The 144,179-nt window shown below is 35.9% G+C and overlaps 11 protein-coding genes across 14 annotated transcripts in view; 7 read left to right on the top strand and 4 right to left on the bottom strand.

Moving 5' to 3' along the window:
- Positions 1-5,417, bottom strand: part of si:ch211-230g15.5 (polyhomeotic-like protein 3) — a 32,070-nt gene extending 26,653 nt beyond the window's left edge. For 2 of the 3 annotated variants that reach the window (XM_056450559.1, XM_056450557.1), the window contains exon 1: positions 1,716-1,796. The gene's annotated coding sequence lies outside the window, so the exon portion shown is untranslated. Of the gene's footprint in view, positions 1-1,715; positions 1,797-5,388 lie in introns of those variants that run through there. The other variant, XM_056450558.1, reaches the window with a different exon arrangement.
- zgc:194621 (uncharacterized protein LOC795037 homolog) lies at positions 4,269-8,550 on the top strand. The gene is made up of 5 exons (XM_056450560.1): positions 4,269-4,786; positions 4,947-5,005; positions 6,815-6,898; positions 7,356-7,429; positions 8,280-8,550. The coding sequence occupies exons 1-5, from the start codon at positions 4,476-4,478 to the stop codon at positions 8,295-8,297; spliced, it is 546 nt and encodes a 181-aa protein (XP_056306535.1). The 5' UTR covers positions 4,269-4,475; the 3' UTR covers positions 8,298-8,550.
- Positions 8,551-15,610: 7,060 nt separating this feature from the next.
- skilb (SKI-like proto-oncogene b) lies at positions 15,611-36,660 on the top strand. The gene is made up of 7 exons (XM_056450510.1): positions 15,611-15,864; positions 18,401-19,524; positions 24,226-24,314; positions 24,706-24,875; positions 31,233-31,420; positions 31,509-31,721; positions 33,739-36,660. The coding sequence occupies exons 2-7, from the start codon at positions 18,514-18,516 to the stop codon at positions 33,955-33,957; spliced, it is 1,890 nt and encodes a 629-aa protein (XP_056306485.1). The 5' UTR covers positions 15,611-15,864; positions 18,401-18,513; the 3' UTR covers positions 33,958-36,660.
- Positions 36,661-39,096: 2,436 nt separating this feature from the next.
- On the top strand, positions 39,097-54,485 carry lrrc31 (leucine rich repeat containing 31). Of its 2 annotated transcripts, none has more exons than XM_056451172.1 (11): positions 39,097-39,227; positions 39,421-39,461; positions 40,752-40,967; positions 42,879-43,025; positions 43,313-43,480; positions 44,930-45,100; positions 47,032-47,199; positions 47,344-47,511; positions 50,324-50,488; positions 50,574-50,741; positions 53,868-54,485. In XM_056451172.1, exons 2-11 carry the CDS (start codon positions 39,449-39,451, stop codon positions 54,215-54,217), a joined length of 1,734 nt encoding a protein of 577 aa, XP_056307147.1. In that variant the 5' UTR covers positions 39,097-39,227; positions 39,421-39,448; the 3' UTR covers positions 54,218-54,485. The 2 variants fall into 2 exon arrangements, with proteins under 2 accessions (XP_056307147.1, XP_056307148.1); XM_056451173.1 differs by lacking the exon at positions 39,097-39,227 and adding an exon at positions 39,240-39,334.
- A 4,773-nt stretch (positions 54,486-59,258) lies between these two features.
- lrrc34 (leucine rich repeat containing 34) lies at positions 59,259-65,402 on the bottom strand. Its single transcript, XM_056450878.1, has 10 exons — positions 65,305-65,402; positions 65,118-65,224; positions 63,220-63,284; positions 63,041-63,124; positions 62,826-62,954; positions 62,654-62,749; positions 62,419-62,573; positions 60,011-60,166; positions 59,810-59,936; positions 59,259-59,728 (listed from the first exon to the last, which is right to left on the bottom strand). The coding sequence occupies exons 1-10, from the start codon at positions 65,400-65,402 to the stop codon at positions 59,534-59,536; spliced, it is 1,212 nt and encodes a 403-aa protein (XP_056306853.1). The 3' UTR covers positions 59,259-59,533.
- Positions 65,403-66,634: 1,232 nt separating this feature from the next.
- mynn (myoneurin) lies at positions 66,635-83,151 on the bottom strand. The gene is made up of 9 exons (XM_056450810.1): positions 83,069-83,151; positions 82,559-82,598; positions 79,371-79,660; positions 76,672-77,981; positions 71,151-71,310; positions 70,804-70,982; positions 70,617-70,700; positions 69,800-69,886; positions 66,635-68,239 (listed from the first exon to the last, which is right to left on the bottom strand). The coding sequence occupies exons 3-9, from the start codon at positions 79,640-79,642 to the stop codon at positions 67,842-67,844; spliced, it is 2,490 nt and encodes an 829-aa protein (XP_056306785.1). The 5' UTR covers positions 79,643-79,660; positions 82,559-82,598; positions 83,069-83,151; the 3' UTR covers positions 66,635-67,841.
- A 91-nt stretch (positions 83,152-83,242) lies between these two features.
- Positions 83,243-88,986, top strand: apodb (apolipoprotein Db). Its single transcript, XM_056451149.1, has 6 exons — positions 83,243-83,271; positions 85,016-85,107; positions 86,618-86,745; positions 88,157-88,278; positions 88,362-88,447; positions 88,531-88,986. Exons 1-6 carry the CDS (start codon positions 83,258-83,260, stop codon positions 88,764-88,766), a joined length of 678 nt encoding a protein of 225 aa, XP_056307124.1. The 5' UTR covers positions 83,243-83,257; the 3' UTR covers positions 88,767-88,986.
- Positions 88,987-89,677: 691 nt separating this feature from the next.
- On the top strand, positions 89,678-91,896 carry otos (otospiralin). Its single transcript, XM_056451150.1, has 4 exons — positions 89,678-90,629; positions 90,760-90,826; positions 91,188-91,211; positions 91,497-91,896. Exons 2-4 carry the CDS (start codon positions 90,766-90,768, stop codon positions 91,682-91,684), a joined length of 273 nt encoding a protein of 90 aa, XP_056307125.1. The 5' UTR covers positions 89,678-90,629; positions 90,760-90,765; the 3' UTR covers positions 91,685-91,896.
- A 660-nt stretch (positions 91,897-92,556) lies between these two features.
- On the top strand, positions 92,557-96,772 carry cops9 (COP9 signalosome subunit 9). The gene is made up of 3 exons (XM_056450756.1): positions 92,557-92,751; positions 93,077-93,149; positions 96,617-96,772. Exons 1-3 carry the CDS (start codon positions 92,689-92,691, stop codon positions 96,652-96,654), a joined length of 174 nt encoding a protein of 57 aa, XP_056306731.1. The 5' UTR covers positions 92,557-92,688; the 3' UTR covers positions 96,655-96,772.
- A 1,030-nt stretch (positions 96,773-97,802) lies between these two features.
- and1 (actinodin1) lies at positions 97,803-101,656 on the top strand. Its single transcript, XM_056450798.1, has 5 exons — positions 97,803-97,970; positions 98,468-98,536; positions 99,291-99,335; positions 99,448-99,587; positions 99,678-101,656. Exons 2-5 carry the CDS (start codon positions 98,473-98,475, stop codon positions 101,145-101,147), a joined length of 1,719 nt encoding a protein of 572 aa, XP_056306773.1. The 5' UTR covers positions 97,803-97,970; positions 98,468-98,472; the 3' UTR covers positions 101,148-101,656.
- Positions 101,657-101,797: 141 nt separating this feature from the next.
- adipoqa (adiponectin, C1Q and collagen domain containing, a) lies at positions 101,798-106,073 on the bottom strand. Its single transcript, XM_056450712.1, is given in 5 exon segments — positions 101,798-103,000; positions 105,677-105,883; positions 105,886-105,905; positions 105,993-106,037; positions 106,039-106,073. Coding segments are annotated over 5 exon segments (858 nt in total). The 3' UTR covers positions 101,798-102,449.
- Positions 106,074-144,179: the final 38,106 nt, after the last annotated feature.

Below are 144,179 nucleotides of genomic sequence, written 5' to 3' on the forward strand. Positions count from 1 at the left end.
AATAATCACAATACAGTGTAACCATGATATTTTTATCCAAGGTTATCATACCATCAGAAACTTATACTGGCCCATGACTAATATGTATGCTACCATCTTTAAGACAAAACTTTCAATTCAAATAAATGCAACTTAAATATTTCAAAAAATCTTTTGTGGAAAAATGTTGAAATATGAACAACGGAGAAAACGCATTCAAATAAAAAAAAAAGATCAATTTTACATGTTTAAATGATTAACGTGTTATTTCTGACAAAAACCGAGTGGTTTGTATAGCAGGGATCTTTAAATATTCATCAAATGATTCCTATTCTGTTCTTATTAAATGCACAGAAATTATGTAAAGCTGTATCACATTTAACATTCCTATGTTATGAAGAGCTACAAAACTCCTTTTCGACTTTGACCCACGTATTGTAAAACATTTGTGTAAAAGACAACAGACTGAAAATGACATTAAACCAATATTCCATCTGAATAAACTTACACATTTATATATTCTGTTTAACAAAGTAACATTTCAGCTGTAAATTACATCCTCAGCCACATACATCACCATAGAACCACAAAAATGTTATTTAGTTTATTTCTTTTGTGTTTTTGCCTTTAATTCAAATCAATGCTTAATATATTACTTTACAAATGTGCAACCCATATCATGTGTGTTTGTGTTTATGTGCTTTGCATTAGTAGATCAATATATGAACATCACGTGATTTATTAATTCAGTTAGCAAGTAAATAAAGCACAGAAACCACCAAAACACGTCCCGTAGCGCTTGAAATGTCATCACTGTGTTTTTAAGTTCATACAACCACATGCACGTTTTTGCTTTTGACGCAAGTAACCCAAATTGTACTGTGTGTTATTATTGGAGCTCACACCAGGCCGCGGCTAAACAAAAACGAAGCATATGAGCATTTCTGCTAAAAACAAGACACACGGGCTACATTAATAACGTGATATTGCGCCATGCCTGTACCGTAACCACGACTAACGCTCTGCCCTTTGTCTCATACGAGCCATAGGCATAAAAATCCCGGGTGTAAATGAAGCATTGGTGTAGTTATTGAGCGTAAAGGTTGAACAGACTCTCGGTGTGATAACCGTGAAAGCTGGACGACATTAATGGACACATAGCAAGAAGCGCGGCGCGCACAGGTGCCAGAAAGCCACGCGTGTTTTCAATGTTTATGCGCGAGCCGCAGTCATTTGTGAATAAATACCCACTGTGATTCCCAAAAACATCCCCGTGTTTGTCGTAGCATCACGACGGCCTATACGGGGGCTGCCGAATTCGCACTAAAAACAAACGCACAGGTCGTACTGGAAGCCCGCTAAACACGACAGTGTAGGAGCATTTGCATCCAATGTTCATTATTTTGGTCATATATTGAAAATGGGCGTGTGTTCGTGCGGTGACAGCTAGAGCCCCCTGCGCGTCCCTGAAGACCTGCACTTCCCTAAATGATGGCGCGTCGTCATAGATATATAAAAGCGGCTGCCTTTTACCGAGTGCACGAAAATGTACACGGCGACAAATCAGCGTAACTTGCCGCGATTCGAAATACACAAAATGAAAGTCAAAAGGGAAAATGATGATGCTCTCTGTGCGCGAGCGTGCGCGCTCCTCCCTTCCAACCGAGCCGGTCGCAGAGCTTGCCAAAACATGCATCTTTTTGTGACTAATAAATGGCCGTGGATGGTAATCCTACCTGTCCGAAGTCAACGATGTAGATCTCCCATCACACGCTGACCGTTTTCAGCGACTGCTACAATCCCGTCATGTCCTAATGCGTCAAAGGTAAAAGTAGAGACCGATAGAAATTCATCAGGGCGGCGAATGTTAGAGCACCGCTTACAGTGTAGGAGGACCGCGCGCTTCTGCTTTTCACAATATACGAGGAAATATCTGTGCACTTTGCAGCAGCTTTAAATGCTTGCATTTGTGTGCACACAATCTTAATAAATACAGGCGCCAGAGAAATAAAAAGAGGGTTTTATAGTGATGCCGCAGAACTTTGTAGTTCAACAAAGTAGGCTACTTTTGTGTGAAAAGTTTTTCAGGAAACTATCTTTTTAATGTGAAAAAAACATTTTCATAATCTGAAAATCACTTTTCTACTAAAGAACCTTGAAAATCATTCGAGATACCCTTTAAGCAGTGTGCGAATTACACATTGATTACTGTGGGGGTTTTCCTTAGTATAATACATGCTTCAGTGAATCAAATTTATAAATGTATTTAAGTAAGGATATTTAGTGACTATTTTAGAGGTTATTGTAGGTCAAACTACACATATTAAGTGTACAATTTGTCTTTTTTGCAGATATAAAAACCTATTTTACAAGAAACCTGGTTTGTGAATACTTTTGATGTCATGGGGGGTCATTAATTAGAGGGGCCAATCCCCCCCCCCAAACCCTCCTGCAATTCGCATCCTGACTTTAAGCATTACAAGAAACTGTCAGGCACACAATTTCAAATTTAACAGGAACCTTAAACACAGGAGTTCAAAGAGTATCATTAAAAATCACTTTTATTTTCTTTGTAGATATGAATATATATATTTAGAAATAAACTGCATGTTAAAAGTATATTTTAAGTGGAACCTTTATCTTCCTTATGTAAAACTAAATACAATACATTCACAAGTAAAAACCAATGTTCCAAACTATGTACAGTGAATTAGCCATATAGCTGTGATTATTTTAATATTTGCATGTGCTATAGGAAAGGAACGTTCCACTATTCATGGGGGCGCCCGCTTTGAAAAAAGTAATAACGTTAAATTCCTAACTGTTATAGACAGATTCTACAACATATGATAGAAAATGTATAAAAGAGCTATATAATTATTGCAGGCTTCTTGGCATTGGCCGGGGCCCCCTCTCCGGGGCCCTAAGCGGCTGCTTACCTCACCCCTGTTCATCACAAAAAAGCCATCGCAGTTTCAAGCATTTTATATTTGTAAAATCAAAATTATTTAAAACATATACAGTGCTTTTCCCAGTGATGGGTTGCGGCTGGAAGGGCATCAGCTGCGTGAAAACGTGCTGGATAAGTTGCCGGTTTATTTCGCTGTGACGACCCCAGATTAATAAAGGGACTAAGCCGAAAAGAAAATGAATGAGTTAATATACAGTGCTCTGCATGATTGAGTACACCCTATTTTGAAAATGAATATTTTTATCCATTTCTCAATAATAGAGGCAATGTATTTTGTGCAATTCAACAAAAATGATTTATTAAACAGATATATTTGTTAAAATAATAATTTAGTCACCAAACATATTTAGAAATTTAAAATCAATACAATTAAATTCAAGCAAAATATTGCAAAAATAATAAATTACTACCTATAAAATTTCAACAAAATTTATATATATATATATATATATATATATATATATATATATATATATATATATATATATATATATATATATATATATATATATATTGCTTCTCTTGATTTTTTCTCTTTTTTTACAATTATATTGAATATTTTTCTAACATATAAATTTGGGTGTACTAGTTTTTGGACTGTTATTTTGTTAGAAGCTACAAATTTGGCTTCAGAGCAATGTATTTGCACAAATATAACATTGTATAGCTTCCTATATTGGGAATTTTATTTTATGGTTATTATGCAGTTATTTTTTACTATACTTTTACAACTTTTAAAAGTATAGCCTAGCTTAGTCTAAAAAAATGCAAAAAATGACAACACAAATCCACTTTCCTTTGCTTAAAAACTAGTAACTAAGTAACACATTTAGGTTTTTTTAAGTGACTTAAGATTTTAATCTATTAGCTTACTTTTAAATGGAACTGCCCAACACTGCACAATCGCTAAAAGTCAAGCAGGATTGCAACAACCCATCACTGGGAAACACCCATACACTCTTACATTCACATGCATAGACTACGGCCAACTTAGCTTATTCAATTCATCTATACCACATGTCTTTGGACTGTGGAGGAAACCGGAGCACCTGGAGGAAACCCACACCAACAAGGGGAGAACATGCAAACTCCACACAGAAATACCAACTGGCCCAGCCGGGGCTCAAACCAGTGACCTTCTTCAGCATTTCAAATCAATACTGATTCTGTTATTCATTAGTATAACGTTAGTAGCATAGACTGTAAATAGGTTAGTAGTAGCATCACAAAGTAGCATGTTGTTGCGGTAGTATTGGTTACTGGGCCTGGTTACTAGGTTACCGTGAGGTCACCACATTGGCCAGTGTGCCTTGAGCTCATTAATCGGATCACACGAGGTTGCGGGTTTGTCCACAAAACCCAACACGCACGACTTTGAGACTTTCTCTTATATCTCTCTGATTCTAGTTCGTCTAAATGAAAACATCGAATTTATCTCGCTGGTTGAAACCGGTACATTCAAGAAAGGGATATTTGTTCGGTTAAAGATAGGTGAATGGCTCAATGATAACATATCATTGTAAATATGCCGGACACGAGAGTTCTAAAACCGAAACCCGTTGCAACGAAAGCCAAGCATCCGAACAAGAAAGCGAATCCAGCTGAAACAACACCCGCAGTGAGAACGGGAGATGCTGCTCACCGCAAAAACAGGGCATCGAGCTGCCCAAGATGCACCCATCACACGGAGTACAAACCCAAAACAACGGAGAGAAGCAATAAAGCGATTAAAACGAAACCGGCCGAGACTTCACCGGGGACAAACCCGTCAAAATGTGCACCGAAGGAACAGCCAATGCCAAAAACATATTCTCATGCGCTTTATGAATTCCACAGGTAGGACTGCTATAGTGGCCTCAGAAACATATGGTGGATCAGGACTTAATCCAAGCAGCAGCATTAAACTGTGGTTAATTGCCATAGTAAATGATTTAGAGCTTGCTTTGTTTATTCAAATGGCTTTTGGTATATTGACTATTTTCTGTTTTTGTGACAGTCAGAAAGCGTTCACAGTATTTGCACCAAATCCAAAGAAAAGGCAAGATATTCAGCAAAGTAGGTATAATGTTACTTAGTTTTCTTTCTTTCTTAAAAATGAAGGTGTGAAAAAGAAGAATCTTTAACTCTCTTATGTATGTACTCTGTTAGGGATGTTTTCATCCACTCTGGGGTGATTTTAGGTCTTAATTTATAACCACATTATAACCACATTTTTTAAAATGACAAAACCATGACACCCTATAATCATGCAGTTTTAATTGTTGGTGATTTTACCTGTTGGGATGAGGTAAAATTTGTCATTTTTACTGTTGATTATCAGTTGGCCCCATTAACCCTTTAGATAGGCCTGTGCAAAACAAGCTTAGTTTCTGGATTTTACATGGAGTAAAACAGCAAATTAAAGTGTGTTTATGTGAGAGTGACCTTTGCGCACTTACCTTTATGTGTCTGAGAAAATCAAAATAGGCATCTCAGCTCTCAGAACTACATGGAGCAAACAAAAACAAAGTCTGTGTGTTTATGCACCATTAAATGTGGTTATAATGAAAGTCAATGAGGCAAAAACAGCCACCAACAGTAAATTAGGGAGAAAAAATGAAAATCTAACAATGCCTCACAGCCAATGTTGTTACTAATCGTTCACATGTCCAAGACTGTGATTGACTGTAAAAAAATAAATCCAGTCCACAATTACTTTTTTATTGAAAATGCGTCATTTTGTGTTTTTGCACCAAATCAATGACATCATTTGTGAACTTGGCAATTAAAGAGTTAAAAAATCCTGTAATTTTCTAAACAATTTAGTAGTTTTGATCAGGACTGAAGTTGATTAACAGATTTATGCAAGAAAAAAAAGAGAGAAAAACAAATTCATCTGATGCATTTTTACAGTAGTTTAATTCAGTGAATGTTTTCATCCCGAACATAACAAAAGGGTAGTAAATTTACACAAGGGTTTAAGTCCATATAAGAATTCCACTCAAATTGTTCCAAACCAGTTTGAGCTTTTCTGTTGAAGACTGAAGATGAAGAATGAATGAAGATGTTTTGAAGAACGTTGGAAAGCAGCAACCATTGACTTTAATATATATATATATATATATATATATATTTCTAATATGGATTTCAAAGACTGCTGGTTTCCAACATTCTTCAGAATATCTTATATTGTGCCCAACAGAAAGAAACTCATAAACATTTAGAACCACTTGAGTGTGAGTATATGGTAATGAAATAATGTTCATTTTTGTGTGAACTGTCCCTTTAAACGTAATCATTTCTCTAAAGTGTTTCATTATTAGACTTATCCTTTATCAAGTCTTTTAGTGTAGTTCTCAATAAAAATGTCCCCTAATTATTAGTTTTGAAAGTAATATTTTTAATGTAGTTGGTATTTATATTTAAATATAATTACATTTATTTCCCAGTGATGGGTTGCAGCTGGAAGGGCATTCGCTGTGTAAAACAAATGTTGAATAAGTTTGCAGTTCATTCTGGTGTGGCGACCCCAGATTAATAAAGGGTTCGAAGCCGAAAAGAAAATGAATGAATAAATAATTACATTTACATTTTTTTTTGAATAATCTAGCTCTAATTATCAAGGTTTGTGTTTGTTTTTCACAAATTAAAGACATTAAAAAGTGAATCAGAACAGAAAGTCAAAACATTTTGCCATATTTTTGCTTTGTCTTCAATATAAAATTACATCCTCAAATCAACATATATTTACATGAGATTCCAACACTGAAGTTCTGACAAAATGACCAAAATAAAAGTTTGTTTTAAAAAAATGTAGCTTGTTTAAATCATGGAAGGTTAAAGCTGTCGTGAAGGTTAAACACTCACTGACTCACTGTTTAACAGAAGCGGAAGCAGAACTGGCAGCTCTGGAGGATCTGCGCTTGAGTCGGGCCATGGGTTATATTTCCATATCTCCTAGTACTGTGGGTAAGTGAGTCATTCAACCAAACAAGTCAGAAAACAAATTTGAGAAGCTTGCTGATGAGTCTGTTTGAAGAAACACGAAATAAATCTTTTAATACAACCACTAGAGGGAGCTATACACGCAAAAATAAAACCATGACAAATACTTGAAGAGAAAGTTCACCAAAAATAAAAAAATATCCTTTTAATTTACTCACCCTCAGGACATCCAAGAAGTATGTGATGTTTTTTTTAGTAGAAGCTTTTATTAGATTAAACAATGGTCTTTGGGGACTCATAAATTGCAAGTTAATGTTACTTTCTTAAATAATATATATATTAAAAAAAGCAATATCTGGATTATGACATTTTTTGACAGACATGTTTTTCAATGAGTAAATATACTATACTGTACATGAATATTTCTCATTGAAGATAATAATTCTTAGTCTTTGTTTAACCATACTTGCCACTTCTGCAGGTGGATGCTTAACTCTGGAAGAGGTCAGGGCAAAGCAACAACAAGACATGCAAATCAAGAGAAGACAAAAGCAGGTGAGACCATAAGAAAGATGAGGAACTTGAAAGTTCTCCAAAATGAGAATTTGATATCACCACACTATGGTGTAGTGATGAATATAGATATTTTATATTATATATATTACTCCTACAAAAACAAGTTAGAATGGTGAATGCTTGCATTTTACACTAATTTCTTGCCACTCCAAAGGAAAATTTCTTAATTTTTGGTTTCTAAATTTACTGGTATTAGAAATGTTTTGTGATCCGAGTAAATGACTTCACATTTTAATAGTACTGGTTTTTTAAAAATGACAGCATTTGAAAAAAAACTGTATTTTCTGATTTGTATTGAGACCAATCTAATACACACTGTAAGAAATGCTGGGCTCCACACAATTCATTCATGTTGCCCCAATACAAATAGATTAAGTTAACTTAATAAATTTAAGTGGATTTTACATAAAACGATTAAATTGTCCTATAAAAATCCTAATATTTTTGTTGTTTCAGTTCATTTTAAATAAGTTTAAAATAAAGTTTTAAATAAATTAAGTTAAATAAGTTTGAACAAGCAAGAAAAAGGTGTGTGTGTGTGTGTGTGTGCGTGCAAAACTGTGAACTGCATTTGTTGTCACTGTATCAGCGTGGTGGCTTTAATATTGATTTCCATTCTCTAGCCTATATGCTAAACAAATGGATGTAGAAAGTTTTCACTCACCAATTGCTAATATAAAAATGTCAAGTCAAACATTAAGCAATTTTGAGACAGAAAAATGTAAATAGTGCTTCCTTTAAAACATGTTATCTTTGTTGTATGAAATCATTATTATGGTGTACATTATAAGTATGAAGATCTCATGATTGTCTTTTTTCTCCCTTTCAGGTTAAAAATGTGTTTTAGAAACTTCTCAAGCTGTGCAAGAACAAAGCTAGACCAGTTAGAAAACTGCTGACAACGGAACTTTGTATTTCCATTTACTTTGCGTTTAAGTTTAAAAAATGCAGCTAAACTCATTGGACATCCTGATGTGACCTTATGTCTTAAATTAATATTGACCAATATTTGTGAAAATGTAAAGCGTATCAGTCTGGGTGGTGTCATGGTGTGATAGAAGGATAATATACTGACAAACAATGTAAAGTGGCGATCAAGACTAAAGGAAATTTTATTTTCATTGCTCAAAATATGAATTATTTTATGTTTACACTATATACCATGGATTTAAAACTAATTGTATACAATTATTATACTGTGTTTCACAAAATAACCAAGTCACTTCAACAAAAACAATTATTTATAGCTGAAAACACAGTGATCAAAATTTAGTAACAGCAATGTTTGTAGCATGATCAAAAATCACCAGTCATTAATTAGTAAGAAGAGTATAGAAGCCTTTTTTTGAATGACTTCAGCAAATTACGAGTCTCTCACAGAAATCACTAGTCTCTCAGACATCACTAATCTCTCATAAGACATCTCACAGAAATCACTAGTCTCTCAGACATCACTAATCTTTCATAAGACATCACACAGAAATCACTAGCCTCTCACAGGACATCACTTGTCTCTGCTGTCATCTTGATCTTCAGTCTTTATCCACAGTTCACTAAAACTGTAGTTACTTGGTCACCAAGGATTTTCCAAAGATTTTCAATAAGGTTGAGATCAGGACTCTGGTTTGCCATTTCATTAGTTCAGTGTTTTCAGCTTTAAAGGTCTTATGAAATAAAAATAAAGTTAGTTTAGTTAGTTTCAGTATTGCTCCTTTTTAGGATATTGATAAGCTAGTGTGCAACAAAACAGTGACAAAATTCACGTTTAGAAAATATAAAACTGATATAAAAACAAAAAGCTTGCAGTTTGTCACTTCCGTCTAATAAGATCAACCGTTTTATTCACGTCACCTCAAACTTCAGTTTCTTATGAAATCGTGACCAATACAAATCTCTCTATCTGACATGCCCTGCCCCTTTCAAGATGCTTCACATTTGATGCCATTGAGGTCAACCACTCTCACTGGCAGAGCTGTGAGAACAACTAAACGCTATTGGCTCGCCCTCTCTTCATGTTTCAGTTAAGATTACGTCAAACATCAAATTTCAAAGCACTTCTCAGGACCTTTAAGGAACTGCTTTACCCATTTTCACTGTGTGTTATGGGGCTTATTGTGATGAAATAAAACTGTCGACTGATCGGGTGATGAATGCAGGGAAGAAACTGTATTATGTTGCTAAATCAGCTTCAGATAAACATTTGCAGTCACTCTTCAATGTAACTGAATGACCAAACTTCTGCTGCAGAAAACATCAACTAAACTATGAATCAACTTTACTAACATCTTTAAACACTTTAGATACTTCAGTGTCTTTCGATAAACAATGTTTCCCATCAGACCCAAATTTAAAAAAATAACTTGTTTAAATGACAAAAGAGAACTTTGGATCAGTATGATGGTGGATCAGTATCAGATGGTGAAACTGTGAATGTGCCCCCTCTGATCTTCTCATCTAATGAATGAATAGCACGTTAATTTTGATGAAAACTAAAAAGTTGAAAAAAAAATTGCACTGTTAGATGAGCAGATTCGGACCTGTCAAGTTTTTGTCAAGGCATAACGTAACTACTTTATGTACTGTGGCTAATTCCTACAAGTTCATACTGTTTCAGATTTAGTATGCCAAAGAACAATTTTAAAAGGTGTTCCCTTAAACTCCACCCCTAAACTTACCTCTCATTGGGGGATGAGCAAATCGTACTTAAATTTGCAAATGAAATTGTTCAAATCAATATGAATAAGTTACTAACTCAAAATTGGACAAATTGCCATGAAATTGCAGTCACACTTTACAATAAGGTTGTATTAGTTAATGTATTTCCTAACATGAACTAATTATGAACAATACTTGTATGGCATTTATTAATCATAGTACAACATTTACTAATGCACTATTAACATCCAAATTCATGCTGGTTAACATTAGTTAATGCACCATGTAGCATCCTGGTTAAAAGATGATTAAAGATTAAAGTCTTTCACTGATGGTTCACGATTCATTTATTGCTCACATTTCATAGAACTATTACGCATCATGAATCACCGTAATAACTATAAAAGAAAATAAACAAACACATATGAATCCTGAAAATTAAAACACTAAGCCAACATCAACAATCAAACGTTAATCCAAACATTAATCCAAATAAACCAAATTACCTTATTTTCCCTTAAACCAGGAGCTAAAACTCATAAACATGAACGTAAAGCAGTCGTATACCTGTGCCTTTTTACCAAGATTCCTAGCGTTCCATGCTTTGCTTTACATCCATTACTACATGTGTCATATGTTAACAAACGAACAATAAAACGACAGTATTTTCATTAACTAATGTTAAATAACCACAAATACTGTAATAAATGTATTGTTCTTTGTTTGTTCGTGTTAGTAAATACACTCACCGGCCACTTTATTAGGTACACCTTACTAGTACCGGGTTAGACCCCCTTTTGCCTTCAGAACTGCCTTTATCCTTTGTGGCATAGATTCAACAGGGTACTGTAAATATTCCTCAAAGATTTTGGTCCATATTGGCATGATAGCACAACACAGTTGCTGCAGATTTGTTGGCTGCACATCCTTTCTATCAGCTTGAACCAATCTGGCCATTCTCCTCTGACCTCTGGCATCAACAAGGCATTTGCGCCCACAGAACTGCCGCTCACTGAATATTTTCTCTTTTTTCTGACCATTCTCTGTAAACCCTAGAGATAGTTGAAAATCCCAGTAGATCTGCAGTTTCTGAAATACTCAGACCAGCCCGTCTGGCACAAACAACCATGCCACGTTCAAAGTCACTTAAAATCACCTTTCTTCCCCATTCTGATGCTCGGTTTGATCTGCAGCAGATCGTCTTGATCATGTCTACATGCCTAAATGCATTGAGTTGCTGCCATGTGATTGGCTGATTAGAAATTTGCGTTAATGAGCAGTTGGACAGGTGTACCTAATAAAGTGGCCGGTGAATGTACATGAACTATCATTAACTAATATATCCTTCTTGTAAAGTGTTACCAAAATTGGAATGAATTATAATATGTAACTCCAGAAATATGCTTTAAAAATTTTCTTCACCCCCTACAAGGATATATTCCAATAGAAATAAGCAATGACCTCGAAAACGTAGGTTGGTAAATTTTGATCTCCACTGTATACTACAATTCTTCACAATAAAAAATGAGTGTTTATTAAATGTACTGCATGAAAGCTACTAAAATGTTTCTTTTTTTTTTTTATAAATGTGACCTAACAGATTGCGTTATTACAATTGCGTAGCACAGTGTAGTAATTCAGCAGTTATTTGACGCAAGCACTGCTCCTGCTGATCTGTTTCCTCTGTTTCTCAGCAACACGGATCTTTCTGTCTTTGTTTTGTCCTCTGTGTTTATTCTGGGCTCTGTCTGCTTTGAAGCCTCCAATAATATGAACCAGAGTCCTGTTGCTTAGCAAGGGGAGAGTGACCGCATAATGAAAGGTAGATGAGAGGTGAGGGCAAATAAATTATTCAAATGAAGGGATTGTTATGGACCTCCCTTGAAAAAAAAAAGGGATCATTTCACATGAAAATGTAGTCATCATTTACTTATCATGCACTGTTTGGGGCTTCTGTTGAACACAAAAGAAGATATTTTGAGGAATGATAAAAACCGCTAGTTAACAACTTCCATAGTATTTGTTTATCTATGGATGTAAATGGCTAGCATTGTTCCAAATATCTTCTTTTGTGGAAAAAATTAACTCAAAGGTTGGATGGCGAGTAAATTGGGAATACATTTTTATTTTGAGTGAAATATTTCTTTAATTCAGCTGAAGCGCAATACATGTTCTCCACTAAACGAATATGGTATGTTAGTTACAATATTAATTACCTTCTTTTTTAGGACACATTTAATAACTTGCTTCAACAATCTTGACCGTATTGCTTTAAATATGGAAAAGATATTAAAAATGGGTCTGTTTCTGGATGAGTTGAATTACACTTGTTTTGCCTGCAGATCTGCCACTTGACCTATTGCTTTATTTTTCTGAAAATAGCAGAGAAACGGTTGTTTATTTCAACGCACCAAAATACTCTTAAAAGGTTTCTCAGAGAGACTGGAAGTAATGAAAAGTAAAAGCCAAAGGGCCCAAAAAAGGGCACTGAATTAGTCTCAGACCAGAGAAAAACAACAGCTTTCCTGGAAAACATGCACGACGGCCAACTAGTGTTGCAGACATTTTGTAATGTTGACCCTTAAATGGTGTTTTTTAAAATAACAAAGATTTTGATCATGATTTATGTTGCTTACTTTTAAGCCGGGGTCTGTGGAAATGTTAGGAGATTTAAAAATATATATATATTTAATTAATAAAAAGGAAAATTAATGCAAGACTTAATTAATCAGTCAGTTTACTAAGATTAAAAATAAACTATTATAATTATAAAAGCTACAAATTTTTAAATCAATCAAATCTAATGACTGTAAAATAATCAAATGTAATAATATGATCAAATAATATGAAAATATGATCAAAGACAGGCTCAAAAAATAATATATGCTTTAAATAAATTATATAAGTACTTATTTTAAATTAATTACCCAAAAAGTCATTAAATAAGATAATTTGGATCTCTAAGAAACTATCTATATGTCTATTTACAAATTAGAATGGGTTTCTTTTTTATTGACTATACAAAGACACAAAGATAGCTATGAGTAGTGCAGTATAGCTATGAGTGTAATTTTATGATGCTCACATTGTTCCTTTCTAACACATGACTGTACAAACATCTATAAATATAAGGGTGTTTCCTCTGAGTTGAGCAATGCAGGCAGAGGTCAGACTGAAGGTGTGAACTTACAGCATGTTAGCAGCTAAACTATAGAAATGCAAAGCTCCACACAAATGAAAGTCAAATTAGAGCCATTTGCCTCATGCTAATGTGCACATGGAATAGAACACAAAGAAGAAAGAGAATGCAAATGTGTGTCTGCAGGTATCACATTAAAACTAAAGAAATACAATATGGGGCCTGTTTGGTCACTCCAATTCCTATAACTGTCTTGTTTTAGAAATATACTTGCATATTTATATTAAAAATAGTGGGGAATAAAGATTTGATGTAATAAATAGTAAAATAAGTAGTTTACAGTGTGTTAACTACAGTTGCATTACATTGGATAATAGAATTAATATTACTATGTTATGAGATTAATACTTGGGAATTCTGATTTCCAAACTAAAATTATTGTACCATGTTTTTCTCAGTCTGTAGCTGTTAAGTAAATACGCAGACAAGTGAAAATCATATAATTTGTACATAAAATGTATTAATAGCTGTATAACAAAGTTTTACACTTTTTTAATGTGAAAACACGGTTCAATATTGGATATAAATGTTTATTACTCACAATAAATATAGACACAAATAAGTTTGAGCTAAACCCCTTAGCTCGATATATCCCAGTTTAAATACATCAGAACATGTTGCGTAGTTGATCAGCATTTAACCATCTAGCTAAGGCTTTATTAGATCTATTAAATATATATTTTCACTATATGGCTGGTTATCAGATGGTAAAACTTAGATCAAAACACCTCATTAGTTCAAAGCTGTCTTAAACTAGATTAATATTTGGGAATTCTGATTTCCAAACTAAAATTATAGTACCGTGTTTTTCACTGTCTGTAGTAGTTCAGTAAAGACAAGTGAAAACCATAGAATTTATCAAATGTATTAATACCTGAATACCAAAGTTGTACACTTTATTTTATGTGACAACACAGTTCAATATTGGATATCATGTCTGTAGCCAGCCTATTAAAATGGGTGGTTCTTTTTCCTCAAAAAGTGGACCTTTTCGCAGTCATTCGTTTCATTTTCTATTAAATTATGAGGATCAAATACTGTATTTTAGTGACATTTTAAGCACCAAATTTAGCTTGTCGGACGGTTATCTTTACCACACTTTTTGATGCAACAAAAATATTTCCTACATTTTTGTCGAAGTGCTTACCATACTATTTTTTGTTTACAAAAAATTGTGTTTATTTACAAACGTGCATTATGTTATTACAGTTTTATAAATAAAGTAATGATTTTATAATTTTAAATTACATTTTTTGAACAAAGAAATATGAAAAATAATTAATTATCATCCATCATAAAAGATACTATTAGGAATTTGTTAAAACTTGTTTTAAATGAAAAACTGTAGTCTATAGGCAAGTAACAAAGCAGCCAGCGTATTTCCTCAGTCAGAATTTGTCAACTTTAATAATAATTAATAATTAAATTAGTCTTAAAGCCTTCTTTTATCAGTTCTTTTCACAATTTATTATGGCATACTGTCCCCCTCATATAGAGGCCAAATTCAGGACTTGTCAGGAGGAAGGGTGGGTCTTTCAAACACCCCCCCCCCCCCCCCCCCCCCAGTTATATATTCCAATACATCAGAACATGTTGCGTAGTTGATCAGCATTTAACCATCAAGCTAAGGCTTTATTAGATCTATTAAATATATATTTTCACTATATGGCTGGTTATCAGATGGTAACATGTAGGTCAAAACTTCACATTAGTTCAAAGCTGTCTTAAACTAGATTAACATTTGGGAATTCTGATTCCCAAACTAAAATTATAGTACCATGTTTTTCACTGTAATACTTCAGTAAAGACAAGTGAAAACCATAGGATTAATCAAATGTATTAATACCTGAATATCAAAGTTTTACACTTTATTTAATGTGACAACACTGTTCAATATTGGATATAAATGTTTATTACTCACAATAAATATAATTTTGTCACAAATGAGTTTGAGCTAAACCCCTTAGCTCAATATATCCCACTTTAAATACGTCATAACATTTTGCGTAGTTAATCAGTGTTTAACCATCAAGCTGAGGCTTTATTAGATCTGTAAATATCAGCACACACCTTTATCGCGGTTCTCAACAACTCCAGTAAGTTCACCGCACGTAAACCCTGATCTCTAGACAGACTTCCTCCTCCAGCCCTCACGGTTGTCATGGCTATAGTTGGCAGTAGCGACCGACAGCCGACGCGCTATTGGACAGTCAAGGCGTCATTCAGAAAACACCTCCAATAAACAGCCACCTCAAAGGCGGGACCCGTAGGAACGCAGGAACGCCCCCCAGATTGCGAGACAGACAGACTTCCTCCGCTAAATCACGCCGTCTGGCCGCGGCAGCCCGGCGGGTGACGTAGGCTGTCGGGGTTGTGGATTGACGTTGTGAGTCTATCAGCATGAAGCCCGTACCAGTGTTATTAGAGTGACGGCGACGGGCGAACGGTCGACGGTGAACTCCGAGGCGGAATCCCGAGATATCGAAAACACACGCATATTTAACGCGCTGTCCTTCTCTTATCGTCAAAACAAAGCTGAATTGACACTCAGGATTTAAAGGTAAGCCTGAATGTATGTTGTTTTATTCGGTTTAACGTTACAGATTTACAGTATCCATAACGAAAGCTCGTATTTTTTGTATTTCAAATGAGTATTCACGTTGGTTATCCTTGTCATGCGCATTTTTGTGTCATTTTAATTTCATTTATCAGTCAGTGTAACGTATTTAATCATATATGAATAGTTTGAGTTATGTTTTGTAACGTTATGTGATATCTGTAAACCAGCTCATAGACATGTCACATCTGATGTTCGACAGTAATCAGCTGTATTCATTAACGTCACGTTCAAATGCTGTTATTTAGATAAAATTATGTTTTATTATAATATTATACTGTGTTATTTAATCATGTTGTTCAGATTTCATAGCATTTTAAAATGTATATATATTTTTGTTTTTTTTGGAAAACCCGTATTTTTCTTCCCTCTTCATTTATTTTTTTTCGCTATGAGATCGTTTTCGAGGGTTATCTTCGCAGTTTGTTGTGAAATGTGAAAGTGTCATAGATGTGGGAGCATATGGGGGTAGTCCCGCAGAGCTCTCTGGCACGAGTGAATGTCATTACCACGGCAGAGGGGGGAGGGACGGAGCTCTGGCTGTGTGTGCGTGTGTCTGAGTAAGACCTGACCGGGGGGCGGGGCTTCAGTGTGAGAGAGGGCGGGGCGTCTGTCTGAGATAGGGGGTGGAAAGTCTGCTACATGCAGTCACAACACATTACAAATATGATTAATTTGTAACAGGATTAACACAAACCGTTTTTAAACAACGAGGCTAATGCCATTAAGCTTTCTGGAAACTAGTTCAGTGCCTTCATAAGTATTTAAATTGAACTATTTTGAGTGACGATTCTATCTAGACATGTTTACATCAGTGCTGTTTTATTATTTAGATACTATTTAGTTTCATTAATATTTCAAATTATGATGAAAAATAAGAATGAAATACTTTTTAAATTAATTAGTTTTTTATTATTATTAATATTTTGTTGTTTTACTGTTCTTATTTGAGTTTTAGTTATTTTAGAACATAAAGGTGAACTAAAAAGAAAATAAAAAGCTTTTTGGAATAATTATTCGTATATTTTTTATTTTGATTTGTATTTATTGAGGGATAATTTTTCTTCTATTATTTTAATACTTTATACAATTTAAAACTAATGACATATAAATCTAAATAGGAATGCACCGATATGGATATTTTTGGCCGATATCGATAACCAATAACTCCAAACAATTTGGAGGCTGATTACCGATATATTATCCGATAAATATAAATATTTCTAAATGTTACATTTTTATACAGTGAACAATTGATTTTATTTTAAAAACTTCTTAAAAGTTTGAACTGATCTTATGAACTGAATAGCCTACTCAAAGCAACAACAACAAAAAACCTTCATTTCAAAATTGCAAGTTGATTATATCAACCTATATTCATGATTTTACATAAATTAGCATGCCAAAAATAAATTATTCCCTTTTCTTCGCATAGCAAATTAACATGCAACTTGACTGTTGCCTAAAAATAATAGGTTAATAAAATCAAACTGAATTAAGTCTTACATCATCAACAACACATGGCAAGCAACGCATTGATAATGACAAATAATTATATTAGATTACAAACAACCCAACGAGTTGTTTAGCATGAGTGCATCGCTGCTATTATGTTTACACATTTAATATTTTTCCTAAGGCGATTAGGAAAAACCAAAATACACAATGACACTCTATCAAACATATCTACAATTATAAGTAATATGGTTGCTTACTGAGTTATTAACGCACAGCAATACCACACAAAAAAAAGGACGAACTTTGAAAGAATAAACAATGTAAGGAAAACTTCGTCATAGTCAAGTCTGAACAAATTCGACCCACATATGCGCAAGGCAGGCAGTTCTGTACAATTTAGTAATCTATCAGCTTAAGCATATCGGCCTAATTTTAAAATCAGACCGATAATGATAACATTATAAATAGCATTTAACAGCCGATATCGGTATGCCGCTGACATACCGTGCATCCTTACTCCAAAATGTCAAACAAATATGAATAGGCTAATTAATATTTTCATGTTTGTGATTCATAATGTAAATCTGTGTTGTTTTAATTTTGATGACAAATTACATTGTTTTAGTCGCTTTAAAATGTCTTATTGACTTATTTTAAATAGTTCTATATAGTTTTAATCCATTTTTATTTAAGCTTTGGGTATTGTTAGTTTTTTTAGTTTTATATTAAACAAAATGAAATTCACATTCAAAATCGCCAAATATGATGTTAGATAACCATATTAACTTTGGACCAAACTAACTGTATATTTTATTAAATATATTTTATCATTTTATTTGAAATGTAGCATTAAAACAGCTGTTACACATTCCTTTCATCTTTTTTTAAAAACTTTATCTAACTTTTTGTGAAAAGCTAACATTCAATAGTGTACGAGATGCATATTTGTTAACAAAATGTGATCAGCGCACCATCTACTTTTTTAAAATTAATCTACCATGCTTGTTTTGACTTGTTTCAGTCATCCGGGAAGAAGACTTACTATGATCCACATATAAAAAGCACTGCATTCCTCAGACTTCCCCTGCGCATCTTCCATTCCCCAAAGACCACTTAGCGATATCTATAAACAACATGACTACCACTGAGAACAAGCATCCAGACGTCCCCAAGGATCAGCCAAACCTAAAAGTGCCATTAAAGCGCTTGATGCGAGACAATGGTACAGACGGCACACCCATAAAGAAGCGTGTGATGGCTGCTCTCAATCTGTCCTGCAAAAAAATCCCAGAAACCTCCCTCGGCAAGGCGGAGGCAAATCCGGATCTGAGCCCAGGACTGAAACACACTCTAGCGCAGTTCTCTCTGAGCAGCCAATGCTCGCTCGGTGGCCCCGCTGCATTTACCAGCCATCATGGTCAATATAAGTTGGCGCCCCCTTTGGCAAATGGAGGTGTTGCAGGTGGGCCCCTGTTAGTCCCTCCTGACAGCTCCACAGACCTCAGCATGTGCTCTCTGGAAGGCGAATCAATCTCCTGCTTCTCGGTTGGAGGAGAACTACGTCTTTGTTTGCCCCAGCTGCTAAACACAATCCTTCGGGATTTCTCGTTGCAACAGATCAACTCCGTGTGTGACCAGCTTTACCTGTACTGCTCCCGCTGCGATGCCACACAGTTACACATCCTCAAAGTGCTCGGTATCCTCCCTCCGGGCACTCCATCCTGCGGCCTCATCACATTGACCGATGCCCAGCGTCTTTGCAACACCCTTCTCCATCCAGGCGAAGAGCCGCTGGACAGGGAGCAGGAGGAAAAATATGGCGAAGAATCTGGCGGATTTTGGGTGGAACACCAATGTTTGGGAAAGTGTCAAGGTCTGTTTGTTCCTCAGCTTTACTCCAGTCCGGATGCGCCCTGCATTCGTTGTTCCCAATGCAGGATGCTTTTCTGCACGGAACGCTTTGTTATGCACTCGCACCGACAGCCGGACAAACGCACTTGTCACTGGGGCTTCGATTCAGCCAAGTGGGCCTGCTATCTGCAGCTGGCGCAAAGACACCTGGGAACAGCGGATGAGGAAAAGCTACAACAGTCTTTGGAGGACATGAAGGCCAAGTTCCAGCAGGAGAAGAGGCAGCCTCATGTAGTGAGTAGCTCTGGTTTGTTATATGTTGAAATTGAGGAGTTGTTGTGTCGGATATAATTTAATCAAAGATAAATGGAGAAGATATGATGGATTGTTGGTTGTTCATGTGAACATTTATGGTAAAGGTAAATATTTGTAAAAAAAAAAAATCCAGCGTAAAATAAGGTATAATAATGATGTAAGTTACATTTTATATTTGTACTAAGTAAATTAAAATATCAATAAAATTTATTTTATTGCTATTTTATCTATTTAATTATATAAATTACACACATTTCAAAGAAACTTGTAGTAATATTTAATAAAATAATAAAAAGAAATAATAAAAGATTTTTAAAAATAATAAAATATTATTAAACTAATAAAAGAAAGTAATATTTTATATTTTACACTCCAAAAGATTAAAAACATGAAGCATTTGGTTTATTTATAAGCATACTTTTTTTACATTTTATAATAGAATCCTCTAGGATTTTTCCAGCTGTGGCATCAGGCGTTTTACACAGTTCTTTCAACTACCTATGGCGATATTTTAATAACATATGTCCTGAGCGCAGTATTACAAGTCGAGATCGCATTCATGTAATAGAAGCATGCAAATCTATTTGCTTGTGTGCCAATTTCCTCTGTTCGCTCACAAAACTTCTTGCACGCCCCCTCAAATATACGCTGCTCAAGTGCAGATTTTCTTGTGCGCTCTCAAATAAATGCTGCAATTTAGTGCGTTTATGTAACGAGTATGTCTCCAACATTTATTAGATTTGCTAGGAATATTTATGAATGTCTCCAATAAACCTACAGAGTGGCATTAATGCGTCCTGAAGTAAAGTGAAACGGCTATAAACTCCAGCAAGATAAAGTCACTGTATGCAGAAGCATAGACCTTTATCTATAAAGTATGGAAACTGTGTTCATCTTAACTGAAAGCTATGTCGTGTTTGCTGGCCTCACGCATTGCGCAGCCCTGTCAGTCAGTCAGTCAGTATGTCACCTTAAAGGGTTAAACAAATAACGTACAGCACTACTACGGTTATTTACCTTTTAATACGTTTTGGTGCGATTATAACCTCCTTAAAAAACAACTGAATGTTTTGAATGAGAAGCTGTAATGTAGCTGTGGCGGGATAAATTTTGGTGTGGAAGAATAAATGTAGCGGAAACCATGTATATATTAGGGGCGTCAAAATTGTTTCTTCGATGCACCGCGATGCAGAAGCGAACAATTCGGTATCAGTTCAGTAATAGATCCTAACCGGTTATTATGTACTGACATGTATTACTGTAAATGCTCATGCTGTTCTGTGCATGTACTTGAGTTTTGGTTGATACATTCAAAAAGAGTGTTTTCTTTGAGCAGGTAAAGGTGCAGTACATATATCTGACTGCTTGTATTCTAGGCCAAAACTGTATTACAAATAATATCTAAATATATTTATAAAATTTAATACAAGAATTATTGTGTTGCTAAGTAAAATATTAAATTGTTTATGAAAACATCGTCAATGCACAGTGATTCGAATTGAACCAAATCCATGACATCGAAACCGATAATCGTTACCGAACTGTGAGACCAGCGTTCAGATGCAAAAACCTCTAAATGCCATCTGAAATATTCTCCTAACATGAGCATTTTTCTCAGCCTCTTATGTTTATGTTCAGTTATTTCACTTGAAAAGATGAAATACACAATGAAGAACTTATTCGTCACTATAAAAGTAAAATTACTGAGCCTACACACAAGAGTCGGAGGAAAATACAAATTTTAGAAGAAAATGGCTCAAATGGCTTTTAGAGGTTTTTGCATCTAAACTCTTCAGATGGATGGATGGATAGATAGACAGATGGACAGACAGAAAAATAAAGTGATAGAGAAGTAGTAGTAAGTACTATTACTTAGAAAGTAATAGTAAGATAATTTTTTTCTGTTGTATTAAAGATAATTGTGAGAGATGCACCAAGTTATCAAGACTTTCAGCTGAGAAAGCTTGAAAGACCAGATTTGTCTCCGTACAAAATGTTGATAAATGGAGTGGAAATTAAACAGCAGATCTAATGTTGGGTCAGCTGAATCCAACTCTCATGCCACACCAGATGTTTCCCTCCAAAGGAAATGGCTGAATGTGGTTCAAAGCAGGTCACCAGACTCTCAAGCTCCTCCTGACAGAGTCTGCACAAACAGCGGGAGCCACGGCAACAGGGTAGAGAAACAGGGAGAGGAGTGTGGGTGGAGGAAAGTGGAAAAAAAAAGAGGAGAGAATGAGCAAAAAGCCTGAGTGTGAGGGTGAAAGAGAGTGGCTGGGACATTCTGGCACATGTGCCTGCGGAGTATCGCTCCCCCTTCACAAATCCAGCACTCACCCTGCAGGACCTTCAACACCAGCCAATCAGAGAGCAGACTCCTGGCCCCAGCCTCCCTCTCAGCCAATCACAACCCAGAGCATTCAGTGAATTCCCATCTCATTATATAATGCTCGACCAGAAATTCAATAACATCGCCAGCCACCACTGTTCTCAGACAGACTATTTATCTGGGAGCAGACTGGACTCTTTGTTTACATTTAACTTCCAATATGAATGCAGATTAGTATAAAATAAAAATAAATCTGTACAGCAATGACATAACACGACTTAGATAAACTGACAGATAGATAGATAGATAGATAGATAGATAGATAGATAGATAGATAGATAGATAGATAGATAGATAGATAGATAGATAGATAGATAGATAGATAGATAGATAGATAGATAGATAGATAGATAGATAGATAGATAGATAGATAGATAGATAGATAGATAGATAGATAGATAGATAGATAGATAGATAGTTCAGATCAGATCTCAATACATCCATTCATCTATTACTCTATTTTTCTGTCTGTCCATCCATCCATCTGTCTGTCTACACACAACCCCCCTTTACTGTACAGACTAGGTTAAGGTCAAGGCAGGAAGGCTAATCAATTTGACCTAATAGTCAAATCAGCTGCTCTTGCTCTACTTTACAATTGCCTCAAATGATTCATGCCACCGTAGTGTGTGAAGAGTGACTGTCCTGCTCATGTCTCGTCGTAAATAGCAGTGTAGATTAGAGTCCTCGTGCCGCCAGTTTCACGTGACGGCCTGCAGACAGCAAACCCTTCCCCCACTCACAGTCGTCTGGACCGCTGCACATGACTTCACATGTAAATGTGTGTGTGTGTGTGTGTGCGTTTTTAATAAACTCGTATTGCTTGTTTTGTTTCTAAGAGACATTTACCAAACGGTTCTCAACGCTGATGTACAGTTGCTTAGAAAGGCTCCATTTCCATTGAAGAACCTTAGGTTTGCGCTTGCTAACCACAGCTGAGGGACTTTTGCGTACGTGTGAATTGTTGCGCTATGACCGTAAAGGAAATTTCTGTCTCTACATGGTGTGGGTGTATGGTTTGAATGTGTCCACGTGTTCTTTGAGAGCGTGTGTGGCGTGCAGTGTGGCCGTTGAGGCTTTAGGATAGATCAGATGGCCTATTTACATTAAAGCAGCTTACTTTACCGACTGTTGGTGGAAGCAGCATCCATAGTTCCACTAGAAATGAGATGAAGGTTTCTGTGAAGTGCGACGTCAGACATCAGCGCCTGTAAAACATGTTAGAATGAGTGTTAATCAATGCATTCACAAGTATAGAAAATGCTTCTGCGCTATAGAACTGATCACAGAAACTGCATTCATGCTTCAGAGAATGAGTGGTTAATCTGTATGAAGTCTTATTATGCCTTTTGTTCATATAGATATCTCTTTTTTTAGAAAAAAGCACCAAGGCTCATTAATAGACAGAACTGCCACAGGAATATGAGCATATTGGATGGATATGTATAAATTAGACCACACAAATTCATATTGATTAGCTATTTTGTTGAATGAATTGCCAAATTCTTGACACTTTCGGTGGGTGTTTTATTGTAAATGTAGCAAGAGCATCTTCATTAGACATCAGGACCTGTAAAACACGTTAGAATGGGGGTTAATCAATGCATTCACAAGTATATAAAGCCTTATTGCTTCTGTGCTATAATAGAACTGATCACAAAACTGCATTCATGCTTCATTAGATGGATATGTTTAAATTAGACCACACAAATTGATATTAATTAGCTATTTTGCTGAATGAATTGCCAAATTGTTGACATTTCGGTGGGTGTATAATCTTAAATTGGTAAGTGCAGCTTCATCAGACATCAGCGCCTGTAAAACTTGTTAGAATGAGTGTTAATCAATACATTTACAAGTATATAAAGCCTTATTGCTTCTGTGCTATAATAGAACAGATCACAAAACTGCATTCATGATTCATTGGATGGATATGTACAAATTAGACCATAGAAATTCATATAATAAGCCATTTTGTTGAATGAATTGCCAAATTGTTGACATTTTAGTGGGTGTTTTATCTTAAATGTAGCAAGTGCAGCTTCATCAGACATCAGGGCCTGTAAAACATGTTAGAATGAGACTCACATGAGCGACTGTAAGTGTGTTTATGTGCTTTAGGAAGCTGCTTTGCTCTTGAAGGTTTTAAATCAATATTCTCTGAGTGAGAAAACTCAAAGGGACTGACTATTTGTTAATCTGCATGATGGGTTAACACAATGGGTTAATACATCCCTCTTTGTCATTGAAGCCAAGCTAACGAGTTATTTTTTTATCTCTCTCTCTTTCAGGGAGTATCATCACCTGCTTTTGTTTTCGACTCACGCTTGCTTGCCAGTCTGAAGGAGGAGCCCAGTAATGATGACTTCATGTGGGAAAGGTGCAGTTTGTCAACAGTTATTAAATTTTCAGATTAATGAAAAAAACCTGATCAGATTTGAATGAAAAATACATGTGAGTAGATGAAATATTGAAAAAAGAAAGCTTTTGAAGACTAGGAAAATTAATTCATTGCTGCTGTAGATCTTGGTTGTTACATTATGTGCATGCATTATTATTAGTGTGCTTAGTTGTGATTACTTTATAATTATCCAATGATATTTTTCAAAATATTATAAAAAGTACATTTAAGTAAATCAAAATGTTTTCTTTCAATTTGATTTGCTTTATTTTAGCTTACCTTAAAATTGAAAGTTTTAATCATTTAGTCATTTTATTGCGGTTTCGTTTTTCTATAGTAAATAACTTCCTGTTTTGTCTTCGTTCTCCAGCTGGTACCAGTACACGCATGACAAGCCGGCAGGTAATGGTTTGGCACAACACTCTGGCTGTGTGCCTGAAAAGGAAATGGGGTCTCCAGGAACAGAGATGCAGACTGATACTCAGGATGAAAAAAATCAGGATGCACACGACACCGACACAAAGACGCCCACCTTCACGGGTCAGTTTGATTCCCCTACAGGTCAAATTGCATATAAAAATAATCTGTTCTGTAATAGATTTGCAATTGTTTTAAAAAGAATCTAAAGGGACTTATATATAATGTAAGAAAAACATGTTCAAAATGCACACATTTAAATATGGGTCAAACTATATAATGTAAGAAAAACATGCTCAAAATGCACACTCATTTAAATATGTGTCAAAATAAATAATGTAAGAAAAACATGTTCAAAATGCACACATTTAAATATGTCAAACTATATAATGTAAGAAAAACATGCTCAAAATGCACACTCATTTAAATATGTCAAACTATATAATGTAAGAAAAACATGCTCAAAATGCACACTCATTTAAATATGTGTCAAACTATATAATGTAAGAAAAACATGCTCAAAATACACACTCATTTAAATATGTGAAAATATATAATGCAAGAAAAACATGCTCAAAATTCACACTCATTTAAATATGGGTCAAACTATATAATGTAAGAAAAACATGCTCAAAATGCACACTCATTTAAATATGTGTCAAACTATATAATGCAAGAAAAACATGCTCAAAATGCACACTCATTTAAATATGTCAAACTTTATAATGTAAAAAAAAACATGCTCAAAATGCACACTCATTTAAATATGTATCAAACTATATAATGTAAGAAAAACATGCTCAAAATGGACACTCATTTAAATATGTGTCAAACTATATAATGTAAGAAAAACATGCTCAAAATGCACACTCATTTAAATGTCAAACTATATAATGTAAGAAAAACATGCTCAAAATGCACACTCATTTAAATATGTGTCAAACTATATAATGTAAGAAAAACATGCTTAAAATGCAAACTAATTTAAATATGGGTCAAACTATATAATGCAAGAAAAACATGCTCAAAATGCACACTCATTTAAATATGTCAAAATATATAATGTAAGAAAAACATGCTCAAAATGAACACTCATTTAAATATGTCAAACTATATAATGTAGGAAAAACATGCTCAAAATGCACACTCATTTAAGTATGTCAAACTATATAATGTAAGAAAAACATGCTCAAAATGCACACATTTAAATATGTCAAACTATATAATGTAAGAAAAACATGCTCAAAATGCACACTCATTTAAATATGTGTCAAACTATATAATGTAAGAAAAACATGCTCAAAATACACACTCATTTAAATATGTGAAAATATATAATGCAAGAAAAACATGCTCAAAATGCACACTCATTTATATGTGTCAAAATATATAATGTAAGTAAAACATGCTCAAAATTCACACTCATTTAAATGTGTCAAACTATATAATGTAAGAAAAACATGCTCAAAATGCACACTCATTTAAATGTCAAACTATATAATGTAAGAAAAACATGCTCAAAATGCACACTCATTTAAATATGTGTCAAACTATATAATGTAAGAAAAACATGCTCAAAATGCAAACTAATTTAAATATGGGTCAAACTATATAATGCAAGAAAAACATGCTCAAAATGCACACTCATTTAAATATGTCAAAATTTATAATGTAAGAAAAACATGCTCAAAATGAACACTCATTTAAATATGTCAAACTATATAATGTAGGAAAAACATGCTCAAAATGCACACTCATTTAAGTATGTCAAACTATATAATGTAAGAAAAACATGCTCAAAATGCACACATTTAAATATGTCAAACTATATAATGTAAGAAAAACATGCTCAAAATGCACACTCATTTAAATATGTGTCAAACTATATAATGTAAGAAAAACATGCTCAAAATGCACACTCATTTAAATATGTGTCAAACTATGTAATGCAAGAAAAACCTGCTCAAAATGCACACTCATTTAAATATGTCAAACTATATAATGTAAGAAAAACATGCTCAAAATGCACACTCATTTAAATATGTGTCAAACTATATAATGTAAGAAAAACATGCTCAAAATGCACACTCATTTAAATATGTGTCAAACTATATAATGTAAGAAAAACATGCTCAAAATGCACACTCATTTAAATATGTGTCAAACTATGTAATGCAAGAAAAACCTGCTCAAAATGCACACTCATTTAAATATGTATCAAACTATATAATGTAAGAAAAACATGCTCAAAATGCACACTCATTTAAATATGGGTCAAACTATATAATGCAAGAAAAACATGCTCAAAATGCACACTCATTTAAATATGTCAAAATATATAATGTAAGAAAAACATGCTCAAAATGAACACTCATTTAAATATGTCAAACTATATAATGTAGGAAAAACATGCTCAAAATGCACACTCATTTAAGTATGTCAAACTATATAATGTAAGAAAAACATGCTCAAAATGCACACATTTAAATATGTCAAACTATATAATGTAAGAAAAACATGCTCAAAATGCACACTCATTTAAATATGTGTCAAACTATATAATGTAAGAAAAACATGCTCAAAATGCACACTCATTTAAATATGTGTCAAACTATGTAATGCAAGAAAAACCTGCTCAAAATGCACACTCATTTAAATATGTCAAACTATATAATGTAAGAAAAACATGCTCAAAATGCACACTCATTTAAATATGTGTCAAACTATATAATGTAAGAAAAACATGCTCAAAATGCACACTCATTTAAATATGTGTCAAACTATATAATGTAAGAAAAACATGCTCAAAATGCACACTCATTTAAATATGTGTCAAACTATGTAATGCAAGAAAAACCTGCTCAAAATGCACACTCATTTAAATATGTCAAACTATATAATGTAAGAAAAACATGCTCAAAATGCACACTCATTTAAATATGTCAAACTATATAATGTAAGAAAAACATGCTCAAAATGCACACTCATTTAAATATGTGTCAAACTATATAATGTAAGAAAAACATGCTCAAAATGCACACTCATTTAAATATGTGTCAAACTATGTAATGCAAGAAAAACCTGCTCAAAATGCACACTCATTTAAATATGTCAAACTATATAATGTAAGAAAAACATGCTCAAAATGCACACTCATTTAAATATGTGTCAAACTATGTAATGCAAGAAAAACCTGCTCAAAATGCACACTCATTTAAATATGTCAAACTATATAATGTAAGCAAAACATGCTCAAAATGCACACTCATTTAAAAATGTGTCAAACTAGAAAGCTGTGTGAGTATTTGTAGCACATTTCACACAAGCACTAGTTTCAGTTTCACTTGAAATAACTATGCTTGATGTTTATATTCATCTTTGGGGAAATCCATAATCGTATGGTTCTATACTTCATTCCTTCCTCTGTTCAACTAACAGTAGAACTAAAATACACGCCATACTTGGCTAATAAAATGGGTAGGGCGCCAGGGGTAGAAAACCCCACTACAGTTACTCAAATAATTTCATTAATGAAAAAAATAAAGTTTCAACAAATGTATGATTTAATCAAATAAACCACAATCAAACGTTTAATCAACCAAATCAATATATTAATAAAGGAGAAAAAACTAAAATAAATTAAACAAGCTTTAACTTTAACCTATTTTAGTTCAAGTCATAAACCAACCAAACTTAAATTTCCAGGCCCAGGCACAATACCTATTAATATCTTTTACAATACAATCAACAAGTAATAAAATATAAAATACATTTCCATAAATATTTAAAATCAAGTAAATCACTTAAGAATAATCAAAACCAATATTAAACAAATTCATGCACAAACAAATAATAATAATATTTCATTGCCAAAATCATCACACATTACTCAATCTTCTCAACTCTCACAGTTTTAACATGGTAGAAGAGATATTTTGAATTATGTTAAAAATCTACTATGTTCTAAATTAATCTTTTAAACATATCAACGACCAAATTAGCATACAAACAATTTATTCTTAAAAGACAAAACTCATACCATCATTCAATTTGAAGACGGAGAAAACATTCGCTTACCCAATCACCTATTGATAAAACTGGGCACAGAAAACTGCTTCAAACTAAATTCGATCACAGCAGTGATCAAACATTCAAACGAAAAGGAAAAACCCAAAACAAATAGGCAACTTGAGTGCCAAAGTAAAAATACAAATTAAAGATACCAAGCCTAACTCCAAGGAACACCGCCACTCCCTCAGAATAAGAACGACCAGCATGAACATACATTTTCACAGCAACCACGCTTTCCGTAAACAAACAGCAGCATGCCCTCGTGACCCGGAATCACCTGCATACTCTGACTGTGACATTAAATGAGAGAACAAACCACCATCCAAGGCGCTCTAAATAACTTGCTATGAGGTGACAGTTGTGATCCAATCACAAATCGCCCATTTAATAATACAAATAAAATCCTAATGACGACTGTCACAATCATGTTTGTATTTAATTAATATAAACTATTCTGAATAAACTAATTAGACAACAAAACTTACCAATCAGTCATTTTTACATTCCTTCTCTCATGTTTATTGCTGCAGTATATTATATTACTATTTGAATTATTTAAAAATGAGTTTGGATATCATTCAATGAATCATGCATTTTTGACTGAATTAATCAGCATTTTTGAATGAATTTCATAACTTAATTTTTTAACAGCTACCTATCACTGTCTACTTGTGTAACAATACAATTAATAACAATGACCCATCAAGCTACTCAAAAGGTGGTTTACTTTATTTTGATCTCTACAGTAAACAGTAGTGTTTCTATCCAAACTAAAAAAAACTAAGCTCTCCTGTGATCATTTGAATGTTTGTAACAAAAATAAGGATACTTTGTGATTGTAAAAACTAAACACAAGCTCGCATAATAAGTAGCAGGTTTTTAATTGACTTATTGGCCCTTATAACATCTATTGACCCTTAGCTAAGCCACACCCAAAAACTGTCATCCACCAATCGTGGCTTAGCAACCGTAGCTACGCGCAGGGGCTCTGTCAAGCTTTCGAGTGAGGGAAACAGACCAAAACGTTGTACATATGGATTGTGCAAATCTGATACCCAAAGTTTGGATGGGATGGTGGAATTTTTTTACTTTTCAAAACCAAAAACCCAAGAGGAGAAATGCTAGCGTGGATCAAGCTCTGTGAGGGGCGCTAAAGGAGCGGAGTTAAGTTGGTTTTGTTTTGATATTCCTGACACATTCAGTGATAGACGGCAATAACTCACACACCTCTTACCCTAAACAGATCTATACTGTGTTTTCTACAAAAATACAAAGCAGGTTATGTTTCACAGCTTTTTCTTTTTTTTTTGCTCGATATTATGAGCACTGCTCCGTTTAAGCCTTCGCTATAGTAACTTAGTCATACTAATAGTGAATAGGTCATAATGAGTTATTGATCCGGAAAACACGAATCTGTGAATCTGTTGCTAACTTTACTGAACTTCATATTTCCATCTGTTTCAAGCTATGAATATTTGAAATGACAAAATCAACAGAACAAAACCGAGATATGATCACAAACTGAGCACTTGCGATCAATATACTTTACCCGCAGCTGTTTTTCAGTGATTTATAAAGAGCACACAAACATATTTACAGTTATAGGTAACCTACTGTACATTGTTATGGGTCAATGATGCTAATATTCGGCACAAGTCCATCAATTTCCTCTTTCTGGCTGTTCTTTCTATAAATGAACTACGTAAAAGCTCTGTCCATGCGTCTTTCCACGTCGGTTAGTAACGCTATATTTCATCGCACAACATTTAATCTATTAGGCTTTTTGGCTAAAAATAGAGAAATTACAGTTTAATTTGTTACTATTAGATTCTTTTTAAATTTCACCTCTCCTGCTGAGCATAAGCTAAGCTGTTGAATGGTTAGCGTATGAGGCGGCTAGGCTAAGCTAGCTTCAATTTTGATTGAATTATTCTCTAATCGGTTGCCTATTATGTGGTGAATATACCCCTGTAATGCATATTGCAGTCCTTTTTTGTCTGGCTTTCTCGGATATCTCACCTGTTCGCCAAAAATGACGTTATTTCCCTGGCAAAGTCTGACACTGGCGCAGACACATTGTAAAAGCCGTGTCAGGCACGAAAGCTTGACAGGCGTAGCAACAGTAACTAAGGAGGGCGGGGCTTAGAGAAGGGTCAATTGTGCAAAAGAAAAAAGAAAAAATCCTGAGCAGAGAGTAAGAAAATGTACAAATGAGATTGAAGAATCACCCTCTAATTCGCCAAGCCAAAATATAAAAGTGCTATAAATGGACAAATGGTTCATATTGTTCTACTGGCAGCATATTTTCATTATTTCTGAATGAGTAGAAGTAAAAACGAACTAAACTTTGGATGCATATTTTCTAGAAAATGCGCTATTTGTTTCTAAAGAACAATCTAATTGATACAGGCCAGGAGAAAAGTGTCCAGTCAGATGACGGCAGTGTGGATGAATGGGAGAGAATGGCAGATTCACCAGATTGTAAGCGGTCCATAGAGCACAGTAAGGACAACATGGTGTTGGAGCTCCTTCAGATGTACAGCGCTCAGCACGACAAACTCCAGTCCACGCTGTGCAGACAGAAGCAGCTCGAAAAGGTTTTTACCCTCTCTAGATTACAACAGAACACAAACAATATCTGTGGCAGCAGCTCAGACTGGTTCTCACTGTGGTGCTTATGAACAGGAGCTGCAGGCGCTGCGTCAGGGTGAAACCCTCGACCGCTGTGATCTTCACGGAGAGCTGGAGGCCGTTCAGACCGAACACGCTCAGCGGCTCGGTGAAGTCCAGCAGGAGCAGAGAAAGCTGAAGTCCAGACTCGACCAGCTGAGGCAGCAGGAGTGCAAATGCAAACAACTGAGCACTGAGATGCACCAAGAAACCATCTACGCCAGACAGGTATACATTTAAATAGATGCGTATTAGTATGTTAAATATACTACTGTTTCAAAGTTTAGGGTTAATAAGTATTAATAACCCACCAGTTAATGTTAATTTATGCAATACCTAAAAGTATGTTTTTTTTGCAGAGAAAAAATATCAAATGCTAATTTCTGCTTTAAAGATACAAATACCTTGTGTGAAAAAAAAACGGTAAAATTTGGGTAAAATAATGTGCCATATTTCAGTGATATTACAGATATATGAAAAAATTATAATGTGTATATATATATATATATATATATATATATATATATATATATATATATATATATATATATATATATATATATATATATGATGAAAAAGCCTATATTTGTTACATACACTTTTAACATGTAGCGAAATTGGACCCCTCCGACCATACACAAACTTCACATATTTCAGGGGAAGAGAGGTCAGACGAGAGGTAGCTTTAGACAGAGGACATAAGATACATTAGGGAAAACCATTAGGCGAAAAAAAGCCCCTCCCAAACGGTCCTTGAAGTAGGGCAGTGTGAGATGAGGGGGAAAAGCACCAGCAACAAGCACATAATTACATGGCCGAAAGAGACAAGAGAAAAAAGATTTACAAATTTGGGTCAATATCTGCCAATTTCGCAGATATCTAATGTAAGTCAATGGTCTCCTGGTCAGTCCAAATCACAACGCAAAGCCGCAAGTTTCTCCGCAATGTTTTCCAATCCACCACAGTTTCACCGTTTCTGGGTGGGGTTTTGAGCCGCACTGACCGCTTTTATCAATCGTCGATACCCCAGGGCCCTGCCTCAGCAGAAACCCTGTTATCAAAGCAGAAACCCTGTTATCAAAGTTCCGAATAGATAGATATCTTTAATATCCTCCAGGGACAGAGTGGCCAGGCACACAACGTGCCACTTCACCCACCCTTTTATCATGTATCTAGCTGCAAACATTCATGCAGGACAGTTGGGTTCCCCCGAACCCAGACTTTTCATCGAGAAGATGGTGTCAATTGCGTTCCGAGACCAGTTGATAATCGATAATTCCTTATTGTTTATAAGCAAGGCAAGGAGAGCCTCAGAGATAGAATAAGACGAGACAAGAACAGCCAGCCAGGAGAAATACAGGAGGGAGAGGGAAATAAAAACTTTTAATGTAATAATACAGATATGCATATTAAAATCTTTGAAACATCAGATGAAAAAGGAATTTATTTTATTTACTTTTGTGTTTTTATTTTTTATTAGAAAAATGTTTAGACTAACAACAGATTAATCAATCTTTTTCGTTTGTATGATACCATATAATACCCAGACATACTTCTTCTTTTTTACTGTGTTGCATACTTTTTAGAAGAAACTGCTGACAAGAGGGAAACAGCAGAATAAGAATAAATATAGTGTGTGGGCCCTTGTTCCAGACTGCTGTCTAATAAGAAGTCGAAACATGTCACAAGGAGCATGATGCTTGTAGAAATTGTGAAATTTTAAATTGTTCAGTTCTGGTATGCAGAGAAGGGTTGCAGAAAGAGGAAGTATGTCTGGGTGCAACACTCTACAAACTGCAGAATGACTGATAAGTGACGTTACACCAAAACTCCACCTGTTAATATCAGTTGTGTATATATGCTGGAGTCAGGGAAATGTATGCGTGTTGCGAACCTCCTGAATGTAATTCTTGTATTGCAATAGGGAAACGTAACCCAGAGCTCTGTCTTCGAATTATTCATTTGTATCTAATAAATTACTAATATTTTTGACATTGAAGAAAACCCTTTCCAGACTTTTTTTATTGAACACGCATGGAATTGGATAGATATTCCAAGAATAATAAGTGCTCTATTTTCTTTAACCACTGCATATAGCTCATACTATGTTTTTATAAAAATAAACTATTTTAAATACCAACTAAAATAAAAGTATCTAATACAATAGATGCTGGCTATCAAACCCTGTGGTATGTAGTGATGTGAGTGGGAAGACTTAATCTGAGGAATAGTGTGGTGTGTTCAGTTATCAGAGCTGCGTCAGAGGCTGGACCGAGCAGAAGAAGACCGAGAGGAGCTGCAGGAGGAGCTGCGCAGAGAGAGAGAAGCCAGAGAGCGCCTGGAAAGAACCATCTCTGAGCTCAAGCAGCAGATGAGGGAGTCCACACACCCTGCACAACACGACTCAATGGACAGTCACAGCTCCACATCATACAGCGACACACACATGTCGCCTGCATCTTAGTCTGATCCAGATGGATTCTGCAGTGCGCTCTTCAATTTGGACTTTGGATGCCAAAGTTGCTTTCATGGCAGGACTGATTTTGACAATAACGGTGATGCTGAGTAAGTTTGGGTTTTATGCTGTGAACTGATTTTTGGAGTGTTTTGATACAAGTTAAAGAAATAGGTCATGCAAAAAAAATTATTCTGTCATCATTTACTCAACCAATTCCTCTTTTTCATATGTTGAACACACACACACACAAAAAGACATTTTGAAGAATGTTGAAAATTGGTAGTCATTGACGTTCATAGTATTTAAGAACAATTTTTACCAGTGGAGGTCAGTGGTTACTGGTTTCAATGTAATGTAATGTATTTTTATTTAATGCCATGTCAGCAACCAAGGCTATTTCACGGCAAGAACATTTCAATAATAAATACACAATTAAAAACAACAAACAAATGAATCCATAAATAGGATTTTTAGTGTTAATGAATGATAAAAATTCTAAAGGTTTTACTGGTGTCACTTTGCTAAAAATGTCCTTAAGACAGTTCATTTCATTAAAAAAAGCCTTCTAGAATCATTAAAAGCAGGGCAGTCCAGTAAAATGAGTTTTACAGTAAAGGGAGTTATACAGTACAAACATTGAGTGGGGTCTTCACCTTTGAGTAAAAAGACATGGGTTAATCTTGTATGTCCAATGCGACATCTGATCAAAATCACTTTATCAAATCTAGTCTTAAAATGTCTTAAAACTTGAGATTTCAGGTTGAATTTCATACAATTTATTATTTTCCAATGCATCCCACTTGTTTAAAATGTAATCATTGTTACTGGTTTCAAACATTCTTTAAAATATCTTCATTATGTTGAACATAAAATAGAACTCAGAGAGCTTTGGAGAAACTGGAAGGTTGAGTAAACGACAGAGTTTAAACTGTTTGTGTGAACTATTTTTAAAATAAGTAGTTTGAGACGTTATGCAAACCACTGACTCTGCAAGCGTACAATCAATCGGTTTTGGTTTATCAGTGCTAGAACTACTGATACTAAATGATTTTTTTTTTGAAAACTACAATTGTTAAAAAATAAAATACCCTGACTGATATTGTTTCTAAAATATTTATTGTACATGCATAAATGTGATGCGAATAATCGACCTATTTATCATTCTTTGTGCCAGATTTATGTTTTCTATTTTCTGTAGGTTATGCTCGTTATGAATGTACAAAATTATATGCATGTGTACTTTCATAAATTATGGATAAATATAATATGTTTACACTGTGGTATGAAACAAAAAAATATTTCGAAGCCATTTCCAGTGAATGTTTTGCCTCCAGAATATTCTTTTCGCTTATTTCCAGGACATTTAACACCAAACAGAAAATGATAGATTTTAAAGGTCCCGTGAAGTGTTTTGAAATATGCATTTTTATTCGATGTTTGACGTAATCTAAACCGACATAATGTAGCCCCTCCCCTTTTTAAAAAACAGCCAATGTTGAGTGGTTGAGCTCATGCGCATCAAATGTGAAGGGGGCGGGGCATGTCAAATACTAGAGAGCTTTTGATTGGTCACGATTTGATGATAAGCTGAAGGTATAGGGTGACGTGAATAAAACCGTGAATCCATTTAGGCGGAAGCGGCAAACTACAAGCTTTACAAGTTTATATCGGCTTTATATCTTCTAAACGTGAATTTTGTCACTGTTTTGGTGCGCACTAGCTTATAGATATCCTAAAAACTAACAATACTGATACTAACATCTAAAACATTTTATTTTCATTTCACGGGACCTTTAAAAGTGATAGAAGTTACATTCTATAAAGCGTCTAGACAAGCAGGTCTGTGTACTTTGCTCAGAGATATATGTGTTATTCCAGCGCAATCCCACGGCAATTCGTAACTTTTTGATTTAGTGGCTAATTTGTATGAATTCGTGCAGTCTAACTTGTACGATTTAGTACGATTTGCTTATCACCCAATGACGGTTGGGTTTAGGGGAAGGGTTGGGTGTTGTACCTCCTTTTTAAAATCGTACATTTTCGTATGACTGAACTCGTACAAATTAGCCACTAAACTGGCAAAACATAAAATAGTTACGTTTTCTCATGAGATCAGCCTGGTTATTCTTATGTGTGTGTGAGAAAGAAAACTTATGTATTGATATTGTTTGCTGTAACTGACAATCAGCGTGTTTATTTGTAATTGCTTTTATATGCGAAATTGAACAGTTAAAATAGTCACTACCTCAAACGAAAACATATATAAATATACATATATATATACATCTAATATAGGTTGTGTATAGAAGTTGATGGATGGAGTAGTCCATCACATGACTCATAAATACCTCTGTGCTGCTGCTATGATGTTTCCTTTTTTCCATTTTCCAGACCTAAAGATGCATGTAAGATTGAAGAAATATATAAGATACAGATATGCTGAGTATTGTTTGCTAACCTTTAAGCCAAACATAATTTCACAATAATGTTGTCACGTAAAAAAAAAAAAGAAAAGAAAGTTAATACTCTTTGCCAGTGCCATCTTTTGCGTATCGTATGACTCTTTTTGTCCTACCTCCACTTGTGATCAAGACACTTTGTATCACCCACCAATTTTGTATGTCATATATTTCTACATCAACTCATGAAAAAAAAATTATATATTAATGTGTTGTCCAGGAAAATAAATAAATGATTATATATATAAAATTATATATGTTGGTTTGAATTTCTTTGGACAAAAATGTGGTTTCAATTATCGAAACAATAAAAGGATAATAGTTCAATTTAAAAGGGTAATCATTTAGTAACACCAAAGACTATAGAAACCACAAGACGTGTCACACATATAGTTTTGAATGGTGAAAAGTGTAACAGTTAATACAGCGAATGAATCCCCGCCTTCTAGTACAGAAGCCAATCATCGATTGCTATAGACTGACGAATCTCCGGTGGAGGGGATGAGACCAGCAGCGAGTTTCTGCAGATTTTGTGTGATTTGGACATTTAGAAATGAATCTAAAGAGATAGATGTTGTTTAATTTTATTGATGATTCCTAATATGAAATTTTACCATATACTTGGTAAGCAATTTTGGAAAATTTGATGTTTCCCCATTCAGACTGTGCTGCATCTGAAATTGCATACTTCATACTATATAGTACACTAAAAATAGTACGCAAGCTGAGTAGTTTGTCCAAATTCATAGAATTCGAAACACAGTATGCGAGAAGTACCCGGATGACCTACTACTGCTGGCGATATTCTGAAATACGCATCGAATGGACAATACGCAATCTCATGATGCACCGCGAGAGAATATATTATTGGGAGTGAAGTGGGTAAGCCATGTGATGATGACAAAATGGCGGATGTAGTACGTCCGAGTTCCATTCATACTACTGACATTCATACTGTATAGAACGTACTTTTCTGACGGCCAAGTAGTACGTTTAATTTCAAATGCAGTACCTACTGAGTAGTAGGTGATTTCGGACGCAGCCAGAATGCCCGCGCATACTGCCCTAGAGGCATTTCAAAGATGGCAGCCGAGTGAAATTACTTGCCTTAAAGCAATGGTCTCAAACTCAATTCCTGGAGGGCCGCAGCTCTGCATAATTTAGCTCCAACCAGCTCCAACTCACACCTGCTTAATAGTCTTAATAGTCTGTGTTTGATTAGGGTTGGAGCAAAACTGAGCAGATGTGCGGCTCTCCAGGAATCGAGTTTAAGACCTATGCCTTAAAGCAGGGGTCACCAATCACGGTCCTGGAGGGCTGGTGTCCCTGCAGGGTTTAGCTCCAACTTGCCTCAACACACCTGCTGGATTGTTTCAAGAATACCTAGTAAGACCTTGATTAGCTTGTTCAGGTGTGTTTGATTAGGGTTGGAGCTAAAATCTGCAGGACACCGGTCTTCCAGGACCATGATTGGTGACCCCTGCCTTAAAGGGACTTTGGTAACAATCAATAACTATGTTAGAAAAAAATAGAAAGATAGAAAAAGAGCAATATGATGAAGTTGTATGATTGACCTATTATGTGCCTTTTTAAAAGATGTAAAATAAGTCTCGGATGTGGCTAGAGTGTGTATGTAAAGTTTCAGCTTACAATAACTCACAAATAATTTTTAGAACTCTTTGAAACTGCCCCTTTTAGGCTTCGAAGCAAATTGTGCTGTTTCGGTGACTTCTATCTAATGGGCGGGGCTTTCCCTCTCCGATATGACACGTACAAAATGGAGAATGTCAATCAAAGAGTTTCTACAGACTGTTTTTATGAAGTGTGATGATAAAAAATTGAGTTAATAAAATGTTACCATTAGAGGCTGGCTATATTCACACACTCCTGCCACACAACCATGTTAAACCCCTTGTGAAAGTGATTTTTGCATAATGGTCTTCTTAAAATTTTTTAAATATACAAGTCAGAATGTTTGCATTTCATTTTTACATAAATTTAATCACTACACTGAACCATTTTACTAATATTTGGACATTTTATCACCACAGAAATAAACAATTTAATAAAAATAAACAAAACATGTTTATATATATATATATATATATATATATATATATATATATATATATATATATATATATATATATTTATTTTTTTCCCCCAAAGTTAATCTCATCAAAACAAAGCATGCACACCTCAGAGTGTGTTAAAAATTCGGGAGGGTGCACTGCTTTTAAGCCAACCAGCACTATTTTGCAGTCCATGACGGCATCCAATTTGTACAGCAAAATGAATCCCTAAACATCTGGCAACATGCTACATTCGATGACAGCAACTCAGAGGTGGAGTTTGAACCCCTACTGACCTTCCCATTAAGGTATGCCAAGGCTTTTTTATTTGCACGTTGTGTCAAAACGCTATGCATCTAGATAATAGCTGTACTCTCCGTTTGACTGGTACGATAATTTTGGGATTCTGGTACGATACTTTGACATTTCCAATCTGGCAACACTGTTTCACATATTGTTTAACCCTCTTCAGTTGTCCACTCAGCAGATTCACGATAACGTTACTGTGCCATTTACATGAATGAATAACTAAGATTTTGAGTGGGCGAGCGTTTTTAATGAGGATGGATTCATGTGACAACCCTTTGTTTACAGTGTTTCTTTATGAAGCCAAAGTTCAAACAAACTTCCGGGATCCGGTATGAATGAGATGAACGTGACAGGTGTAAACAGCGACTGAAATCACATACAACCATCGCGAATTGATGAACGCGTGATATATGAACGATTCAAGACATATTTAAAGGTAGGAACAACTTGTGTCATGCAACAGTTTGACCGAATGATTTTAAAACGAGTCCTGTTACTCCGACAAGCAGGATATGACCATGTAAACAAGATAATAAAATGACCGTGTGTCATGTTGTTTTGAATATTACAATATATTTATGACTGAAGAAAGAGGAGAATAATCATAAGCCGTTATAATTTACCTGCAGATAAGCCGAGAACTTCTTTGAAGGAAGAATGGACTCATCAGGTAAGTTTTCTTCAGGTGTGAATCCCGCGAAGCCTGTCAAAACAAAAGCATGTCCGGGTCACACTGAACCCCAAAATTTGACATAATATAACATATAACTTATATTTTTCATACGATTTAAGACGAAGCTAATTTTTTAAATAGTTTTGGTATTATCCCAGGGTTAAGAAAACCTAACACCTGCGGTCAGAGTTAAACGGCAAATAAATAATTAAATAAATAAATAGACTGAAGAACAAACATAAACAGTTCAGTCTATATTAATTATTTGCAATACATAATTTAATAAATGGTGACTTTGTAAAAATAAATGTAAATCAAGTAAGGTTTTAGGACATTATTTACATCAGAGTTGCCCAAACTTTTTTTTTTTTTTTTTTAATAAATGGTTAAAAACCAAACTTGATTGAGGGTTGTGGGCTGTAGTTGAACTGTGTTATTTCTTAATTTATTTACTAATATTTAAAAATAACTAGAAAACATATTAATTAATGATGCAGTATCATTTTTAACATTTTATAATGAACATAATGTAGTAAAAACATAAACAATCACATTTATAACACAATGGAGCTCAATGCTGAATACACTAGTCGAGCTGCTCCTGTCTTTGCCTTGATTTGCTCGCAGATGTCTTGTGCATTGTCCTCTTTCTGTCAAGTGACAGTATTTACTTTTTAAAAGTCTGATTAATTTACACCATTTAATTGTAGCTAATGATGGCATAAAATGTGATTCACACAGTGTACTTTATTGAAAATGATTTCACAGGTGTATGTGTTTGTACTTTTACTTTATTTTAATTATTTAAAATAATTGTTCTGATAATTTTATACAATAGCAAATCAAACAAACCAATGTAAATGTGTCATGAAAATATATAGCTGGCATATAATTTACATTTTTTTATTAAAATATTTTTACAATCTAAATTTTATGTATTTGTATTGCAAAATATAATACAAAATGTAATATTAGTTTGGTGTGAGATTAGAAAATATACATACAGTAGGCCTACTGTTATAATAACCATGTCATGAAAATATATAAACAATCAAACAATTACATCATTTTATGTCAAATATAACTAGTTTTTAATTGCATTTTTTGGTGTGATTGTAATGACATTAGTTCTGATTAATATCTTAGAATGAAAAAAAACCAAACAAATACACAAATGAATGCTTTTGAATTTTAAAAATGCTATAGATTAACATTTAAATTATTGTATATAATATAAAAATAATTATTTTTTACATTTGAAAAAACCCACAAATGCATTATTCGCAGAGGCTGCCAGAGGGAAGGAGAGTGTTCAGAAAAGATCTCCACTAGATCTGATTATGAACCAGCTGCGAAGAAAAACCTCTTTCACAGAGAGAAAGAAAACGTCTGTGGGACGACTCTTCCGGCCATCCGAGAGCAGCGACAGGAGAAATGGAGGAATACCTGAGATAAAGGAATCAGACACCAGTGAAGGAAAAGAAAATAAGGAGCCTGGGAGAGGTAAGTCACTCAAATGGAGAGTTCATCCAAAAATTAAAATTCTGTCATTTTTACGCACTCAAACCTGTTTGAGTTTCTTTCTTCTGTTGAACACACACAAGTGAAGATATTTTGAAGAATGTTGGTAACTGGTAGCCTTTGACATCCATAGTATTTTAAGTCAGCAGTTACTGGTTTCCAGCATTCTTCAAAATATATTGTTTTGTTATAAACAGAAAAAAGGAACTCATGAAGGCTTGGAACCACTTTAGGGGATATCTGAAAATATCGTGTTTTAAAAATGTTCATAACGAGAGTTTCTATTCCCATGTTGTCTGGAGAACAAAAACTACTATTTTGGTCAGCAAATTTCTTATATTTATACTTTTATTTTATGCTTTTTTTTGAAGAACAGACATAAATTTTTTTGAAAAACAGATGGTAAGCAAAGCAGTTGAAGAAAGTCTAAGAAACTTGAGAACTAACTAAATAATTGCTTACTAAAGAGTTTCTGTTTCCATCGACATCCAATGTATGGCCAAAAACCAGCGTTCTTCAATATATCTATTTTTTACACACAAAAGAAGATTTTTTGAAGAACATTGGTAACCAAAATGTTTGGGTTCTTTTGACTTTTCTTTTTTTTTTTGCACTTTTGACCAAACATTTGAGGTCAATGGGAGGACAGAAGAACGATTTGGAACTATTTGAAGGTGAGCAAATGGTGAATAAATGTGTAAACTACAGGGTTCCCACAGGGTTGCTTCATGTCTATTTTTATATTTAGGTTTTAAAATCTTTTTTCAGCTACATTTTATTCCCTTCGTCAACTACCAATCACTTATTGTAAGTCAAGTACAGTCACCAGAGTGTACCTGTTAATTAAATTGAACTTTTATGTAAAATTGTTTAAGAAAATTAAATTAAATTAAATTTACATAAAAGTTTGTATTAAATTTACATAAGTAAAGTTTTACAAGCTAATTTTGGGAGGAGCATGTGATACGATCGACTACAGTCGCTAACCTTTAGCTAGCCTATTAGATCATTCCAAAATTACTATAAATATCCTGCCTAAACTTCATTCCCTATCTTCGTTTTGGAAAACTCCCCCTCTCTCCTTTCCTTCTCCCTCCTCCTCAATTCTATGATCGGGCGACATGGTGGCTCAGTGGCTGGCACTGCTGCCTCACAGCAGGAGGGCCAATGGTTCAAGTTCTAATTGAGCCAGTGGGTACTCTCTGCTTGTAGTTCTCCCCGTGTCCGCGTAGGTTTTCCCCGGGTACTCCGGTTTCCTCCCACAGTCTAAAAACATGTATATAAGCGAATTGTAATAACAGTCACAAGCACTTAAAGCATACAAACTGAATAAATTAGAACCACCATATTAAATAAAGTATAGGTAAAAAAACGAACTGGGGACTCTCGAGAAATACCTGATCCCGTATCCCTCCTAGTGCTCATTGACCAGGTGGGAACCTTGAGCTCGTCTATCTCCGAGCTAAACCTGCTATCATAGTCGAGCATTATCGAAGTGTGAACTTTTGAAAATTACATAAAATTTACACAGATTTAAATTTTTTACATAATTAACTTTCAATAATTAAATGTAATTATTATATCAGGATTATATATCTTTTAGGAGATAGGCAGCACTTCACAGCCATGTAAACATTGACTTAGATTTTCTTTCCTCTCAATCTGTGCTAAATTGCTGTTCTCATAGTGGCTATTAAAGTCATGCCATTTTTTTATATTATGCAAAACACAACAGTGGCCTGTTTTTTCCATTCATTATAGTTCAAGGAAATTCAGCATTTTCGTCAGTGAAAGTCAGGCAAACGTTAGGGAATTTGATATTTGGCTTATTGAGTGGGAACTTTGGAATTATCCCTTTAAAAAAATGAAATGAACGAACCCGTTTTACTTTAGAGAGCAGCATCACGGCTGAGGAGAGCGGCTCAGTTGTGGGCTGGGGTCGGGTCAAGCAGTTCATGCAGAAGCTCGGCAAAACCCCTCACAGCCACAACCTGAGCCTGAGCCACTGTGATCTGACAGCCACAGATTTAGTGGAACTGGGTGGGTGTTTTTTCCTCACATACTATATCAGTGTTTCTCAACCACGTTCCTGGAGAACCACCAGCTCTGCACATTTTCTACATCTCCTTAACCAAACACACCTGATTAACATCATTAGCTCATAATCAGAAACTGAAAAACCTGTAATGGGTGTAACAGACAAAGGAGACATCCAAAACATGCAGTGTTGGTGATCCTCTGGGAACGTACTTGAGAAATGCTGTACTATATCATACACAAGAAGGCATGTATCTGGATGTCTAGCTGTTGTTTGGACGTTTCCTCAGCCACCCTGCTGCCATTTCTGTCTGAGCTGGAGCTGATGGAGCTGTCCTGGAATGATCTGCTCGGAGGCTCTCTGAAGGCTCTAACTGGGCACCTGCAACATGTGGAGAAGCTCCGAGAGCTAAAGCTCTGCAGCTGCAGATTAACACAGCAGGACCTGACTGCTCTCGGTAAAGCTAATATTACATTATTATTGCGACTGAAAGTTGACCCAAAAATGAACAGACTGTCATCATTAACTCACCCTCACAGCATTTTTAATATTATAATTTTGCAGCCTGATCTTATACGAAAACGTAATTTTTTTACATTGTGCTAGTTTAGTGGCTGGTTCGTATGAATTTGTACAAGTTCAGTCATACAATGTGCAATGTACAATTTTAAAAAGGAGGCATGACACCCCACCCCACCCCTAAACCCAACCATCATTGGATATTGAGCAAATCGTACTAAATTGTATGAATTAAATCGTACGAATTCATAGGAATTAGCCACATACAATTAGTTATGAATTACCGTGAATTTGAAGCATGCACTTTTTAAAAATTGGCACACATAGAACATTGCTGTTTTAAGAACTGGTCACTTAAAGAGATATAGAAAAAGAGTTCACCCCAAAATCAGCCATCATTCTCCACTTGTTCTAAACCTGTTGAAGTTATTTTCATCTGTTGAACACAAAATAAGATATTATTAAAAACCTCAGGAAAAAACAGCTATTAACTTCCATAGTATTCTTAATATAGATGTCAATGGCTGTTTTCTATCATTCTTCCTGAAATCTTGTTTTATGTTAGACAGAAGAAATTAAATTAATAAACCTTTAAAACCACTTGGTTTTTTGAGTAAATGGTGATTAAATAACTGTTCACCACCCAAACAATTCCTTTAAATGTTTTTGGGGAACCAAAAAGTTTTTTCATTGCCATTGTTGCAAAACCCCCCTTTTGGAATCTTTATTTTTATGAATGTTAAACAGAAGAAAATGGGCACTGAAACTCTTTGGATACTTCATTGTTGGAAATGATGTCTTCCTCAAAATGTTTTGGAAAGTCTTGACAACAAAAGAGTTTAAACGTTGAGTTAAACAAGTTCAGTTGTTTTCCCATCAATGCTCATTTTATAGTAAAAAACAATTATATAATTAGAATAAATTAAATAATTATATTCACAGTTAAAAATAAAACAAGGTCGAACTTATTGGAAAAACAATATGTATCCCTAGAATATGAAAGGGTTAGTTCACCATAAAATGCTAATTTAGTCATTACTCTTAAAAACCTCTATGGATTTCTTTTTTCTGTTGAACTATAAAAAAAAGTCAATAACCTGTAGCCATTGACTTCCATAATATGAAAAACAAATACTATGAAAGTTGATGGTTACAGGTTTCCAGTTTTCATCTAAATATCATCTTTAGTGTTCAAATAATAAAAAAAAAAGGTTTAAAATAAGAGTAGAGTGAGTAAATGATTACAGAATTTTCATTTTTGGGTGAACTATCCCTTTAACATTGTTAACAAAATCATCATTTTTTTTATCTTACATCTTAAAATTGATAATTTAAGTTATAAATGATTTGGTAGAAGTGACAAACCTCTCCTTAACTGATACTTCAGGTGAGGCTCTCGACTGCATTCCTCTAATAGAGGTGCTAGATCTGTCCTGGAATGTTGGCATTGGTGCAGGAAATTTCAGACACTTCACAGAACAAATCCAACCTGAAAACAGACTGAAAGACCTCCGCCTGGTGGACTGCCAGCTCTTGGAGACAGACATTACAGCTCTGAGTAAGACCAGACTTGTATAAATCTAGAAAAAATACAAACATTTAAGCAAAACCTTCAGCCATTCCACACTGGGAGTCTATGAAGTATATTTTTGTGAGCAGTCCAGAACTTTATGTGTAAAATTTACTAAATACATACACGCATATATATATATATATATATATATATATATATATATATATATATATATATATATATATATATATATATATATATATATATATATATATATATATAACTATGAAATATGTAGTAAAAGGACTCCCTTTATATTTTTACATATTGTTGAGTATGTAAACATGGTAAAACATGGCTTTTAGCTTCATTTAAAACTGCATTTATAAAAGTTGGGAAAAAACTGTCCAAATCTGCCTGAACGGGGGGCAAATACATTTTCACAAAACTGTATAATTAAAGTTATATAAATATATAAATTAATTGTCATGATACCATAAATTTAGGCCATGATACTAAGAAGTATTGCGATACTGTATTAATTCATAACTCAAATCTACGAAATAAAGCAAATGAACAGAAATACTGTATTTTGCTTTATAATGCTTATTTAATTCATAATTCCCTATTATTTGTACAGACATTCTCTGTTTTATATACTGTGACTGTTTTTTTGTTATTGCAGTAATAAATAAATATTTTTTTTGGCATAGATTTGCCATCATGCTGATCACAGTCCATTCGCTAACTTATGCTCCATCTTTCCATTATAGTCCATGGCATCATAGGCTACCTTATATAGGAAAAGAGTGAACATCTCAGTGCGTTCGGGCCATTGCTTATTTTATTTATTTAATGGCTCATTATTAATCATTAACTCAAAAACAGGTAAATGAAACACATGCTGATTTGAACAAATAACAGACTACATGCAGGGTTTCAGTTCTTAAATCCGATGCTTTTTGTCATGTGAAATGAGTTTAATATATGCTATTCTTTTATTTTTGGTCATGCATTTAACAATAAGAGATTATTTGAAATTAGAAATATTTAACTTTTTTTAACATTTTGGGTTTGGGGGGTGGAAAAATAGCAGCTGATTCACCTCAAATGTTATGTGTTCTTTTTATTTATTTTGTACATAATATTGTGGTGCTACCGAAGTACTGGTAAACTGTGCAACCCTAATATATATACATACATATGTAGGTTAATTAGGTTAAGTAGGCAGGTTAGGGTAATTGTGCAAGTTATTGTATAACGATGTTTTTTCTGTAGACTATTGAAAAAAAAATTAGCTTAAAGAGGCTAATAATTTTGAACTTAAAATGGTTTTAAAAAAATTAAACACTGCTTTTATTCTAGCCGAAATAAAGCAAATAAGACTTTTCTATGGATGAAAAAACATTATCAGACATGCTTTGAAATTTTCCTTGCTCTGTTCATTTGGGAAATATATAAAAAAAGAAAAAAATTCAAAGGGGGCAAATAATTCTGACTTCAACTGTGTGTGTGTGTGTATATATATATATATATATATATATATATATATATATATATATATATATATATATATATATATATATATATATATATATATATATATATATATATATATATATATATGTATATACATAACCGAAATAAAACAAATAATTTGAGAAATATTTAAAAAAAAAAAAAGAATTCTATATATAAAAATAATTATATAAAAAACCTATATAAAATCTCTATAAAAATATAATAATTCTACAAAAATTATATATATATATATATATATATATATATATATATATATATATATATATATATATATATATATATATATATATATATATATATATATATATATATATATATTCATTCATTCATTAATTCACTCAGCTTTCTGTCATTTTTAGGTCAAAAAGCTATAATTGGTAAAAAAAAAATGGCATTATATCAGTTTCCTTCTTCTTATTGATGTTTTTCTTCAGGTGAAGCTCTTCCACTGTTGTCTGGTTTGGAAGAGTTAGATTTGTCTAATAACAAACTGTCAATAAAGGGAATGGAGAACCTCACCTCCTCTTTCAGCACAACTCCAAGGCTAAAGACCCTAAAGCTGAGCATGTGTGGACTCCGTAAAGACCATCTCAGTGCCTTGGGTAAGAGAGCGATGATAAAAAGGCCGTCAATGGACCTTCAATGACAGATAAACAAATCTATTAACAACACAATCCATGGATACACATAAAATGATCGGCCAGTAATCTGATTTTCTTGTAATATGTTTTGTGAAATGTTAAAAGGCCAGGCGTTCAGGTTCATCACTGCACTAGAGCACATGGATCTATCGTGTAATAAGGAAGCAGGTGGAGGTCTCAGTACACTGGCTGCTAATCTGCTTCTCCTCACACACTTGAGAAGTTTGGACATGCATCTGTGCTGTCTAACAAATGATGATGTGCTGACTTTAGGTAAGACATGTTCATTTAAAGTAGGGCTGGACGATATTGAAAAAAACCCTGAAATTGTGATGTTTTATTTTTCTGTGATATGAATACAATTTCACCAGATGACTTGAATAGCTCTACTTGGAATGAAAGCATACATTTAGATTGTTTGGGATGATTCTGAATGAGAGTGAATTATGCATATAATATTATAAACAAATTGCAAGCATAGATAAAAGTGAAACTAACAGTGCTTAATGGAATCCTAGAGTCAAACAGTATTCAGGTGCAGACATTGAATAATCAAATGTAATGTAAAATAACACTGTATAATCAACACTGTAAAAAATGCTGGGTTCCACACAGTTGCTTCATGTTGTCCCAACACAAATCTATTAACTTTTAAATCTATTAAATTTAAGTTGATTGAACACAATACATTTAAGTTGTCACAAAAAAACTCAAATTGTGCTCATTTTAAATAAGTAGTGTGTAAAACATTATTTTAAATGAATGTATAAATATTTCTGTAAAATTAATCTCTATTAAAGTTACAAATGTTGTAATTCTTGTGCCCGGATGCTATAAACTCTCTTGAAAGGCTCTTGAAAAATCTTTAAAACACATGCAAATCATAAACGTTCACTCTGTTATGGTCAGAGATGCTCAAACTAGGGCTCGTGGGCCAAAGTTTTTAACCTTTGATTTGGCCCACCATCTCATCTGAGAAGAGAGTGAGAATGATGGGCAGAGAATGTCATTTTTAATTTAAAATAACCTTTTTTTTAAATTTATTTATTTTTTATTGCTAAACTATAAAAAAGCCAACTGAAATTAAATGTTTCATTTAAATGTTAATTGTAAATACGTAAATAAATACGTTGTAAAAATGTAAATACTGTAAAAATGCTGGGTTCCACACAATTGTTTCATATTGACCCAACACAAATCCATTAAGTTAAATCAATTGTTTTTACAAATTTAAGTGGATTGAACATAAACCAAGTAAGTTGTCCCAAAAACCCTCAAACCCTCAAAAATGATTCGGCAATGATTTTAACAGAGATTGCCATTTCTAATTTAAAATAACCTTTTTTTGTTTGTTTGTTTGTTTGTTTGTTTTATTGAACAATAAAAAATGAAATCTTACATTAAAATGTTCATTGTAAATACGTAAATAAATACTTTGTAAAAATGTAAATATTGTCGCTCGATAGATAGAGGACAATGCAGAAGACATCTGCAAGCAAATCAAGGCAAAATCAGGTGCAGCTTGACTATTGTAACTCCATTCTGTTATACATGAGATTGTTTTTACTGTAATAAGTTCATTATAAAACATAAAAAATGTATACTGTATTAGCTAATACAAAGCAATGTTTTCTAGTTATTTACATATTATTAAATATATTAGGAAGAACTTATGACAACAAGCTTTCCGTGGGGTCTTAAAATGTCTTACATCTCAAAATCAAAATTTTAGGCCTTAAAAAGTCTTAAATGTACTAAAGTATTGTGTTGTAGGTCTTAAATCTTTTCAAACAGGTCTTAATTTTCCTTTGTTCATCTATAAATCTGGCCAAAACCCATACAACCACCAACAATCCATCTCAGTAAAACTTGAAACCTTTTATTTTATTCATTTTGAACTCTATTTACCATAATGGTTTAATTATTTTCCTTACAAAAACATTTGTTTTAAAGTGCTCCATGTATTTACTGCTGAGGACACTGACCTGGACAGATTGTTGAGCATACATTTAGTTTATTATAATTTTCAAAACTTTTATGTTGGAAAAAGAAGTGTATGGATACAAGAAGAGCTTGCTTGTTTTTACACTATTTAAAATATTTTGCTAAAAAATGTCTAAAATATGATTATTTTTTCATTATTAATGTATTATTGTATTAGCAAATTTATTAAACTACAAATAAAATGTTTTGGATAGGTCAAATAAACGTCTTTTCCATCTGGGCCATTTGAAAAATACTTTAGCGTTTAGCCCTTTATGAGTCTAAAGTTTAATTCATAACGATCTTAAAATTGTCTTTCATTTAAATTGGTAAAACCTGCAGAAACCTTGTATTTACCTTCTTCCCACTAGCCTCATTCTGGTTTGGGCACCTCTGGTTATGGTTAATCTCAGCAGTGACTCCATAAATAACACGCATTCTGAAATGTGTTGCTGAACAACTACAGTGCTCAGCATATATAAGTACACCCCTCACAAATCTCTCTTTTAAATTCATATTTTAATAGGAAGCTTTACAATATTGTATTTGTGCATATACATTAGATTAGCCAGTACTGAAGCCAAAACTCAAGCTTATCTAACAAAATAACCTATGATAACGGTCCAAAAACTAGTACACCCAAATTTATGTTATAGAAAAATATGAAATACAAATAAAATAAAAAAAAGAGAAAAAAATCAAGAAAAAAAAAGGAAAAATTTAGCTGAAATTTTATAGGTTGTAGCTTTTTTGCAATATTTTGTTTGAATTTAATTGTATTATCTTTCAATTTCTAAATATGTTTGGTGACTAAAATATTATTTTAATAAATATATCAGTTTAATAAATCTGTTTTGTTAAATGCACCAACATACATTGCCTAAATTCACTGAGAAATGGATAAAAATAGTCATTTTCAAAATGGGGTGTACTCAATTATGCTGAACACTGTATAATCCCAACTCAACATTGCAGATCCTTCGATGTGACTGTGCTGCATACACACATTGCAATATCAAAGCTGCTGAAACAATATATTGTGCAGCTCTAACTTAAAGTTAAGCAATCTTGTTTGCATTTGTATTTTAATGCACTTTTTCAGTCCAGGTGGCTCCATCTCTTAAAGAGCTCCGAGAGCTGGATTTATCATCCAACAAAAGTGTTGGAGACACACTCCAGAATCTTCTGCAAAGCCTTCCTCTTTCTCAAATGACCAAGCTTCCACTGAACAACTGTGACTTGAGTGATTCTGCATGCCATGCTCTTGGTAGGAAACAAATCCGAAGTGGCAAAACTTGATGCTATTTTTGTTTGAAATGCATTTATTAAAATGTTTCTGGAATTCTTCACAGCTACCGTGATGCAGACATTGAAACGGCTTGACAGTTTGAATTTGTCTTGGAACAAATGTGTTGGGGAAAATCTGAGGGAATTTCTGGAGCCCCTGCAGGCTGATTGCAAACTACAGGAACTCAGACTGAGCAGCTGTAATTTAACCACAGAAGATGTGCTACATCTAGGTCAGTTTTGTTTAAAGAACTTCAATGATTCACTTTAAAGTACATTAAGGTGCATTAAATAACATGCTGCAAATTACAGCCTATACAGTATAATGAGTAATATCTTAGTCGGCAGATTTGAGTTGAGGAACATATAAGTTCAGACCTTTTTTTCAGCTTCAGACTATGAGTTAATTTAGAGGATATCAAACATGGTATGATTTCAGGGACTTTCAGAACACATAAGGGCTTTTCACACTGTATGTCATCTGAAAGCCTGCTTTGTCAGTGTGAAAAGATGCACTGTTAGAATGTTGAATGCTTTGCCACCAATAGCCAACACAAGCCTCATATTCACATGGAGTGTATGTAGCTCATATCTTTCAAGGTTTGACATGTTGTGCATGCAGAAATGCTCTACTGCAGAACTTATTCTAATAAGTGGTTCTTCAACTGTTGCCTTTCCATCAGCTCCTACTAGTCTGTCCAATCTTTTGGATGAACAGGGCAGTTTTGCTCAAAGATTCACCAATCAGTGGGTATTATCGCTTATTCTGATGATTTTCTGTAAACTCTACAGACTCTAAAAATGCCAGTAGATCAGCTCATCTGACACCAACAACCATGCTATGTTTAGAGTGACTTCAAGGTCTTGTGAAGTGTTTTGAAATATGGATTTTTTTTCTGTGTTTGACCTCAACCGAAACACGAGGGTGGGACAAACTACAAGCTTTACATGTTTATATCAGATTTATATCTTCTAAACTTGAATTTTGTCAGTTTTGTAGCACACTAGCTAATAGATATCTTAAAATCTAGCAATGCTGATAGTAACATCTAAAACATTTTATTTTCATTTCATGGGACCTTTAAATCAGCATTCTTCTCAATTCTGATGCTTGGTTTGGGTTCAGAAGATCATCTCTCATTGAAGATCATCTAAACACATGGAGTTGCAGGCATGTGATTGGCTGATTAGATATTTACATTAACAAAAAGTCACAAGGTAGCGTGCCCAACAAACTGGCAACCAAATGTAAATACCTGTGATTAATTGTTAACCATGGGTAACCTGTAAACAGAGTGTGAAACATGAAGCAAGAGTTCTGAATAACCAAAGGTGAACTGTTTCATGTGTTAAAAGCCTTATATTGGCTGAGTCTGAAAGCTTAAGCAGCTGACTTGTTGCTCTGCTGCCCTGTCAGTCAGTGACTCTGACATACTCCTGAAACAACATCATGCTTTAACCTTTGTGCACTGTTCAAATGTACTACCCTTTCATTATGATCGGAATGAAAACATCCACTATATTAAACTGCTGTAAAACTGCATCAGATAAATATTATTTGAAAAAAAAATTGAGAATGTGGTTATAATGGAAGACAATAGGGCAAAAACAGTCAATTAGAAAGAGAACATGCTACACAAAAACTAGCAATGCAACAAAGGCAATGCCTTTACTAATCTTTCACATGCCCAAAACTGTGATAAAGGGTGGCTCAGTGGCTAGCACTGTTGCCTCACAGCAAGAAGGCCGCTGGTTTCCAGTCCCAGCTGGGCCATTTTGCATTTCTGTGTGCAGTTTGCATGTTCTCCCCGTGTTGGCGTGGGTTTCTTCTGGGTGCTCCAGTTTCCTCCACAGTTCAAAGACATGCACTATAGGTGAATTGAATGAACTAAATTGGCCATAGTGTGTGAATGTGAGTGTGTATGGGAGTTTCTTAGTACTGCGTTGCAGCTGTATGGGCATCTAATGTGTAAAACATATGCTCAAATAGTTGGTGGTTCATTCCGCTGTGGAAACCTCTGATAAATCAGAGACTAAGCAGAAGGAACATGAATAAATGAATGAAGATGGGATAAAAGGTAAACAAAATCCAGTCCACAATTACTTTATATTGAAAATACGACATTTTGTGTGTTTCTTTTTACCAAATCAGTGACATCATTTATAAACTTGGCAATTAAAGAGTTAAAATCCTGTAAGTTTTTAAAAACATGAAGTAGTTTTGATAGTAGTAGGTTGATTAATATATTTATGAAAAGAAATTGAAAAAGATATTTATCTGATGCAGTTTTACAGCAGTTTAATTTAATGAATCTTTTCATCCTGAACATATCTAAAGGGTAGAAAAGTTTGCCCAGAGTTTATTGTTCAGTTTTTTAAGCCTTTAACTGCCTGCTCTACCAAATGGTTGACCATGTTTTGACTTTTAAATAATGGCTGTTAAAGTCATTTAAAGAATGACTGTTTTAAATATTGGTTTGCACTACAACACTTGATTTTGGTTTTATTGTAAAAAACAAAACATAAAACCAAACAAGAATACATGTTAAATGAGAAACTAAAATATGGCATACTACATAAAGATGATTTATTATTTTAAAATGTTTTATTTTGAATATATTTTTAAATGAATTGGTCTTACACTTTATAATTTCAGATTGTTCATAGTATATGTATATTGATTCCAGTACTTTAACCAGAAACCAACATATCAACCATTTTGTAGAGGTTTATGTTTTAGAAATTATGGGATGTGTTGAAAAAAAAAATGCAATAAGTGTGTTAACTAGCAACATTAGGAGTTAAGAAATGCCATCCAAAATGTTTTTTTCTTGGTGGGGGTAGTTAAAGGGTTAATCTTCAATGCATTTTCTCGACAGTACATTGGTTAACTTTACCTTCAATGCAACATCCCCAACAGTACATTGGTTAACTGTGTACAACAAAATGGAGAACTTGGTGATAACTAACGGTATATTTGTTTACTACAATACTAATTTCTAGCTAGAGTTGGCAATAAATGTGGAAAACGTTGGTCAAAAACACTTACATTTACACACAAAATGATGCCTGAGTGGCACTTTGAGAGGCAATGTTTATTTTGTTAGCTCAGCTGTCAAAAATGGAAGAATTGTGGGATATCAACGCTAGTGAAGGATACACCTATGCTGCATCTATAACTTCCAAGACAGGAAGTGATTTTAGAGCTTTCGGGTGCAACCATTGCTTTAACGTTTCACCTAGAAAGGTTTCTTCAGCTCTGTAATGGATGATGGCCATAGCCATTGTCAAAGTTGGCAGGTGTGTGATGCTTAAAGTTTTGTAATGAAAACATCCATCTAACCGTTGTGATCTCGCAGAATCTGCCTGCCAGCGTGGAGCTCTTTCCCAGCTGAAGCTGCTTGATTTGTCCTACAATGGCAGTGTGGGAGATGGTGGTTGGACGTCTCTTTTTGGGAAAGCTGCGGGTCTGAAAGGACTGGAGGAGTTGGATATCAGCCTGCGTCCTTCCGCGTCCCTCTCTGTCTCCCCCTGGCTGCCCGCCTTGTTGAAGGCCCTTCCACAGCTCTCGTCCCTCAGCCGTCTGTCTCTGCAGCACTGGACTCTGAGCTCAGCTGAGAGAGACAAGCTGGAAAAAATTCTTAGCAAGAAAAGCGCCATCCTGGAATGTGACAAGCTGGCCACACCAACCCCAAAGGCAGCAGGTTAATGAGAAGCATTTGGAAATTATGGTTTTCCAAGTTACTGAAGTTGCAAATCAAGATGTTACTGAGAATGATGTGTTGATTGAAAGGCATTCTGCTTTTTTATATCACAAACTAACATATAAGTTGTAGCATCAATATACTACATTAAAAATGTAATTTAAAGGTGCAGTAGATGATTGTATTCAGAAACATTTTTTTGTTGTGCTGGTTAAAAAGTCTCTTCACATTCCAATAGTAATGATTAAAGCAAATGATCTTAATGTATACAACAGTTCTGTCTGGTTCTTGAGTCTGAAATATTCTGAGATATCTGTGATATTCTGCATAACAGCACTTATACCGCCTCTTCACCCTTCACCTTTGTGTATTACTCCACCCACACACAGCAACATGCAGAGGACACTGTACAGTTTGACAAATATTGTTGCTGTTAGACAACATAATGTACTTTTGAGGCTTTTTAAATCAAGAATGTATTTGTTTAGATTGCAACTATGCAGTTTATATATAAGGATAGTGCCTATTTTAAAATTTATAATTTCTGAGACAGCGCATTGGCGGTCATTAGCCTGTTATTGAGCAAAGACGATTGACTTTGTCCATCCACAAGATGGCGACATAATCCCTTAGAGGAGGAAAAACCCAGCGTCATTTTAAACTACAGCTGATCAAATCATTATCAAACTGGTAAATGACTTTCGAAGTAAATCTCTCTCTATTTTGTTGTAGTGCTGAATTTATCCTATAGCAGTTGTAGTGTGTTAAGAATGAGATGGGACTCATCTTAAAGTCTTAAAACCAGAGATGGCCACCTGTTTTTAATGAGTTCAGGGTTAATTATTGTGATCTTTCGATGGCTACAGAGAAATACTGGGAAATCTCTGTAGACTGATGGAATTTCATTTTGTTCAGAATTATAATCTTCGTTTCACCAAAATCACATGTTTTGTCATCACTTTAGACATTACGCTAGAGAATCATTCAAATACTAGCTCTAATCTGACGTTTGTGAATTAGCAACGGTTCCTGCTGTTGTGACGTCAGCTGCAGATGTGAATGAATGTCGGAAGAAAGTAGTTCCAAAAGGATTTTGAGACTCTCCGTGTTTGATTTTCTTCTTTATATACATGATTATGCTGTCGAACTGTTGTATAAATGCAATATCACACTCGTAGCAGTGCGATGTGGCTGTATATTGTCACTGGTAGGCTTGTGCCGGTATTCGGTAATGCGATAAATCACGGTAATGAATATGCACGATATTGTTATCGCGGGCACTTCAAAATACCGTGAAAAATAATAGATCCGAATTTATATTCTTAGAATGCGCATTAGCTTATTTTCCATCAACCGCTTGAAGAAACACTGCGTATATGCTGCGCAGAACTGATGCGCACTCTAATGTAAACAATCCCCACATGTAGAAGCCCTGTGTGCGCGGCGCCGCTGCCACCGCGCTATAATCCTCACACGCAGGGGCGGACTGGCCATCTGGCAAACCGGGCACTTTCCCGGTGGGCCGACGTACTTTTTGGGCCGGGCTGATCATCGTCTTATGATTTGATCGGCCCATAAAAGGCTTAGCAGCCTATCGTTTTTTTCTGCCTTATTGATTGACGCTGCTGTGATCTGTGACTCTCTGAAAGTAGATGCTTTTTTTCCTGGACAGACAGACCGGGCCGGCCCATGTGACACCCTGCAGCCCATTGGCTCTTTTCGGTATTGACATTGGGCTGGCCCAATCACAAACTCCTATTTTGGACTCCGTGTGAGCGTGCGTCGTCTGTGTGTATTTGTTAAAATAGTCGAGAGTCAGAGAGAAGAAACGCAAGGGAGGCGCAGAGAAATCGCGGGAAATACACCGGCGTTTCATTTAGCGATTCTGAAAAGTTCTCTGTTCATTCAAGTACACGGCTAAAAACGCAAATCACGTGACCACACACTCTCTGCCCAGAGCTGCAGCCACTAGTTCAGCGGGTAAGGATAAACCCCAGGTCAGAGTATAGTGCATGTCAGACAGTTCATCTGCTGGATGATCTCATCTCACTATAGTTGTTAAACGTGATATTGAATTCATCTTGTTGTCTCTGTCTAACAATTCTTATGTCTTTTGAATCACTTGTTCTCAGTTAACTGTTTTGGCTGAGTGCAAAGATAAGCTAATATATTAATTTATGTAACCACATACACTGATTCTGCACATTGACTGATTGCTTACCTTTATCGTTTAAATTTAATGTACGTTATACTGTTATAATGGCCATTATTGGTTATTAAAACTGATATTCTGCAAAAGAATATTGTTATGTTTATTATTGAATATAGGCTGAGTGAATAGTGTATTGAATAAGCTAAATTGGCTGTAGTGTATGAGTGTGTGTGAATGAGTGTGTATGGGTGATTTCCAATATTGGGTTGTGGCTGGAAAGGCATCTGCTGCATAAAACATGCTGGAATAGTTGGCAGTTCATTCCACGATTGCTGATCGAAGATGGTTTCCCTTTGCACATTCACTTTGATATAATTGCTCAAGTTTCCTTTTATATTGTGTATTGTTTTATTTATATTTATTTGTATTTAAATGTTTGAAGTACTTTTAGTTAATTAAAAAGTTATTAAAGTTACTAAGTTGACGAAACTGAAGTTTTTTGTGTTTTTTTACCTGTTTCTCTAGTAAAATTACAATATCGTGATAATACCGTATACCGTGATAAAAGCTCAATCAATTAATCGCAGCATGAAAATGTGATACCGGCACATGCCTAGTCACTGGTGGGACACTAAAGCAGGTCTCACACCAGAATCGCCGCGTTGCGGCACGCAGCGCCATCCATTTTAGAATACTAAACATAGGTTTCTATTAGGGTACACACAGCAGCGCCGCAAGTCGGCGGCTGTCCGTGAAGCCCAGCCACGACTCAGGACACTGTTCATTTCTTTGCTGCACCACAGACCGCCATCTGATAAGTTTCATGTTAAATATCATGCGAATGTCCGCGTCTTTTGACTGTCATGTGCACGCCGTGTCGTGGCGCTTCCGGTGTGCGATCTACTTAAGGCACTCGAGCCAGCGCATGCATCCCACCAGTGCCGATATACAGCCATATCGCACTGCTATGAGTGGGATTTTGCTAATTTATATGTATTTTTATATTCTGGGTAAACCTCACACACATGCGAATGCGACAAACCAAAAACAAACAAGTTTCGTAGTTCAGTGCATTGGTAAGTTCAAGCATGGTGAACTCTGACCTGTGAAATCGCATTACTTGAGACCAACTGAAGATCAAAACATGACCTCTTTGAACAGAAATCTAAAATATGGACCAATCGCTTGCTTTTTTTTGTCTAATCATCTTGTTTAATCCCTCCCCTTTTCACAGTAATGTATTACAGAATTTTGCATGCTCAAACTCTAGTGTGACTGCGGCATAAAGCATAGGACTAAAAAATCGAATTAAAATTTTTGGGAAAGTTACGATAGGTAACTCCAAACTGTCTGTCAACAAATTTGAGTTTGTATATCTGCACACCCTGTTCACACAGATAGATCCATCATTTGCGTGTTTCCCCAACATTTCCCCAGATCTCCTAGTGCACCTTTAATTAAATATAGAATGAAACAAACTTTTTAAAATGAGAATTCAAAAACTCTTGTTATTAGTGACACCGGAGGCTGTTAAGTGAACTGCAGGCTTTTGCTTGCACACATATCATAGAAGAGATTCAATGTGAACACAACAAAGTATCTTATTTAAGAAGAGCTCTTTCAGCATTATTTTGAACATTGTAAACATTTGTTTAATATGCATCATAGAAACAAAGAGCTTAGAATGACCAAGAGGCGACACTCAATAGAACGTATCATTGCAACAGCAGCGCCCAGCAACAGCCTGATTCCGCCATTTTGGAGTGAAAGCGGTCGGCTGTCCATTGGATCTTATTGCTGTCGCGATGGCAAGCAGCTGCTTTGTTTTTTATTTATTTATTTAAAAAGTGCATCAAAGCTGAGATACAACCTAAAAGATGACAATACAACACTTACTATAAACAATCATCAGCACTTTTAATAGTTTATTTTACAGACTTATGCTGTATGTGCTGTTGTTCTATTGGAATTTTCATTCCAAAATGGCTGCCTCGCCATCTAGTGGCTGTTTTCCAAATCGCACTAGAGTGTCGCCTCTTGGTGATTCTATGCTCTTTGATAGGACGAAAGAGAAATTAATCTGTAAAAATGTTTTAACATCAGAACAATTAAGAAATCAATGTGTGGAGGAGTAATCATGATTTTCACTCATGAAAACATTTGGTTATTCTGACCAATTGTCATTTTCTGAAATAAAAAAAATTTATTCACTAAAGCAAAAGGTCTCAGAACTTCATAGAATGAATGAAAGTTTTACTCAAACCCATGCCTAATAAATCCAAAGAAACCAGCTATTTTCAGTGGTCTTCTCACTATCTTTGTGATTATTTGTAAAACTAATGGTTGGAGAGTAAATTTAATTAGTTCTGATTTAATAATCATTGTTATCGTTATCTGCATCCTTTCGCATTTACATAAAGAATGGTATAGACTGGCCGACGCAGTGGCGCAGTAGGTAGTGCTGTCGCCTCACAGCAAGAAGGTCGCTGGTTCGAGTCTCGGCTGGGTTAGTTGGCGTTTCTGTGTGGAGTTTGCATGTTCTCCCTGCGTTCGCGTGGGCATCCTACAGGTGCTCCGGCTTCCCCCACAGTCCAAAGACATGTGGTACAGGTGAATTGGGTAGGCTAACATGTTTGTAGTGCATGAGTGTGAATGAGTGTGTGTGTGGATGTTTCCCAGAGATGGGTTGCGGCTGGAAGGGCATCCGCTGCATAAAAACGTGCTGGATAAATTGGCGGTTCATTCCGCTGTGGCGACCCCGGTTTAATAAAGGGACTAAGCCGAAAAGAAAATGAATGAATGAATGAATGAATGTTATAGACTGAGCTTCCTAAATCAACAAAATCTCTCTGGCTTTAATATTTCCTGATAAAACGTGGAAAAAAATCACACCCAATATAGCAAAGACTAAGTGTCAGCACAAACATTTACATAAATGATGTGTTTTTCACAAGCAACATGACGGTGTGTGACATTTCCAAACACTGGACACATGGACACACAGATGTAAGCTCTTATCAAAAACACAAGCCATGCGATTAATTATAATAAATCCAAATGAAATCAACTGCACTGTGGATTAATTTCCTGTCAGCTACTGACAAAAGCAACAAACACTTTCAGACAAAACCGAAAATTGTGAATCGTATCATGAATGTGATTTTTGAGCCTACGAATCTGATGCCATCAGGGCCAATGCTGAATTACTTGAATCTCTGTCTTCTCCGTAGCTGGATGTCCAATAGTAATGTCTGCGTAAACCATGAGATGCCTCTGCCAAAAAAACATGACCGTCCACCTCATAGGGCGAAACATCTGTGTGCTCCTCCAACAGTCGCCCGCTGCTTATCAGCTCAGAGAAAGCCTGATTATAAATGCAGAGAAAACATCAAGACATCCGAATGTCCTTTTGTGATTTAAAATGCGAAAATCTGCGGAATCTCACCACACAAACTGGCTCCTCATGCTTGTTCCCCCAGATGTAAATGTGTGTGAGGTGGGAGTTTGCTCTCATTGCTGTGTTGAGGGACATTAGACCTTCTTTTCTGATTTTGTTGCTGGTAACAGACAATCTAGGAGGCAAAAGGCAAAAACATTTATATAATCTGGACAGCATGAAGAAAGGAGATTAACAGAGGACACTAACGCTTTGAGTTTGCTGTGTGGCAGCTTGATAGCTTCACTTAGATGTATTGCACCGTCATCCTCAATGCGATTGAAAGAAAGATCTAGAATCTCCAATGAGCAATTTTGTTTCAAAACCTCTGATAAGTGTTTGGCCCCGTCCCGTGTAATTCTGTTACTGAAAGAGAAAAACACAAAAATGGTAATTTCTACGGGCCCATAACCACCATAGACATTAAGCAAGAAGAGTGAGGAAAAAGTATTGAACACATCATGTTTTTATCCTGGGAACAATATTTCTAGAGGAGCTGGTGACATGGAATTGCTTCTGATATGGAGAATGAAGTTACATGCATTGCTGAGGTGTGATTTTTTATTTATTTTTATTTTTTTCACAGAGTGTAAAAATCTTGATGGTTCTATTGGTCATCTCTCTCAAATCTGATCTTTATTTTGTATTTTCTATTGGATTTAAGTCAGGTGATTGGCTGGGCCATTATTCATTCATTCGTTTTCTTTTCATCTCAGTCCCTTTGTTAATCAAGGGTCGCCACAGTGGAATGAACCCCCAACTTATCCAGCATATGTTTTACGCAGCGGATGCCCTTCCAGCTGCAACCCATCACTGGGAAACACACACACACACTCTCTCATTCACACACTACGGACAATTTAGCTTACCCAATTCACTGGGCCATTATAGACACTGATTTTCTTTCTCTGAAAGCATTTGAGAGTTTCCTTGGCTGTGTTTTGGATCATTGTACGGCTGAAATGTCCACCCTGGTTTCATCTTCATCATCCTGATCATGTAGATGTTGGACTGAAGCAGCTGATATTCATTTACAGTGATGAAGGGCAGAGGGTTGCTGAGTAACTACTAAGAGATTTTAGCTGCTGTCTGGACTTTGACTGCCTTTCAACACCTCCCTTTCTTCATGTGTTTAATACTGTTTCCCTGTGTTATTATATTTTATTACACATAACTTAATATGTAAACTTATTTGATTTTTTTTTTTTTTACATATATGGATTCCTTGTCTGTTTGTTACCAACATTATGTGAAAAAATTTCAAGTTAACAAGTTTTCGGAGAAAAATTATGACTTGTTCAACACTTTTTTTTGATGTTGCTATGTTGTTAGAACCATACCTTTTAAAGGTCTTGTTTGCTGGAGGGGTGAATTAAGACTGTTTCATGCAATGCATAACTGATTGTGACAACATAAACATGGTATGATTTTCAAAGCACATAAGTATATAGTGCTTATATTATTAGAAAAATTAATTTATAAGATTCTGATTATTACAAAAGTCCTGTTTTTTCATGAGTTTTCTTTCATTTTTCATTTAAAGTTTACCCAAAACATTCTAATTCTGTTACTCACCCTCACCGGTCCAATCCCCTGAGACCTTATCTTCATAATCACAAACGAAGATATTTTAAATTAAATCCAAGAGCTGGAGCGTTTCAAAGCCGGGTTGATCAATGAATCCATCAGTGGATCTCTCATATCAGCTTCTAGACATGTAAGACTACATATCTGTTGAGCATGTGAGCACAACTGCTAATCAGCTGTGTTTCAGAATGGGCTCAAATTGTTTGTCGGAAATGGACGTTTTTTTTTTAAATTTCAGTACTGATTGGTGCCAACCCTAGCAAAAACAAATTTCTTCCCTAATGTCGGGTCAGGGTGTTCATTTACTAGAGGAAATATGATGCTTGCGTTTCGAGCTGCTGACCCATAGTAAATGTGCATCCTGACCTGACGCGGTAGAGAAGATATAGGCAAACAAAATTGCTCCTGGTGCTTCATTTGATTACATTTAAAGCACTGAAGTTACATGGAATGTTTTGACAATATTATTGTATCCTTTTTTGAACCATTACGGGACTTTTCATTCTATGGAGTTGTCAGAGAGCTCTTGGATTTTATCTAAAATATTTTGTGTAAATTTGAGTTCCGAAGATGAACAAAAGTCTCAGGGAATTGGAACAACATGAGTGACTAGTAACACAATTTTCATTTTTGGCTGAACTAATCCGTTAAATCTTGCACATATACTTTGCAGCATAACAGCAGAATCTTAGCTGATCTCTGCCATTAAGAAAATACAATAAAAGGATCATTAAAAGTCCAGAAAATGTTGTTATTATACTTTTAAAGTTTGCCCAGCTGCAAATTTAACTTTAACTGTATGAACAAACAGCCATGACATTATGTGGTAAAAACTTCCATTGCTTTCCACAGTCCCTCATACAGATTTTGAAAGATATTGGGGTGAGAAAATGATTGCAGAAATACCATTTTATATGTGCGTGTGTGTGTGTGTGTGTGTGTGTGTGTGTGTGTGTGTGTGTGTGTGTGTGTGTGTGTGTGAACTATCACTTTTAAGATCATAAATTAGAGTTGTGTGCATGAGTCTATACCAGCAAAGATCCAAGTAGCGTAGAGAGATGTTTCTTTTCAATGCTTCACATAGTGTCTCCACACCAGTATCAGTCATGTCATGCTTTCCCATGTGCAGCTCCTTCAGAGTGTTATTCCCCACCAGCATCTGGGCCATATGGACTGTCGTTTCCTCCTGTTGTTTAAGTTAGGCTTACTTTTAACATATTTCACCAAATAAATCAATTGTAGAGTGGGTATATGCTGAAAACATACCTGAAGACTGAAAAGAAGCGGTCGGCTAACATTAATGGCACAGACTCTTTTGTTGTTCATCAGAACAATGGCAAATGCTATAACACTCTGTGTAGCCTAGTGAATAAACACATTACTTTGATTCAAATGTAGATTACCTTTATTTTGTGGTTATATTTCTGTGGTAACTCACCAGATCACAGTCTGAGACGTCTACTTCTTCTAAAGTAGCGTTGATTTGAAGCATGGCAGCTAGCTGCATTGCACCTTGGTTTCCAATCTTATTTCCCGTCATTCTGAGTGTCTTCAAAGTAATATTTTTCTGTACAATTTAAAGAAATGGCATGCATTTTAAATCTATTTTAAAACAAATGTAGATATCCATGAATTTAAGTCAGCCACACTTACATGCAAACTTTTTGCTATCACTTCTGCACCATCAGCTTCAATGTTATTACACATTAGATCAAGAGACTGCAGGGACTTACTATCCTGTTAAAATACATACCAGAAACGTTGGTTAAAAGTAAACAAACAAAAAGAAGCTCATGTAAAGCATTTTGTAACTCTCTGATGGTTTTACATACCTGAATGAGGTGTGCAATATGAACAGCTCCTTTATCTGTGATACAGTTGTATCTAAGGTCTAAACCTGCGATTAAATTTAGTTACAGTTGAAAATAATACTTTACAGATACTTGATATGGAGTGTGGACACAAGACATCACACATTCACATAGATATCTACACCAGATATTGCTGAGCATGCATCAGTAGCGCCGACACATTTGTACACACGTTTGTAGGACAAATGTCATTCAACAGCACTTAGTCAAGACTAAAGCCAACGTGAAGATGCTGGACTTTAGCGTTGTGTACAGGTGTCATAACAAGCAAACAAAGAAAACAAAGCACAAAGGCAGAAGATTTCATAGGTAAGATTGTTACGAACTTTTGTGCTAAACAAGTATTGGTAATAATACAGTCTCTTACTGCACTCACCATGAGGCAAAGCAGCACCAACTTGCAGTAAATGCACTAGGCTTATGCTAGTTTTGTTGAATAAAATAAGCAAACAATGTAAATGAAATATGACAACAAGATGCTGCTGTGCTAGAAACTTTTATTATTGTCGGCTAAGCGAATGAGTCATTCATAACGGAGATTCATTATGAGAGGAGAGGGGGTGTGCTTCAGGACATGGATTAGATCAAATTTTTTAGGGAGAGAGATAATATATTTCCATGCACTCAAACACATGCTCTTTCTCAGCAATGCCCGTGCAGTCACTTATCCATTGTTGGAGACAAGTAATGTAAACGTATAATTTTCATAATTTAAATAAATATTTGCATACTGACCACCGGGAAAACTCCAGATCATAGATATATGCATATGTGTGTATATCTCTGGCTCCGGATGGCCAGTCCTCCACTGCACCTTGGTCCCACATTCATTTCAAAGGAGCGCTACATTGTACTAAAATGGCAGCTCTATTGACGCATTCCTTCCAATAGACAACAATAGTGTACATCTAATGTATATATCTATGACACATTCATGTCATTATTTCTGCCACAGAATAGTTAAAGATAAAGGTTTTTGCAAAAATGTTTATCTCGCATACCTGAGTTTTTGAAACTTAATTAATTTTTTGATGATCTGATAATCGTTTTAACAGACTCAATTGTGTTGGTTAATTAATTATATATGCTTTTGCTGAATCCATCAGTTCATTTTATTTTTATAACAATAAAAATAGTTGTTATATTGTCTGAACTACATTACCCATAATGCTGTAGAGAATTTCCACCAATCAGAGAAGTGCAACAAGCAAAGCACCAAAAGAAATTTTAGCTCCACCCACTCCCGTGAAGCATCAGATATATTATGTAACAACTAAGTCTATCTACACTCTCAAAATATTGTATACATTTGGTAAATTTGCAGTAAACATAAAAATATATATTTTATATACCAAATCAATCACTTTACATAATAAGTTTTATATTTATTTGCCATTTTAATTTAATAGTTCTTTACATTGCTACATGGTATTGTAGATCTCTTATCTAAGCCTTGTGCATTTGTTTGTCAGATTTTGTATATACCTTCTTGCTTCAAATCATACTATAACAAAGACTTTGGATCCTTATGAGAACAATTGTCTCTAAATCTGTTTATATTTTGCCATTTCATCTTCAAAACTGGCTGTTGTAAGAAAATCTGAGATAAAACCTCAGAACTTTGAAACTTAAAGTCAGAATGGCAAGATAAACTCATTGTGTTTAGTTTTTGTACCTCATAATGTTTACACTTTTTCTCTCAGTCACAAATAGTAAAAAGAATTGCAAATGAAAATGTCCACATTTACGTATTTTTACTGTGGCGTAAACTTGTCAGAATAAAGCTGTAAATATTTGTAGTAGTTTATGATCTTCATGTCAACCTGAACTTGTTCTAAGTAGAAAGAGTTAATATTTACCTTTTATAGCCGAATTTCCTTCGAGTGTTTTTGTCAAGACCAGCATATCGTCATCTGTCAGTCTGGCTCTAGGTTGATCATTGCCGGCTAGTTTGAGACAGCAATCACTGCAAAATAAAATACAATTTCGCAACAGAGACGAAATGGCTGCTCACACTTTATATATTTAAACAATTTTAAAACCAACCTGTTTCTGTTGTTCTCCAAGACTTCCAGAACAGAGGCATTTTTGGGCTGCTGAAGTTCAGCGCATACAGATAAATATCGCTCCATCAAGTCCTCCATGTTTAACGCTTTGAGTTGGCATGGCAACAAGATACTAAAATAAAGCTCATCTGCGCGATGGCGACATCTTCAGGCTGATGACAATTTGGGTTTTCTTAACATTTTTCCACGATTTAATCTTTTTGGGTAACAGCAATTTAAATGCAAAAAGAATTATAACAGATATAATTAGAAGAAAAAACATTAGTTGACAAATCCTAAAATAATAATAATTATTTTAAATCTTGATATTTTGACACTATTTCAGACATTTCCAGTCTGGTTTTGGCTGGTCAGACAAGAAGACCAAAACCCCTCTAAAACCAGGTTGGTTTTAGACCAGCTTAAACCAGGTTTTAGCTGGTCGACCTGCCTGGATTTATAGGCGTTTTTGCCATTTCCAGGCTCGTTTCAGCCTGACCAGACCAGGCTTGAAATATCTGAAACCACCTTGGAAATGACCAAAACTCCTCTAAAACCAGCCTAACCTAGTTTAATCTGTTTTTTTTTTTAGCAGGGTATCCTTCAAATCAATGGCGTTTACCTACGTCAGCAAGATGCTATCTAAAATATAATAAATAGCATGTTTACTTATTACTTTAATGATTTAAAGTAGCCTACAAATCAGAAAGTTTTCAGTATCATTTGTACATAAATAGATCTATCACTCTGACTTAGTGAAACATTTCACACGTTTTTTTTTAAATTTGTATTAATTGGTTTTGATTGTATATGCTGTCAGTGACTATAAAATCACTTTTGTAAATTGTATTGTTGACAAATGTATACAGAAATATATTGAGGAGTGAGTTATGACTCTTAAAATTGAAAAGAATGACAAAATAAATTATTCAGGGAGAAGCAGCCTTCAAAGTAGCATTGCACTTATAATAAAACAATAATAAACAGCTTGCTAAAATATTTAAAATGTATTAGTACATACAAATAAAAAAAAAATACAGTTTCTGAATTTAAATGGTCAAAATCAAATAAATAAAAAATATTTGTTACTGTTTATTAATACTCAGTGGATCAATTCTTTATATATATATATAAAGTAAAAAATAATATCAAATTAACTGAAAAGATACCAAAAAGAGAAACAAGAACCTACAAGAGGAACGAAAACTTACCCTTTTTGTACCATCACAATATTATAAAGAAACTAACACTAAATCTTGAGGAAGACTTACTATTGGTCTTCAATAATGTCATCAAATCAATTATTTTTAAATATACATCAACCACAACAATTACACCATACGTGAGATGATTTATTATAAAAGTTGCCCAGTAGAGCATCTGAATAATTTCACATCGTTATGAAACAGGTCAGAGGCTGGGTCAAATATATATATATATATAACATTATAGCTATTTACACATCATACTTCTAAAAGACACAGTTGAAAACATCTGAAGGACCTGTAAAGCATATAGACGTACAGTCTTTTTAATTAAATACAAAAAGCCTCATTAAACATTTGAAACCGAAATGCTTCTCCTTTTATAATTACAGCTTAACCCAAATCTGGCCTTCCCTTCATTTCAGAAAACAAATCTGTACACTCAGAAATAAAGGTACAAAATCTGTCACATTTTTGTTCCTAACAGGCCCTTAAAAGGTACATTTTAACAGCCAAAAAGTACAAATGTGTACCTCATAGTAACCTAAAGGTACAAAAGTGTATTCTAAAGCAGTGTTTTTCAACCACGTTCCTGGAGGACCACCAGCTCTGCACATTTTGCATGTTTCCTTAAACACCCCGATTATCAGCTCATTAGCAGAGACTGAGAGACCTGTAATAGGTGTGACAGATAAAGGAGACATCCAAAACATGCAGTGCTGGTGGGCCTCCAGGAACGTGGTTGAGAAACACTGTTCAAAAGCGATGTTTCCCAACTATGTTCCTGAAGGCACACCAACAGTTAACATTTTCAACCCCTCCATAATCAAAACACCTGGATCAACTCAGAGCATTAGAACAGACTCCAAATCCAGAAGTGAATAGATTAGATCAGGGGTCTCAGCTCTGCAAAGTTTAGTTCTAACTCTAACTAAACACACCTGATCTTACTAATTGAGTACTTCAGGCTTGTTTAAAACCTACAGGCAAGTGTGTTGAAGCAGGGTTAGAACTAAACTGTGTAGGGCTGCAGCCGTGTAGGAACTAAGTTTGACACCCCTGGATTAGATAAAGGAGAGATCCAAGGTAAGTACTGTTGGTGTGCCTTTAGGAACAGAGTAGGGAAACACTGCTCTAAAGGGGTCCAATTTTCTACCTTTATTTCTTAGTGTGTGTATAAGTGATCCAAATTATGTTCTGAATAAAAAAAAACAAAGGAGAGAATCTCATCTCCACACACACTCGCAACAGAGTTTATCATTCACAAGCTTAGAAAACAAGACGGATGGAGAACACAGATTTAAAACGTAAGTAAAAGCTGATGTTTATTTATTTAATCGATGGTCTGAACGATGACGATCTGCGTGTGCTCCATCTCAGCGGTGGCTGGGATCTCGTACTGCTCCACCACGTAGCTCACCTGCTCTCCGGATTCTCCGTGCTGGATTAGCATCGGGGCTTCGGATGCCTCTGCGTGCTGGAATATCATGGAGGGCTCGCTGCCGTCTGCGTGCTGGATGATCATCTGAGGCTCCGCCGACTGCTGGATGATGAGGGATGCTTCTGGAGGCAAAATGGGCAGTGGAGGCTCAATCTGGATTTCGTGGTCTTGCGAATCGACAAGAGCTGAACGCACACGTGCGATCAGGCCCTGGTGGTCAATTGGGATGTTGAGGGGACACTGCGTAGGGTCGGTTTTGGAAGTCTGGGTCGTCTCTAGCTCTGGAACGACTGCAAAATGGTTTTAAAAATACATATTTAGATTACTTTAGTTCCGAATATCTTTTAAAAAGAACTTAAAGGGGACCTATTATGTAAAAATCACTTTTATAAAGGGTTTGACCACAGTTGTATGGCAAAAGACTGTGAATTTAACCAGCTTCTAATTGTAAAAAAAATTATTAATTTAAATTTTTTATAATCACACTTGATAAAAATAGTCTGCAGAAACACTTTCATTGACATTCATCCTTTGTACATGTCATCAGAAGGGGAAAGTTCCACACTAGTGACGATCTCTCCCTCAAATCTTGTTTTTGAACCTGCCACTATGCTGACACAAAGGCATTTGTAGCTCCGCCCTTCTTTAAAAAAAAAAAAAAAAAAGAGCACAATTTCATTTGAATTTAAAGCGCCAGTCACCCAAATAGCATCATTTTTAATAGTCCGGTAAATCTTCGAATTGATTTTAAAATACTACTCACTTTCAAGGCACTTCATAATCTTGCTCCTCAATATCTCACCAAACTTCTCCATATTCATATTCTCTCTTCCCCTGGATCTGAGCAGTGATAGTCTTCACACTTTTACATCTGATCTCAAGACCCATCCTTTTAAGCAGGCTTTCTTTTGACTATTTTTTATCATGTTATTTTATACTCACGATGTGTTTGTACCTGCAACTCCTTACATGCATTTATAATCTTTTTTGGCAATGTTTTAATCATTGTTTTAATTAGTTCTGTTATGGCTGTTGATGCTTGTTGTAAGATGTCCTTGGGTGTCCAGAAAGGCACCATTTACAAATAAAATGAATTGATAGAACTGTGCTACAAATAATACATATACATAGTGAAAATTGGTTGAGAGGTACGTTTGGTTTTGTGCACTTTAATCCATCATGAAAATAACAATATGCTTGCTATTTTAAGCCAGTCCTTATTATGTTAAGCACAGTTATTGTGTTTAGATTAAGAATGATTCATAATTGGACAAACAAATACTATGGAGTCAATGGTTACCTGTTGCATATATTTTTCTAAGTAATTTACTGTCTTTAAAGAAACTGATTTGGAAAATGTCAAGCATTAATTAAATGATGACAGAATTGCAATTTTTGGTTTAACTAGCGCTTTAAATTGGCATTAGCATTATAAACTTGTCAGTGGCCACATCTCTTTTGAGTTCAGTGTTTTTCAAAATAATAATATTTATTATTTTATTTTCTCTTTGTATTCAATTCAGTACAATAATTTTCAACATCTGTAATATTGCTGCAGCAAGACTTATTCTGAGATTTTTTAAAGGGTTTTGCATGGTCAGTTTAAAGTAGTTAGTAATAATATATAATATGTAACAACAACATGCAATCAATGTAATAAAGTAATAATTCAAGTCTTTTCATTTTTAATGGTTAAACTGTGAGGAGAATAATACCATCGCATTGTATAGTTTAAAAAACAAACACTTTACAGTTTAACAGAAGTAACTCCCATAATTCATGAAAAGCATCATGGGGTGTAGGAAAGTAGATAATAGAAAAGAACAGACAAGAAAGTATTTAACACCTACCATTGTGTTTCAAGATGCTGTGCTTCTTCAAGCTGTATATGTCTGAAAATATGATTCCACACAGATTACAAATCACTTTTCTTGCTCCTACAAGAGAAAAGACAAAGATAAATGTGTTTTGTCTAAAAAAAGGTTGAAATATTTCTAGGGCTGCATGATGTTGACACTGTGGTTTACAAAATGAAATATAGAAAATGTTCACCAGATGATGACAATGGCCAAAAATAAAAATATAAAATCAACAATTCTAGAATGAATGAGGTGGCTTTTGTTGAGGAATGAGGTGGCTTTTGTTGAGGAAAGCAAATTAAAATAATTAAAATACAAATAATAGTAATAATTCTTAACTTCAAGTTCAAAGATGGAGATTTTTGTTAAAGTTTTGGCCTGACTATAAACAATCCTTTTAAACATGAATTATAAAAGCTAGAAAATAATTTAATAGCTTGAAAATATTTTTTTACTGCTTTTTCTTTTTTCAATATTATTTTTAAAAGTACAAAATAAAATGCTGAAAAATACAGATTTTTATTTTTCATATTAAGCTGTAAATAAAATATTTCAAATCTGGATTTTTTTCTTTTCTTTTTTTAAAGGTGCAAGATAAAAATTATTTTAAAACAGGAAAATCCATTTTTACCTGACACATGCTTTGTGAAAAAGTGGTGCTACTAAAAAGCCTGTAGTGTATCTATTTAAATGATTAAACCGCAGAAAGTATTAAACAAGAATGCGATTTAGGTTTTATTTCTAAATATCATTATTAATTCTAAACATTCTTAATTTGAAAAGTCATCAAAAAGAAAACCAAATTTACCATTGTGGACATCCATATGTTTCCGAAGTTCACCTGCAGTTAGGCAAGGCTTTCCGCAATCCAAGCATATATATGGAGTCACTCCTAAAACATAATAAATGTATGCATCACTTAAAATAAGCTAGTGGTGTTGACATGTTAGTAAATGACTTTAGAAAATGAAGATTCTTCTGCACCACAAACCCACCGGTGTGTTTCCTGTTGTGTGCGATGAGCGAGCTGGACACGGCGAAGGCCATGCCGCAGGTGTCACAGATGTATGGTTTTTCTCCAGTGTGTCTTCGCTTGTGATACATTAGAGTACTGGCCTGAGTGAAACGCTTCCCACATTCTCCACATTCATACGGCTTCTCACCACTGTGCTTCCTAAAAGAAAACAGCAAAAACAAGAACTTTATACATGCGTTTTATTTCTCTTATTTATTATTGATATTTGTGCAAATCAGATTTTCCAGTAGACAAAATTCTGACTAAATAACTTGGCAAAAATGAGTACAACCCAATGAATTGTTCATGAATTTTCTTCACACATACCGTATGTGAATTTTCAGATTGCTAGATGTGGCAAAAGCTGCTCCACAGAATTCACATTTATACGGCTTCTCTTCTCCATGATGCATGCGGCAGTGATAGACCAGCTGACACTTCTGAGCAAACCGCGCATCGCAGGACGTACAGGTGAAGGGCTTCTCTCCTGAAAACAGCACAGAACATGCATCACTCTACACTCAAAAATGACTTTTGCTGCTTGTTCAAGCTACTTACGACACAATTCTTACATTTTTTTGAGGACAACTTAATTGTGTGGAACTAGGGCTGTGCGATTAATCGGAATTTAACAGCAATTTGAAACGTTGCAATTAGCTAATCGCAAGAGGCTAAGATATGAAATATGTATTATTTAATTTCCCCCGCACAAAGCAAATGCATGCTATCGTCTGTGTTTGATAGTCTTACTAGCCAATTGAGTGAGCACACTTTCGTTCTACCCAATCAGAATTGCACAACCGAACTAGGAACGCCCACAATAAAAAACACACACAGGAAAGCGCTTACAAATGGGATGATGGCATCTGCTGCTTCAGAAGCATTAATAGATTTATAATATCAAAGAAAAACAGAACATCAGTAATACGGGAATATTTTGGTTTCAAAATCACAGACACCAAACAAAAACAGGTCATTTGTAAGAATTGTTGCCACAGCAAGGGGAAATACAACAACCAGCACCTAAAAAAGCACCACAGACGGCTATATGATTGTCTTGCTTAAAAAGTCAATTAAAAGTATTGCCAGTGAGTCAGTGACACTCAATCGAGTAGCAAGCAACAGCAATGTATAATTTCAGAGTTGTTTCAGCCATGTTAGTTCTGCATTTTTATAATTAGGTTTTTTTTTGTTTTTAAAATAAGCTACACTATCTCCCTAATTTGAGTTCAGCATGTCTACAGAAAAATAATGTCATTTCTATTTGTGTTTACGGTTTGCTCTAGAGAAAAATGAGCATTTCATTTCTGAATACTTAAAAACAAATTTGAATAAATGTTTAAGTTATTATTTTTTCTGTTCCTTTAACCAAATCTCGCTGTCAGCATCAGGAATGCAGCTTCTCTCGATTGTTTTAATAAACTTCTCAGGACTCACCTTTACACTGTTGCTTTTAACTTAGATTGATTATTTTTGTCAATTTAATCATTCAATTTTATTGTTCATATTTCAGGGTATATGCAGGAATCCTAAAGGTAGTTTCAAAACCCTTTTAAAGACCTCAGAATGTTTTAAGACCTTTTCGCCACTTCGAGCTCTAATCAGTATGAAACCTTAAACCTAATAAACAGTTGTTAATAAACAGTTGTAATTAAATAAATCAATGGAGCACACCTGTGCAACTCAGATAAGCTCGGAAGAAACAAAGCTTGAAAGAATAAATTACGCTACTGTTTTCAGTGACAGGCTTCAGACACTTTAAACTCATCTATCTACAACCATGAGGACGCTAACTTACATTTTTCCCATTTTACAGTGTGTTTTGCTCTATGGTTTCACTACATGTGGAGAGCGTCACATCACCTTCCCGGGTTTGTTGCAAACTACATGGCATGACCCGGACGAAAGAGCTAGGCCGGACACGCCCGGTCCGAACCAATCACGTGGATCGAGCACGCCGTTGTTAATATAAGGAGGAAGATAAACATATGCATGCTTTCTGAGTCAAACACTTTGGACAACACTTGAACAAATTTTAAGACACGATTAAGACTTTAATAAAATTTTAAGGGCCTTAATTTTCTTATAATTGATTTATCAACTTTTAATACTTTTTAAGACCCCGCAGACACCCTGAAGTTTATTGTGGTGTTTTGCTTTACTGTTTTCCATTGTTCTGCTTTGTTACTGTTTGTTCGTGCTTTGGATCAGTGAAAAGCGCACTATAAATAACATTAATTATAATTTTTTAAGAAATAATTTTTTTGATCAAAACAGTTTTAATGATCAAGTTTGTCACTCACTTTGCAAAAAAAACACACTTCAGAGATGAAAAGCATTCACTGTGCGATAAAGTTATCAAAATAGCTTTCAAATGACCCTATAACTGAAGTTATAAAACAAAATCTCGGCGTGGGCTTTTGTTTTTGATAAGATATGATATAGTTAATAATTATCCTGAAGTGTGACATTTTCCAGAACATTATCATTTGAGCATTAACTCATTGATTACACAGATAAACAAGAGGTTCATATTGAATAAACAACATTTTACCCACAATATTGGGTTCTGTTTTGCCAATGAAAACAAAGCTGGAGCAGAACATTTTCGCATCTCGGACCACTGATGTGTTTGCTTCAAGTGAATCAATTTTGATCATGTGAATCAATGATCAAAAAGACAGCAGGTGCGTTTGGCTTCGAAGACCAATCGAAATCTGTCTTAAAGCGGTGCATGCTGGTTAGAAATTTTATCCGGATTGATTCTGCGCTGACGCCACGTGACTGTCACATGCGGCAAAGTACCGCAACAGCGCTCTGAGATCAGACGACTGATTCAGCTGGTGCAGCATCTAAAGAACAACTGCAGGAGCTGCGATGACGATACCGATATTACACGATTGGCCAAGTTCACGGCATGACAACAACCATGTATGTTTCAGCTTTATTATTGGACAATTTCTGCCTCACAAATTTCACAACAAACAACTCACTTTTTATGCCATCTCTATCTTGTACACATCATGCTTATTAAAGGACTACAAATATTTTTACTGCAGTATCATCTGTTGTTAAATGATTTGTTCATAATGACTAGATTGTTTGCATAGGTTTATTCAGCCTTTTTTATGCAGACTACTGTATTCAGCTCCATAAATGATATATTTTAGTAAATAACCTAAATATGAACTCAAATAAGTCTTACAGACTTGTAATAAAATAATTATCACCATTGATTCCGACACCCCTATAAAGCTTTCTTAACAAATTAAGTTAAAAATATATATTTTATTAAATATAAAAATATATGATTATAAAACATTTTATTTCCTGTCAACACATTTATGCAGAAATTTTAAAAGTGACATCGATATCACTTTTACCTGCCTCAAAGTAATGGAATTCCCTGCCTTTTGCACATTCACCAGATCGACTCATAGGATGGACTTTATTTCCAATTTTAAATCTCAGATCAAAACATTTTTGTTTAGGATAGCTTTTCTGATTGAATGATTATCTGGTTTAATATTATGCTGATTGTCATTTTTACTGCTTGTATTGTAATGATGTGCTTGTGATCTGCTGTAAGGTGTCCTTGAGTGCTTTGAAAGGTGCCTAAAAACAAAAGGTATTATTATTAGGGACCGAGCACCTATAGGCCCTACTGGAATTGCTTGGTTTCTTATTATTCTTCCGCTTCTGGAGAATGAATCGTGATTTTGAGGGTCTAAACATGCCCGAAAAATCACAAATCTTTGCACACGCCCCAGAAGTGGCAAAAATTTACGTTTGTTATAGGTTTCGGAAGTGGGTGTGGCAAAATGACTCGACAGCGTCGCCTATGCACATTTGACAGACTGCCCCCCGAGCTACGAATCACGCACTCATGAAAATTGGCATAGACAAACATGCCAAAACCTACAAAAAAATCTCTTGGAGCAAAATCTCAAACCTGACAGGAAGTCGGATATTTTTTACTTCCTGTGGCGAAAAAGTGGCATTTTTGCCATTTCCAAGTGTTGTATTTTAACAAACTCCTAGGGATTTTATCCGAACAACACCAAAATTGGGTTTTTCATCTAAAGGCCTCGGCGATGTTAAATTGCGAAAATCTAGAGTTTTCGTCGAAGGGCGTGTCCATGGCGGCCTCTCTAACTTTGATGATTCGCCACGATACAGGAATTTGTTATAACTCAGGCATGCATTTTTTGATCTGCCTCAAAATTCACACGCTTGATAAGAATCCTGTTTATATGCCAAAATCCAGATACAGTTATAGCGCCACCTGCTGGCAACAGCAAATCATTTGTGTTTTACAGTGTAACAAACTCCTCCCACAAATTTTATCATATCAGCACCAAATTTGAGTGGTGTTATCTGAAAGCTTTAGCGATGATACATTGTGAAGATCCAGAGTTTTTGCCGAAGGGCGTGTCCAAGGCGGCCTGCTTCGCCATGGAACAGGAAGTACTTATAACTCAACCACATCATGTCCGATCTGCCTGAAACTTCACATTCAATAAGATTCCTCGCCTGATGACATCTACATGCCAATATTGAGCCACAGTCCTAGCGCCACCTGCTGACAGAAGGAAGTTTGGCTTAAATCTGTGTTTTTCTCTAATCTCTAAATATTATTGAGGCTACCAGGCGGCGGTGAGCCCGGGTCCGAGGTCCCTTTCATCGCTGCTTGCAGCTTTAATTATTATTATTATTATTATGATGTACCTGCTCTTTCTAGGAAATTTCTACTTAAAGTGTAGCTCATTTATTTTGGTCTTTTTGTTCAATCTTTTTGGATTGAAATGCTTTTTAAAAATGCTTTCATTATCCAAAATAATCTGAATCATTGTTTAACACTTAATCAAAACACCTTGTTTTAGTTTTATATCTATAAATGTAAATAAATGTAAACCCCTTTTTAGCATATTCAACCACATACTATTCAACATCTAGTAGCCTAAAGACTGATGTTTCAACTCCTAGACTTTGTGCTTATTGTTTTGTGTTTAATAGGCCTATTCGTGGATATTTATTTCCTTTTTATGCGCCCTCTCGTTTTTCCCGTTTTTCGCATGCATTTCTTAAATAGGATACTTAAATTTAATTAATAATTCCCTTGTTTAAAAATAAACTACAGTTTGTAAAGACTGTATGCTGCTTTATTTGTACTGTAAATATTTTGTTGTTATTGCATTAAATACATAAATGACCATGCCATGTAAATCGGTCATCATGACAACGGCAACTTTGAGCCCCGAAGTGTTCGGCTTGATGGCTCAGTTTTCAAATCTGCCCCCACCTGCACTCGGCTAATCTCGTAGATTGCCAGCTGCAGCCGTGCTTCATGTCGAACGCACCTAGCAACTTACATGGTTTCTAAATGAATCAGTGGTTTTGAGCAAATCGTTTGAATGAACAATTCAATGAATCACTCATTAAATAGATAGTTCATCCAAAATGTCCAAATGATACCAAACCTTTATGAGTTTCTTTCTTCTGTTGAACACAAAAAATATATTTTGGAGAATGTTGGAAACCTTTAACCATTAATTTCCATAGTGTTTGTTTTTCCTACTATGGAAGTTAATGGTTGCAGGTTTACAACATTTTTAAAATATCTTCATTTGTGTTTAACAGCAGAAAGAAACTCAAACAGGTTTGTGACAAGTGAGGCGAGTTGATTATGACAATGTTTTCACATTTGGGTGATTTACCCCTTTAAGATGACAACTTGCCATCACCTACTGATGGTTTTACTTTCATCTTTTAATCCATGACTGGCCTAAACCAGACATCAATATACTGTTGTATTGTTCAGTGATGCTTCCTCAAGCAAGAGGCGTACCTGTGTGTATGCGCATATGTGTCTTCAGCTGGTTGCCCTGTCTGAAGGAGCGCGTGCAGAGCGTGCACTGATAGGGTTTGAGGCCCTTGTGAATGCGCATGTGCCTCCGCAAACTGCTCATCTCAGAAAACAGGTTCCCACAGATGTTACAAATAGGCCTGTGTTTGTCCTGCACCGGTTTCACTTCCTCTTCCCCTGCCCAGTCCTCGTTATCATTCTCAAACTCATCATCCATCTCGTCTTCTTCCTCCTCCTCCTCCTCCTCATCACCAGCTTGGCTCTCTTTCAGCTTTCGACTCAAGATCCTCTTTCTTTTGCTGATGCGGACGTTGTTGCCAGGATTGGACTCTGAATCTTCGGTTCCTTCTTCTGTGTGTTTCTCAGCATCCTGGCTGGTTTCTTCGCCAGCTTCTTCTCCGCTGATCTCCACTGAAAGAACAGATTCAGGATCCTCAGAAGAAACAGGCTTGCTTCGTGGTCTTCCTCTTTTACGGCCCGTTCCTTCATTGTCTTTCGTCTTTGCCGGTGCCGATCCGTCTTCAGCATTTATTGTCGCATTCTCAGAGTTTATAGTTTGGTCCTCAGTGGATACCGGTTTTATTCGTGGCCTTCCTCTGCCTCGTTTGGATGCTGTGACTTCTTCTGGGTTGCCTGTGTCATCCTTTATCTTACCGTCGTCTTCTTTACCAGTCTCCTTTTCTTGTTCTTCATCTTCTTTTTCACCTTCTTGATCTTTGTTTGCTGCTGGATCATTTTCAACATTACGAGGGTCTTCACTAGCGGTGGACAGTGGTCTAACCCTTGGACGACCTCTTGGTCTACCGGATCCTCTGCCTGTTGAGCTGCCATTTGGACTCATAGCTTGATGTGCTGGCGATTGTTCAGTGGAATCAGAACTCAAAGGCCTGACTCTTGGCCGTCCTCTCGGCCTTCCTCGACCTCTTCCCCTGCCTCTCTGAGCGCTGATGGTTTCAACCTCAAACTCATCCTCGTACAGCCTAGTTTTGGGTTTTCTCCCTCTCTTTCCAACTCTCTGCGGGGTCTGTTCGCTGGATGACCCAGCTTCATCTATTGACACGAAATCGTCTCCTGCTCTGTCTTCTCGCAGCAGCTCTCGCTCCTCCACCTCCGAGATCGGCTCTAAAGGCTCATAGTCGTCTGGGCTCAGAGGAGATCGTGGATCCTCGTATTCTGCTTTTCTCATGGGTGATCCAACATTTTTGATGTTATCTTGGGATAAAGTGCAGCGAGCCACAACCTCAGGCATGCCAAGATAAGATGCAGCTTTCTGAACGCTTTCGATTTCTTCTCTGCAGACAACGAAGCACAAATAATAATTAATATTTTACATAGAAGGAGTTAAATGTTTAGATGGTAATGATTTGTTTTATGTTTTTCCATCTTCGTATGTCCAAAATAGCATTTGTTTGATCAAAATGTAGTAAAAAATTTATATTGTGAAATATTATTACAATTTTAAACCCCTTTTTAAATAAAGTTAAAATTAAAGTTAAAGCATTCTCTTAAAAGATATTTTAATTAAGACAAACTTTTGACAGCTAATATAAATCTTGTGTGCATATATTACATGTATAATTTCATAACATAATTATAAAAATGTTATAACAACACAGTACTAAACAAATTATTTAGTACTGTATTACGATTTGCGGTAAATATGTAATATTTTTATCCTATTTAATAATGGTTATAGTCAATACTATAGTGTTTTTGAACCCTACTACAGTAAATTACTTGAATTAATGTGCTGAAGTTTTATAGTTCATATGATGCATAATGCAATAACCAAACAGAACCAAAATATTCAGTACTGCACTACGATTTAGGGTAAATAGGAAATATTTTTCCTCACTTTAAAAAGTACTATAGTAATTTATAGTAGATGCTATAGTCTTTTTGAACCATACTATAGTAAATCACTTAAAATAATGCGCTGAAGTAAGTTTTATGGTTCCTATGACAATGCCATAACCAAATAGAAACAAAATATTCAGTACCGCATTACAATTTAGGGTAAATAGGAAGTACTTTGCCCCACTTAAAAAAGTACTATAGTAATATATAGTAAATGCTATAGTCTTTTTGAACCATACTATAGTAAGGTACTTGAATTAATGCGTTGAAGTAAGTTTTATAGTTCCTTTGGAACTGCAATAACCAAATAGAAACAAAATATTCAGTATTGTATTACGATTTAGGATAAATAGGGAGTTTTTCCACACTTAAAAAAGTACTATAGTAATTTATAGTAAATGCTATGGTATTTTTGAACCATACTATAGTATGAATTACTTGAATTATTTTGTTGAAGTAATTTTATAGTTCCTATGGTATAATGCAACAAACAACTGATTCAGTATAGTGTAAATTATACTACTATAGTAAAAAGTAAATTGTACTACAGTATTTACTACAGTTTATCAGTTCACTATAGTTAATATTACAGTATGATCTATAAAGGTAAATATTTTATTTAATTAGCACAGGTTTATTTTCACAGGTGGATAAAACTACAACACAGTGTCAAATTAATATCCACTAGTACAAATAATTTTTTTAAATCCATACAAAAAATATATAGTCCATAATATAAGAAATAAGTACCATTATTTTACAGGTTTGCAAATTGATAAAACTACATTGTGTATATATATGAAGATAAATTCCCCCAAACTCACCTGTCCATATTCAGATCACCGGTGTAAATGTAAGTCAGTAGTTTTTCAAAGATGGCACTGCTCACGCTCTCAGGGTCCAAAGTTATGGTGGGATCCTCTCTTCCAGCATCAACAGACTGTGTGGAGAAATACTCACTAAAGGCTGCCAGAACATTGTGATGTGCTCGATACTGAGCCTGACCTATGGATACTGTGCAGTCACACAGAAAACTCCTCTCGCGTTGCCTCTTCAGCTGCTCCAGAAGAAACTCACTGTGAGTGATATGTGGCATGACGTGTAGAGGCAAAACCTGCAATATCAAGAACATCTAATAATTATGGCAAAACAGAATATGTGGACATTTTTTGCTATTTCCGCGCAGGATTTTGTGAAAATAAATCTGTGGATTTATGCCGAATGATTTTTGGAGTATCATTTTTAACTTATTTAATGTTTCAAAATGCAAACCCAATTAAATCCAGTTAATTGATAAAAAAGCAAGTCTCTCATATAATAGATTTACTAAAAGAAAATATTACTTTACAAACTGTATTGTAAAAAAACTATATGAACATTTTCATATTAATAATAATTCATTTTATTTATAATGCACTTTTCTCAGACTCAAAGCGCTAACAAGAGTGCCAATACACAATAAAACATGAAATCCAAAAAATACAGATAAAAAAGACAGCCTCATAAACAAGCAATTCTAAAAAGGTGAGTTTTAATAAGTTTCTTAAAACAGTCCAGGGATCTGGCGTTTCTGATGTTTGTGGGAAGAGCATTCCACAATTTATATGCACGGTGCTGAGTTTGCTACGAGGCTGAAACAAGGTGAGGCCCAAAGCAGAAGATATATAACGAGAGGAAGAGAACGTAGACATGAGATCACATATACAATCAGAAGCTGAACCATGAACCACTTTATATGTTAAAATCAAGGCAACGGGCAACCAGTGTAGCACAGGGGTATTAAATACATTTCAGCAGTTCAGTACATTCTCCTTGTGTCATTTCATTGTTCAGGGTTCATACACATTTGAACTACTAAAATTCCATGACTTTTCCATGATTTTTCCAAGACTTTTAAGTAAATTTTTATGACCTAATGTTTCAAGCAATTTCTACATATGCGTGGTAAAAAACAATATATGTTAAAATTTATTACAGCATATCGTAAAACACGCAACAATCTATTTAGTTTCAATTTATATTGATTTATTCCTTCATTTATTTTCTTTTTGTCTTAGACCCTTTATTAATCTGGGGTCGCCACAGTGGAATAAACCGGCAACTTTTCCAGTATATGTTTTACGCAGCGATTGGGAAATCACTGGGAAACATCCATACACACTTATTCACACACATACACTACGGAAAATTTTAGCTTACCCAATTCACCTATAGTACATGTCTTTGGACTGTGGGGGAAACCGGAGCAGCTGGAGGAAACCCACGTGAACACAGGGAGAACATGCAAACTCCACACAGAAATGCCAACTGACCCAGACGAGGCTCGAACCAGCAACCTTCTAACTGTGAGGCAATTGTGTTACCCACTGTGCCACCTTGACAACGAATTTATATTTATATCTCTGTAAAATTTATTTAGATAATGCTTACACCGCACTAATAATGTGAGAGTATGTGATTGGCCAATGACAGAAAAGAATTAAAGACAACTAACCTATATTTAAAGTATACAGATATCTGTTTTCTATGACTTTTCCAAAACCTTGTGGGTTTTTGTTTTCCACAACTTTTCTATATGTCAAAATTCCATGACTTTTCCAGGTTTTTTATGACCGTATAAACCCTGATTGTTATTACACAAATCAATTCTTAGATTTTATTTATTTTGTTTTATTTTTATGTTCATATTGTTTGCATTTTAACCAAAATCTGGTTTAATTCCTTGTCAACCGCTCCTTTAGAAATATTATTCACTGGAAAAAACATGATGTGTTCAATGCTTATTTTCCCCACTGTATGTATAATATTATAATAAAAATATAAAAATGGTAATATATAATTGTGAAAATAAACCTGTGAAAATTAAATTAAATATTCACAAATAGATTAAAACAAAAACACAGTTTCTTATTCATATCCACTAGCAAATATAATTTCTAAAATCTATATTTGGGAAAATACAAGTTCCATACTTTTTACAGGTTTGCAAATTGATAAAACGACACCAACACATATTACAATTATATCCAAAATCAATTTTAATTTCTATATAAACATTGTGTATATACACATGAAGATAAATTCTCCCAAACTCTGAAGCAGAACGTAAATATCGAGAGGAAGAGGATGTAGACATCAGATCACATATATAATCAGGAGCAGAATCATGAACCGCTTTATATGTTAAAATCAAGGTTTTAAAATCGATGCGTGACTTAACGGGCAACCAGTGCAATATAGGGGTAATGTGAGAACGAGATGAGGTATGAGTTAACACATGTGTGGCTGAGTTTTGAATGTATTGTAAAATCTTAAGGGAACTGGCTGGCAGACCCCCAAATAAAGTCAATATTTGTCCCCAATTAATAGTCAATAAAATTACTGAAAGTAATTAAAAAACTCCCACAAGTCTAAAGACATGTGGTATAGGTTGAATCTAATCTAATCTAATTTAATCTAATCTATAGGTGAATTGGGTAGGCTAAATTGTCCGTAGTGCATGTATGTGTGTGAATGAGTGTGTATAAATGTTTCCCAGTGATGGGTTGTAGCTGAAGGGCATCCGCTGTGGAAAACATATGCTGAATAAGTTGGCGGTTCATTCTGCTGTGGTGACCCCTGATTAATAAAGGGGCTAAGCCGAAAAGAAAATGAATTAATGAATTTAAAAACTGAATAAATATAAATTTACACAAGTAAATAAAAACACAATGATGGGCTAAAAATCTGCGGGTTTCTGTGCCCGCAGATTCCATGTGGGCCCACTTATAATGTCTGTAGAAATTAAAAATCAGGTCCACCACATGATATTCAAAGGCATTTTGTGTTCAACAGGAAAAAAGAAACATATAATAAAAGTGTATCCACTTGGAGGCGAGTACATTTTCACCTTTTTAGGAGAACTATCCCTTTTAATAACTTTACTCTTAAGTGAACTACAGCTATAATGATCGTATTTTATTTACAATAATTTTGTAAGCAGTAAACAATATTACCAAAAGAATTAACTTACCTCACGTAAATCTTTTATGGTCTGAACAACACCCAAAAACCTGTAAATGAAATGAAACACAGAAACATGTTAAAAAAAGAAAGAGAGAATATACATTTACATAATAATACTATATAAAAATAGCGCTAGTTTCAGACTTGACAACATCAGTTAAGATAAAAGTTCCCGCCCATTGCTCAAAAGTTGACTGCAATAACGAATTTGCTGACAAACTATCACCGTTAATGGGCTACTCAAAATATTATAACGCCCTCAATAATTCTAGCTGTAAAATGTACATTAAAACAGCCACATGCAATGAGCTGGGAATGAACGCGGAGAGGAATGTTTGTAATTTTGACATGCAAAACAAAGGGCTCTTATTTCGAAAATGCTCGATCCGGTAGAGCGCGAGCTGCAGTTCACAGGTCCAGTCAATGCATTACAAACACAACACCGATAATTATTTAAATTACGGGATTAATCATTATAAAGCAGAATTCGAATTTTGAAGAAAAATTCAGGTCTCACGTTATTTCGACTGTAGATTAAAATCGCTTTGCTTTGACGGCCATTTTCGAGCTCTTCAAGGGGATTTGGTCGGTGACGTCACATCCTCCCGTATGAATTCTTTCCGGTGGTTGAAGCAAACGGCAGGTGCGACCGTTAGGTGGAGCCAGAAAGACAGATAACAAGGAACATGGATATGCCTAAAAACTGATGCGTTCAAGGAGGTAAATGCAGTTATTTTACTTCATTGTCGTCCGAACATGTTAGTATGCTTATGAATTTGAACATTCATATAATATATATTAACGTATAAACGCATACTTGCAAAGCTTCTCAATAATAATTTCAAAAAAGAAAAGAGAAAAAGAGAAAAAAATTGATTTTACCGATCCTTCAGGCCAATAAAATTGCACGACTACAGTCCAAATTTTATAAACCTTCATTTTACTACTTTTATACTAATTAATTAATTAATTAATTTTTATTCTTGTTATAATATTGAGTCACAGTATTTTAAAATTTTTTATTACATTATATTTATCGACACTACATTTAACAAATGAAATAACTACATTGAACAAATGTGGACAACAGAGTCTATGTATCTATCTATCTATCTATCTATCTATCTATCTATCTATCTATCTATCTATCTTTCTATCTATCTATCTATCTATCTATCTATCTATCTATCTATCTATCTATCTATCTATCTATCTATCTATCTATCTGTCTGTCTGTCTGTCTGTCTGTCTGTCTGTCTGTCTGTCTGTCTGTCTGTCTGTCTGTCTGTCTATCTATATATCTATCTCTGTTGAATCTGAATTCTGTGTCTGTCCATCCATCCATCCATCATCCATATTTCTTTGTCTGTCCATCCATCCATCCATCCATCTGTCCATGCATCCGTCCGTTCCTCCGTCCCCCTGTGTCTCCGTCCGTCCCTCCGTCCGTGCCTCCGTCCGTCCGTCCGTCCGTCTATCTATCTATCTATCTATCTATCTATCTATCTATCTATCTATCTATCTATCTATCTATCTATCTATCTATCTATCTATCTATCTATCTATCTATCTATCTATCTATCTATCTATCTCTGTTGAATCTGAATTCTGTGTCTGTCCATCCATCCATCCATCCATCATCCATATTTCTTTGTCTGTCCATCCATCCATCCATCCATCCATCCATCCATCCATCCCCATCCATCCATCCATCCATCCATCCATCCATCCATCCATCCATCCATCCATCTATCTATCTATCTATCTATCTATCTATCTATCTATCTATCTATCTATCTATCTATCTATCTATCTATCTATCTATCTATCTATCTATCTATCTATAAGTATATAACTAAAAAAAAAAAACAATTTTACACATTTTATTTTAAATAAATTATTTTTCCAGAATAAACTTGTTTAAAAAAACTATACAAAATCTTGACAAGAAATATCACAAGAATTTTCACATTTATAACCCAGAAATAAAACAGTATTTTTAAGGACGAAATGTTGTATGAAAAGAACTTTAGTATATGGAATCCTGAATCGAAGCCTATTATGTCTTCACATGTAATTAACCGTATAGTGAATCAAAAAGGGTAGTCTGCAATTGTATAAAATAATCCAACTTGTATAACAATACCCGTAGCTGTTTAGTTATACATCATGTCCTTGTCATTTGTTTATTATAAGCAAAGGGAGAACTCAAGAATGATGCAATAAGGGTCTGACTACTGCATGTGGGAATGTCAGTGATCATCAGTTTACTGACTGTGGTCATCTGACCCAAATTAGTATGTGAAATTATGCCACTGTTTTAACACAAAAGGTCTTCGCAAATCAACAATGACAAATAAACAGACACAGGCTTACTTTAACAGCACACACCTCATCTATGCAGTTCTGCTCCCATGATTCCTATTTACATAATCAGCTGCTTCTTGTTACAACACAATCTCAGGTTGTTATGTGTGTGTCTTCCTCCCGTGTCTGCATACGTTACTGGAGCAGCACACACTCAACACCTTCAGCTCTGCGCTCAACAACACACAGGTATCTTTTTACTTTGCATTGCTCTTATACATCTGTTTTCTCATATATTTTGTCATATATTATCATTTACTGTAGTGTGATATTTGATTATTATTCTAATAATATTGTATATAATGTTGTGTGCATATTACTAATGTGTCATTTGTGTTGTGTAAATGTCTGAAGTTTTTTTTGACTGCAGGTAACTTTACCTTTGATTTTATTCTAATACAATTTAATCCATTTAATCCAATATTTTAATACAATTTAATCCATTTTTAAGAAAAGAATTACTGTAAATTTAGTCAATAGCCAATAATTACTTTGTTTTTGTAAATGTATTGTATTATTATTATTATTATTATTATTAGCCAAGTGCTTGTTTCATAAATATAAGTGATAATCGAAACCTTTCATAGCACACACTTTCATAACACATAACAAGTACACACGTAACAAGTGGCACGTGTATTTGTGGCGATTTATGATAGAAACAGGTCCAACAAGTCTGACAGCTTCACTTAAAAAATCCAGCCTTTCTTCACAAAAGATTAGTCTCAGAAAACACACACACGCACGCACGCACGTACGCACGCACACACACACACACACACACACACACACACACACACACACACACACACACACACACACACACACTTGATAGGCTATATTCTCTGTATTGAATTGTACTTTAAAAGGAGCTTTTCACAAAGAGAGACATGAAAACATTAAAGTCTCTTGAGACAAGAATATCTGGTTATTAGACAATATTTTTCAGGTAATATTGGTCAGCATGAGATAAAAAATTTAGCACATTATTTTAAATTAGTGGCTAATTCATACAATTTCAGTAATTAGGAAAGTAAGCACAAAAAGATCTAATCTAATAATTTGCTTAACACAATTGTACCCCAAAAGCCATTAAAGAGATAGATCAGCAAAAATCTTGTAAAAAAAATTCTGTCATTATTTACTCAGCCTCCACTTGTTCCAAATAGTTAATTTCCCCTGTTGACCACAAAAGAAGATATTTAGAAAAATGTTGGAAAGCAACAGTAATTGACATCCAGTTTTTTTGTTCCTGCTATGCATGTCAATGGCTGCTGTTTTACAACATTCTTCATAATATCTTCTTTTGTGTTCAACAGAAGAAAAAACTCATAAAAGTTTAGAACCGCTTGAGGATAATAAATGATCAAGAAATTTTAATTTCCCTAGCAATATCAAACTGTCCACGGCTACATATACAATAGGAACATGCTTAAAACTGCATGTTGACATAATCAAAGTTGTGCGTTTAGTTCAAAGGCCCATGCAGATAGCCTTGCATATATATTTGTGTATCCATGCCAGCATATTTGTATGTAGAAACAGAAAGCCAGGCATGTAAACCAACCCTTACTGTAATTAGATGATGGCATGTTATGCATATTATGCTATTAGAAACAAATATCCATTTAACACTGTGGCATATCATTGTCATGACATGAAAATGACCAATGCATCTTGTGCTCATCACACAACACAGGTTTTGTCAGGATGAAGGCCGGGATTGTGTTCCTCACCGCTCTTCTGTTCCCTCTGGTCTCTGCTCAGACCTTTCGGTGGGGGCCCTGCCCAACACCAATGGTTCAGCCTAACTTTGAATTAGACAAGGTAGGTTAGTTTGGTCTGGACCAATGAAATAAATTCTTAGATTTAGTTCTGGTTCACTTTCATGTTTAAAGTCAAATCTAAAGACTTCATTAACCTAAAGGCTTTTATTTTTTAGAAAAAATTGGGCTGAACAACATGCTCAGTGCTTGTACACTCTATTGTTATCAGTTATTATTACATGCTGTCTGGAATACTCACTTCTGATTGGTCAGTGGTGACATTAATATGTATTATTCCCAGTTAACAACCTCTAAATAAGGCAGGCTCATCCGGGAACTTCGATTTACATTGAAAGCCAGTGAATACATTCAAAGTCTGTGGTTCAAATCCATAAACTTAGTTTGGCGCCGTCTTGTGAATGAATAATACATAGATAGTCTAAGCTTTATTCAGTCAGTTTCATTTCTGTTTGTTTTGCGTTTTTGACTCTTTGGCGTCATCTTGTGGCTGAATAGTGTGCAGGTTAGTGCAACATATTAGCTACTCCAACAGCTGTTTTCGCTTCTGTCAGCTTTGCTTTTAATTGAAGAATTAGTAAACCATTATGGCTCAGAACAATGTTTTGTGTCAAATTTTTATGTTTTTTGGTAAGTAGTCGAGTAATAAACAGGATAAAATACATGCAGGAGGTTGTTTTCACAGAATAAAGTGCTTCTGTCTTACATTGTAAAGATTGCTGGGTTCCACACAATTTCTTCATGTTGTTCCAACACAAATCGATTAAGTTAATTTAATATTTTTTTACAAATTTAAGTGGACGGAACATAAAACAATTAAGTTGTACAAAAAAAGGAAGAATTGTGTTCAACTCATTTTAAATAAGTGGTTTGAACATGCATTTTTTCAGCATATACAACAGCCGAGAGGTCAGGCTTTATTCTGCGATAACAACCTCCTGGATGTACTTTATACCTTATATAAAAAAATGAATAAAATATATAAAGGAGTCCAAACATTTTCTGGAATACCTTCATAACTGACAGATATTAATATTATTAAAGGAAATGTGTTTCCGTTGCCTGTATTCAGCTGTGTATTGAGCAACATTTTTATAACCGCTTCTTGAAACAAAGTGTTTTATGTTTGTTTAGAGTTTTTTTTGCCTGTGCTGTATTCATATGTTTTTCAGTTAATTTAAGTTTATTTGGAAGCATATCAAAATCCATCTTTTAAGACTCTGCTTGTTTGGTCCACACAAAATTTTAGATGGAAACATTCATGTTGACCTGCACTTATTTATTAAACACTGGTATATTTTTTAATTATTACTAGTAAGTAGTCATGACTTGCTGCTATTTTAATGGCTGTGGTATAGATTTCCTTAAAAATCCATTGAAAATTCTTTAAGTAGTATATGTTAGTAGCTAATTTTCATTTTTGGTTGAACCATGGCTTTGCTTTTCATTTCAAGTATCTTGGAAAGTGGTATGAAATTGAAAAGCTCCCAGCATCCTTTGAGAAAGGCAAGTGTATTGAGGCAAACTACATGCTCAGACCTGACAAGACCGTCCAAGTTCTCAACATTCAGACATAGTGAGTCATTTATTGACCAGATCAATTTTTCAATCTATATGTTGTCACCTTTGCTTATTGATGTGTGTTTATATATATAACAGCAAAGGAAAAATCAGAAAAACAGAAGGCACAGCAATCATCCAGGATATGAAGGAGCCGGCTAAGCTCGGAGTCAGTTTTTCCTACTGTAAGTTTATAATATATCATTTTTAATTGTGTGTGATTCATTGTTCAAACATCAAAATTAACCTCTACTTTTTTGATATACAGTCACACCTTACGCCCCATACTGGATCCTGTCCACTGACTACAACAGCATATCTCTAGTTTATTCATGCACTGATATTCTGCGGCTGTTTCATGTGGATTACGCCTGGATATTGTCACGATCACGCTTTCTGCCAGCAGAGGCCGTCTATCATGCCAAAGAAATCTTCTCACGTGACAACATCGATGTGAGCAAAATGATTGCTACAGATCAGCAAGGATGTGATACTCCCATTTAAACAGCAAAGGCTAATATATACATTTATATTTCAGAGAATGAGAGTAAATGGCTTGAATTATAGTCATAAATATATTTGTGTTGCGTAAAATCATCTGAACTAACACATAATATATGCTCTTTACAGAATTTTGCACTACTAAAATAACAAACATTACCTATTTGAAGATCTCTTCTATGTCATTCCTGAATTTTATTAAACAGTTGCTTATTTGTGAATACACTGGAGTCCTGTTCTGCACAATTAAATAGATATGTACTGTATATACTATAGATAGATGCTGGGCCTTTCTAAATGCTTTGTGGAGTGTGGATTTCTATGGAAAATTAATACATTAAATGAAACAATTTCTGTTTATAGGTAAAAGATTAGGTGTATTGTTTGTGTCTGCACCAAATTCAGTTGCCAAAAGTGCTTTTATATTCATAGAAAGAATATGAAATGCAAGTAAAATGTTTTTAGAGTCGGGCAGCGCGGTGGCACAGTGGATAGTGCTGTCACCTCACAGCAAGAAGGTCGCTGGTTCAAGCCTTGTCTGGGTCAGTTGGCATTTCTGTGCTAAGTTTACATGTTTTCTCCGTGTTGGCGTGGGTTTCCTCCAGATGCTTCTGTTTCCCCCAGAGTCCAAAGACATGCGCTATAGGTGAATTGAATAAACTAAATTGGCCGTAGTGTATGAGTGTGTATGGAAGTTTCCCATTACTGGGTTGCAGCTGGAAGGGCATTCGCTTTGTAAAACATATGCTGGACAAATTGGCGGTTCATTCCGCTCTGGGGACCCCTGATTAATAAAGTGACTAAGCTGAAGGAAAATGAATGAATGAATGAAATATATAAATAGATGTTGAAATGCTTATTTTCATGTTTATGGGTTAAAGATTAGGTGTCTCATTAGTGTCTGCGCCAAATTCAGTTGACTGAAGTGCTTTTATATTTATAGAAAGAATATTAAATGCAAGTAAAGTATCTATTTATTAAAAACAAATGTCAAATATATTTTATCATCATTCAGTCTAACCTTTATAAAAAAGTTAATCAACATATTTATCCTCACACTAACGTTAGCTTCATTTTAAATGATTAAAAACAGATAAATGTGCAAAACCTAGTCGATTGAAGGTGTTTAATAGATAATTCATTATTAGAGTCGGGTGGCGTGGTGGCGCAGTGGGTAGCGCTGTCACTTCACAGCAAGAAGTTCGCTGGTTCGAGCCTTGGCTGAGTTAGTTGAATTTCTATGTGGAGTTTGCATGTTCTTCCTGGGTTTCCTCCGAGTGCTCCGGTTTCCCCCACAAGTCCAAAGACAAGCGATATAGGTGAATTGGGTAAGCTAAATTGGCCGTAGTGTATGTGTGTGAATGAGTGTGTATGGGTGTTTCCCAGTGTTGGGTTGCAGCTGGAAGAGCATCCGCTGTGTAAAACATATGCTGGATGAGTTGGCGGTTCATTTTGCTGTGACGACCACTGAATAATAAAGGGACTGAGCGGAAAAGAAAATGAATAAATTATTAGAGCCTTTTAATATGTCATCAAACTAATTCTGTTTTAAATATCATACGATGATTGACAAATAATGTATTTCTCCACTGATAGCCATATTACTGGGTGTCTTCTGTAAATCATGGTAAAAATGAATAAAATACAAAATCTACATTTTATTTTAATGTTTTGATGCTTCAAATTAGATCGATAAACTAGTATGAACAGTGCATCATGCTTAAGGTGGGTTTTGATGATGTAGATTTAGTTTGGGAGGGGACAACATTTCCTAAATTGGGGTCCAGTCTGCAAAACCTGTGAAGCACAACATCTTCTTAGCTCCAAGAAAAGGACGTACCTCGCATAATCAAAGCTGCAAAGGAGGTAAAATCAACAATATGTTTTTGCTTGTTATGTATTGGATGCATGAATATACTGTGGTATAGCATGCTTATTTTTCAAGCTACCTTTTCTTGTAAAATTCATTTATTAAATAAACTTTTTTTTTTTCCAGGCAAGAATGAAGTGGAGTATGTTTTTTTGTGTGTTCTTGCTATGTTTTCTTGCTAATAATCTTGGTGGTAAGTAGTGCACATTACTCATATTACTATTATTATCGTATTTGTTTTCAAAGCCATGCCTTGTTTCCAGAAAATCATAACACATAGTATGCTACAGAAAAATATTCTATATTATGACAAATTATGTTAACGTATGTCAAATATGAATGTATAATTTTAAAATAAAAAAAACTGCAAAATGCCATATATAATATATATAAAAGCAAAGAAGGCTTGAGCTGTGTTCATCAGGAATAATATTTGAGAAGGAAACTCACACATTTCCTGAATCCCGCTGGAGATTCTCAGTTTTCTATGGATGAATTAGCTCTTTGTTAGGGAAGATTTTAGATTTCATTCACTTTCCTTCTTTTTTTCACAGGTGCCAGAGTCATTCCTGAAGGAGGTAAACAGACTATTTACAACTTGTTTACACACCATTGGCTGTGATATATAATAATTCATTTATAGATTATTAAAATAATAATAATAATGCTTTTTATTTGAACAAAATATTGTATTCATTGATATATTTGTGCTGGTTCAGTAATTGTATTCACTACATTAACAGTGTTGGAGTGTTTGAGGACACAAAGAGGCTCATTTAAACATGATTTCTGCAGTTACGCATCAGCAATTCAGGAATGCAACGAATACACAAGGTCTTTTTTTTGCTCTCTCTCTCTCTTAGTGCCCTATGAAAAGCCCCCAGCTGTTCCCTACTGGTCATATTCCACCTCGGATTTCTGGAACTATGTGGAATATTTCCGCAGCATTGGGGCCTACGACCAGATCAATCAACTGGCCAGAACTTTCTTCGCTCATCAGAATCTGGGAGACACCCTGGGTTATGAAGTAGCTGAGCAGCATGAACATTAAAAGTGTCTCTGTTAACTACTAAACACCATTTATAGACCTATAATGATGAATCTTGTGTCATATCCTTAAATATTACTATATAATCATGTATAAATCTGTTAATGGTTTATTGTAGTGAGTTTATAGTTTTTAACATGCATGATTGTGTTGGATTATATGACAAATGCAGTTACAAATGTAAGGATTAAAACAATAAAGTGATAAAGTGTCAATCTGATGTGGTAAAATTATTTTAATACCAAGACTAAAGTAAACTGTGAGGACCAGTTCTCCAACCGAGCCAATGGGACCTGTTTTCCAGACGGTCACATTTTGACGTTACACTATTAGTGAGTTGATTTAGAGAATCGATTCATTAGAACAAATCTTTGAAAAGAACTGGATCCTGTGTTCGAAATATATAACTAAATACAAATATATTCAGCCTCATATGGCCGTTTATGTCGGCGGTTTATTTTTCGAACAAGTAATTTATGAGAGTTTATAGTATTTATAGTATTGTAAGACATATGTAGATTGACAATTTATTTTGATTACTTTGACACTATCTTGTTCTTGACTGCAATGACATTTTTAAGCGTTATAACATTAGGCATGCTTGATTTGTTTTTAAAATAATTTCAATAAATACAGTCAGAGTAAGTTCTTTATTTTATTTTGATAATTATAATGCCCAATAACGATCCATGATATTTGAATCATTTACGCAGACACTTCCATTCGGTATTATTCTGTACGCAAATATTTTGTAAATTTCACTTAATGTGGACACTGAAATTTATATTTTGTTTAAACAAATAATGAAATAAAGATTCGATTCGATATAAGACTCGATTCAAAAGCATCATTTCACGAATCGAATCGAGAATCAAAACACCACCGGAAAGAGGGAGACGCGCCGAAAGGATTGTTTTGGTGAATGTACCGGGGAGCTGAAAACAACACATTTTCCCATCAAATTATCATCTGTTTTTCTCTGATTTATAAATACTCGTGAAGACATTATGAAGCCAGCAGTTGACGAAATGTTTCCTGAGGGAGCGGGCCCGTATGTGGATCTGGATGAGGTTGGTGTTGACTTGTTTTTGTGCGATAGTTTGTCATTAAATGTTTCACAAACTATATCAGTAAGTGTACATGCGTGTATATTATCAAACAGGTTAATTTATTATTCATTTTAGTACAGCACGACATAACGTGGCGCTAACTTGTTTTCTTCAGATAAGTTACACGCGTTATGTCATTTGTTCAATGTTTTTGTCATTATGTTTGCGTTATGTCATTTGTTGTTATTTGTTGGCATATTAACACTTTTTATATTATAAATGTTTGTAAAGATGTTATTTTTTTGCTGTTGTTCAGTGTTAATGTTGTAGTGTTGTGTGTTGACAGGCAGGGGGAAGCTCGGGTCTGCTGATGGATCTGGCCGCCAATGAAAAGGCAGTTCACTCAGACTTTTTCAATGGTGAGTAGGGCTGCACGACATTGAAAAAAAATCTGACATTGCAATATTTTATTTTTCTACGATATTTACAGCAATATTGCGTATAACTTCACCAGATGAAATGGATAGGTTTATTTGGAAAGAATTCATAATTTTACATTGGGATAATTTTATAATTGAGAGCATCTGCACAAAATATAATAAACCACATTTATCACAAACCTTAGTAAAGCAATTATACTGTACAAATAAAATGCACAGTGCTTAAGGATTTTCTGGATGTCTAGCAAAATTCAGATAGACTAATTTATTAATCAAAGGTGAAATAACACTTGTAGTTTTCATCGTATATTTACAGTTTCAGTCAGAATTATTAGCCCCCCTGATTATTTTTCCCTAATTTCAGTTTAACAGAGAGCAAATTTTTTCAACACATTTCTAATCATAATAGTTTTAATAACTCATTTCTAATAACTGATTCATTTTATCTTTGCCAAGATGACAGTAAAAAATATTTGACTAGATGTTTCTCAAGACATTTCTATACAGCTTAAAGTGACATTTAAAGGCTTAACTGGGTTAATTAAGTTAACTAGGCAGGTTATGGTAGTTAGGCAAGTTATTGTATAATGATGGTTTGTTCTGTAGACTATCGGAAAAAATAGCTTTAAGGTGCTAATTATTTTGACCTTAAAATGTTTAAAAAAAATTAAAAACTGCTTTTATTCTAGCCGAAATAAAACAAATAAGACTTTCTCTATAAGAAAAAAATGATCAGACATACTGTGAAAATTTCTTTGCTCTCTTAAACATAGTTTGGGAAATAACTACATAATATTAATTGTACATAAGTACAATTAATCTTTTCTAAAGTTAGAAACGTCATTTCTTATTCCTGGATAATATTAAGTGTTCACAGTTGCAGGCCCTAAGACACACATGAATGATAAACGTTTTGGTAACAGGCATGGGACGATAACCAGTTTTAAGGTTTGGAAAAGTGAAGGTTTTAAAACCACCAAAACTTTCTGCTATTCCGTTCCTAAGGGATGTGTCAGATTTTTATTTATGTTTTTTTTTGCGTATTTTTTAGGACAACATTATCCCCAGCAGAAAAGATATCCAAAGATGTCGTTTTAAATTGTAAAGAAATCTGTGATTCATTTGAATTTTTTAGCCTGACATCTTTACTCTCCCAAAATATTTGAAATGTTTCTCAAAATAAAATACATTGAGTTCAAAAGAGAAAAAAGTTTTAGTTTTTTTAGAGCAGTACTCACAATACCGTGATATTTTTTATCCAAGGTTATCATACCATCAGAATCTTATATCAGAATTTTTTATTAAAAAAAAACATTTAAGGGTCAATAATATTAGCCCCTTTAAGCTAATTTTTTTCGATAGTCTACAGAAAAAAACATTGTTTTACAATAACTTGCCTAATTACTCTAACCTGCCTAGTTAACCTAATTAACCTAGTTAAGCCTTTAAATGTCACTTTAAGCTGTATAGAAGTGTCTTGAAAAACATCTAGTCAAATATTATTTACTGTCATCATGGCAAAGATAAAAGAAATCCGTTATTAGAAATGAGCTATTAAAACTGTTATGTTTAGAAATGTGTTGGAAAAAAAAATGTCTCGTTAAACAGAAATTGGGGAAAAAAATAAACATGGGGGATAATTCAGCAGGGCTAGAACTTCTGACGTCAACTGTATATATGTGTGTATTTATTTATTTATTTATTTTTATTATAATTTTTTAAAGATTTCCTGACCTTTCTTACTTTTTTCTTTTTTTATTAAACCTTGAATTGAATTGTAGTTTGTCAATGTTTTCACAAAAGCAGCACAACTTTTTCTGCAATGATAAATGGCACTAATACCATACCAGCAATATAACAGCAACACCAGGATTTTATGAATTCTGTGCTGTAACTACACATATTCTTTAGTATACAGTACACAGAATATGTGTAGTTACATCACAGAATTGATAATATGCTGGTGTTGCTGGTATATTGCTGGTATGGTATTGGTGCCATTTATCATTGCAGAAAAAGTTGTGTCACTTTAATTTCTATTGATTCTTAAATCTCAACATAGCTCTTTTAGTCTGTGCTGCATGAATAAAGCTGCTCTAAACATTATATTGCAAAACTCATATACAGTAATCGCAAAAAGCTTTGTTTACCTGCTTTCAAAAAGAAACAAAGTCTGATCAATGAAATTATGTCCATTTTATACGGAAATTTAAACTGGAAATGCTGTTGTGGTTGATGGATTGTAGTATTGTTGCTACAGTTAAAAAGGCAGTTGAGCAAATGATCACTCATTCCCTTCTTTATTAGTAGTTTTAGCATGAATTAAACAACACGAATGATGTCTAACAGACTCTCTGTTTTAACCTCAAAAAAACATCAGTAAAACAGCTTGTAAAGATGTCATGTAGCATTACATTAATCTTAGGAAAGTTGTTCAGTGCTGTTTATAGCTAGTGAAAGCAGAGTGTTTCTTTTAATATTTACAGTATATTATCCTATAAATTCATTAAAGGTATAGTTCATCCAGAAATACAAATAAATGGCTTATTATTTACCCACACTCCAATTCTTTCAAACCAGTTTGAGTTTTTATTTTTTGTTAAACGCAAAAGAAGATATGTTGAAGAATGTTGGAAACCTGTAGCCATTGACCTCCATATTATTGTTTTTTCCTAATGTCAGTGTCATGTCAGTGGTAACAGATTACCAACATTCTTTAATATGTCTTATTTGTGCTTAACAGAAAAAACAGTCGAACATGCATGGAACAAGAAAAACATGATAAATTACAGAATTAGAATAAAATTGGTGAACTTTCCCTTTAAGAAGTAGTTAGTATTTAAAGGCTGACCTTTAGTTTGGTTTAAAGGCACAGTTTGTTTACTATATAATAATAATTGAATAAAAATACATATTAATGTTTAGTTTTCCCTGCTATTTTGTTTTGTTCCATGCAAAACAAATTTTTACCCCCCAAAAAATTCCTTCCTGGTTAAAGTAACTGTTTTTAGTTGTTTGCTTAGCAACAGAACATCGCTATAAGTGCTCTAGCATGCACACGCTACAATTTTCTTTACGCTTTTCCGCCTCCTCTGTGTAGTGATAGTAAAGGTAGTTTGAGCTTGGCACAGGATGACCTAAAAAACAGGCAGTTAAGAGTAAAGGAGGTATAAAGCTGAGCTCATGTAAAGCGCTTTTATGGGCCTTCATTGGCTCCAGCGCAGCAGGTCTTCTCTCTTTAGAGCCTTTATGCATCGGCAGCGCTTGAAGTAGCTGAACACGTGTCATTCAGGGCTTTTTTATATCATGGGGGGCCCTTCTGAAAGGTTTACAGAAAATAACCCGGAGACCCCAATAAGAGCTCTTATTCGGATTTGACAGAGAACAGCACATCATAGATGAGCATTTATCTTTGCTGATGACTTTTACACATTTTTTCTCTGCAGATTTCGAGGATTTATTCGATGACGATGATATTCAGTGATGAAGACGACAAACTGGATCAATTTCTCCTTTGTATAAAATGTTCATTGTTGTAAATTTCAGTGATGCTCGATTGTCTTAACTGTCAAGTGTGTTAATAAACATTTGCGCAAAACCAAGTCTTCCTTTTTCCAGATGTTTCCACATTTTTTTTCAGAAACCCCAGACATTCCTTGTCAAAAGTTGGAATTATTATAAACGCTTTTTTCCCTAGGCTGAAATCTGTTTTGAGTGCTGATTGTAGGCTTTCGCACATTCCTGAACACCTGTAAATGGTGTATAATTACACGTGCGATTGGCCGTTAACATAAAGCACAGATGTTTTACACTCTGACATTGACATCAAAATATTTTTCCTTCCAGATATCGCTGAGCTGACATCATACTTCATTATTATTGAATTCAAACAGCTTTTAATCTGTATCACTTCATCACAAACAGGGCGCTGATTGTGAATGATCGCTTGTAGTGTTAGCTGTGAGATGATGGATTGAGCTGCTACCTGGCAGATGTGCATGTGTTCAAACGCTCCTTGTCTTGTGCACACAATGTTTCGATGCATTTAGTTTGAGACACAATATTCAGCAAATGAAGATCTGTTTAATGCCTGTTATTTTTTTAATTGCAAAAAATAAACTAGATGAATAAGTTTATATCAGATAGAAGAAAAGAAATAGACGATGGATGGACAGATAAATAGACAGACTACATAAAAAAGAAACCTATTAATAGACAAATCAAAAATTAATAATAGAAAGTATATATTTGTACTTATTTAATTTTCATTCAATGTTTTTTACTTGTTACTGTTTGTAAAACAAACATACTGAACATGGATTATACACCAAATATTTAATTAATTCCAGGTGATTATTAAATTTCATGTTAATTCCTTACAATCGTTGTTTATTTTCTAACTAATCCTTCAGAGAAAAAAAGAAAATATTCGTTTTTTCTCCTTCAGCATTTTCTTTAGCTTCTAAATGTAAAACAGTTGCTCTTTATGTTGTATTTCTGTCTATAATGACAGCATCTGATTGGACAACTCTCTGGCCCAGAGAAGGCCAATGGCAGAGTCTGAAGCAGCATGCACTCGGCCCTATGGGATGCACCTTTTTTGTTTTTAATTATCAAGGTTGGGGTTTAAATTGTGGCCAGGTTCTCAACAGTGGTGCAGTCGGGTGTGTTGAGACTGTAGTGCACGAGGGGTTTGGCTCACCTTTGTCTTCCAGTTAGTCGCTCAGCTGTAAAGCTGAACTTCAAGGCCCAGTCGGACTGCCTCTCTTTAGAGGTTCACACCACCACATCCGAACACAGGTAAGATACACAATTGTATGTTCACTTATGTTTATGTTTAAGCAAAAATGTAACAATATGCAGCAACAATTATTAATATGCTTACAATTCTTAAATACTGATTTGATCTGTTTGAAAAATAAAACCCTTGTATCTACATTGTTTCCATCTTTGAAAGCTGCTAAAAAGTGACATTAACAGGAATAAAAACAATGCAAAGAGCTTAAAAATGTACATTATTGTGTTGAATGTTAGTTGAATGCACCTTCAATTTGTCTTTTGGGTGATCTTTATACAGACAATTTTGCTGGTAAATAAACAAAAAACTAAATTCTGTTGAATTGTCTTATAATATTCTTATTTGCAGTTTAATTTACTCCAACTTGATAGTCACTCACTCAAAATTTAGAAATTTAGAAAAAGGAAAGTTTATTGTTGTTATAACCTTGAAAGAAGTTTATCACATTAAAGTACTGATATGAAAGAAAAAAAAATGCTAAAATTCATTTTACCCAAAGGTATCATGGCTCATTTGAGAGGATCTTCCATCTTCCATGTGTTACTGCTTGCAACATTAATATTACCAGGTGAGATTTTTTAAATATGATCCCAAGTCTTTCTTTTTTCAGTAGTTCTATGCTAAAATGCCAGATCTGACTTTGCATCTCTTGACTGAAATTCCCCCAGATATCCTACACCAAACGAGCTGGTGTCAGGTTTCTGAGAACCAGGTCTTCGTTTTTGCTCTTCAACTAGTAAAAATGATTCCCAGTTGTCAGCAAAACTCAAGTGCACAAAGTTTCCAGATGTGGCAGTAGTTTACAAGCTTATAAAAAAAACTTGCTGATACCCTGAAAGAGCAACATTTCCTTTACCTCCCTCATTTAAGACACCAAGATCTTATGCTAAGTCAATATAACACAAACGTTCCCATTCTTGCCAAGATGAACATCACTTTCAGAGAGATAAAACGGAAAAGTGTCAGTTCATTCACTTTTCTGACGCCTGGATAATTAGGTTCACCTGTAGGTACAGAGGCTCCTGTCCTTTGTAGATTTTATAGGTTTTGCTTATGGACGAGTTTGGTTATTGCAGCCCCCTGCTGCCAGGCATCAAAGTGCTGATGTGTGCTGTTTGAAGATTAATTTCCTACAATACCCTGTATATTACCACCCCCCCTCTGAAAAAAAAAAACTTGTAAAACTGCATCCTGCTGCCCTCAGCTTATTGGGTCTTTACCGTCTGTAAGCATTTTTCTACTTTGCTTTTGACGAATGCAACATCTGGTTGAGACCTGCACCCCCTAATTTTTGTTGTCTCTCTACTCTTCTTCCATAAAAGCATTTCTGTTGGCTGGCCCCGTGACCCGGCGTTTAAAAGGAGACGGTAAGTATGGCTTGTTTCCCTGTTCTGTCAGTGAGTCCCAATCCATATATATCTTGTATAATTTATATGTGTATATTTGCACAATGAAATGACACCCTTATTTTTCTGTCAGATGGAAGTGATGACAAGACAGGCATTGAGGAAGCCCCAAAGAAACTGATCCGCAACAGGAGAAACATCAGTTGGTACAAGCAGCACTCTGACTTCTGGAATTGGTACAAATACTTTACTGACAATGAGAACAAAGACGGAGTAAGTCCAGAATATTAACAGTCATGTTTTGCACGAATTTTTATAATCCAAATGCTGAATCAAGGTATCACTTATATTGTCGCTCTTTAGGTTGCAGAGCTGGATCGTGTCTATCTGTCGTACCTGCAGAACAAGAATCGGGCCGAGTCACGTCGCTCCTACAAGATGTACCTGCAGCACCTTGGTGACATCTACAAGTCCTGTGCTGAGTCTGATGACCCAAACTGTGTGTCCTCATACACCAACAGACCCAAGCCCAAAGCCGAGGCACCAGTGCCTGCCCCAGTCAAGTCCTGTGACCCTTACAGAGACCCATACTGCTTGTATTCAAAAGGATACTCATATTACCCATACCTGGCTCCAGCTCCAGCTCCTGTTAAATCTCCTGCACCTGCTCCCGCTCCAGTAAAAGCCCCGGCCTACCTTCACACCCCAGTGGTCAAGGACCCACGTTCTGGTCAATACTACTACTCTCCATTGGTGCAACCCTTCCTGTCCGCTGAACAGCGGGCTGAGCTGCTGCGCATCTGTGATGCAGAGGATGTTGAGTGTCTCCAGTACCACCTCCGCGCTGCTTACGGATATAGATCTGCTGCTGCTCTGGCCCCATCCTATGCCCATCTCGGCTGTGACCCTAAGACCGATCCTCAATGTGTCCCACATTTGGTCCAGAAGGCCCCCTCTGGTCTCTATCTGCGTTATCCCCACTGTGACCCCCGAGTTGACCCATACTGTGCTTATGCTGCTGCTCTGACATCCCAGCAGAACCCTGAATCTCCACCCTGCAACCCTCTCTACGAAGATAACTGCAACCCTCTGACCGCCACAAGAATTGGCAGTTTGGCCCACGAAAATCTGAAGGATAAGCTCAACTCTGAAGCGGGCGCCATGCGGGCACCTCAGAGCCCTCAACGTGATCCTTATGCCATGTTCAGAGATGCATCAGCTGGGGCTGACCTGCGGAGACACATGCCCACACAACTGCAACCTCCAAGGTACCACCAGCCAGAGGAGCCAGAGCACCCTTTGGGACCACGTGGGAAAACCAAAGAAGGCTATGAATGTTTTGTCGGGTATGATAAAGAGTGCATCCCACTAAGTTCCCAAAATGAGCACCGTCCTGCTGTGCACAGACAGCCATCCTACCCAGCTGACTCTTACGAGCCACATCTGAACGCAGATGGATCCAGGATTGGGGTGATCGAGCCTGATCCCGACTGTGACCCAGAGTACGACAGAAACTGCCGCCTGCGCCGCTATGAACCTGAGCCCGCCGAACCCGTCAGTATTTCACCTCAAGAGGATGTGGCCCATCCAGCTCAGGAGCCATCCCACCATGAGGACATCCCCCAGCATCGTGAGGAGTCCTACCCTGAAACCCCTGGCTATGACCAGCAGCAATATGATGCCTACATGAGTGGACAAGAGGATCCCTATGCCGGCTACGGCCCCCAGGAACCAGGAGCGGCCACTTTCCAGGATGTCCTGAGAGGATATGGTGGTCGGTATCCTGGCCAGGATGACCACCTTGCCTACAATGGAGACTACAGAAAGAAATAAACAGCAGAAGTAGTAAACTAGGACAGAACATTTTAAATATTGAAACACACACTTGTAGAAAAGGTGCACACATCAATTTAGCAGGATTTCACTTGGTTCACTCACAATATTTTCGAGAGCTGCTGAAATTTGACAGTTTGACAGCACTTGTATAGAATTATACTCTTTTTGGATGTTTTGACTTGCAGATTTTTTTTTGCCCATGTAACCTGATTGTGTGTTGCAGCTACTCTAAGAGATTGACGTGGAGATTCTTTGCTCTATATTCAAACATAGAAGCAGTCTTTTTAGCTCTTTTTTGGGGGGATAAATAAACCAAACAAATGATGTGCAAAAAACTAATGTACTCTAATAATGATCTCCTGCTCCATTTAGGCAAGATTCACCCTTCAAATGAATATTTAATGATCCTCTGGACTTGCAACAATGCTTTTTAATGCTTTGTGATTTGTTTTGCATATTTGTAAGATGTTTTTCTTTGAATGTTTCAAATAAAAGCTTTAAAGATCTTGCACGCCTTTTATTTGCTAATGTATTATTACTGCTGACAAACTAGTTCAACAAAAAGCTTTAAATTTAATACATGAAATGAGATTGCAGTTATGTTATTTTGATAAGCCTATTAGAGACAAGCGATTTATTATGCTTCAATTATCATAAAAAAAAACTGCAATACAATGAACTTAATTATCTCGCTTTTCAACTCACTAAAACAGTCAGTGATGAAATATTCTGCAGGAAATTAGCATAAAAATATTTAATAACAAGCACCCCATCAGTACATGTCATATGCTGCCTTCACAAACTTTAACGACTCAAACTTTGTGTTAGTAACGTGACAATTAATTTGCAGGATTCTACAGTTAACTCTGGAGTTTAGAGAGACGTGAAAACTCTCCACAATGAATAGTTTCAAATTATAGAACATTTCAAGTTGTGACACAGATGTCTCCATTAGCCCGAGAATACTTTTAATGAACAATAATGAATCTAAATTCCTAACAGCTGTGATGATATTTTGCATCATTAAAATCTATGGCGTCCTAATGCTGCTGCACCCCCACACATGATCTAATTTAAAACATAAATATAATTATAAGGTCATGTCTCAGCATGTATGATGGTATGAACTGACCTTGAACATTGATTAAAATATCTTAAAAGTAGCCTACAGAGAGGAAGCCAATTGGCCTGATGTGCAGTCAGACTTCCTGTGAACATATCTGCCCTCTAGATCTTAAAACACACTGCAAACGATCAGTTCAGTGAGATTAAGTGACATAAATGTGTAATAAAGACATCTTAGCGTTTGCGGTTGTCAAATGGGTTGCTTAAAACTTTAGGCGTCAAAAGGAAGCCAGAAAAGGTGGAGTCGTTGTTATAATCAACATAAATCCCTTCATCAAATATGTCATCATACAACTGAAGCCAAACCTCATCTCCAGCAGACAGATTTAAAATCACCCCTCCGGAGGCCTGATCCAGATTTCCACTTTGGAACTGGTCAAGAGTGAAGGCCACAGTCCGGCCATTTCGAAACATTGCAACCTTGGTCTCCTTGCCATTGATGGTGAGGTGATATGTAAAGTAGTAGATCCCTGGAATGGCGCAGCGAAACTTTCCAGAGATGTCATCATAGTGGTGTTGTTCATTGTAGAAGGTTTTGGTGAAGCGGATGGGAGATCCACTGGCGGGGCTGACTTTATCTGTGAGTCCCATGCTAAAAGCTGAGTGGTAGGGGAAGGAAGCCTCTCCACTTTCTCCTTTCAGGCCTGGGTTTCCAGGAAATCCTCTTTTGCCTGCTGGTCCTTCATCTCCTGGTTTACCTGGCTCACCGGTTGGTCCTTTGGGGCCTTGACAAAGATATTTTAATAAACTAACAAGAACCACTGATGGTACATTCAATACAGTATGTATTGTAAACCATAATTTAAAAAAGTTTTACAGTTAACATTTAAGTTCATTTCAGCACTTTTTGTTAGCTTTCAGACACACTTGTAAATCTATAATGTATTTATTGAAATGTGTTTATTTCTTCATGTCAGAAACGTTGAGTGTTGGCATTCTGTTTTGTCCTATGTGATAATCTTTTGTTATGAGGTGCAGAAAAACATTTTACTCAAAGAAATTGATAGTAAATTTTACAATTGCTAGAAGAAAACAAACCAACATGCACCACTAAGTGAAGTTTTTAAACTAATTTCGAGAGGAGCACATGATATAATTGATCGCGGCTGGTCTCTCATCCATAATCAGTAGTAATCCAATCAGATTTATCCAAGCCTACTATAAATAGACTGATTTTGACCTACTGACTTAGCTTCGGTTTGGAGGAATTCCACCCCATCTACTCCTTTTCCTTCTTTGCTAGGGGGAGCTGTCAAGACCCACCTGATCTTGGACCCCCTTACATGCTAAAAGACCTCAAAAGAGTATATGCAGAGATAATGTTTCTTTCCATACTGATATACTTCTGGTAAACGATCAGTGTGACTTTTTTCCATTTTATATGGTTTCTTTTGCAGCATCAATGTTGTAATATAATTAAAATATAATTAGTTAAATAGACTTAAGCATCCATTAAGCTGCTCAAGCGTAAAATGAGATGAAAAGACGTTTAGACGCATGCGCCGGTCAGGATTAGCAGGCTAACGCAGAAGCTCCATTGATTATACTGGGGTAAAATAAATGTTAAAAATTTAAAGACATGACAGGGAAAAATGTAATTTGATGCTGTTCTTCTTGTACAATCTGAGACCCACTTCATATCGGATATCACTCAGCCAATGGAGATCATTGAGTTCTAAAGAAAACGGAACTTAAACGAGCCGATTTTGTAATGGCATAGAGTTCACCGGAAGCTCCTGACCCAGGTTACTGACAAATTAAAAAGTCCTTGCGCATACTTCCGCATATACCCTATTATCTCTCCAAGCTCAGGGTTTTCTCCCGGGACAGCATGCCAAACCTGCTAATAGCGTCAAGCAATATCTAAGTGTGAACTCTTGAAATGTACTTTAACACACCACATGTGCTCTGTATATTTTATACGTTTGCATTTTGATGCATTTTGTAGCACGTTCATTTCTCCATTATTCGTATTTAGATATATGCATTCCATTTTTTGCTAAAATATTACATGTGTATTGTCATTTCATGATAAAAGTCAGCTGTAGATTTTATATATTTGCAATGTTAGTTTTCTAAATGCATTTATAGATTTGGGAGATAGTTCGACACATTATTGTTCTCTACACATTTGTTGACTTGTTTATGACTTTTGATTAATTTCTCTGTTTGGTAAATACATAGCAATTTCCCCCAAAATACACATTTTAAATCACAGTTCACCCAAAACTGAAAGTTCTATCATCATTTACATACCTTTGAATTGTCACAGCCCTGTTTGAGTTTCTTTTTTCTTTTAAACACACAATAAGTTATTTTGAAAAATCTACAACCATTGACTTCCATAGCATTTGTTTTTTTCCCCCTATTATGGATATAACAGCTGGCAGCTAGCTCTCTGCAACTCTCACATGGCCCACTGAAGCTAAGCAGGGCTGCACCCGGTCAGTACCTGGATGGGAGATCACGTGGGAAAAGTTGCTGCCGGAAGTGGTGTTTGTGAGGTGAGCAGGACGTGCTCAACATTCAGTCTGTGTGGGTCCTAACGCCCCAGTATATTGATGGGGACTCTATACTGCTCAAGCCTCATTCACACTACAAGTGACTCGCAGCAAGCATTTCAAGAGAGAGTGAGCTCTGTCTATGTGAGCAACAGCTACCATTGGAGACCAGGTGGGTGTGTCGAGCAATGTGACAAAGCTGAGAATCCTTCACTTTATGCAAATGAAGAGCAACTTTCTTAAGCAACAGCCAATAGGAGCACCAGTAGAGCTCACGTGATCCTCGCTCAGAGGCCGGTTGTATTCATGCTGTATATACCTACACAGACATGCATTTGAAGCAGGTCGCCACCCAGAGCGACAGGCAGATACAAAGTCGCTGCTAGTCTGAATGAGGCATCAGTAAGCGTTGTCTTTCTCCTGACTCTCTGTGGTCATTAAAAATGTCCTTCGAAAAAAAAGTAGGGGTTTAACCCTGGCATCTTGGCCAAATTTGCCAACTGGCCTCCGTTCATCAGTGCCTCCTAACCATCCACATATCATAATTGGCTTCATCACTCTGTCTCCTCTCCACCAATCAGCTGGTGTGTGGTCTGGCGCAATATGGCTGCCGTTGAGTTATCCAGGTGGATGCTGCACACTGGTGGTGGATGAAGAGATTCCCCCCCAAAATATGTAAAGCGCTTTGAGTGTCCAGAAAAGCGCTATATAAATGTAAGGGACTATTATTATAGGTTTCTAACATTTTTCAAAATATCTTCTTTTGTGTTCAACTCCTAAATGTATGGAACCACTTGAGGGTGATTAAATGATAAGAACTATCCCTTTAATAAAAGTGTGGTTTAAGGGTCGAAATACTTCTTAAAGCTACTAGTCTCTAAATGTCTGTAAATGAATCACCTGGCTCTCCATTATCTCCCTTCTCCCCCTCACGTCCATCACGTCCATCCCTACCAGGGATGCCACCAAACCCTGGTGTGCCAGAAACACCCCCCATCCAGCGGGCGCAAGGTTCCCTGCTGTCCTGCTCAGGCAAATCTATGTGAGAGAAACCCAGTGTGGCCACCATCACCACAAAAAACACAGCAATCCACGAAGGACTCATAGAAAAGGCAGTCTGTAAGTCAATCTGTAAAAATACAATGCAAAATCCGTTATATTACAGACATCATCATCATCATCATTTTATAGTGCATTTAGATTCGTCCTTTCCTACCTGCTCATCAAGAGTGTGTCTTTTGTGTGTACTGATAGCGAGCTGTTGTCCTTGTGTTCGGGTTTCCTCTCTGCTTGTCATCCCTAAAAATATCTGACCAGACAGGCGAAGCAGCTGTTGGTATTAAACAACCGCACACACATTTAGATAAGAGAAGACTGGGTGAGAGTTTTGTATTTTATTTTTTTAGTCACTGCTACACATTCATAGTTAAACACACTTGTAGTGAGCTAATAGCACAAAGCTATCTAGATATGCTAGCTCTTTTTGAATACTGTGAAAGGTATGTGGTTGTTTTGAGAAAGTAAATGAGCAAGTGACTGATTAGTAACTTAATATGACCTGTTTAGTGCACTCAGTTAATACAAAACTGTTAGCAAGAGCAAAGAGAACGCCTGTAATCCAATGATGGGGCGCCACCTTGTGGTTAAAGTATTTTTTTATAAAGTCCTCAGAGGCCGTTTTTAGACTTTAAAGGAGTAATTCTCTCAAAAATATAAATGTACTACTTTCTCTCAAGTTGGTTGAAAACTTTGTGTTTCTTTCCTCTGTAATCCATCTCAATAAAACTTTAAACTTTTTATTTAATTAAGATTTACTTAAGATTTATTTAGGATTTTTATTAAATTTTTAACTGTATTTACCATAATGGTTTGATTATTTTCCTTTAAAACAATAACAATAAAATTTGTTTACAAGTTCTCCATGTATTTACTGCTGAGAAAGCTGACCTAAACAGACTGTTGTGAATACATAGTTTATATAAAAGTGTAGGTATACAACTAGAGCTTGTTTGTTTTGACACAATATTTATTTAAAATATTTTGCTCAGAATGAACTAATATATATACATTGTATATAAATTATACATATATATATATATATATATATATATATATATATATATATATATATATATATATATATATATATATATATATATTTTTTTTTTTTTTTTTTTTTTTAATTATTAAATTATTTTTAAAAAGTGTGAAAGGGCAAATAAAAATCTTTTCCATCAGGGCCATTCAAAAACCTCGTTAGCGTTTAGCCCTGTAGTCTAAAATTCCATTTATAATCATCTTAAAAAGTCTTAAATTTAACTTGCTGATACTTGCAGAAACCCTGCAGATAGCGTATAGCGATTTTGTTAATCGTAGAAGGTTTTGGTGAAGCGATGAGAGATCACATCTAAATGGGAGTTACCATAAAATAAAATTTAAGCTTGCTAAATTTAAACAATAAAAAAAAATGAATACACAACATAACAAATCAAAATTTAATACATTTGATACATTATTAATTTGGCAAAAAAATAATTACATAAATAAGTAAAATGTCGTTATTGGAAACTCAGAACAACAGAACAAGATTGTTCCATCAAAGGACAAATTACACAAAAAACAGTATTAAAAAAAATTATCAAGAAAATAGTAAAAATAAAAGACAAGCATGGCTCCAGGACACAAACATGAATATATTACTATAGAGGACTGGAATACAACATGTTTGAATGCAAACAAAAACATTGAATTCCCAATTGAGACTGCTACAGTATAATTGGGTAATGAGAACTTATATTACTCCTGTGAGATTAAATAAATTCAACCCTAATATCCCAGATCTTTGTTTTAAATGCAATAAGGTACAAGGTACATTTTTCTATTGTGTGTGGGAATGCGCTGTATTGCGTTGTGTTGGGAAAAATGTTAATCGCACCTCCATTGGACTTAGGAGAAACCTAATAACCTGTTTGGCTCTTGAAAAGCTCACATATGTAATATCCTCTGAATTTTGGGATTTCTGGTAGGTGTTTTTGAACATTGTGGAAAATGGAGATATGAAGAAGCTTTGGAAGTGTGAAGTTGTGAAACGTGAATTGGTGTTTGATTTTTTTCCTTTTTCAAAATTGTATTTATTTATTTGTAATTTTAATGATTATTACATTTTTATTTTTTGATAACCCTGTCTGAGGTAATTTTTGGGTATTGGGTTTGATTTATTGTAAAATCTTTAAAAAAAAATTATAAAGACATGCTATACTAATTAACTACCTAACTAACTGACTAACTAACTAACTAACTAATAAACTAAATAAATAAATTATAAATAACGAATGAATAAAATAAAATAAAATAAAATTAAATAATATAAAATAAAATAAAAATGCTTAACATTTTCCCAAAGGTATTAAGCAGAAAAATGGCTAAGGCTACAAAATCATCACATTATCCTTTTTAATTTATTAATAATTTTATACATAATTATATTATTACATGTTCTTTTTGACAGTCATTTTTGGCATATCATTATTTATCATAACTGGAGAACATTCGAGGCATGCTGTCTTTAATTGTTATTTCATCTTTTGATAAGGTCAGCACATCAAGCTCAACATACATGCTTATTTTATCATAACAATGCAATATGTCGCTCTATAAACCTTACACACAGAGCTGGATTCTTCAGCTCTTTATATGGACTCTCAGAGTTAATTAGACGCTCCATTAAAACACAAAACCATTAGATATGAAGGAAATTCTCCATTCTCTGCTGTAAAAGGTCAGTATTTGTCTCACACATATCTCTATATGCCATCTGACACTGCAAGGGACTAATTGTGTTACATGTACAGATTATAAAATGCCAACATATTCTGGTTAAACTATGTTTTGCTCAAATGTCATGACTGAATAATCATCCTCCGTTTTCACCTTGCAATCAGCACTATTGATCTGTTACTGTGTTTCTTTAAGCAGAGGAAGCTTTGAGCACGATGAACACATAATGAATAGACTCTGATCATCAATAATTGCTCATAATGGGTCAGTCATATATGTATACAGCGGATTTATCAACCTAGCCTGCCACGTTATATTACTAAGGACTCAAAGTTTTAATATGATTAAAATCTGTACATGGTATACATGTCTTGTACTGTCTGATTGACAGTTTATGTTATATAAAAATCAATTAGTTGACATTACTTTGAAAAGTGAGTAAACCCTTGCCTCAAAAAATTATTAGGTAAATGTACTATGTGCATAAGTATATAGAAATGAAAGAGCCCCAATTATGCATTATATAGGCCATATTTTGGTTTTGGGGGTTTCCAATGACAGGCTGATATACACTTGCCACTTTATTAGGTACACATGTCAAACTACTTGTTAACACAAATTTCTAATCAGCCCAACACATGGTAGCAACTCAATGCATTTAGGCATGTAGACATGATCAAGACGGTCTGCTGCAGTTCACACCGAGCATCAGAATGGGGAAGAAAGGTGATTTAAGTGGCTTTGAACGTGGCATGTTATACTGGCTGGTCTGAGAATTTCAGAAACTGTTGATCTACTGGCATATTCATGCACAACCATATCTAGGGTTTACAGAGAATGGTCTGAAAAAGAGAAAATATCCAGTGAGCGGCAGTTCTGTGGGCGCAAATGCCTTGTTGATACCAGAGGTCAGAGGAGAATGAACTCAAATAACCACTTGAAGAAATGAAGAACATAACTATATAATTCATAACTAATCGCATTTTTACACATCCAGTGTACATTTTAGCAAGTAAAAAACATGCAAGACAGAGGTTATTGGTAAAACTGGTCATTTTTGAGCATTTTATGCATATAAAGTAGATTTTATACTGCAACAAATAGCATTCTCGGAAAATAGTTTGGGGCTCAGAATTTGCTTTTCTCAACATTAAAACAAGACATTTAAATATCTGAACATCACATTAAGACAAAACAACTCCAGGATAACATACAAAACTTAAAAATAATAACAACAGTAAAAAATAAAAATAAAAAAATAGAAATAAATAAGTAAATAAAAAAAAATAATAATATAAAATAAAATAAAAAGAGAGTTAATAGAGTATAATTGTTTACATACAATATCAAAAGTAATTCACTGTTTAACCTTAATGTTTTATTTAAGTTCTATAGACTGATTTTACATGGCCGCCATTTTTAAAAGCGAAATCGAGGCTGCGGTGGGAAGAAACCCGGAAGTATCGTTGGGAGTTACATTGGGCCGTTGTGTACTTGGCTGTATATCTTATCAGCGAAGAGAAAGTGACAAATTTATAATTTCACCGCCCTCCGAGTGACCCGAAGGTCCTCTCTAAATGAATAGTGAAAATAAAAAGGGACATCTGAGCTCATTTTCAGCAAAGTTAAGGGAAATGGCACTAGTTAGCTAATGTTTTCTTTCCCAAACACACGTTTTAGGTGCCTTTTATCAAACTCGAGTTAATATACTAATTCTTTCACTATATTAGACTTGTCACGATACTGAATTAAAAGAAAAACCGTAAATTTCCTGCCAACATTTAAGGCACTGTTGATGGCTTTCTTAAAACAGCGCTGATTTGCCATTGTGTTCACGTGCTCAACAGAAATGCTTGTGATTGGCCGAGAAGGTCATCAGTTTACCCGCTGCTGTTTACCGAGCACAAACACAGACGAGCCGAGCGATCTGCTTAATGACTCGACTGATCTACATGGCTGCTTCACGCTCGTGCTCCAGTCTCCGTATATCTGTGTTTGCACTGGGTGAAGGGCGGTAAACTGAGTGCAAACACAGATACATGGAGACTGGATCGCGAAGCAGCCGTGAAGATCAGTCGAGTCATCCGCGCTCAGCGGTGCTTCAATGTTAACTCAGCGGGAAATAGACGGTTTTAAAACTTCAGTACCGGGACAACACTATTACAGACAACACGAGGATGTGCTACAGAGGACTGCAGTGTTTTATTGCTCACCAGGTTACATAGACTGAAACAGGGAAGCGCCCTCACGTTGTTTACCTGCTGCCATGATCTGAAGCCTATGAGGACACTTGAGCATATTACTCTTAAAGAGATTGTGATGTTATTTGATGCTAAATGCTTTTAATTGTTTAAATTAAACTTAACTGAATGATATTAAAGTGGTTTACACCATTTCTGCATTTTGAAATCTCGGCAATAGCTGGAGGTTTATATTCCACAGCATGTTACTGCAATGTTTACAGTGCTGGTCCTATACTTCCGGGTTACTTCCCACCGCAGCCTCGCTTTGGTTCTTTAAAATGGCGGCCGCGTGAAATAAGCGTATTCTGCTGTCCAGTCCACTTGGTTGCAAAAGTGTAGAAAGGGGTTCCAAATGCTATAAATTGGGACTCAGAATTAAATGTATTTTATAAGCTTCATATTCTCCTACACTGTCAGAATTAAAGGTACGCGATCTGTCACTGGGGTGGTACCTTTTTGAAAGGAATAATTTTGTCCCTAAAGTGTCCATATTATTACCTCAAGGGTGCATATTAGTACCTAAAAAAGTTCAAAAGTGTTCCTCTTAAAATTTGTAGGTACTATTATACACTTTTGAGGTACCAATATGATCCAATGGACAAATGTGCACGTTTTGAAAAGGTAGCACCCCAGTCACAGCTCGCATACATTTCCGAGAGTGTACAATAGGTTTTTATGTTACATTTTTAAATAAATTTGACTGATTATTGTTTTATATTTTGTAATTTGTATTGTCTGAATTTTTAAATGTTCTTGTTTGCATGTTCATTTAAGTTCAAGTAGCAAAAATGAGTTTTAGTTTCAGTCGTTTTCTTTTACCTTCTAATAATTCAAACAACAACCGAGAAAAGCATTTATTTGCATAACTTGCAAGAAATGAAAAAAATCTGCTGATTTGACATGAAGACCTTTTAAAATCCCTTTAAACATTACCGATGTAAATTTAAGGGAACATTTAGACATCATTTACACCAGAAGTTTCATATCGCCAAACAAAGAGCGAAAACTGGAGCATTAAATGCAAGTATTAAACAACAAGCCAAGCAATTAACCCATTTTTACATGAAAGCGCTATATTTAGCTCAGCGACCTGAAGCTGCTTCCCTTTATTGAATCAGTCTGGAGGGAAAGTCATCATTACCGAGATCATTCAGGGCAAGCTCACATGTACTAATCAGTGATAAAACGTAAACAAGTGTGCGCGGACACAAATGAAGAAGCAGCGGTTCAGAAAAAAAAAACTGCCTGAATGGTAGAAAGCAAAGCAAACAGGCTTATCTTCCCATTGCAGAGCTTTTCCAATTCGCCCAGTTCCATTTCCAGGATTCCTCTGGAACTGGATTATAACAGGTAATAGAGGAATAATACCATGAGGGGTTTATTATGATTATGACAGCTGTGTTCGGCAGGGAGAAATGCGCAGTTACAGTTGAAAATGGGTTTTCATGACGGCCCGTGTTTCAAAATAAACGCTTTGAAACTTAACTTTAAATGAGCGTCGTGGAGGTGGAAAGTTGTCAGGGTGAAGTTTGTGGAAAAGTTTGCAAAGCTTCATCGAAGAGAACTCAGTAAAGCACAAACAGAGAATATTTAAATGATTTAATGTTTCTTTTCTTTTTGCAAATTTACTCTTCAATGAACGATAAAAATATGATTTATGAAAATGAATAAAAACAGACCTTTCTGTTCTTGCGAATGAAACCCATTCATTCATTCATTCATTCATTCATTCATTTTCTTTTCGGCTTAATCCTCTTATGAATCAGGGGTCACCACAGCGGAATGAAGTAGTAACTTATCCAGCATATGTTTTCCGCATTGGATGCCCTTCCAGTTGCAACCCAGTACTGGGAAACACCCATACACTCTCATTCACACACATACACTATGGCCAATTTTGCTTATACCGCATGTCTCTGGGAAACAGAAGCACCTGGAGGAAACCCAAACGAACACGGGGAGAACATGCAAACTCCACACAGAAATGCCAACTGACCCAGCTAAGGCTCGAACCAGCGACCTTTTTGGTGTGAGGTGATTGTGCTACCTACTGCACCACCATGTTGCCTCGAATGAAACTCTTCACGTTTAAATATGTTTCTTTTTATTTTTGTCTAAAATGAAAACTCATTCATTCATTTATTTTCTTGTTGGCTTAGTCTCTTTATTAATCTCGGGTCGCCACAGCGGAATGAACCGCCAACTTATCCAGGACGTTTTTACGCAGCAGATGCCCTTCCAGCCCATCCAGCATCCAATGCAACTGGAAGGGCATCCAAACCCATGGGAAACAGCCACACACACTTATTTACACTCATACACTACGGACAACTTAGTCTATCCAATCCACCTGTACCACATGTCTTTGGACTGTGGGGGAAATCAGAGCACCCGGAGAAAACTCCACACAGAAACGCCAACTGACCCAGCCGGAGCTCGAACCAGCGACCTTCTTGCTGTGAGGCGACAGCACTACCTACTGCGCCACTGCGTCGCCAAAATGAAAACTGTCATTTGTTTTCTTTTAATAATAAAAAAATGCTTAAATTAAATATAAAATAAATTAAATATAAAAGAAATTAAAAACACTTTTCTTTATTATTTCAAAAATTATATATTTTTAATTTATAGTAATAAAGTAATAATAGTAATAAATACAAATTTCATGTCAGAAGTTCATTGAGGCTGTCATTTTAAACTAAATTGACACTTTAATAGAGTTTAAATAAATAAAGATATCAAATAACATATAATTTACTAATAAATTCCATTAAATAATAGAGGAAAAAATATAAAAATGAAATAAAATAAGTTTTTCTGGACAAAAAAAGGCACTCTTTAGGCTTTTGAGAGGGATTGATGAAGGTTAATGTAATGTGTGGTCTTTACTATGAGCTTTGCTGATCGAGAGACAGCTAACATAAATGTATAATAACATTAGCTTTAGAAGTACTAAAGAGACATTAAACACTTTAAAATCAGAGCAATTGAATTAGTTATTTTTTTTGCAACATATGCCATCTTAGTGGATTTTTAATATCAGGGATGACAGCAAAACAAATTCACACTATAAATCCTTATATAATTTTTTACAAAGCAAGTGCAATATCTAACACATTAATTGATCCAGCAAAAATGGGGAGATTTTCAGCAGAAAGCACAAATCTTCAGGAGAAGGATGCTCGAAAAAATGGGTTAGTGTCCCAGGAAAATGAAGACTTCTGGTCACACAAACATGTGAGTATGAGCAAGGAAACTGTGCCGGATTTAATGAAGATTTATAGCAGTATAGCGGATCATTCCTCAAAGTCCAAATATTAAATTCTTTATGAAAATGACTGGGAAGAAACATCATTCAAACAGCAGCGAGCAGGAGGGGAATGAATGTGCTGGGATTCTTCAGTGTATTTATTACAGTTGATTATGAACACATCTGTGAATGATGTTTTAGAGCACAGAGGGGTTATGGATAAAGCAGCGCTATAGGATGTGATTTCTGGGATATCAGAGGCCTGCTTTGGCCTTTAAGCACATGAATCATGATAAAAGAGATTTAATTATTGAATAGTTTTTATGATGCTGCAAGAACATTACAAATACATTTTTGTTCACCAAAAATGCCATGCAGGAGTTACTTGTGCAAAACTATTTACATTTAATAGTCACAGTTTTATTCATAGTAGTTTTAAAAGGAGAACAAATGAGCTAATCATTGCAATGCTTAATAATATTAATAAAATTATTCACGAAAACATAAAAAAAATAAAAAACACAAAAAATGTTGCATTGGTTGTGTACACTGTAAAACATTTTCTTAGATTGTTTTGTCTTGTTTCTATATCTAAAAATTCTTAAATCAAAAGGAAAAAACAAGACCCTTTTTCCTTACACCATTGGCAGATTATTTAGCTTGTTTTAAAGAAAAACTCACTTAATTTTGAGATATTATTTCTTAAAACATGTTTTGCTTGTCTAGAAAATGCTTTTTGATTTGTTTATTTTTAAATATTTAGATTAGAAACAAAACAAACTCTAATTTTTTTTTTGCAGTTTATAAGAAGATCATTATATTAAAAAGGGAGACTATAGAATTGATAGAGTATTGATTTATACTCACCGGCCACTTTATTAGGTACACCTTACCAGTGCTGGGTTGGACCCTCTTTTGCCTTCACAACTACCTTAATCCTTCATGGCATAGATTTAACAAGATACTGGAAATATTCCTCAGAGATTTTGGTCCATATTGACAAGTTAGCATCAGGCAGTTGCTACAGATTTATCAGCTGCCCATCCATGATGCGAATCTCCTGTTCCGCCACATCCCAAAGGTGCTCTGTTGGATCGAGTTCTGGTGACTGTGGAGGCCATTTGAGTACAGTGAACTCATTGTCATGTTCAAGGTGGCCCCTGGTGTGATCTTCTGCTACTGTAGCCCATCCACTTCAAGGTTTGATGTGTTGTGCGTACTGTGATGCTTCTGCATACCTCGCTTGTAATGAGTGGTTATTTTATCAGCTGGAACCAGTCTGGCCATTCTCCTCTGACCTCTGGCATCAACAAGGCATTTGCGCCAACACAGAACTGCCGCTCACGGGATATTTTCTCTTTTTTGGACCATTCTCTTGTGCATGAAAATCCCAGTAGATCAGCAGTTTGCGAAATACTTAGACCAGCCCGTTTGGCATCAACAACCACGCCACGTCACTTAAATCTCCTTTCTTCCGCATTCTGATGCTCAGTTTGAACTGCAGCAGATCGTCTTGACCATGTCTACATGCCTAAATGCATAGAGTTGCTGCCATATTATTGGCTGATTAGAAATTTGCATTGAGAAGTTGGACAAGTGTACCTAATAAAGTGGCCGGTGAGCGTAGAATTACTTTTGATTAAAAAGAAAGTTAAATTAATAGAAAATTGAATAAAGAGTGATAAATTAGAAAGGAAATAAATAACTTGCTTTTCTCATGATTTTTTCCCCAGGTGATGTTTAAAAGAACAAGACAATCTTTCACAGTATTTCCTATCATATTTTCCTTCTGAAGAAATACTTATTTTTTTTTTAGATTGGCTGGAATAAAAAAAGAATATTAAAAAAGATTGAAAAAAGAAACTTATAAAAGTTTGGAACTAAACTTTTTTACATTTCTGTAAAAAACGCTCTACAAACTATCCCTTTATGGATTATATGCTAATAAATAATACGCTTGTGGTAGCTTGTCTAAAGCATCAGGGCAGTGTTTGTGGATGTTGTTTTGGATGTGTATAGCACAGGCCTATACAGATGGGATGGGTACAGGCAGTCTGATGCCACAGCGGGTCATCCAAGCAGCCTTCGCTTGATGGATGGCTCTCATTTGCTGTCAGCCTTGAACTATTTTGGTGTTTATCTTATTAGCTTCCCAACATCCACTGTCATTTATCTAAGTGAGTCCAGGCAGAGAGTTTACCGCATGTATTATTCGATTAGACGATCATTTGTAATGAACTTTCAAAGGGTTTTCAATAGTCACAATAATTATTAAAATGCAGTTTTGTGATTCATTTATTTATGTGCTATACTTTAATCATTTATACATACATATATATATATATATATATATATATATATATATATATATATATATATATATATATATATATATATATATATATATATATATATATATATATATATATCCATACAGTTAAATTTAGAATTATTAACTGAATTATAAGGCCCCTGTTTATTTTTTTTCCACAATTTCTGTTTAACGGAGAGCAGATTTTTTTCAACACATTTCTAAACATAATAGATTTAATAACTCAATTTTAATAACTGATTTATTTTATCTTTGCCATGATGACAGTAAATAATATTTCACTAGATATTTTTCAAGATACTTCTATACAGCTTAAAGTGACATTTAAAGGCTTAACTAGGTTAATTAGGTTAACTAGGCAGGTTAAGATAATTAGGCAAGTTATTGTATAATGATGGTTTGTTCGGTAGACAGTCGAAAAAAATAGCTTAAAGGAGCTAATAATATTGACCTTAAAATGGTTCCTAAAAAATGTAAACTGCTTTTATTGTAGCCAAAATAAAGCAAATAAGACTTTGAAAAGGGGGGCTAATAATTCTGATTTCAACTGTATATATATATATAAATAATAAATAGAAAGCCTTTTTTGTTCTATTTTGGCTAGAATAGAAAGAATAGAATCAGTTACAATTTTTTAAAACTATTCTTAGGTCAATATTATTACCCCCCCTTAAGCAATTTTTTTTTTCAGATTGTGTATAGAACTTTAATAATTAAAGTATAGCACATAAACATTAAAAATAAATAAATAATAAAACTGCATTTTAATATTTATTGTCACTACTGAAATAATGGGTGACGCAGTGGCGCAGTAGGTAGTGCTGTCGCCTCACAGCAAGAAGGTCGCTGCAAGAAGGTCGCTGAAGGTACTTTAAAATCAGAGCTATTCTTCATTTCAAGATGCAAAATGTACCTGCAATTATATAATTGCAAAAAGAATATATTACCTAAATCTAGACATGCACTATGAATAATGTTAATTAACAGTTTCCGTATTTTGTGATTCACAAGTGTTTTACATTTATTTACGGATGCGAATTGCATTAAGGGACCTTGATCTCTGCCCTGTCGACTTTTAATGTTGAGAATTCAACTCTGCAGTTAAACAAAGTGACTTTTATTGACATTTTAGTAGCTTTAAATAATATAATGTATATAAATAGAAATAATATATAGAGGAATAAGTCTGTAAAATACCAGAAAATGCACTGACAGTTTATTACAAGGTTTTTGTACCATAATGTACAACACTAACCCAGACAATATATCACTTTAAACTATCAAAGATGGTAATAAAAGTCCCTTTTTCAAACTTTTCAAGGTTAAAAAGTTGTTGGAAAAATAATACAAAATTGTATATAAATAAACAGAGAAAAAATACAATAAAAACATGAATCGCAAAATAAAACTGCTAATTTACGGATTTTTTTTACAGTGTTTATTTATATTTAGTAAATATAATTTATTTATTGGGTTTTGTTTGAACTACAAAACCAAATACATGAAAACATAAAATAAAAAACTTAAATAAAAAAAAAAAAGTTGACATATAAGTAAAAAAATCCTCCGGGTGCTCCGGTTTCCCCCACAAGTCCAAAGACCAGCGTTATAGGTGAATTGGGTAAGCTAAATTGGCCGTAGTGTATGTGTGTGAATGAGTGTGTATGGGTGTTTCCCAGTAATGGGTTGCAACGGGATGGGCATCCGCTGCATAAAACATATGCTGGATAAGTTGGCGGTTCATTCTGCTGTAGCGACCCCTTATTAATAAAGGGACTAAGCCGGAAATAAAATAAATGAATGAGTAAAAAAACTGCTGAAACATCAAGAATCCAACAAATGGTTAAAATGGTGAAAATAAATATATAAATAAATTACATAAATTCGAATAATAAAAATACATAATTAAAAAATAAATAAATAAATAAATAATGAACAATGTTCAATTTTAATACCTTGCACTTTTCAGTGTGTTGGTTAATCAAATTTGTTAATGTTGCTGAAATGTAAGACATCTGAACAATACAATAAGACACCAACAAGGGTTTGAAAGTTCAAACATCAACAAATGTTGTCCACCTGGTTAAGAAAGTGTTGAAAGCGGTCCATTCATTCATTTTCTTTTCGGCTTAGTCCCTTTATTAATCTGGGGTCGCCACAGCGGAATGAACCGTCAACTTATCCAGCATGTTTTTACGCAGCGGATGCCCTTCCAGCGGCAACCCATCTCTGGGAAACATTCACACACATACACTACAGACAATTTTAGCTTACCTAATTCACCTGTACCACATGTCTTTGGACTGTGGGGAAAACCGGAGCACCCGGAGGAAACCCACGCAAACACAGGGAGAACATGCAAACTCCACACAGAAACACCAACTGACCCTGACCCGGGTCCAACCAGCAACCTTCTTGCTGTGAGGCGACAGCACTATCTACTGTGCCACTGCGTCGCTGAAAGCGTTCCATATTTTATAAAAATCTTGTAATTTTCCTTTAACAGTGTATGTTAGTTTCTCCAGAGCAAGATTGCTAGTCATTTCTCTAATCCTAGTTGATTTAAAGTTTTTATTAGTTATGGTCATTTTTTTTAAATACTTTTTCTTCAGATTTATACACTGTAAAACCCAAAAAGTTAAGTTAACTCAAACCATTTGAGGAAACCGATTGCAACAAACCATTTAGGTTGCTGGGAACTTAATCCATTTGAGTAAACGAAGCAATTTGAGCACAGTAAAACCCGATAAGTTAAGGCAACTCAAACCGTTTGACTTCAAAAACTAATCTATATGAGTACTGTGAACTTGCTCCATTTAAGTTGAAGTAATTAGGTATTAAATTGACTCCTTACCTTCAACACTGATTTCAAAACTCTTTTCAAATGAGTAGAATTAACTTTTAGTAAATTTTGAGTTAACTACACTGATTTCATTTGATTGTTGACTGTTGGGTTTTACAGAGTAAGCATGGCATTCATTTTCCCACTCAGCCTTTTGCAACAAAAAAGATGCTTAAAAATAAAGATGCCAGTCTTGCTTGTTTATAATCATGCGCGTTATTAATTGGTTTTAAACCACCTAATCCACAAAGACAACACTGATCGCATTGATTTAGCAGGAAATGACATATCTGGGGATTAGTCCTACTCTCTGATCAGTGGAATTTGTCAGAAGTCACATTAAGCGGCGAGCAGCTGTAATCTTCACAGGCAGTCGAGATGCCTGAGGTCTGCGCACGTGAGAGAAAGAGACTCTCAGGAGACTACTTTCACTCTGACAGATGAAGCCAGCCTCCGCGTCCTATCCTAGGGCACTGCACACGCTCTCCGGTTGATGCCATCAGGATTTCTTGACCTTTGACACACACACACAGTCCATCTGTCATTCTACCTTTGAGCGGCCAGAAGACTGCACTTTTCCCTCATCTCTTATCTTACGCCTGCTGAAGTCTCCAAGGCCCTGTAACGCTTCATTGCGCTGTGATGATCTCTGCCTGAGGTAAAACACTTCTTCCTCACAGCTCAAACTCCAGCGCCACAGTTTCACCCATATCCAACAAGTGCGGCCACTTTAATTATTTTCCTTAGTAGTGAACGGCAGGGGGAAATAAATGCTTAAATCGCTCTTATGGCTGATTTAATTTCCACAGTGCGGCATGCGGAACAACCAGTCCCTCGAATAAAATCGATTTCGGCTCAGTTAAGAAGTAAACTTTCAGATTAAATCTGCTGGTATCAGACAACAGATGGGTTTGATGCCAGGAGCCGCTGAGGAACCGCAGGCTCAAAGTGAAGTGTCAGAGAGCGTGGCGTAAGTAACAAAACAAATGTAGAGCTTCTTTCATTGGACAACCTCCCCTGATGATGCTAACATCTGTGTGTGTGATCCTGTGAGCTGATTCATCAGGATTGGATGATCTCCTGGTGGAAATAAACTTCACGGTGAGTGTGAGCTTGCATGAATTGTTTTGAAGAGAAAGCTGTTTCTCCCCTCTCTGAAGTTCTGCAGAGGAATTACGAAACGGTTGAGGAAAAGAATCAATCTTTGATGGTAATGATGTACTGGAAATGACATTTGAATGATTTTTTTTTTTTTTCAGAAGCTAAAATCAATGTTGGTTATAAATTCTGCATAATACTATAAAAATATTTATTGTTAACTCAAAAAAAGCTGAAATACAATAACATATACAGTGAATATTAGATAAAATTGATTTAAATAAAAAATAAAAATTAGCAAGTTTTTATTATTCATTCGTTTTCTTTTCGGCTTAGTCCCTTTATTTATCAGGGGTTGCCACAGCGGAATGAACCACCAACTACTCTAGCATATGTTTTACACAACGGATGCCCTTCCAGCCGCAACCCATCACTGGGAAACGTCCCTACACACTCATTCACATACACACTATGGCCAATTTAGTTCATCCAATTCAACCACTGCAGAAATAAATGTACTAAACTAAAAAATCTGATATTAAAATATAATAATCACCCTGGAGCTCAAGACCGGTTACTCCCTGAAGCTAAGCAGGGTTGAACCTGGTCAATACTTGGATGGGAGACCACAATTGAAAAAAAACTAGGTTGCTCTTGGAAGTGGTGTTAGTGGTGCTCAACCTGCGGTCAGTGTGAGTCCTAATGCCCCAGTATAGTGAAGGGGACACCATACTGTCAGTGAGTGCCCTCTTTCAGATGAGACATTAAACCGAGGTCCTGACTCTCTGTGGTCATTAAAAATCCCATGGCACCTCACGTAAAGAGTAGGGGTGTAATTTCCTCCATCGGCCTTTACCCATCATGGCCTCCAAATCATCCTGATCCACCGAATTGGTTCTATCACTGTGTCTCCACTACACAATAGCTAGTGTGGTGAGCACACTGGCGCCATTGTGTGGCTGCTGTCGCATCATCCAAGTGGATGCTGCACACTGGTGGTGGTGTGGAGAGATACCCCCCCCCCCCCCCCCCCACATGCTTGTGAAGCACTTTGGGTGTATGGTCATACATGATAAATGCGCTATATAAATACACACATTGAAATATATTAATCTTAAAATACACAATATTTTAAAACCTAGTATTTTAATATAACTGCTATATCACATATACAACCATTTATAATGTATATATTGTAATGCATACAATGTAGATCAGTTAGGTTCTCATTTCATCTTTTAGTGCTTGTCTATGCATTGTTCAACAATTTACTTGAGATAAAACTACATTCAATGACCTAATTAACTCCAGAAATTCAGCCACTGTCAACCAAATTCATATAAATCTGATGAAGTGTGTACAGAACTGTCACTCTCTCTTCTGTATGTGCTATGCGAAAAAAAAAAAAAACATCATAGAGAACTAGGCACATCTTAACTCATTAGTTTTGTCAGATCTTGCTACAAAAAGAAATGTAAACAAAAACAAGCTCACATTGAAGTTAAACCCAAACTCTTTGACATGGAAATAAGCCACATGCCAATTTATTATGCACCTGTTTTCTTTATTATAATTTGGGTAACTCTTTAAGCTGTATTACATAAGCAGGTCACAGTTTATTTTGATGGTCCGTTTGTTGAGTTTAAGCAACATGTCAACTAATTCTCATTGGATTATAAGTAGACTGTTACTTGCAAAGTTTCTTATAGTCAGTTAAATGTCTGTTGAAGGACCAGTATCAACAGATATTAAGCAGACAGTCTACTAATATTCAAATGGACCACAAAGTGCTACCCATAAGCATTTCTAATAAAAAGTGTACATGGAAAGCAAACATTTCGAAGCATGAAAAAAATAGGACGCCACTGACTGACTGGTAGAGTTCAAAATCTATAATTAGATTTGGCTAGTTTTGGCTGATTTTATATTATTATCTTCAAACAGCGGATTGCAAATATGCAATATGTCATAATTAGATTTTCAATACACACAGGCACAATGATAATATAGGGGAAAAGTACTGAACATTTGTCATATTGTGTGAATAATATTTCTAAAGGAGCTGTTGACATGAAATTTAACCATATTTTTTGGTGATGGCAGCTTAAAGACACATGAAGTCACATGAATTGCTCAGGTGTGTTTTTCACAAACTTCAACATTGTAAAAATCTTGATGGTTCTGTGGGTTTCGTCTATCAAATCTGATCTTTAATATGTATTTTCTATTGGATTGAAGTCAGGTGATTGGTTAGGCCATTCCACAGCTTGCTTTTCTTTCTCTGAAAGCATTTAAGAGTTTCCTTGGCTGTTTTGGATCATTGTCTTGTTGAAATGTCTACCACAGTTTCATCTTCATCATCCTGATAATGTAGATGTTGGACTGAAGCAGCTGATATTAATTTACAATGACTAAGGGCAGAGGGTTGCTGAATAACTACTGAGAGATTTCAGCTGCTGTCTGGGCGTTCACTGCCTTTCTACAGCTCCCTTTCTTCATGTGTTCAATACTGTTTCCCTGTCTCATTTCATTTTATTCCACATAACTTAGTCTATAAACTAATTAGTTTTGTTTTCTTTGTATAAATGGATTTCTTTAGTTTTTAGCAACATCCGGGGAAAATTCAGCACCTTTAGAAATAAGTTTTCTGAGAAAAATGGTGACTTGTTTTCACTGCTGAAAAAGACCTACATTTAAATTTGTCCTTTCTTGTCACTTTTTCAAAACTTCAGCAAACAAACAGGTGCAGGTGCATTTATAGCCAGTTCTTCTATTTGTCATTCAAATCCCAATTCTGCATTGTGTTTGTTACATCACTAAAATTGAAGTCAAATTTCAAAGAAACTCTAAGTTCAATTCTGAATGACTCACAAATCTCAATTTCTCGCAATGGCCATTGCACAGAAATGAGCACTTCGCACAATTAGTCAATCACAGCCACTGCATTGGCAACCTTGATTATTACTTCCATTATTTGTGCAGTTTTACCTCTGGATTTTATCACATAAATCTGCTAACATTGCAATACCTGACAAGACTTCGCTGGAGCCACAGACTGCTAAACCCTTGAATAACAATAAAAACCTCTTCAGAGATATACCTTTAAAAATATATAAGAAATGAAGGGTGGAGCTGCTCAGAATGGATGACCGTGATCCACCCTGATCTCCATCTTCATGACCATCCCTACAGCAAGGGCAGCGGCTGATTGTGATGAATGGATAAAGAAGCGATGACACAAAAACGAGACTGTCTAGCTCTTAGACGTTGTGATCTATGTATGCCATCTAGGGGATGGTAGATCACAGATAGTGAAGCAGAGGAATTCTTCTGCTTGCCTGAATGCTAAATAAAATTTCATGTCAACTGTGGCTGTCCAGAGTGAAGAGGACAAGACCGTCAGAAACAAGATACTTTCTCTGGTAACATAACATCTAAACCTAATTTATCTCACATAGGCTCTTCATTGAAACAAAGATGTCAGCTCAATTAGTTTTTTAAACAAACCTCTGTATGCACATCTGGGGATTTACAGATACAATGTGGATTGATGACAGTATAATCTGTTATTTATTCTGAAAACAGGGCGTCCATGCGGATAGACTCACAGCTGCTTCGGTCAAAGCATGCGTTTCCCTTCGGGCATCGTCTGCCATGTCTCGCTGCATATGTGGCAGACACTGCCAGAGCTGATGTGTCACTAATGAAATATAAATAAAGCGGAAGCCCAGAATAAACAGATTTTACCCAGCTGCCAATTAGCACTGGACACAAGACCTGAAGCCTATGAATGCAAATGAAATAGCTCAAGATTTAAAAAAATTTAATTTAACAAGAGCGTTCAATTCAAATTGACAAATCTGTCATTTTATTCTCAACTTCATGTTGTTCCAAACTTGTTTTTTCCTCCTCTGTGAAACTGAAGAGTGTGAAAACACTCCAACTGACACCAAGTTTTGTATCACTGCACTCGTTGCTTTTCCTGTCCAGAAAACTGTTTGCATTTGCATAAGTAGTGGGGATTTCTGCCAGTATGTGGACGTGATCATCTTTGTAAGTGTGAATTTGCAAAGGAATTTTTTTAAACATATTTTTGTCTCTTTTTCGTTTCATTAAACAATTGTATTTGTATTGCTTAAAGGTGATTTATTAACCAAACTTCTTCTCGAGTGTGTTTCGCATACTAATGAAGCATTTTTGCAGAAGTAGTAGAAGTAGAAATGCAAAAACCTAAGTGGCTAAAATTAACTTGAGCTCTGCAGCGGAACTTCCTGTGAGCACAGAATTTGCAGTTGAGAAGTCTTGTGCTTTTTGACATTGTGCAGAGAATTCATAGAAAAAGAGGATGTATGTATGGGTGCGGCCAATGGAGGACTGGAGAATGATTGACAAGTGACGAATTTCACTAAACTCCACCTGTTAATATCAGCTGCCTATATTAGTTGAAGTCAGGGAATGAAAACTGTTGCACACAACTGAATGTAACTCTTGCATTGTATTGAGCATAACAGAATTCTGTGAATCAAATTATTCATTTGCATCCAATAAATTGCTAATATGTTAAGCATTGAATAAAAACCTCTCCTGACCTATTCCAAAAAGTAAGTCATTTAAATCACTTAACCTGTTTTTTCAAAAACTCATGAACATCATGTTTCTGAGTAAGTCATTGAATCTCTCACTCAACTGAACACGCATTTCACTGTTTGCTTGTTAGCACATAGCAACAAGATGGTTTTTCAGGAAAATCGATAAAGAAATATTTCTAATAATAATAATTCTTATAATAAAAGAAAGCAAAATGGCATTTTCATCAACATTTGACCTAATCACTAACATTTTCTATACACGAGTAGCAGAGGGATATGGCTGTATATCAGTACTGGTGGGAGGCGTGCATTTACTCGAGGCCGCAGGCCGAGTGCCTAAGTGTCCCACTAATTGCACTTAACAAGTTTACAATGATAATAAAGCTTGTTAACAAGTTTTTTAATGAATAATGAAGTAATTATAATGCTTTATGTCATTATTTCATCTTCATTTACAAGTATCAGCGTACTTACATTTACTGTATATTTATGTTCATTCACATCTCGTCCAGTGGTGTAGTCCTAAAAAAAGGTGGTGTACTATTACCCACCCAATCCAAATTGTAAAAGTTGCCAAATAAACGACTAAAGTATATATATATATATATATATATATATATATATATATATATATATATATATATATATATATATATATATATATATATATATATATATATATATTTATATATATTTATTATTATTTTTTTTTTATCTAGAAAACAGAAGCAAAGCACACTTTTTCAAAAACCCAAATACTAGCCTATACTGAAGTACATTTTGAATGGAATGGAAATAATGGAAATGAATGGCTGAATGGAAATATAGGAGGGCTAAAGCGACTGTGCTGTTTTATAATTTTACTTGAATGTTTCAGCGAGACATCATTCAGCTGAATTGTTGTGATCTTCGAAAAACTCACAAAATGTTCTCACAGCTGCTGCGGTCGTCAGGGGGCGGGGAATGATGCAAATTAAACAAAAGTGCCCCAATTGCAACCAATTAAGATGAGAGTTAAAAAACATTTGGTATAAAGTTAAAGAAGATGCGAATACACATAAATTAGGGAAGTTTAATCACCAAAACAAGTGAGTATACCGAGTGTATGATCCTCAGAAGTCGTTATACCCAAACAGCTTGTGGAAAAAAGTAGGCATACTGAGTATACGTGAGTATAGCAAGGACTACACCACTGATCTCGTCCCTTTGTGCCCCCTGGCGGCTACGTCGCAAACTGCTTTTACACCTAAAAACACATTCTTAATTTCTTAGTGCCGCAGCGGCACTATACACGCCAGTAATTGTCCTTTTGAAGTGTCACCCACTGTACCTGTGCAATGATTTTATTTCACAGCTTTCAGCCAATTGGAATCAGGAATTTCAATGACTATGACTAAAGTGGGTACCAATAGCATCAGGAACTGATGAACTGATGAAAACATTCCTATAATCCAAAAATCCTGTAAACAGTGTCTGTTTGGATTCTGTGTCTTCTGCAATGGTATGGCTTCCTAAAAATGCTGGACTTTCGAACAAATCCTACTCTTCAACAAATGCTCTGTGTGAATTGTAGTTATATGAAAACAACAACAAAAAAGAAATATATTTTATTATATTTAAAATTTTTAGATGAACTATCCCTTTAAAGGCATGACCAAAACAGTCCCACTCTCCACCAGTGAACTAACCACTAGTCACTATACTCTTGTGTTGATTTCAGATGAACTATATATTAAGGTTCAGAGCTCACAGCAGCAGGTGCACAGTGCACCCATGGGTTTAGTGATGTAATCAGGCCCTAATATGTTTTGGGAACAATACCATTTACACCACTAAACAGGTGAGAGCCAAGGGACAGGCTTTCTGACATAGCCGCTCTGAGGAACATAAAATATGAGATGAGAGATAAGTAAAGGGCAAATGTAATGAATCATGCAGACAGGTAATTCATCCTATAACTCCATGGGCCGTGCTAATGAACACAGGGAGGCCATGCGTCCCAGCAGACCTCGCTGCTTTTTTTTTTCGAGCATTCCCACCACCTTCATCTCTCTCATTTCTTTCCTTTAATTTGATTTGTGGCTCCCTTGCTAAAGAAAGAGCTTCCTCATACATGCACATATGTGTAATAGACCAGAAATGTAGTGATCAATAGAGCCATTCTGCAATTTTCTGCATGAATAGTTTTTCTTAACATATGGAATCAAGTGACATCTATGTCCACTATTGCAGGATCTTGAATGTGGGAAACTTGTTAGCAAAAAAGTTAGAATTTTTCTTCAACAACAACCTGATATATTGAGAAACTGGACAGAAATAACCCTGAGATTTAAAAGTATGTCAGAGAGTGAGACTTTACCATTTGAAATTCCATACAGCTAAATATGGATACACCATCTAGACCTTAATGTAGGTCAGGTAACCACACTGATGATGTCCATACTAAACCAGTCCATACTATTCCAAATGTTTGCAGTTTTAACATTTTTAAAAGAAGTATCTTTTGCTCAAAAAGGCTGCATTTATTTGATTAAAAAACAACGAAACAACAGCAATATTATTTAAAACATCGGTTTCTCCAGTTTCTAGAGCAGAGATGCCCAAACTAGGGCGTGCGGACCAAATTTGGCCCATGGTAACCTTTGATTTGGCCAGCCATCCCATCTGAGAATGATGTGAATGGTTTCAAAATTGTAATTTTAAATCTAATTTAACCTTTTTTTGTTTGTTTGCATGTTTTATACTTAAAAGCTAACTGAAATGTTTTAATTAAATGCTGTAAATTAATCAGATTCTGTTTAAATGTAGATGCTGTCACCCTACAATACAGAGCCTTTTTGAGAAAATCAGGTCAAAGGCAGATTCTACTGACCAGTGTATTCAGCATTGAACTCCACTGTGTTATGATGTGATTGTTTTATTGCTGTAAGTTATAATTTTATTGTTTATTTTGAAATATTATGAAATAAATATTAATTGATAAATTTAAAAAAATTATACTAAAATGTTTGGCCACCCCTGATCAGTCGATTGGTCTTTCAGTCAGTCGACAGCGGCCTCTGGTGAATTTACGCGAGAACTGCAAGCGCGACATTTGACATCTGAAAAAAACATACAAAGTGGCCTCTTGTGGATTCGCAAAAACTGCAAAAAACATAGCTCCTGGAACGTATTTATAGAATGTATATAAAGATATGTTTTCAAAATGAGCCTGGGTTGATTATATGATTTTGAGATAGTGGGCGTAGCTAACTTACTTAATTACGACCCATCCAACAGTCAGTTTTGACAACAAACAGTCATAGTCTGGGGGAGGTGTCTGTTAAGTTGTAACAATTCTTCTAAAACCCATTCACCGATCTTTCGGAATAAATGCCTACTTTACTACATCCAATCAGCTTGCAGTAGAAAAAACAAGCCACACCGACTGTTTGCTCATTTAATATTCTGTTTCTCTAGGAACTGCATTACAAAGCAAAAAAAAAAATTAGTACCAGGTTCCGGCTTATGTGGACTTTAAGTATTTTGAGGGGCTGTTTGACTTAGGAGGGGCTAAAAATCTTTTTTGGCGTACTTAGCTCACTATGACTCTCAAATGGAATTTTTCTTTAAAGCATCATGGGAAAAGTATTTTTTTCTGATAATTTCTACTGTTAAAAATGGCAAACAGTCCTGAGTATGTTCACTAGCTTCCTGTCTCATAATGTTGTATATGTGGATGCAAACTAACTAACATGAACTGATGTCATTTGTTTACATTGGAGAAGGAGGATCCATGTGTAGTATTGTTTATCAAAATGGTACTTACTTATTTACTCAATGAAGACAACATTTTTACAGATTACATATTTACAGATTTTTACAGACATACATAATTACAGGGCTGTTGTAATGTATCCTCAGAAGCCATGGGGTATTAATTGTGTTTTTTTGGACTCTCTAGCACCAGTGGTCATTTACTAGCATTATTGACTCACTTAAAGCAAAATCACCTAAATCGTAATCTTAGATGGCCCGAGTGTGAGTAAATGAACAGCAAATGTTTATTTTTGAGTGAACTATCCTATTAATTGAAATACTCAAGGCAGCGCATGTTTTCAGCACCTGGTTAATCTGAAGTGTGGGTTTTAGTGTTGAAATACAACGCCCCTGGGAGATGCTCCACATGCTAATTGCTCAGCGCCGGCGCAGCAGCTGACTAAGCACTCGCTCAAACAACCAGCAGACAGCTCATGACTGTCAGCGTAGATGTACTGTCACACGGTTATAAAATATAGATGACTTTATAAACTGCTTAAAATACCCCACAAAGGCCAAGGCACGCAATCGAGACACTGACGATTGGTGAAGAAATGAGAAAAAGGCGTTACGTAAATTGCCAACGAATACAGAATACAGACCTGGTTATGTCATTTCTTCAGCTGGTGACAGCTGGAATAATGAGGTGTTAGTTTGTCTATTTGGTATGCGCTCTAACCTTTTCCTCGCTCGCAATATTTCTCTCTCTCTACCCCCAGGCTGTTTTAGGAAAGTAGACACCATTTCACTTATACAGGGTCCATTTCCCTGGAGCCATGGCCCTTATGACAACTCAAGTTGTTATCGGAGAAATCTAGTGAAATATTGAGCTCGCACAGGTATGCCTGTTTATCGCTTTTTAATATTTTTGCATGTTAGCACTCCATTCGAACCACTCGTGGAGCATCTAGAGACGACCTATATAGACTCCCAGGCCACCATTTTACTCAATGGATTTTCTACATAAATATTTAGTGCAGGAAAAACCAAGAGCCAAGAACTGCAGTCTGACCTTATCGAGTTTGTCTACATCTTGCAACCGGCTGACTTCTTTTTTATCTTGAAATCATGCAAATCTGGTAGCCCCAGGGCTGGGTCACATTTCCATACAAGCATCTTGTGGGTTCCCTGAATTATGCAAAGATGCAATGAATATCATATAAAAACAATCACAAATAAGACATGGCATTGGGTGAAGGTTCATTAAATGAGATGCAGGAGAGTCATGGGTATTGTATTCTAACAAGAAGTGAGTTTTTATTCCCATTTTATATGAATATTATGGCAAGCCCTCACAAACGTCGAGATAATAATGACTTCAGAGATGCACTGTAGCTTGCATTATGCATTATTTGTTGGAAATATGGTGTTTATTCAGGGCTGCACATAACTGTTTTGATCTGATTCTCAAAAGAGTGTCATAAGATGTTACTGGGTCCTCACACTGTTTATGATACAGCCACCTTTGTGCCATGTATACATTTGCACATCTTGTGATCTTGGCCAGTCCAGAGTATGTACATCCCAATTGCCATCATTTGATTTAATATGGGAACAATGCCATTATAATTTCCAACGTTGTCTGCAACACAGAGACTAACTTTACGTTCTTCCTCCAAACCACAAGCATGGAAAGTTGCATGAGTCAATCTCCCGCAACATCATTTATTAAATCTGAGGTAACAAACTTAATCCAAAGTCTATTGGAACTGCTACTTACTAGGGATGTAACGATTAACCGTGAGCCAGTTGAAAATCGATTCAAATATGTGACGATTCAAACAGGTTGAAACGTTGAATGAATCACAAACCATGCGCTTTACCTGCACATCAGTGGCGAGCAAGCGGTGGGACGGCAGAGTAAAAAGACAGCGATGAAGTGCGCCAGACAAACTGTGTGTAATACTGCAAAACAGACGTTTACCTACAGTAACAGAAGACTGAATATGATGCACATAAACCATCAGCACAGTGAAAAACTACTGTCACAGACGTCTTTACTCAAAAAAACTATTAATAAGTCAAACCACACGGACTGGATGATTTGCAGCTCCGCTTGTTCCGACGAGTGCTACGGTTGGAGATCACGCATGCATCAGTGTTTTCATAGCAAAAGTGTGAAGATGTTTTTCAGACTGAAATGGAAAGTTGTTTTGTTACAGAACCAGATATTAGATTATTTTTACCCTCTCCTTTTCAAATTAGTTCACGCATATTTTATTAATTTGATAATTATATTTAAAAAATTTAAAGATTATCTCTTCTTAAGAGTATCACACTGATACTTATACCAATTAATTATACAAGCAATATTAATCATTCACCTTCAGAATCATGTTCAACTCCTGTTCTTATCCTAGTATATAATTAGTAATTTTATAATCAGCTTTGTTATGCCAGTGGTAGCAGAGGGCCTATTGACCACCTTTGTACAATCTCAGTCTCCAGTGAAAGAGTTTTTTTTCAGCAGGGGACACTGTAAATGTGCAAAGACATCAGCTTATGCCAGAAAACATAGATATGCTGATATTTCTATTTAAATGTAAAATCCAAACAGTTTTAGTTTGTTTATATTAATGAGTCTTCTTTAGTTTGTATTATTATTAATGGAATTTATTTGTTTTTAAAATAGCAATTTAGTTATGGCAGAAAATATATAATATTTTGCAAAAATGTGCAGCATTTAAGAAAAAAATTAAAGGGCTTTTCACCTTAATTTGTTTCAAATAATTTTGTTAATCATGACTAAATCGTAAATCGTGAATCGTGAGATTAGTATCGTGAATCGTATCGATCATTAGTCAGGTAAATTGTTACATCCCTACTACTTACAAAACAAATAACTTAAAAAAAAATAAAAAACAAGTGCATTATTTTACACACCACACTATTTAAAACATTTTAAATAATTATCTTACCAAAGATGCAAAGATGCATCAACTTAGGTAACAAGGTCACAACATGACAAGAATGAACGAACACTGAACGCAAAAGCTATTCTTTAGTGCTGAATCTGGAGCACATTTTATTTTAATCACACATGTGAACTTGTGTACCAGTTATGTGTATCCCTGTAGATATTTTTTTAAAAAGCAATGCATCTTATTAGGAGGTTACAGCACTTTAATGTGAGAAAATTAACAGTTGTGTAAATTAACAGTTTTTTGTATTTTGTGATTCATGTTATTTTCCCCCCGTTTACTTATGCATTTGAATTGCATTATGGGACTTTGATCTTTCTTCCAACAGCCTTTAACCTTGAAAAGTAAAAAAAAAGTGACTTTTATTAACATTTTTTTATAGTTTAAAGTGTACTCAAGTGTATATATTGTCTGGGTTGTTGCTGTACATTACGGTACAAAAACAATGTAATAAACTGCCAGTACATTTTTTGTTATTTTGCAGGCTTATTTCTCTATATATTATTTATTTCTTATACATTATATTATTTCATACTAAAATGTTATTAAAAGTCACTTTGTTAAATAGTAGAGTTGAATTTTTAACATCAAAAGTCGACAAAGCAGAGATCAAAATCCCTTAAAGCAATTCACAACCATAAATATAATAACAAAGTGAATCACAAAATACAGAAACTGTTAAGTAACAGATACCTTTTTCAGTGTGTATGGTATGGAATATATTGCTAGTAAAAGAAAAGCAGGTTAACTACAAAGACAATTGAATGAAATCAAATAAGAGCTAAACAGAAAGCACATGTCATTACTGAAGATTGCTTGAAAATTAAATATTAGTTTTTACCATCCAAAACATTTTTAGGCAGTCTCAGGCAAGGAAAATGTTTATCAAAAGTATCAAATTGTGGCAACTGCTGATAGAATTGGAAATACTTGGATTTGAGTATGATTTGTGCCATGATGTTGAATGTATTTGTGTTGTACTTTTTGCTTTTTATGTGATATATTTGAAGCTAAAGACAAATTTTCCAAAAGATAAAATGGCTTAAAATGGCTTCTCTTTCTGATGGCCAAATTTGGAGATGCTGAGATGTCAGAAACTTTTCATTGATCATCCATTCCCCTTTGCTAGATTCAGTCTCAGCAGGCCACCAACACTCCACCAAGAGTTTATTAACCGGATGTCAACGCAGGCACTAGAATCCAGAAATAGCCCTCGTGACTGTCATGGATTGGTCAGGCTCTCACGACCCCCACTCACGAAGATCACCATCACCTGACTTCTAATGAGCACACAGCTGCATCACATTCACGAGCACCAGATAAAAGCACAGCACTCCAGTCGCTCATTGTCCGGGCTCGTCTCGACGAAAGCGGACAACTGAGCGACCACTCAGCGTAGTCATCCTCAGCTAAAACAAACGATTTACTTACCTGTTCTCTTTGTATTCCTCCTAGTCTTCCTGGTCCTCCCGAATCGTCCTGTCTTCCAGTCCTTCCAAGTCTGTGTCATCCTCTGTCAGCTGTATCTGGTGTGTGCTGTCCATCCTCGTGTATTCCTGTTACCCAGCCACGGAGGAAAAGACCCCAACATCATTCCTGATCCTCCTGGCTATCCTTCATGTGCTCCTTGTTGTCATTTAATAAACACCCTAACGTTTCCTTACCTCTGTCTCCTGTCCGCTTCATAACAGAAGCCCGGACCAATAACGACGACAACATGAGCACCCCCGATCACTTACAAGAGCTGGTGGACCAGTTGAAGCGGATTCTACAGCCACCAGCTCCACTTTCCAACGCACCACCAGCACCGAGCACTTCCGCCTCCACAGTTTCTTCTTCGGCCCTTCCTTCCAGTCCCATGGCCCGACCAGCGCCCTACTCAGGCGGAGCGGGGGAGTGCAATGGTTTTCTGTTACAATGTTCCCTCATATTCGAAATGCAACCTTCTCTATATCCCACAGATAAGTCGAAGATCGCCTACATCGTATCTCTACTCTCTGGACCTGCACTTAAATGGGCTGAGACGATCTGGAACCAAGCCGGGCCGGTCATGAATTCCATCACTACCTTCACGGAGTATTTCAAAGAGGTGTTTGGACGTTCTGATGGGGAAGTAGCCGCTGGAGAGCAGCTGTATCATCTAAAGCAAGGTACTCTATCTACACAGGAATATGCTCTCCGGTTTCGCACTCTAGCAGCTGCAAGTGGATGGAATGAGAGATCGTTGTTGACCACGTACCGGCTCGGCTTGGAACCCACTCTCCGAATCCAACTGGCCACATTAGATGATACAATGGGTCTGGAGAGATTCATCCAACATTCTCTCCGATGTTCCGATCGTCTCCGTTCCTATCAACAGGACACCATCACCCCCTCGTCTGCACTCCTCCAATCGCCTGAGTCAACAGCCTCTCCAGAACCAGAACCCATGATAATAGAGTCTGGAAGACTGACATCAGCGGAACGACAGAGGAGGCTGACCCGGGGTCTGTGTCTATACTGCGGTGTCAGTGGACACACCCGTATGGAGTGTCCCCTTCGTCCCATTCGGACTTCAGTGAGTGTATTCAGTACGAATATTGAACAATGTAAACCACTTACTACCACCGTACAAATAACTACTGCCTCTATTTCTCTCCTTGTCACAGCCCTCATCGACTCCGGGTCAGCAGGGAACTTCATCTCCCAATCCCTCTGTCGTCAACTCCACCTCCGTACTGAGGCGTCCTCGCACATATACCAGATACAACCGATAACCCAGTGCACTCGATCTTCGACCCGTATCCATCGACAATGCGAAGACATCCTTCTTCAAGTGGGGTTGTTACATCAAGAGAGGATTCAATTTCTGGTTCTGGAGGGTGCAAATATGGACATCATTCTAGGGCGCCCGTGGCTGGTGAAGCACGATCCCATCATCTCTTGGGGCACAGGAGAGATAAAGAAATGGGGATCTGGATGTACACCTGCCTGTTTTCCAAATCTCCCTCTTCAAGGTCGGAACCCCATTTCTTTGTTTGCAACATCGGTCGAGAGCCCTCCTGAGAAGCAGTCTATCCACATTCCTAAGGAGTACAGCTCCTTTCAAGATGTCTTCTGCCCCAAGAGAGCTTCCCAGCTACCGCCGCATCGGCCATGGGACTGCGCGATCGACCTAGTTCCAGATGCCCAGTTGCCAAGAGGTAGGATCTACCCGCTCTCGCTTCCAGAGAATCAGGCAATGGAAGATTACATAAGGGAGGCTCTGAGTCAGGGGTACATACGTCACTCAAAATCACCAGCCGCCTCAAGCTTCTTCTTTGTGGCCAAGAAGGACGGAGGGCTGCGTCCATGCATCGACTACAGGGTCCTAAATAACGGTACAGTAAAATACCGATATCCCCTTCCTCTGGTACCAGCCGCTTTGGAACAGCTCCGAGAAGCTAAAGTCTTCACTAAATTGGACCTCCGCAGCGCGTATAATCTGATAAGAATACGTGAGGGGGACCAATGGAAGACAGCATTCGTGACCCCTACTGGCCACTATGAATATGAGGTCATGCCTTACGGTCTGGTCAATGCCCCCTCCGTATTCCAAAACTTCATTCATGAAGTCCTCCGGGAGTTTCTTCACCACTGTGTAATAGTGTACATAGATGACATCCTCATTTACTCCCGGAGTGAGGCCGAACATCGCCAACACGTTGCGGAGGTCCTACACACATTGAGAGAACATCACCTCTACCTCAAAGCGGAGAAATGCTCATTCCACCAGAAGTCGATTCATTTCTTGGGATACATCATTGACCAAACCGGTATACGTATGGATGGGAAGAAAATTGAGGCTGTTCTATCCTGGTCAGAACCCACTTCCATTAAGGAGCTCCAGAGGTTTCTTGGGTTTGCTAACTTTTATAGACGGTTTATCAAGGACTACAGCAGGATTACATCACCTCTCACTAATCTCCTCAAGGGTAAACCCAAAGGACTGGAGTGGACCAAAGAAGCAGCCGCAGCCTTCCGCCTTCTTAAGAAGGAGTTCACAAGGGCCCCACTCCTGACTCATCCTGACCCAAATCTTCCTTTCGTGGTGGAAGTGGACGCATCCACCACCGGCGTCGGGGCAGTATTATCTCAACATCATGATACACCGCCCCGACTGCATCCCTGTGCCTATTTCTCTCGGAAGTTGAGCCCGGCGGAGCAGAATTACAGCATAGGAGACAGGGAGCTTCTAGCAATCAAGCTAGCCTTGGAGGAGTGGCGTCACTGGTTGGAGGGAGCCAAACATCCGTTCCAGGTGATCACAGATCACAAAAACCTCCAATACATCAAAGAGGCCAAGAGACTATGTCCACGTCAAGCCAGATGGTCACTTTTCTTCTCACGTTTTGATTTCTCCATTTCCTATCGTCCAGGACCCAAGAATCTAAGAGCAGATGCTCTCTCTCGTTTACACGAGCATCACGATCATGAAGAACTCCCAACGAAGATTCTTCCCGAACACATCTCCATTTGTCCGATCGCCTGGAACGCTCCTCCAGTCGTTGCCACTCCGGAAGCCCCTGCTCCGCCGGGATGCCCTCCTCATCGGCAGTTCATACCACCTGAACACCGGGTAGATCTGATCCACTCCTTACATACCTCGCTAGGCACTGGACATCCAGGGATCAACAATACTCTCTCGCTAGTATCCCAACGATTCTGGTGGCCAAACATGGCAAGGGATGTGAGGCAATATGTTCAGGGCTGTAAGGACTGTGCCCAATCCAAGAGCCCACGTCATCTACCCGCTGGAAAGCTCCATCCCTTGCCGATTCCGAACCGTCCCTGGTCACACCTAGGAGTGGACTTTATCACTGACCTCCCTTCGTCAGAAGGTAATACCTGTATTCTAGTCATAGTAGATAGATTCTCAAAGTTTGTCAAACTAATCCCTCTGAAAGGTCTTCCCACAGCCTTTGAAACTGCCGACAATATCTTTAATCAAGTCTTCAGGTCATTTGGTATTCCAGAAGATATTGTGTCGGACAGAGGTCCACAGTTCATCTCACGTCTATGGAAAGCCTTCTTCAAGCTCCTAGGTGTGGCCGTCAGCCTCTCTTCTGGATATCATCCCCAAACCAACGGGCAGACAGAGAGGAAGATTCAGGAGGTGGGACGGTTCCTGAGGACCTTCTGCAGTGGTCACCAGAACTCCTGGAGCCAGTATTTGGGCTGGGCAGAATATGCCCAAAATTCACTGCGGCAACCCTCCACAGGACTCACGCCATTCCAGTGCGTCCTGGGCTTCCAACCACCGCTCTTTCCCTGGGATGGCGAACCATCTGATGTCCCCGCAGTGGATCACTGGTTCCGGGAGAGCGAGAGAGTCTGGGACGAGGCTCATCAACATCTGCAGAGGGCAGTCCGTCGAAGCAAGGTAACCGCCGATAGGAGAAGGTCTGAAGAACCCAGATACACACCCGGACAAAAGGTGTGGCTATCCACCCGGGACATACGCATGCGACTGCCCTCTCGCAAGTTAAGTCCCCGATTTGTTGGTCCCTTCACCATCGTGGAACAGGTTAACCCCGTCACCTACAAACTACAATTACCCTCTCACTACCGTATTCACCCTACATTCCACGTATCACTCCTGAAACCCTATCACGATCCTGTTCTTCCCTCCACAGAGCCTGACCACGAAGAGGAACCCCCTCCTCCACTGCTCCTAGAAGAAGGAGCCGTCTACGCAGTGAAGGAGATCTTGCGTTCCCGACGTCGTGGTGGCCAGTTGGAGTACCTGGTGGACTGGGAAGGGTACGGCCCCGAAGAAAGGACATGGGTTCCCAGAGCTGATATTCTCGATCCTAGTCTCATGGTGGAGTTTCATGAGAGCCACCCTGAGTTCCCAGCGCCTAGAGGCAGAGGGAGACCACCACGGCGTCGGAGGTGTCGGCCCTCAGGAGCGGGCCCTGGGGAGGGGGGTACTGTCATGGATTGGTCAGGCTCTCACGACCCCCACTCACGAAGATCACCATCACCTGACTTCTAATGAGCACACAGCTGCATCACATTCACGAGCACCAGATAAAAGCACAGCACTCCAGTCGCTCATTGTCCGGGCTCGTCTCGACGAAAGCGGACAACTGAGCGACCACTCAGCGTAGTCATCCTCAGCTAAAACAAACGATTTACTTACCTGTTCTCTTTGTATTCCTCCTAGTCTTCCTGGTCCTCCCGAATCGTCCTGTCTTCCAGTCCTTCCAAGTCTGTGTCATCCTCTGTCAGCTGTATCTGGTGTGTGCTGTCCATCCTCGTGTATTCCTGTTACCCAGCCACGGAGGAAAAGACCCCAACATCATTCCTGATCCTCCTGGCTATCCTTCATGTGCTCCTTGTTGTCATTTAATAAACACCCTAACGTTTCCTTACCTCTGTCTCCTGTCCGCTTCATAACAGTGACACGTTTGTACCTCTGAAAATCGTATTTCTCCCCTTTTCTCCTTTTACACTGTTGTGCTAATTACTTAACGACTCTAATGAATTATCTTTCGACTTCTCGCAATCCCTCATGGTCCCCCCTCCTTCCTCAACAGACCCCAGATGTTGGACCGCTGAGACGCAGCTGCTGGATTCTCTGCCTGAGAAAGTTTTTAATGATGAACCCAGAGGCGGTATCCCCAGATGATCCACTGCTCTCGTGTTCACAAACCGAAGGTCATTTAATAGAGAGATGGAGGAGAGATGGGGAGACACTATGTACATAAGCAGTGTTGGGTATAATAAGTTACAAAGTAACTAGTTACTGTAATTAGATTACTTTGGCATTTAATTACAGTCACTTATAAAGTACTTGCCTTGAATACTGTACGTAAATTCAATACTCCTGTATTAATAGTAATATACTGTATTTTTTCCTAAATATATATTCAATATATTCAATCTAAAGAATTTATTAATTTATTCATTCATCAAGGCAATTGCATATACTTGAAAAAAAATTGAGAAATTAGTTCATGACAATATAATGTGCTGCTTGACTCCAATTTAAATAGTTAAGAATTAAATTTCTATTATCCATACATTGAGATTTGCAGTATTTTGATTTTTTGTATGAACTAATCAAACTACTTGAGTAACTAAGTTACTTGTTTTAGACAAAGTAATCAGAAAAGTAAGTTTTTTTTTCATTACTATACCATATGTAATAAATACCAAATTATTTAATAAATAAATTTACAATTCAATATATGTTTAATTCATGATTTTAAAACATTTTTGCTATCCTTATTTGTATTTTCACCTTTTATATCTATGTAGAACTGCTACTGAATGATGAAATAAGCTACTGTATATATAGAGAAAATTCTTACTTTCTTTAAGATCGTCTTGGTGGCTTTCTTGAAAAAACAGTGTCTTTTTAAAAGTGTCTTTTTTTCTACGTCAGAAGTCAAGTACAGCTCCATCTGTTTAAATGCAGAAAGACAGAATGTCAAAAAACTGTTTGTTTCTGTCACACAGAACAAAAAAATCAAAATAAAATTCGACAGCAAAGGTTGCAACACACACCTCACAGTTTGTCTCTTTTCCTCTTGCTTTATTGACTGTACTGGATCAATTAACACAGAAACAGTAACAAGGGCTGTAAGGACTGATGGGTCAGCAGAAACTGTGCTGACTTTAGTATATGAAGTCCAGCCAGGTCAAGTCAGGCTATGGGTTGTAGGTCTGGTCCCCGCTGAATGCACAGTCTGACTGGACTCATTATTACTGGAGGAAGGAAGCGGAGAAGCAGATCATTAGATTCTGGGATATGGCCATTCCAACTCTATTAATGCTGAGCACAAACAAATATTTGTTGTACACACACTCATAATGAAAAAACAAACGCAGAAAGTAATTATTAAGATAGAACTGAAAGACAACTCCCATTCTTCTGGTGAAAGAAATTAACTTTGGTTTGCAAAAGTCAGTGCACTCAAAATAGACAACACCGTACAAATAGCAACAGTTGAAAAACAGATAATGTCTTTATATTACCAGTACATTTTCTTTATACTTCATATACACAAAAAACAATATTTTTCTTTTAAAATGTACTGTCAACCAATCAAATCAATCAATCATTCAATCAGTCAACCAACCAACTAACCAGCCAACCAACCAACCAACCAACCTCCCACCCAACCAACCAACCAACCAACCAACCAACCAACCAACAATCAATCAATCAATCAACATCTATTAATCAATGTTATCACTCTATTGAATGGGCAATATCAGTGGTTATCAGCTGATAGATATGAGTCAATAGGGGCCTTCTGCACCTACTGGTAGGTTCAGAAGGCTGTTATCATCCATCCACATGGCTGATCAGCTATACTAATAGAGAAGACTCCAGATCCAGATTTGTTTTTACTGTGATGGTTGGGATTAGGGTTAGGGTAGGGGTAGACGTTAATAAAATACAATTAATGGGAAATTTATTAAATGATATAAATAATTCTCGTTAACTTCCGGCCACAGCCATATGTGATCTATAGCTAATCAACCATGTAGATGGATGATAACAGCCCCTACTGGCCCATATCTATTTGCTGATAACCACTGATAACGGCCATTCAATCGAGTGATAACATTTGAATTGGCTGGAAGTCTTCATTTTAAATGTTCATTTTAAACAGAAAATATTGTGGTGGCTTTTTTTTTAACAGTGAGTGGTTAACTTGGGAGTTGTTTGTTCAAAATCTAATTTTCTAAGTCATGTAGATAAAATTGTATCATTTGCAAAATGTTCTAAATTATTGGAGTAATATCCCAGACCAAAATATTTGCTGTTTGTGTAAGCATAGTAATACATCACAAGCATCACAAAATACTGTTGTTCATCCAAAATAATAGTGATTTACTCAACCTCAGACCATCCAAGTTGTAGGTGACTTTTTCCTTTCATTTATTTCCTTCGACTTCTAATTTATCAGAGTTCACCACAGCAGAATGAACAACCAACTATTCTGGCATATGTTTTATGCAGCGGATACACTTGAAGCCACAACCCAGCACTGGGAAACACCCATACACTCTCACATTCATACACACACACTCATAAACTGGCAGCAACTTAATTCATTTAGGCATGTCGACATGGTCAAGACGATCTGCTGCAGTTCAAACTGAGCAACAGAATGGGGAATAGAGGAATACATTTAAATGACTTTGAACGTGGCATGGTTGTTGGTGCCAGACGGGCGGGTCTGAGTATTTCACTAACTGCTGATCTACTGGGTAACTCAAATAACCACTCGTTACAACCGAGGTGCGCAGAAGAGTATCTCTGAATGCACAACATGTCGAACCTTGAAGCGGATGGGTTACAGCAGCAGAAGACCACACCGGGTGTTACTCCTATCAGCTAAGAATAGGAAACTGAGGCTACAATTTGCACAGGCTCACCAAAATTGGACAATAGAAGATTGGAAAAACGTTGCCTGGTCTGATGAGTCTCGATTTCTGCCGCGATATTCGAATGGTAGGGTCAGAATTTGGCATCAATAACATGAAAGCATAGATCCATCCTGCCTTGTATCAATGGTTCAGGCTGCTGCATGTGGTGTGGGGGATATTTTCTTGGCACACTTTGAGCCCATTAGTACCAATTGAGCATCATGTCAACGCCACAGCCTACCTGAGTATTATTGCTGACCATGTCCATCCCTTTATCACCACAGTGTGCCCATCTTCTGATTGCTGACAGCAGGATAACATGCCATGTCATAAAGCATGAATCATTTCAGACTGGTTTCTTGAACATGACAATGAGTTCACTGTACTCAAATGGCCTCCACAGTCACCAAAACTCAATCCAATAGAGCACATCTGGGATGTGGTGGAACAGGAGATTAGCATCATGGATGTGCATCCAACAAATCTGCTGCAACTGCCTGATGTTATCATGTCAATATGGACCAAAATCTCTGAGGAATATTTCCAGTACCTTGTTGAATCTATGCCACGAAGGACTAAGGTAGTTCTGATGGCAAAAGGGGGTCCAACCCGGTACTAGCAAGGTGTACCTACTGGTGAGTGTATATGCTGATTATTCATTAAGATCTCATGAAGCTAAATGATTGGTTTGTGCAAGAAATTTCCAACTTAAAACTTTACTTTAGTCTCATTCAAGACTTTAAGGTCATATAAAGGTGTATGCAGATGCGTGGCCTGGCATGCATAACACAGCTTTCTTAGTCATTTTCACAAATCCATGCCAGCAGGGATCATTTTGGCAACACTGTTGTCTGAATGTGAAGCCTTTCAAAAAAGCAACTTGCCCATTTTAACCTGTCAAAAGAGGATGCTGTTCTGTTGTAGGACTCCAGATGTGATTTTGCAGGTAACATATATACACACAGGGAACAGATACATTTAAACTACATAAACACTGATTTACTGATTTGAAAGTGCCATAGAATGAATGTCTGGAGGCATAGCTAAATAATAACAGTCATTTAAACGGTCAATAAGCTTGATATTCGTGAACGGCGCTACTAACTACTGACATAGTTTACTAAATGCATAAAATGAATACACTGAAAATAACAGACTTGTAGATAAAACACATTTACCTCTATTGTATTGGACGCAGAGTAAGCTGAACTTATTTTTGGCTGGTGTAGCTGTTCACTTTTACTCTGCTTGTTTCTTTAGTCTGTGAAAATATAACAGAAACACAAATTAAAGGTGCTGTATATACGTTTGACACTTCTAAAACATAAGAATACCATAATATGCTTGCAGATATTTGAGAAAAATGTGAAGTGAACAAAAAAATGCTTAAGTCAGTTATTGTGCTTAAAAATGGCTTTGTTTTGGTCTTTATAACCTGCACACTGTCAGTTTAACCAATTATATTTCAGCACTCCAGGTTGCCTTGGTGGAAAATGCACCAAATTTCCCAGTACATAGCATAGAATAGTACACTCACTGCACTCTGACAAAACAGAACAGTTTAGAATATAAAAAAATACATATCAAACTTGTTTGTGTTGGCATCATCAATCTGGCAACCTGTGTTTGCGTGGAGTTGTCAGATAAGGGGCCAGGTGAAAAAAGTGTTTTGATTTTGGACTGCAATACCTAGTTCAACCACTAGGAGTCAATCTTACATGCTGCACCTTTAAATGTGAAACACTGTTTATATCTTGAGGGACAAGACTCCCAAAATTGAAGGTTGCCCTACTTTTAGTAATTTATGAAACTTTAGTATTGTTTTGCCAATTATTGCTATTTATATCATGGCATCTAGTATTGGCTTTGGCAAAGTTTTCCCTCAGAAATGTAGAATGTAGATCATCGATGCATATCATTACTGCTTGAATATCCAAACTGTTGATATCGTCAATCTAGCAACCCGTGCTTGCATGGAGTCCTCAGAGCAGGGGCCAGGTGAAAAAGTGTTTTGATTTTGGACTGCAATACCAAGTTCAACCACTGGGTGTCAATCTTACACACTGCACCTTTAAATATGGCACACTGTTTATACCTCGAGGGACAAGGCTCCCAAAATTGGAGGTCAACCTACTTTTAGTCATTTATGACACTCTAGTACTGTTTTGCCAATTTATATCATGTCATCTAGTATTAGTGTTCGCAAGTTTTCGATGTATATCGATGTATATCATTACTGTTTCAAACTGTATATGTGTAATTTCTTGGTAGAATAGAGGGTTCTGCTAAAAATAAATGAAAACAAGAGTACATCAATCACTATAGATAAGAATCTATTTTCAATTTTGCATTAGTGTTGGTCTTCCAATTTGTTTGCTGTGGTATCAGATAACGGTTTGACTCCATTTGCAAAATCTAAAGCCCATCTAATAGAAAAATGTAATCTGTAAATGCTGTTGTGTATTACAGGACTGTTCAAACATACAAGAACATCTAAAAGTAGAACAAAATGGCATCTTCCAGCGATAAAAAAGGGTATTACTGTGTTTATAGAGATGTTGGGCCTCACAACCTTCCAGACAACTTGCTCAAAGGTAACAGGAGGGTGATCAATATGTTTGTTTTTACCCTCCAGCGCTCAAAGGGGGTCGTCATATAAAATCATTTTATTGAACACACTCACCTTTACAGTGACTCTCAACATCTCTCCTCAAGCAACTGTCCTAACAAATCCTCTGAGAGCAGGACCAATGGCAACACTGCTTTCAATACACAGTCTAATAAACAAACAAGGACAAAAACTTACTGTATATACAATTAGGTATATATTTATCAAAGCAGAATTATTAATTCTGTTCCACCATGCTCCTTTGTTAGCAGTGCAAACAATAACACAAGGAAAGATGGACATTGAGCTTAATAGGAAAACAGCAGTGCATCTCCAGTCCACAACAATCTCACATCAGCAGCACCGACACCTGCAGTTCACATCAGGCTACAGAAAAACATCAATGCGATGAGATACGTCATTCAATCTGGGAAAGGAAAGACACTTATAAAGATAAACCTGTTGTAGCAGGGGTAGAACTATAAACAGCAAACTGTTTGCTGATCGGATGTCACACAGAACTATGATGTGTATATG

The sequence above is a fragment of the Danio aesculapii genome, chromosome 24 (assembly GCF_903798145.1).
Source record: "Danio aesculapii chromosome 24, fDanAes4.1, whole genome shotgun sequence".
In the NCBI taxonomy this organism is placed as follows: Eukaryota; Metazoa; Chordata; class Actinopteri; order Cypriniformes; family Danionidae; genus Danio; species Danio aesculapii.

Coding starts and splice junctions, on each gene's coding strand:
- zgc:194621 (XM_056450560.1), top strand. CDS start 4,476: ATGCCGGACACGAGAGTTCTAAAACCGAAACCCGTTGCAACGAAAGCC. Junction 4,787..4,946: donor GCGCTTTATGAATTCCACAG/GTAGGACTGCTA, acceptor TTTTTGTGACAG/TCAGAAAGCGTTCACAGTAT. Junction 6,899..7,355: donor CATATCTCCTAGTACTGTGG/GTAAGTGAGTCA, acceptor CCACTTCTGCAG/GTGGATGCTTAACTCTGGAA.
- skilb (XM_056450510.1), top strand. CDS start 18,514: ATGACTACCACTGAGAACAAGCATCCAGACGTCCCCAAGGATCAGCCA. Junction 24,315..24,705: donor GATGACTTCATGTGGGAAAG/GTGCAGTTTGTC, acceptor TTCGTTCTCCAG/CTGGTACCAGTACACGCATG. Junction 31,722..33,738: donor AAACCATCTACGCCAGACAG/GTATACATTTAA, acceptor TGGTGTGTTCAG/TTATCAGAGCTGCGTCAGAG.
- lrrc31 (XM_056451172.1), top strand. Junction 43,026..43,312: donor CACAGATTTAGTGGAACTGG/GTGGGTGTTTTT, acceptor ACGTTTCCTCAG/CCACCCTGCTGCCATTTCTG. Junction 50,742..53,867: donor AGAAGATGTGCTACATCTAG/GTCAGTTTTGTT, acceptor GTGATCTCGCAG/AATCTGCCTGCCAGCGTGGA.
- lrrc34 (XM_056450878.1), bottom strand. CDS start 65,402: ATGGAGGACTTGATGGAGCGATATTTATCTGTATGCGCTGAACTTCAG. Junction 63,125..63,219: donor ATATTGCACACCTCATTCAG/GTATGTAAAACC, acceptor GTATTTTAACAG/GATAGTAAGTCCCTGCAGTC. Junction 62,955..63,040: donor TGATAGCAAAAAGTTTGCAT/GTAAGTGTGGCT, acceptor TAAATTGTACAG/AAAAATATTACTTTGAAGAC.
- mynn (XM_056450810.1), bottom strand. CDS start 79,642: ATGCCACATATCACTCACAGTGAGTTTCTTCTGGAGCAGCTGAAGAGG. Junction 77,982..79,370: donor GGTGATCTGAATATGGACAG/GTGAGTTTGGGG, acceptor CGTTGTCTGCAG/AGAAGAAATCGAAAGCGTTC. Junction 71,311..76,671: donor ACATATGCGCATACACACAG/GTACGCCTCTTG, acceptor TGCTGTTTTCAG/GAGAGAAGCCCTTCACCTGT.
- apodb (XM_056451149.1), top strand. Junction 86,746..88,156: donor CTAACTTTGAATTAGACAAG/GTAGGTTAGTTT, acceptor TTTCATTTCAAG/TATCTTGGAAAGTGGTATGA. Junction 88,448..88,530: donor CGGAGTCAGTTTTTCCTACT/GTAAGTTTATAA, acceptor TTTGATATACAG/TCACACCTTACGCCCCATAC.
- otos (XM_056451150.1), top strand. CDS start 90,766: ATGAAGTGGAGTATGTTTTTTTGTGTGTTCTTGCTATGTTTTCTTGCT. Junction 90,827..91,187: donor TCTTGCTAATAATCTTGGTG/GTAAGTAGTGCA, acceptor TTTTTTTCACAG/GTGCCAGAGTCATTCCTGAA. Junction 91,212..91,496: donor CAGAGTCATTCCTGAAGGAG/GTAAACAGACTA, acceptor TCTCTCTCTTAG/TGCCCTATGAAAAGCCCCCA.
- cops9 (XM_056450756.1), top strand. CDS start 92,689: ATGAAGCCAGCAGTTGACGAAATGTTTCCTGAGGGAGCGGGCCCGTAT. Junction 92,752..93,076: donor CGTATGTGGATCTGGATGAG/GTTGGTGTTGAC, acceptor GTGTGTTGACAG/GCAGGGGGAAGCTCGGGTCT. Junction 93,150..96,616: donor TCACTCAGACTTTTTCAATG/GTGAGTAGGGCT, acceptor TTTTCTCTGCAG/ATTTCGAGGATTTATTCGAT.
- and1 (XM_056450798.1), top strand. CDS start 98,473: ATGGCTCATTTGAGAGGATCTTCCATCTTCCATGTGTTACTGCTTGCA. Junction 99,336..99,447: donor CCGGCGTTTAAAAGGAGACG/GTAAGTATGGCT, acceptor TTTTTCTGTCAG/ATGGAAGTGATGACAAGACA. Junction 99,588..99,677: donor ACAATGAGAACAAAGACGGA/GTAAGTCCAGAA, acceptor GTCGCTCTTTAG/GTTGCAGAGCTGGATCGTGT.